Raw genomic sequence first — 125,826 nt, forward strand, 5'->3', positions numbered from 1 at the left:
ATAACTGAGCCTGCACATCCTAAAGCCTGTGCTTGGTAACAGGAGAAGCCACTGCAGTGAGAAGCCTGTGCATCACAACTAGAACATAGCCCTTAGTTGCCTCAACTAGAGAAAGCTTAAGTGCGGCAATGAAGACCCAGGGCAACAACAAGAACAACAAAAAATATATATATGTATAAATGAAGGAGGAAAGGGTGATTTCCCTTTCTCTTGAGCTGGGATGTCCACACTAGGACCTACACCACTGACTCCCCTGAATCTCAGGCCTTCAGATTCAGACTGAATTATACCATTGGCTTTCCCAGTTCTTCAGCTTGCAGATAGCAGATATGGGACTTCTCAGCCCTTGTAACTTGTAACTACATAAGCCAATTCCTGTAATAAATTTCCTCCTTTGTATATCTATGACTATATCCTATTCTTTTTCTCTGGAGAATCCTGACTAATGCACCATGTAATTCACCAATTCAAAGTATACAACTCATGACTTTTAGTTTATTCACAGATGTGTAACCATCATCACTATCTAATTTCAGAACATTTCATCACACCCAAAAGAAACACTGTATTCCAATTACTCCCTGTTCCCCTTTCCCTCAACACTTGGAAACTACTAATCTACTTCCTGTCTTTGTCGATTGCCTCCTTTGTGTATTTCATATAAGTGCAATATGCAACCTTTTGCATATTGTGTCTGGCTTCTTTCACTTAGCATGTTTTCAAGGTTCATCTGTGTTGTAGCAATTATCCATGTTTCATTCCTTTTGGTGGCTGAATTGTATTCTGTTGTGTGGATATACCTAATTTTTTTATCTCTTCATCTGTTGGTGGACATTTGTTTCCACCTTTTGGCTAATCTGAATACTACTGCTATGAACGATGTCATATAAGTATTTGTGTGAGTAGTAGTTTTCAGTTCTTTGGGTATATACCCAGGAGTAGGGCTTCCCTGATAGCTCAGTTGGTAAAGAATCTGCCTGCAATTCAGGAGACCCCGGTTCAATTCCTGGGTCAGGAAGATCCCCTGGAGAAGGGATAATCTACCCATGCAGTATTCTTGGGCTTCCCTTGTGGCTCAGCTGGTAAAGAATCTTCCTGCCACGCAGGAGACCTGGGTTCGATCCCTTGATCCCCTGGAGAAGGGAAAGGCTACCCACTCCAGTATTCTGGCCTGGAGAATTCGTGGACTGTATAGGCAATGGTGTGGCAAGGAGTCAGACACAACTGAGCAACTTTCCCTTTCACTTCACTTTCAGAATTGCTGGGTCATATGGTAAGTCTCTGTTTAACTTTTAGAGGCACTACCAAAATGTTTTCCACAGTGGCTCCATCATTTTACATTCCCAGTAGTTATGTACAAGAATTCCAAATTTTCTCCATTATTGTCATATATCTAGAATATATAAAGAATGCCCTTATTAGTTAATAAGATTTGCAAGTATTTTCTCTTTCTATGGTTTATCTTTTCACTTTCTTTTTTAAATTGAAGTATAGTCAATTTACAATACTATATTATTTTCAGATGTACAATATAGTGATTCCGTATTTTTGCAGGTTATATTATAGGTTATTACAAGATAATGGCTGTATTTCCCTGTGCTATACACTATAATCCTTGTTGCTTATCTTTGTTTTTTTCACTTTCTTGAAGTTGTCTTTCAAAGCAAAAAAGTTATACATTTTGTAATATCTAATACATTTTTTCTTAAGTTGTTGTGCTTTTGGTGTCATACCTAAAAAAAAACATAGCCTAATCCAAGGTCCTGAAAATTTTACACCTGTATTTTCTTCTAAGAGTTTTATTCAGCTCTTATGATTAGGTCTGTGATCCATTTGGAGTTAATTATTATATATATTGTTAGGTAAAGGTCCAACTTTATTCTTTTGCATGTGACATCTATTTGTTCCAACATCATTCATTGAAAAGACTCTTCTTTCTCTATTGAATTGTCTGGCATCCTTGTTAAAAATCAGTTCACTGTAAATGTCAGTGTTTCTAGACTCTCAATTTTACTCCATTGATTTATGTGTTTATCCTTACGCCGGTATCCCACTGTCTGGATTATTATAGTTTTGTACTAAGCTTTGAAATCAGGATGTATGAGTCATCCAACTTTGTTCTTCTTTTTCCAAGTTGTTTTGACTATTCTGGATCCCTTGCAGTTCCATATTTTTTTTTTTAGGATCATCTTTTTGATTTCTGTGAAGAAGATGCTTGGGGATTTGATAGGAGTTGTGTTGAATGTGTAGATCAGCTTGGGAGTATTGCCATCTTGACAATATTAAGTCTTCCAATCTGAACATGGGTGTCTTTCCATTCATTTTGGTCTTTTAGCATTTATTTCAACAATGTTTGTAGTTTTCAGAGTACATGATTTGCATTTCTTTTGTTAAATGTATTCCTAAGGATTTTATTTTGTGATGCTATTGTAAATGCAATTGTTTTCTTAATTTCATTTTTGGATTGTTCTCTACTAGTGTATAGACAAATTATTTTTAAAATTGGTCTTGACCCCTACAACTGTGATGAACTTATTAGTTCTAATATTAATAGTTTTTGTAGTGGATTTCTTAGGATTTTCTATATGCAAGATTAGGTCATCAGCAAACAGAAATTGTGTTACTTTTTTTCTTTTTATTGCCTAACTGCCCTTGCTGGAACCTCCAATACAATGCTGACTAGCAGTGACAAAGAAATTCCCTGGTAGTCCAATGGTGCTTTCATTGCTGAGGGTCTAAGTTCAATCCCTAGTTGAGAAACTAAGATCCTGCGAGACAAGCGGTACGGAAGAATAGCAGTAGCTAAAGTGCAAATCCTTATCTTACTCCTGGTGTTAGGGCAAAAGCAGTCTTTTACCATTAAGTATGATGTTATTTGGGGTTTTAGCTATTTCTGTAATGCCAATGCATATCCCAGTAGAGATGTTCAGGCTAATGGTAGAAATATAGGATAAAACTCAGAATAAAGATCTGGGTTTCTTGTGGAACTCCTTAGTGTTCAGATGATAGTTGAAGTTGTTGAAATTAATGAGATGGTCCAGACAGGGAGCATAGGTTGAGACTTTGGGAAATATAAACCTTCAATGAACAAAGAGGCAAAGAAGAACCCTTAGAGTGGTAGTTCTTCAGCTTGGCCAAGCAGAGTTATCTGGGAAACTTTATAAAAGTACAAATTCCCAGTGCTATCCCAAGGAATTCTGATTAAGGAGGGTTTGGCCTTGGTATCTGTGATTTTAGAAACTCTGTAGCACTTTGGTTCTCTGACTCCTTTGATCAGTACCTCTGTTCTCAATACTTGTTTCGCTTTGAACACCTGTTTGTCTTCAGAGAAGCAGTGATACACTGACTCTTGAAGTATTATTGAGTTGCAGGTGAAGTTTCAACCCGGCGACCGAACTATCAAAACACTGAATTCATCTAAGGGATGGCCTCTCTCATATCTCTGTAGTCTAATTGGTTGCCCAGTCTTGTCAGTCACACTTTAGAAATATCTCTCAAGCCCACCTCCTCCATTTCCTGCTTCTTAAGGTATTCATCCTCCTGCACCTGGTCTGTATCAGCTTATCTATTTGGTCTCTATTTTTTCTCTGTAGTTATCTCCATACTGCTTCCAAAATTATCTTTTATCTATCATATCTTTGTTGAAAAACCTTTAATTGCTCCCTGTAGTTGTAAGATGAAATTCACGCTCCTTTGTTTGATGTAAAGACTGTTCACCACCTTACTCTAGCACACTTTCCCAGCATTAGTTCCTGACACCTTTCTCTTTGTACCCCTCAGTATTTCCCTTCTACTGCCTTTTTCTTCCCTATTTCTTGCATAATAATTTCTGGCATCCTTCAAGATCTAGCTTAAATGTCCTCCTCTGTGGTGTTGCTCTTGATGGTCCACACTGACTTACTTACTTCTTTGTAACTATAACAGTGCCTGGGGGATGAGCAGTGTGAACCCTGATAGATATAGGAGAAAAAAATGACAATTTTAAAATTTGTGTGTGTATAAATTTAATGCAAAGGGCAGGGCAGTTCAGTGGTTACGAACACAGATCCTAGAGCTAAACTGCTGCTGTTGCTGCTGCTAAGTCACTTCAGTCGTGTCCGACTCTGTGTGACCCCATAGACGGCAGCCCACCAGGCTCCGCCGTCCCTGGGATTCTCCAGGCAAGAACACTGGAGTGGGTTGCCATTTCCTTCTCCAATGCATGAAAGTGAAAAGTGAAAGTGAAGTCGCTCAGTCACGTCTAACCCTTAGCAACCCCACGGACTGCAGCCTACCAGGCTCCTCCATCCGTGGGAGTTTCCAGGTAAGAGTACTGGAGTGGGTTGCCATTTCCTTCTCCGAGAGCTAAACTGCTTGGGCTTAAATCCTGATACTGCTACTTTTCTAGCTGGTTTTTTTTTTTTTTTTTTTTTCGTTCTTTAAAGATTTATTAAGATTTATTTGGAGAAGGCAATGGTACCCACTCCAGTACTTTTGCCTAGAAAATCCCATGGATGGAGGAGCCTGGTAGGCTGCAGTCCATGGAGTCGCTAGAGTCGGACACGACTGAGCGAGTTCACTTTCACTTTTCACTTTCATGCATTGGAGAAGGAAATGGCAACCCACTCCAGTGTTCTTGCCTGGAGAATCCCGGGGACGGGGGAGCCTGGTGGGCTGCCATCTATGGGATCGCACAGAGTCGGACACGACTGAAGCGACTTAGCAGCAGCAGCAGCAGCAAGATTTATTTATTCATTTATTCTTGGCTATGCTGGGTCTTCATTGCTGCATGCCGTCTTTCTTTAGTTGCAGCAATGGGGGGCTACTCCGGTTGCAGTGCTTGGACTTCTCATTGCAGTGACTTCTCTTGTTGTGGCTTATAGGCTCTAGGGTGCATGGGCTTCCGTAATTGTGGCTTGCAGGCTCCAGAGCACTGGCAAAGTAGTTGCAACACATGAGCTTTAGTTGTTCTGCAGCATATGGTATCTTCCTGGACCAAAGATAGAACCCATGTTTGCTGCATTGGCAGGTGGATTCCTAAGCATTAGACCACCAGGGAAGCACCTAGCTCTTTTTGATTTGGACAAGTTACTTAAGCATTTTCCATTTCCCATCTGTGAAGTGAATATCATTCCAATCACTTACTGTTGTGTTACCAACCACCTTAAGACTTGATAACTTAAAACAACTCTTCACTGTCATTGTCCAAAGTTTGGGGGGATGACTAAGCTCCCTGGGTGGTTCTCAGTGGGGATCTGTTATATGGTGACTTGGAATGGAATTTTCTGTAAGTTTCTTCACTCCTGCATCTCACAGCTGGGCTAAGAGGACTGTAACAGTGCTTAGTACAGTGCACAGCAGATGACTGCTCAGTGATTTTTTTAATAAGTGGGTGGAAAGAATAAATGGAATAAGGTAACATTGCCTGGGATCAATGAGGTTCCCAGGACATAGAAATTTCAGTGCTAAAACCTAGAAAGTCTCAGATAAACCAGGTCAAATGGTTACATTAGGAATAAGTGAATGAATGCATTTTTCAAGAGACCAAAGTTGAAACTTGACGGTAAGGTGAGGTTACTAGGCCAGTCCATCAAAGCTTGGTAAGATCATAAATCATGTTAAAACTGTTTTTAAGCATTAGAATTTTTTTTATTTGTTTGTTTTTTCTTTAAATGAAAACTTACCTGAGCACAGTGCATATAAAACAGACAAACTGGACCCTGGTCGATGTGCAGGACAGGGCAACTGGAGCTTTGGTTTTGACCTTTTCCTCCTTCCCTCTCTCCCTTTAGAGGCCCTCAGAGCATCTCTGAAAACCCTAGGGCATTACCTTGAAAGCCACTGATATAGTAAATCATAGCTCCAGGGCCTCTTGAAGCCTCTGAAATCTGACCATTTGGCTCCTCTTAAACTTATATTCGGAGAAGGCAATGGCACCCCACTCCAGTACTCTTGCCTGGAAAATCCCATGGACAGAGGAGCCTGGTAGGCTGCAGTCCATGGGGTTGCACAGAGTCGGACATGACTGAGTGACTTCAATTTCACTTTTCACTTTCATGCACTGGAGAAGGAAATGGCACCCCACTCCAGTACTCTTGCCTGGAAAATCCCATGGACAGAGGAGCCTGGTGGGCTGCCGTCTATGGGGTCACACAGAGTCGGACATGACTGAAGTGACTTCGAAGCAGCAGCAGCAGCAGCAGCAAACTTATATTCTGGGCTTCCCAGGTAAAGAACCTGCCTGCCAATGCAGGATACATAAGAGATGAGAGTTCGATCCCTGGACTGGGAAGATCCCCTGGAGGAGGGCATGACAACCCACTCCAATATTCTTGCCTGAAGAATCCCACGGACAGAGGAGTCTGGTGGGCTACAGTCCATAGAGTTGTAAAGAGTAAAACATGACTGACATGACTTAGTACGCACGCACACAAATATACTCTACAGCCTAGAGAATGAATGGTAGGAGATGATAAGGCAAGTGGACAGTTCCAGGGCACCAGAGTGGTAGAAGGGAAGTTGTCCAGCACAAGGAAAGAAGGTGGGCCAGATCTTTACAGGCTCCCCCTGAAACAGAAACCAGCCCATTTGTGTAAAGGAAGCAATATCAGCGCCAGGGGAGCTCAGGGGCAGGAAGGGTGAAGCAGAAGGGCCAGTTGTTTGTGCTATCGTTGGCAAGTCAGGAACTGATTGACTTCATAAACAGTTTATCATACCTGACTATTTTGAGAGTAAAAGCTTTGATGTATGTAAAGATGTACAAGCGAATAGTCTTCCTTCCTTTCTTTCTTTTTTTTGGCCACACCACGTGGCTTATGGGATCTCAGTTCCCTGACCGGGGATTGAACCCTGGCCACAGCAGTGAAAGCCCAGAATCTAACCACTAGACTACCTGGGAACTCTCAAGTGAATAATCTTTGTCACAGTAACTCCACCTCTAATAATTTCCACTAAGGGCACAATGACAAATGTGTGCAAAGATATGTACAAGAAAAAAAGAAAGATATATACCAGGATATTCATTGAAGTTTTATAATAGTAAAGGATTCCAAGAGGAAGAGATATGTCAGCTGAATAGTAAAAGGTGAATACGGATTAACCAGGCCTTTTGGGCAAAGAATAGAAAGAGAAGAAGCTTTTCCAGTTAGAGGAAACAGCAAGTACCAAAGTATAGAGACATGAAAAGTTTAATATTGGAGAACTATAAGAAATTGGAAATTACTGGATAAAAGGATACACAGTAAATAGGGGAGAAGATGAGGCTGGAAGGGAGGGTAAGTTCAGAGGCAGAACAAAATTATAATTAATATTTTAAACAAATCACAGTAATTTTACTGCTTGACTGAGAAACGTGTTCTTTAGATTGACATGTATACATAAGAGAAGTAAGAAATCTAACCCTGTGTGTAGGAGATTCAAGCCAAGGGAAGTAGTGAACTATTCTTGAGTTTAAATGTTATTTGAAACAGTAAAATAAAGATTGATGAGTCATGGTACTTTGATGTCAGATGTAATCATCTCTATGTATGATTGATCAAAGTTGGTCTATGTATGTACGATTGGTCTATGTATGTATGGTCAAAGTTCAAGAACCTGTTATCTTTATAAAAATACTGCTTTTCTGTTTACAAGGTCTTCTCAATGGGTCCAGAGTTATTTGGCTAACGTTTTGTTCCTGACGCAGAAAGTTATGCTTTTAACCAAGTAGATCATAAAAGAAAACCTTGCATAGTCTTAATAGATTTATACCATTTGCATAGCAAAAATTGCTGCAGATTTGCCATTATCATATTGACTGCCACTTGCCTGTTTTCAAACTCATAGAAGTTTAACAGGCACAATCAGCATCTTTTTACTACTACTAAATAATCTTCTGAAAGAAAGGTTTTTGTCTCACCTCCTCCTACCAGCTCATTGTTCTCTAACTACAAAGCACCCACCCACCACTATATCATTTACTGCATCAACAGACCCTGGGTCAATGGCAGTACTTGATCACAGGTGAAGGATTATTAGACTGATGAATTGAAACAAGTGCATCTTAAAATGTTCCTCTGTTGGACTTCCATGGTGGTCCTGTAACCTGCCAATGCAGGGGATATAGGTTCAATCCCTGTTCCAGGAAGATTCCACTTGCCTCTGGGCAGCTAAGCCCATACACCACAACTACTGAGCCTGTGCTCTAGAGACCACACCCTGCAACAAGAGAAGCCACCACAATGAGAAGCCGGAGCACTAAAACTAGAGAGTAGCTCCCACTTGCCCCAAGCAGAGAAAGCCCACAGAAACAAAAACCTAGCACAGCCCCAAGTAAATCAATCAATAAAAAACTTTTTAAATTTCCCTCTGTACACATCAAACATTTACGTCTCAAAATAATGTAATTCCTTCTCAAGGAACAATTTATAGTGGAAGAACCTGTCTCACAACTTGGAATCCTAAGACAATGGAGTGTTAGAGGTACACACCAGCCGGCATTTCAGAAATTATCCAGCTCCTTACAGATGAAGTAACTGAAGTCTAGGAAGACAATATAGTATCTGTGAGACCTTGGGCAATTTACTTATTTTCTCTTGCTTCACTTTTCTTATCTATTAAATCGATCTTAGGGTGTGGGGAAAAGGGAACCCTCATACTTTTGGTAGGATTATAAATTGGTGCAGCAAAAAATAAATAAATTAGTGCAGCTACTATGGAGAACAGCATGGAGGTTCCTTAAAAAACTAAAAATAGAGTTGCCATATGATCCAGCAATCCCACTCCTGCGTATCTGTCTGGAAAAGATGAAAGCTCTAATTTGGAAAGATATATGCATGCCAGTGTTCTTATCAGCACTATTCACAATAGCCAAGACATGGAAGCAACCTAAATGTCCATCAACAGATGAATTGATAGAGAAGATGGGAACACCTGATGGAATATTACTCAGCCATAAAAAGAATGAAATAATGTCATTTATATCAATATGGATGAACTTAGAGATTATCATACTGAATGAAGAAATCAGACAAAGGCAAATATCATATGATATGAGTTACATATGGAATCTAAAAAAAAAAAATGACACAAACTTATTTGTAAAACAGAAACAGACTCACAGACATAGAAAACAAACTTATGGTTACCAGAGGGGGAGGGGGAGGAGGATAAATTAAAAGTATGGAATTAACAGATACATACCACTATACATAACACAGATAAACAAGGGTTTACTATATGGCACAGGAAATTATATTCAATATCTTATAATAACCTATAATGGAAAAGAATCTGAAAAAGATTGTGTGTTTATTATATATATACCTGAAAAATGGTAAATCAACTATACTTCAATTAAAATAGATAAATCTTAGCAGTACCTCAGATTGCTATTGTACGGAATAAATGAAATAATGCAAGTGAAAAATTTAAAGCTGTATTAAGCTCAAATATATCACTCAATAAGTGTTGTTATGATTACAAAGATATAACAATGAATAAGGGGTCTGAGTCTGCTGTTTTTTAATTTAATTTACTTTACTTTTGGCTGTGCTGGGTGTTCAGTGCTGCTCAGGCTTTTCTCTAGTTACATTGAGCAGGGGCTACTTTCTCTAGATGCAGTGCTCAGGCTTCTCATTTCAGTGACTTCTCTTGTGGCAGAGCACAGGCTTTAGGTCACATGAGCTTCAACAGTAGTGGCACGTGGGTGGGCTCAGTAGTTGTGGTTCCAGGGCTCCAGAGCACAGGCTCAATACTTGAGGAGCGTGGGCTTAGTTGCTCCATGGCATGTGGGAACTTCCAGGATGAGGGATTGAATCCGTGTCTCCTGCCTTGGCAGGCAGATTCTTTACCACTGAGCTACCAGGGAAACCCCTTAATCTGCTATTAATTTGCAATGAACTCAGAAAGTTCCTGAGGTTTCCCCATTTGTGAAATGAAGCTGGATTTGGTCAGTGTTCAAGTTGCACTGTGGAGTCCTAGGGCTTCCCTGAAGGACTGCAAGGGAGAGGATAGGAGACCAGCAGGCAGGCATTCAAACACTTAGCTTTCTTCCACCAAAGCTGTTTAGCTTTCATCTTACTTATATTTTTGTTTGAGTAAAAGAGTTCTGCCAAAAAAATTTAATAACTGCTTATTGAGATCATCTTTAAGCTTCTTTCAGTTCAAGATTCTATAGTTTTGCAACAAATACACTGTGTTCTCCTATTATTATTATTATTTCAAAATAAAGACAAGGATTTTAAAGTTTTGAGAATAAGATCAACTTGTGACTTTAGGCACAGAGCCAGGACAGAACCCTAAGGTTTCCTGACCTTAAGGAAGAGACATGATAATCTTTTGAGGTTAATGGGAAGGAGATACTCAAATAATAAAGGGTCAGTAATGGTTGTATCTTCCTTATGAGGAAACAGATTCTGCCTTTTTCCTTCTTAGTTTCCTCTTTAGTTGTTTAAGGAATGCATATTCTCCTTAAAACAGTGTTGATGACTAGTCTGTGATTGCTACATTTATTACCCAGTCCTTTTCTGGGTAACTAAAGATTCAAAGTGCTGAATTCAAGTTTACTGGAAAAGAGAAGTTTAAGGGAGATTTTACCATCACTTCTTTTTTAAGACTTTTTAAGTGGGGTGTAGTTGATTTACAATGTTATTTCAGGTCGACAGCAAAGTGAATCAGTTATACATAAACATACATCCACTCTTTTTTAGATTCTTTTCCCATGTAGGCCATTATAGAGTAGAGTTCCCTGTGCTATACAGTAGGTCCTTATTAGTTATCTATTTTATATATAGTACTGTATATTGACCATCACTTCTATTCAGATTTTAAAGGTTATAGAGTAGTTATTGCCATACTATTGAAATATCCAGGTGAGGATTTGTATATTTCAGATGCAATTCTATGATACAGTTCTAATTTTCAGAGATCTCACCCCAGTTTCAATGGTCTAATCAAAAAAGAGGTTGTACGTATATCAAAATATTAAATAAGCAAATTTTGTTTGTACACAATAAGCTTATGATATGTTTTCTATTGGATTAAGTTACTACAATAGTCTTGTTTTCTGTTCAGACTTTCTCAGGATAAAAAGTGCTTCAGGTCAGTTCAGTTGCTCGGTTGTGTCCTACTCTTTGCCACCCCATGGGCTGCAGCACGCCAGACCTCCCTGTCCATCACCAACTCCCAGAGTTTACTCAAACTCATGTCCATTGAGTCGGTGATGCCATCCAACTATCTCATTCTCTGTCATCCCCTTTTCCTCTCGCCTTCAATCTTTCCCAGCATCGGGGTCTTTTCAAATGAGTCAGCTCTTTCCGATGGCCAAAATATTGGAGTTTCAGCTTCAACATCAGTCCTTCCAATGAACATTCAGGACTGATCTCCTTTAGAATGGACTGGTTGGATCTCCTTGCAGTCCAAGGGACTCTCAAGAGTCTTCTCCAACACCACGATTCAAAAGCATCAATTCTTCGGTGTTCAGCTTTCTTTATAGTCCAATGATTTATATGTACTGACTGTATCAGATTCCAGTATATAAATTCCATGCTGTTCTTTCAGTTTTGCTTTTTCAAGAGTCTTTGAACTAATGTTCTATTGTATAAAAAGTTAAAGGGCATTGATTTTCATCAGATAAGAAATGTAACTCCACCCCAATGTTCATAGCAACACTATTTACAATAGTCAAGTGCCCATCAACCTAAGTGCCCATCAGCAGCTTATTGGCTTAAGAAGATGTGGTGTACATATATTAATATATATATCCCAATGGAATATTACTCAGCCATAAAAGAGTAAAATATTGCCATTTACAGGAACATGGCCCTAGAGAGTATTAGGCTTAGTGAAATAAGTCAGACAGAAAAAGAGAATTACATATCACTAAAATGTAGAATCTTAAAAATAATACAAATGAATTTATTTATAAAACAGAAACAGACCCACAAATGCAGAAAACAAACTTATGGTTACCAAAGGGAAAAGAAGGTTGGATAAATTAGGAGTATGGGACTAACAGATACATACCACTATATATAAAATAAACTACAAGGATTTATTGTAAAGCACAGTGAAGTATATTCAATATCTTATAATAACCTATAATGGAAAAGAATCTGAAAAAAAAGTATATATATGTATAACTGAATCACTTTGCTATATATTTGAAACTAACACAATATTGTAAAGCAGTTATGCTTTAATTGAAAAACAAAAGAAAGAGAAATGTAACTTTAAAAGATATGCAACTTTCTACTGTGCAGTTTTAATTCTCAGACTCTGTTACAAGGCATTGCAGCCAAAACAGTGGATCTGAGTGTAAATGAAATAGCATGCTTCTGGATTTTCATGAAGATTTTATTAAAGCCTAAATTTCATACTAATCATTAATGCATATGTATTGTTTTTATGCAATGGAAAGTACTGTATATACAATAAAATCTTTTGCCTAGCCTTGACCCCGTCTCTGTGTTCCGTCACTCAGAGATAACTACTAGTCACAGTTTCTTATCTAGCATTTCAGAGATATTTAATGCATTTTTCTGCTATAAGAAAGCAAATCTTCAGTACTTACTATTTTATTTGATCCACAACAAAAATTGTGCAAGGTAGGCAGAAGGTTTCCTTCGTGATCACAGAAATGAAAATGGAGGCTCAGAGAAGTGAATTAATTATTATAACTTTGTTGTACAACTAATAAGTTGATCACACAGTCAGGGCTTTATTAAGCACCTCTTACATCCAGGCATTGGATTGAGGGATAGAGACAGGACTCCATGCTCAAATGTATTATATCTTGGTTAGTTTGGGGGAGGCTTTCATACAATATAAATGTAATTAATAGAGAAATCTTGATTCATGAGTATAATATACCCAGGGCTTCCCAGGTGGCTCAAGTGGTAAAGAATCCATCTGCCAATGGAGGAGCCACAGGGGAAGCCAGTTCAATCCCTGGGTCGGAAAGATCCCGTGGAGGAGGAAATAGCAATCCACTCCAGTATTCTTGCCTGAAAAATGCCATGGACAGAGGAGCCTGGCAGATTAAAAGCCATGGGTTCACAAAGAGTCGAACACAACTAAGTGACTGAGCACGCATAATATACTCAACACTATTCTGCAAGAGCTGAGGCCAGAGGAAAGAGAAAAGTAAAGGCTGGCTTTTCTAACTATATTATTGCCTACCTAGGCATCTGGGTTTTCATTTTACAGACTTCTTAGGAAACACCAACTGTTATAAGGAAGTGCTGCTTTTGGTTTAATGTTTATCTTGCTAGTGAACTCCACCCTTAAATGATCTTAGTGACTAATAGGACTGGAACCAGTTCAAACTAACCAGATGCAAATTCCACTTACCAGCTTGTTTTTTGTGCCTTCTGCTGATTTGCAGTGATAGGCAAATCTAAACTAGAGAAGTTCTTGAATGAGAATAGGCAATGATGCAGTTAAATTTGCTCTTTAATTTCAAATTGGTCTGGCACAATGGCCTTACCTAAAAGTCATACAGTCAGTCGGTTGGTCTTATGTTCCCTGACAGTTAGGGCACCCTCCATGGTCACCCACAGTGACTCAGAAGGCAGCTGCAGAGAACAGGAAGGCCTGAGATTCATGTGACAAACCATCAGCCTTCACCAGGGCAAACAAAGCGGATGGATGTCTCCGGTGGCCCTCAGCTTTATGTTGCATTTCTGGATCTTTTTTTTTCTCTCCTGCTTCAAACTGCTCTGAATTTTCTCCTTGACCTAGTTTCATCTGTGAAAAAGTGCCATCCGAAAGGGCCTGCCGAGGTATTGTCTAGGCCTGCGTCCCTGAAGAAGGCCAACAGTCTGTTTGCACGCAAAGAATGGAAAAAACGTTTCTGTGCTTCAAAGATTACTAAACACACTCTTTCCAAAATGAATCAGTTCCTTCCAGCAGGGATAATTTCCACTAATTGGGAAAACAAAGCTATCAATATTCAGTCACCAACCACTAGATTTCAAAAGAGACCACATGTCCTCACAGATTCATGCAGTGTTCCTTGGCCAGGTTTAAGCCATTGTTTCCCACAGTGTGGCCCGAGGGCCACCTACATTAGAATCGTGAATGTTAAGGAATCATTATTGCTAGAGAAGGATCCAGTAGTCTGTGATTTTTAAAAAGCATTTCAACACACACAACTCGTTTTTATTTTAATTGGAGTATAATTGGTTGACAATGTTATGTTAGTTTCTGCTATACAGCGAAGTGAAACATGTATACACATACCCCTTCTCTCTCAAACGTCCCTTCCTCGCCGCCCCCCGCCCCTCCTACTTGTCTAGGTCGTCACAGGGCACCAAGCTGTGCTGCCTGTGCCGTACAGAAGCTTCCCACCAGCCATCTGCTTTATGCACAGTGGTGTTTACACGTCAGGCCTACTCTCCCAGTTCGTCTCATCTTCTTCCCTCCCGTGTTCACATGACCATTCTCTACTGCTGCATCTCTATTCCTCCCTGCAAACAGGCTCATCTGAACCGTCTTTCCAGATTCCATACATATGCATCAATATACAATATTTGTTTTTCTCTTTCTGACTTACTTCACTCTGTATGACAGACTCTAGGTCCAACCCCATCACTACAAATGACCCAATTTTATTCCTTTTTATGCCTAAGTAATATTCCTTTGTATATATGTATCACATATGTACAGAGTTATCATATCTTCATCTGTTCACCTGTTGATGGACATTTAGTTTGCTTCCATGTCCCGGCTATTGTAAATAGTGCTGCAGCGAACATTGGGGTACAACTGTCTTTTTGAACTACGGTTTTCTCCAGATATTTGCCCAAGAGTGGGATTTCTGGGTCATATGGTAGTTTTTTCAGTGTTTTTATTTATTTATTTTTTTTTAAGGAACCTCCGTACTGTTCTCCATAATGACTGTACCAGTTTACATTCCCACAAAGAGTGCCAGAGGGTTCCCTTTTCTCCTATAACTCATTTTTATGCATGAAATTAACTCAGCTAAGTCGGAGTTCACAAGCCTTCATTAGTAACAGCAAAGGAGACAGTCCTGGGGAAGAGGGTTTTTGCTAATGCCTGCCCTGTTTTTACCTCTCTTTTTCCTTCTATCCCTGCTGAAATGCCATTTCTGAAAATATTGCATGGTCATTATAGAAGGAAAGAGAGGAAAGAAGAGCTAAGGAAATAGCCGTGTTCTCTCTCGATTGTGCCAGTGTGGGAATGGTTCTGTTGACTGAAGAAAAACCTCATAATCTAAAAGCTGCAAGTTAAGTTTTATTCCTGGATCTTACCGAGGACTCTCGGTACTGCTCTGAGGAACTGCTCCCAAGAGCTAAAGGAGGAGCCAGGATATTTAGGAGGTCTTTCTTTTTTTTTTTTTTCTGGGAAAAAAAATGTGGTTGAACCTCAAAAGATTACTGCTAATCACAACCGACATCTCAAGTTAATGATTTTAGTGCTTTTCTAGGTATACATGTATGAGAAGATACAAGGATCTGGGTTCATTAAAATTATTTCTTAGGAATGCATCTTAACTATCTAGGGCCAGGATCCAAAGCACAGAATACTTCCTGTTTTTCTGTATCTTGAATTCCCCACGGGACACACTGTCCTTGGTGGTTGGCTACAGTGGCCAATGGCTTGATCCTTGTAGAACTCGATAGTAGGCAACATTCTTTCTTCACTGGAATGCCAGGCAACATTCTCTGTCTACAGTTCCCTGGCCTGTGCTGGGAATGTGAGAGGTCAGAGTCCCAACGTGGCCAAATAGAAGAAAAAGGAGACAGGCTCATCTAGATGGCCGATGCAGTACATCCAGTGCTTTCTCAACATTGTCCTGCCTTTGGACTTCCCTGGTGGCTCAGATGATAAAGCGTCTGTCTACAATGCGGGAGACCTGGGTTCAATCCCTGGGTTGGGAAGATCTCCTGGAGAAGGAAATGGCAACCCACTCCAGTATTCTTGCCTGAAAAATCCCATGGACAGAGGAACCTAGTAAGCTACAATCCATGGGGTCACAAAGAGTCGGACACAACTGAGGGACTTCACCTTCACTTTCACTTTGGCTAGAAGCAGGGCTCCAATGCCAAATTCAAGTTCTTTGTACTCCTGGTGTTCTCTAATAAACTACTTAGCCCAAACAAAGAAGAAAAAATGATTTCTTCAACACCTTAAAAATAAACATTTCTAAAAGGATTGATTTTAGAAAACAACGGACCAGAATGCTTAAAAATCCTCCTCAAAAGTTGTTAAAAATGGAAATCCCCCCTTCTCCCCATTCTAATTAAGTAAATATGGTTTGGGCTTTGGGAAGCTGCATTTACTAAAGCACTTAAAGTCATTCTAAAGCAAATTTATCAGGAGATACATTAAGATATCACTTGTTTAATTTTCTGGAGCGAAGATAGACTGGAAAAGAAAGACATTTGCAATGTCCACAACTAACAGGAGATTTCATAGCCAGAACAGCAGTTTTCAAAGTGTAGTCTCTGAACCCGTGGGGTCTCTGAGAATTTTCAGGAGGTTTGCAAGATTGAAAATGTTTTTATAATAATACGAAGATTTTATTTGTCTTTTTCATGTGTTGACTTTTGCTCCCATTGTCCAAAACCAATGTTGGGTAAAATTGATGGCCCAGGTAACTAAGTGAATTTATTGAAATAGAAAACATAGGAAGAATAGCCTACATGGAGGGGAAGACTTTAAAGTTGGATATATTGATTTGAGGTACCTATTTATTGAACATTCAGATGGAGTTGGTCTATAGGCATTTATGGATTTGGAGCTCAGCAGAGAGTTCTGATGGAGAAGGCAATGGCAACCCATTCCAGTACTCTTGTCTGTAAAATCCCATGGATGGAGGAGCCTGGTGGGCTTCAGTCCATGGGGTCGAGAAGAGTCAGACACGACTGAGCGACTTCCCTTTCACTTTTCACTTTCATGCATTGGAGAAGGAAATGGCAACCCACTCCAGTGTTCTTGCCTGGAGAATCCCAGGGACGGGGGAGCCTGGTGGGCTGCCATCCATGGGGTCGCACAGAGTCGGACACGACTGAAGTGACTTAGCAGCAGCAGCAGTAGAGAGTTCTGAAGTGGACGTATCTGCACTGGATAGTAATTACGCTTCTTCTTTACATACACCTGAATTCTCATGACTATGTTACATCTCCATGATATTCTCTTTTTGTCCAAGGATACACTTGCCCATCTATGTATCCTGGAGCAAGTTAAACAAGCTTCTCTGCTTCTCAATTTTCTCATTCATAAAATGAGGATAAAGAACTTGTGTTATAGGACTGCTTGTGAGTATTAAAGGACTTAAGGTGTAAAATACCAAGAGTAGTGCATGGTACACAGCTAGCACTCAATAAATTATCAATGTTTTGTAATTATGGCACTTGTACTTTCTCTTAGTAGAACTTGTCATAGTTGTTAGCGTGTAATTACCATGTTACAAGCTCCATGAGAGTTTGGGTCTTGCTTCCTGCAGTATCCTTAGCACTGGTACATAGTGGATACGCAATAAATACTCATTCAATAAATAATAAATCAATTTCCCAGGGTTGTGGTTATATTGTTGTGAATTTTTCCATTTTTAAGCTGCCTTTTACTTGACTCAGATCAACAGATTGGAGAAGTGAGTTTGCTGTGCCTTGTTCTTTGCTCTACAGAGTGTTGTGTTCCTCAGAATCTCTATGATGGTGGCCCCACACAAGGCGTCAATAAATGTTTAGAGATTGACTGATTTATGTTGTGGATTGGTCCTCATTTCCTCACTCAACTTTGCCTGTCTTCATGCTGTTTGTTTGTTTGTTTTTCCCTTTTGGCCACACCCCACAGCATGGGGGATCCTAGATCCCTAGCCAGGGATTGAATCTGCACCCCCTACATAGGAAGCATGGAATTCTAACCACTGGACCACCAGGAGAGTCCCTAGAGGTCAAATTTTTACTTGGATTTTTTGAACTATAGTCTGGCATCCATAGGAACTTGCCTATTTTTGATCTAAAAAAAATGGTCTGAAAAATCACATACCTCATTCTAATGACCAATAACTGACTACTTCATTATCTCAAATGTTACAGATAGCACTAAATCCCATACATGCCCACACTATGGATTAGTAGGTGTTAGTGTAATGAAAAGTTTTTGTCTTTTTCATCTTATGCTTTGCAAATGGATTTGTAGATATTCACTATTATTCACTTTGTTGTACCCAAATTATAACTATATTAGAGCACCAATAACTCACTAGCTGCATAGCTTTGGGCAAATAATTTCTTTCTGGAAGTAAATGTCCTCATTGATAAAATGAAAGCCTTGAATTCAGGTCTAAGATGTCTTCTAATTCTAATGTCTTTCCCTCCACACCCAGTATCATTTGGTGCCATATCAAACAGCACAATATCAAACAAATTAATTTTTGTTCATCTTCCCCCTCTGTTCAAAGGGAGAAATAAGACTTTGTCTTTCCATAAATCTGGAAGTAAAGTGTTTTGTTTGTTTTTTTGTTATGCTCATGTTACTAAAAAGGATTTTTTCTTGAAAATAAAATACCGAAAATAGACTTTTTTCTATTTGGCCATTAGGTGTCGCTCAACATGCAGGAAGTATAAGAAACCAGCTGTGAGTTACAAAGCTCCCATTTGGAACTCCAGGGCCTGCCACGTCTGACTGTCTGATTCTGTGGTTTGCTTAGTCATGTACTGGTATTTGTGCGCCAGTTCTCTTGCTGTATGTCATCAGAAATCTTAGCTATCCAAAACATGTATTCTGCGAATGTCCTAATTTTGCCAATTAAGTCGACATGCAGTAGTTGAGCCTTTGTTTCTGATGTACCAGGATCAAAGCACTCAAGTGGCAGAATTCCCATTCATCCTTCAAGGCCTCCTTCAAATGCCACCTCCTCTGTGGAGCTTTATCTGACCCTCTTCCTTAACCCGGAGCATTGTAGGCAAATCTCTGTCATGAAACTTTTGCATCTTGTTGTTAACAAATGTCTCCCCAGATTCTAGAAAAGATTCAGAATCTTCATAATAAAAGAAATGCACACTAAAGCTACAAAGAAAGCTATTTTCGTGTAGATTAGCAGATATCCACAAATTTGATAATAGGTTCAGCATTCTTATATATTCTTATTGGAAGTGTATACTTGTTTATACTTTCTGGAAAGACAGTTTGGCAATCTGTCAAATTTTAAACACAGCAGTTATTCTCCTAGACATTTTTCCTGAAGATGTATAATACTTGCGGCTTTCATAATAGTTGCTCAGTCATGTCCGACTCTTTGCAACTCCGTGGACTGTAGCCCACCAGGCTCCTCTGTCCATGGAATTCTCCAGGCAAGAATACTGAAGTGGGTAGCCATTCCCTTCTCCAGGGGATCTTCCTGACCCAGGGATTGAACCTGGGTCTCCTGCATAGCAGGCAGATTCTTTACCGTCTGAGTCGCAAGGGAAGCCCAGATATTTATTTATTTGGCTCCTCTGGATCTTAGTTGCATGTGGGATCTAATTCCCTGACAGGGGCTTGAACCTGGGCCCCCTGCATTGGGAATGTGGAACTTAGCCACTGAACTACCAGGGTACTTGCACACATGCACAAATATCTGTGTAAGGAGATACTCACTGCACAATTGGTGGTAGCAAAAGACTAGAAGTGACCTAAAGGCCAATCAACAGGCACTGGTTAAATTTTCACATCTTACAATGAATTACAGCAGCTATTAAAAGAAAGGAGTATGTTTATAGGAACTGATACAAAATTATCTGGAAGATAAATTGTTAGAAAACTACTAGGTACAGAAAAGTGAAGGAAGTTGTAGTGGTTAACATCTGTTGAGCACTTTAAAATGGAGTTTCTCATTTCATCTTCATAAAAACCCTCAGAGGTAGGTACTTATCACCAAGGTACAGATGAGCAAACAGGCTGAGAGAAGTTAAATCATTTGTCCAAATTTTAGCTACTGCTTGGAAAAATTGATATGTAAATGCAGTAGTCTGGATTTCATGGCCTTTGTTCTTAATCACCATACCACATTTATGGGCCAATGTGCCAACCTGCTCAGTCACTCAGTCATGTCCAAATCTTTGCAACCCCATGGACTGTAGCCTGCCAGGCTCCTCTGTCCATGGGATTCTCCTGGCAAGAATACTGGAGGGAGTTGCCATTGGGATATACATATAGGTGCCATATTTCTTAAAGGTAGGGTGTGTATAGGCACCACATGGATTTCCTAACAGCCTGGCAGCAGTGGCTGCCTCTGGCAGGAGCACTGAGGGCCAGTGGTTCAAAGGGTGAAGGTGTTACCAAAAGAGTTTGTGAGGTCCAGCTGCTCACTGCCCAAAGGCCAATCAACAGGCCAGGTTGGTGGAAAGGAAGGTTTGGATTATTTCAGATGCTGGCAACTGAGGGAAGGGTGGACGTCTGTCCAAAGGCTGACTCCTGGCCCAGCAACCAGTGGGGCAAGAGCTTTTACAGACGGAAGGAGGGGGCTACAGGCAGAAACAGCACAGTTTGCTCTGACGGTCATCTTCAAATTGATCATTGGTGGTCTGACCAGCATCATCTTGGTTATTTTAGGTATAGTTAATCTTTAGTTCTAGGATCCTTTTGTTCCCATTTCTTTGAAGCCACTTCTTAGAATTGGGGCAGCTTATGCCGTGGGTACAGTCTGGTCATCATGGGGTTAACTTCTTCACCCTGGTGTTTTAGTAACTTTAAGACTGCTCACAGGATGTGGCTCAGAATATTATCTATAGTCCTTGAGAAAGAACTAAAGGTCCTTGACCATGCTTAATGATTACATTATTATTATTTGGTCTCCTTTGACTGTTTTCCTTTGTTTTTTTATATTCTCATTTATCTGATTAAACTTATTCTTTGACTAAAGTTTTCCACAGACAAAAGGCAGGCAGAGGACTCTGGAGGCGGTGGGGAGGAGGAAAAGACCATAGGATCCTGCTCCGTTTGAAAAGGGAGAGTTTTTTTTTCCCATTCTACACAAGTTGAATATTAGAATCGCCTGGAGAACTCTTAAAAATACTGTTCCCTGTGCCCATTTTAACATCAAGTGGGTGAGAAACTGAGAGAAGGGCCCTGGCGCTAACATTGTTTTCAAAACTTCCCAGGTGATTCAAATGAGAAGTTGGCATTAAGAACCACTCTGAAAACCCTTTTTTAACAATAGCAAGTGTTACTTTAAAAAGAATTCATAAGGGAGCATTGTGTCTTCTGACACAGGTCTCAGGAGAACATAGTTTCCTAGTTGACACATTATTTTATTATGTTAAAAATTATTTCTCTAAATATATGAGATTGGTTAATTTAGCAAAAACAAAACATATAGTTTCAGGGAGTTCCCTGGTGGCCTAGTGGTTAGGATTCCAGGCTTTCACTGCTGTGGCCCAGTTTGAATCCCTGTTCGGGAAACTGAGATCCTATAAGCTGTGTGACATGACCAAAATAAAAGCCGTATAGTTTTTACCAAAAACCCATAATATGTATATGTTAATTGACAAATTAGCTATGACCTGATATAATCTTTATGAGAGTTTATTTTCCAGTTGTTTAGTTGCTCAGTTGTATCTGACTCTTTGTGACCCCATGGACGGCAGCATGCCAGGCTTCCCTGTCCATCACCAACTCCCAGAGCTTGCTCAAACTCATGTCCATTGAGTCAGTGATGCCATCCAACCATCTCATCCTCTGTCATCCCCTGCTTCTCCTCCTGCCTTCTGTCTTTGCCAGCATCGGGGTCTTATAATAATACAAAAAATGTTCTGGCCTCGTATTACCTTAATACACTGTAGATTTGTCAGCTATATCTGTTTCTTGCTAAGAGAGTGGCCAATAAAATTATTTAAATATATTTTATTTTTATGTTCCTGACATTTTCATTCCTCCCTCCTTCATCATATCTCTTCTTCATGTCTCTGTGATGTCATAGTACAAAAGAGCTGATAACTCTGAGAAGTTAGCAGTTTATACACAAAGCACTTTCAGAAATGATTTACGTTCATCACTAACAATTCTGTGTTATTGACATACAACAGCTAAAGATGGGCTTTCCAGAAAACTCCACTGAAAGCTTTACTAGGGGTAGCATAGGACACACACCCAGATACCCAAGGGAAGAAAAGTTCTTGCCCGATCAATGATTAATAGGTCATAAGTTAATAAACTGTTAAGATTTGGAAGGAGGAGTAACAGTGGCATGGTACATTTTTTGGCTGACTTGAATAGGGGAAGGGGAACATTGGCCTGAGAGGATGGGCGGTGCTGAGTATGACAGCGGGCAGGTGGGTGATCAAAGGCCCACTTACATGCCTGAGACCCGCGGGTGGTTCCCCCCATCCCCACAGCAGGTGACTTCTTGAGCGTTTTATTGGCATCCTCTGTCACATTTGTTTCTCCCCTTGGGAAAAAAAGTCCTGGCATTCACCACCCCCAGTTCCTATCTTTATTGAGGGATGCTTTAGTTTTTTTTTTGGCTCTGCCATGAAGCTTGTCAGGGTCTTATTTCCCCACCAGGGATTGAACCCAGTCCTGGCAGTGAAAGCACCAAGTCCTAACCACTGGACAACCAGGGAATTCCCAAGAAGTGCTTTGAAATCACTTTTCATTGGTTGTGTATTTCACAACCAGCACCGGGGAACTGAGGCACAGTCCGAGCCTTGACCATGAAGTAAGTGTTCTGGCCTAATGCCACAGTTCAGTACAGAACCTTGTGTATAATCCTGGTTTCACAGTGAACTTTGGTTTCATCGGATGAAGAATGAATTTCCACACTGCAATTTTTATTTAACCACTATGGATTACTTAATCCTCTTAATATTTGTTCTCATTTTTGCACATTAAAAAAGTCCTTCAGTAAAAGGCTCTCATTTGCCTCTCATATGATCATTGCCAGAAAATGAGAAACTCAATCACATCCTGAAATTCCTTGCTGCTAGACCTAGAACAATCAGTAGCGGGCTAAAATAAAATAGAATTATGGAAAAAATGCAATGTGAATTTAGCTCAAAATACCTGCAACAGATTTTTTTTTGTATATCGTCAGAGCAGCTAGATATTTATTTAAGAAACAGTTACTGGGGCGGGGGCGGGGAGAGGGAGAAAGAAGGAAACATTGAATATCTGGCCTTTCCTTTAATTTCCCTTTTCTCTTTTGGCCACCCTGGGCAGCTTGCAGGATTTTATTTCCTGACCACCAGAGATTGAACCTGTGCCCCTTCCAGTGGTAGCAGAGACCTCCAGGGAATTCTCTCATTTCATTTTCCTCTTGCTTTCTAGTTAATAAATATATTTGGATACTATGCGCCCTTTGTCCCAGGCACTATTGTAGGCAGTCTACATCACCTCATTAAGCTTTCATTTTAAGTGGCTTCCCATTCTTCCTGCCTTTTTCCTTCCTGTAGCCCACATTTTGCCTGATCCCACTCCTTCTCTCTAGTATTTATTCTGCTGCTATTATTTTTCTCCCTGTTATCACACTCTATCCTTGGAAGACCTGCTATTTTTTCCTGTGGCTCCCCCATCATTTTCCTTTCTGCTGGTCTTTCATATATGTTGATCAATGTGAAGAACATTCAGAGGAAACACAAATAGGTTTCCTTAAATACTTTAAAGTTCTGATTACCATCAACTGATGCCAAAATCTTGGCTCTCTGTGCACTGATGCAGGACAGAAATACAGAGGCAGAGTTATGGAGGAGAAAGAAAGAATGGCTTCATTTCTTTGCCAGGCAAGGAGGGAACACAGTAGGCTAGACCCTGATGACAGATTCTAGAAAAAGGGAATAATAAACTCAGAGCACTTGAAACATTTTTCCTTTCCTTGTTGGTTTAAGGTAAAATACTTGGGGAAGTAGGCCAGAGAGTAAAAGTATCTAGGGCAAATGGAAAATCTTTTCTAAAATGAGAGGATGATCTGACTCTTGCCAAGACTGCACACAAGTATCTTGAGCAGCATATCATCATATCCTGTGTGACACTCAACATGCAGCATTTTTGCCTGGCACCTTTCATTGTTCATGGGATGACCTTTGTTCTAGATTTGAGTCATTTTCTGTTCAACTTTATGTCCACTTTGTGGTGCTAAAAGTTTTACTGGTAGTGTGATAAGATGAATCAAAAGCTTTGCAACTGTAGCTCTGAACTTTGGCCTAGTTTGTGTTGCAACAAAACATATTCCTCTGTGAACTTTCACCTAGACACCTTATTCCCTGAAATCAATACTAGTATTGCAGTGAGCCTAATAATTCTTTTTAATGTATTGATATTTGAGATCTCTAAATACATCATAAATAGTAACACATGCATTTAAAGTTAAAGCCATTCTTCCATCTCAGCCTTAGAAAATGGCCCTTGCCTGTTTTTTTCATCCTGTGGTAATAATGATAATACTAATTGAACCCTTACTACATGCTAGGTATTATTATCAGCCCTTTGATGGTTTAGTTGCTAAGTCATATCTGACTCTTGCAACTCTCTGGAATGTAGCCTGCCAGGCTCCTCTGTTCACATGGGATTTCCCAGGCAAGAATAGTGGAGTGGGTCGCCATTTCCTTTTCCACTGATGATCAAAGCATCCATGCTGGGGTGTTGACTCCTACCCCAGGTTCAGATCATATCCCTTGATGCTGCTGCTGCTAAGTCGCTTCAGTTGTGTCTGACTGTGTGAGATCCCATGGACTGCAGCCTACCAGGCTCCTCCATCCATTGGATTCTCCAAGCAAGAACACTGGAGTGTGTTGCCATTTCCTTCTCCAATGCATGAAAGTGAAAAGTGAAAGTGAAGTCGCTCAGTCGTGTCCAACTCTTCGAGACCCCATGGACTGCAGCCTACCAGGCTCCTCTGTCCATGGGATTTTCCAGGCAAGAGTACTGGAATGGGGTGCCATTGCCTTCTCTGCCCTTGATGCTAAGCCTCCTTTATATTCATCTAGTCATTCATGTTGGGGAACGATTACTCAGATTTCATGAACAGACTCAGAGGTATGTCAATGGAGAAATACTTTATAAGCTACGCATTTTATCACTTATACCCAGTTGTCACACAAGCATTGCACATGTGTTTTTAACAGCAGACTTAAAGCAAGCAAAAGTCGCACTTCATGAGTATACTCTGTAGCAATTTCTCTAGATCCAAACACAGCCAAATCAAGACTCATTTGTTTGCAAAACAGGTCGGTCAGTTGACTGTATAGGTTCCTCCAAACTGGCTAAGGGGGAACTCTGCAGAAGGAGCCCAGACTGATTTCCCAACAGGTTCCTCGGGGCCAGGAAAGTTGTGCCCAAGGCCTGCTATCAGGCTTTGCCTGAATGAATTTCTCAGTCCCTCAGATACCGAGATCCTGGCCCAGCCAGAAGAGAGTCTTTCCCATTCATCTGAAAGTCTGCTCAGAACCTAAGAGACCTCAATTTCTGGAAGGACCAGGCAGTAAGAAAAGAAACATGTTTTAATTCTATAGATGTAGTTTACCAAAGTGTTATAAATCAATACCAACTTAAAAAATAAATAAAAATAAATAAATCATAACCAACTTAAGGAGAACGGCTTCCCTCTATCTGGAGAATAGAGGTAAAAACCAGTAATATTCCAGACAAAACCCATGAAAATTATAACTATATTCACCAGTTCACTCAGTAGCCAATCCTTTTGTTATCTTTTTATGAAACCATCAGGTTTTCTGTTTAGTTCAGTTCAGTTGCTCAGTTGTGTCCAACTCTTTGCGACCCCATGGACTGCAGCACGGCAGGCTTCCCTGTCCATCAACAACTCCTGGAGCTTGCTCAAACTCATGTCCATTGAGTCAGTGATGCCATCCAACCATCTCAACTTCTGTCATCCCCTTCTCCTCCTGCCTTCAATCTTTCTCAGCATCAGGGTCTTTTCCAATGAGTCAGTTCTTCGCATCAGGTGGCCAAAGTATTGGAGTTTCAGCTTCAGCATCAGTCCTTCCAATGAATATTCAGGACTGATTTCCTTTAGGATTGACTAGTTTAATCTCCTTGCAGTCCAAGGGACTCTCAAGAGTCTTCTCCAACACCACAATTCAAAACCATCAATTCTTTGTCACTCAGCTTTCTTTATAGTCTAACTCTCACATCCATACATGACTACTGGAAAAACCATAGCTTTGACTAGATGGACCTTTATTGGCAAAGTAATGTCTCTGCTTTCTAACAGGCTGTCTAGGTTGGTCATAGCTTTTCTTCCAAGAAGCAAACATCTTTTAATTTCATGACTGCCGTCACCATCTGCAGTAATTTTGGAGCTCCAAAAATAAAGTCTCTCACTGTTTCCATTGTTTCCCCATCCCTATCCTCACTGGTTTTCTGTTAGGATTCCTTTATTTTTTACCCTGTTCAGCAGTATAATCTGAAATTTATCAGGGACCTGTCACTGTCCAAAAGTTATTCCTGCAAATCTTCTTGAAGATGAAGCACTTTTGCAAAAACATCAGAGTACAACAAAAATTGCCTATAAATGACAAAAGACTTAAAAAGTCATGGTTAAGCACATGATTACAATGTAGTCGATAAAGAAACTTGGTTACAATAACTAGAGTTATGACTGATTATAACTTTAATCCTTAAAAACCTTAATCTCTTGTAAAAACCAAGAAGCAAGTAATTGTGCATTTCCTGATTGGAAACTTATGCTTTAACCTTCCTCTCCTAAGAAGGCAAGGGTAGGTTAACTTACACCCATCCAGCAATTAAAGTTCCACTATTTTATCCTATTTGAAATGACCCAGATAGTCAATGAATTCTCTTCATTTGACTTCATTTAATTTCAATTACCAAAATCTGAAGAAACTAACTTATTTCTGTAAGAAAGAGTTTACCTAAAAGTTCTTTTTTTTCAATTTATTGTTGCTCAGTTGCTCAGTTGTGTCTGACTCTTTGTGACCCCATGGACTGCAGCACACCAGGCTTCCCTGTCCATCACCATCTCCTGGAGTTTGCTCAAACTCATTTCAATTGAGTCTGTGATGCCATCCAGCCATCTCATCCTCTGTTGCCCCCTTCTCCTCCTGCCTTCAGTCTTTCTCAGCATCAGAGTCTTTTTCAGTGAGTTGGCTCTTCCAATCAGGTTGCCAAATTATTGTGCTGGAGAAGACTCTTGAGAGTTCCTTGGGCAGCATGGAGCTCAAACCAGTCAATCTTAATGGAAATCAAGCCTGAATATTCATTGGAAGGACTGATGCTGAAGCTGAGGCTCCAATAATCTGACGAAGAGCTGTCTCATTGGAAAAGACCCCGATGTTGGGAAAGATTGAGGGCAGGAGGGGAAGGGGAAGCAGAGGGTGAGATGGTTGGATGGCATCACCAACTCAATGGACATGAGTTTGAGTGAACTCCAGGAGATAGTGATATATTTATATATGTATATATGTATGTTAAAAAAAGCTATTCTTGTGAGATGTTAGAATAACACTGATAATAACATCATCTTGAAGACTATTTGTTAATGCTTTACCTTTGGAATGTTTAACATTTGGGCAGTGATTCAGTGATAGTAGAGAAGGAAGAAAGAAGCATTTAGTAAAACATGTTAGAAAATTGCTTTGAGGAAGACCTTAGGAATCAAAATGCTGTATCTTAAAGCAACAATTGTTAAAAGTAGATCTCCCTAGGCCTTTTCCAAAATATATAGAGTCAAAAATAAATGAAGATATACAAAGTAAAATACATATTTATTTTTAATCTTAGAAAATTGGTCCCACCAAAAGGCCAGTTCTTATTTCAGTTCATCATCTTGACTCTTCAAAAAAAAAAAAAATCTCTCAAGCAAGAGGTAAAATGAGTCCAAAAAGCAATTCCAGAGGTGCACTCGGACAAAATGATTTCTTATAAACCAGTAACACAGGCAACTCTGGATTTCCAGTTCACTCTGAGCTCTTTCTGTCTGTCATGCACAGACTCTGAAGGAAAAAAGAAAGAGACTGTTTGCAGATAGGCATATAAAAGCTGGGATTGTAAAAGTGTGGTCATTCCTTGAGTTGGATGGAAGATTTCCTGTCATGTATGTCAAGTAAAAAAGTAGGATATGGAGACTTCCTGGTGGTCCAGTGATTAGGACTCTGTGCTTCCACTGCTGGGGGCCCAGGTTCAATTCCTGGTTGGGAAACTGGGATCCTGCAACCCTGTAAAACATGCAGCCTGCCTACCCTCCCCCCTCAAAAAAGTAAGATATGCCTTTAAATGAGAGAAGGAATTGACCATATGCTTCCAGACATCTGATAAACACATCATATACATTTCTTCTAAGAGAGGAGTCTGCATTTTAAGAATAAATAGTAATGGCTTCAAACACTGCTTGCAAAAAGGCAAAGAGGGATTTCTACAGGGACACTGTGTACAGTGAAAAGCAAGACAATATATATCCTGGATTGCTAAGATATGAACTTTTTAAGGCCTTTGAAGGAGAGTAGAATACTTCAGGGGCTTCCCTGGTGGCTCAGATGGTGAAGAATCCACCTGCAATGCTGGAGACCTGGGTTTGATCCCTGGGTTGGGAAGATTCCCCTGGAGGGGAGGCATGGCAACCCACTTCATTATTCTTGCCTGGAGAATCCCCATGGACAGAGGAGCCTGGTGGGCTATAGTCCATGGGGTCACAAAGAGTTGGACATGACTGAGTGACTAAGCTGTGCTGAGTGACAGCACAGCACAGAATATTTCAGGCTTTTCATCAGTGATTTCTCTTGACTTGGCCTGCTCCCTAAATCTTGGTATTCCTCAAAAGTTTTTTCAGACCCTCCTTTCTTTTCCTTATGGTCTTTCTCCCTTAGACCCCAGCCATATCACACAAACTCCGATTATTCCCTCCACAGGAATGACTTCTGAGTCAGCCTTCCCCACCCGAGCTCCCTGCATACGTGAGACAGTGTGTGCAGGCCTACACAGCTGGTCTAAGGAACATAGATGAGGTATCAAGGCTCTAGATGAGGGGTTGGCAAACCTTTTCTGTGCCATGCCAGATAGTCTCTGTCCCAGTTACTCAACTCTGTCACTGCAGCATGGAAGCAGCCATGGACAACACGTAACCCAACAGGCATGGCTGTGTTCCAGCAGGGCTTTATTTTCAAAAACAAGAGGCAGGCAGGATTTGGTTATTGGTTCTGATCCTTGTTAATCACAGATTTTTAAGCAAGAAGCCCCTTCACAGTCCACTTGGAGGGAAAGAACAGGATGAGAGGGAGGGAGAAACTGAGTGCCCTCCTCCCAGTCGCTCCAGTCAGAAGAGCTTTAACTTTCATCCATTTTGTTTACATTGTTGAGTGAGATCTCATTTGCACAAAGGGTTTCATGGTCAGAATGTTTGAAGGCCAGTTATCTACATGTGGGGCTTCCCTTGTGGCTCAGCTGGTAAAGAATCCACCTGCAGTGTGGGAGACCGGGTTTGGGAAGATCCCCTGGAGGAAGGCATGGCAGCCCACTCCAGTATTCTTGCCTGGAGAATCCCATGGAAAGAGGAGCCAGGCAGGCTACAGTCCTTAGGGTTGCAAAGAGTCAGGTATGACTGAAGTGACTTAGCACGCACACATCTCCATGTTCTCTGAGGTTCATTCTCAGTATCAATCTGTCATCTCGCTCACCCTAGTCACTGTCTCCTCTGATCCATCTTCTTTGCAAAATAGTAATACAAGTGCCCACTTCAGACCTAATCACTTCTCAGAATTCAGTGATTCCTGTTCCCAACCTACCTCCTTAATCTCTCCACTACCGGCTTCAAATATACCTTCTAGATTAGCCACACAGGACTCTATGTATGACATTCCCCAAAGATGCTTTTCCTTCTGTCCTTCTGCATTTTCTCCCCTTGCCTGGATGCCCTCTCTCTCTCACCCTCCCACTGGGTTATCTGCAAATGCTACTTGCTCTGAGGAATCACCTGTAACTTCATCACCCAGAAGCAGTCTTGTCTATGTCCCAATGTATGTTGTTCATGGGGCTTTTGTGTTCTGGCCCCAGCTCCCCTGCTGGAATGTTCCTTAAGGGCAGGAGTCACATTTTAGGGATCTTTCTAGCCCACACAGGCACAGCCATCCGTAGGAACCTTTTGATCTCTTTATTTGGATTAAAATAGGGCATGCCCTGGCAGAGTGCATCCTACCTGCCCAAACGCTTCACTGGCCTCCCGTCCTCTCCCTTCTCCCTCCCCCATTGCCTGCGGAAGACGACAGTTAACAACGCACAGGTGACTCCCATCATTCTTAGATGATAAGAGGACCTGACTGCTACTTGGGAGCTGAGAGAACAAGATCCAGAAAAACAATCAGTGAAAGGACATAAGGATCAGATTGAGAGGAGGAAACAAGTCCAGAAGCCCAGGTGACAGGCAAACCTAAGACCTCTGGCCCAGGTGGGCAAGGTCTGGGCTGAGGCATCTGCTGGGGTTTTGAGAGACAGTGTCATGAAGTGGGAAGAGGGCAGCGGGCCTTGGAAAGGAATGCGTTTATGTTTCAAATGTACAACCATTTAACTTTGGGTAGATTTCTAACCTTCTAAGCCTCATATGCATGTTAAGAATAAAAATATTTTTTGAAGTTTAGAAATAATGTCTCTGGTACAAAATAAGGGCTCAGCAAGTGGTATAGGTTATGAAGAAGGGGGAGTGAAGAGGCAAAAGAACCCAAAAACCAAAAAACCAAGAGGGGAACTTCACTGGCAGTCTAGTGGTTAAGATTCCATGCTCCCAGTGCAAGGGGGACTAGGTTGCATCCCTATTCTGGGAACTAGATCCCACACACCACAATGGAGACTCCACATGCCGCAACTAAGACCTGGCTCGGCCAAATAAATTTAAAAGCAAACAAACAAAAACCCAGGAAAATGTAGTTCTTAGGATAAATGTCTTTAATTGCTATTTTTTTTTCCACCTGGAATTTATCCTGCACTTCACATTGGCCTTGCTTTTAACAATAGCTGAAGTGAGAGTGTACTCATTTGGCTTGTGCATAGGAATCACCTGGGGATCCAGTAAAATGCAAGCTTTCATTCAGTGGGTCTGGACGGGCCTGAGATTGGACATTTATGATGTCGTGCTGCTGGTTTGTGAGGGTGGTACTGATGTTCCTAGTCCCTGAACCATGCTGTGAGTAGCAAGGTGGTTATCCAAGGCTATTTTGATAAAGAAGGATGAATGGGTCTGCTAGGCTGCCTTCTCAGCTTCCCTCACATATCTAAAAAGTCCTGAACTTTTGAGAAGAATGAGGTCAGCTAAGGGAGGTTAAAGTCTGTTAGGGAAAGCAGCACCACATTGGATGAGAGGGCCAAAGGGGGTAGGGAGATTACAAGTGACAAAGAGGACATCTATTCTCTGTGGCTTTTCTGCAGATCATATTCAGACACAAGAAACTGGACTTCAGTTTTTTTCAGGGAACTTGAATCTCTTTGGATCTTGCTTGAGATGCTGGAATAGAATAGAAGTAAATGAGGGGCAAGACAGCACATGGGGCCTTTACAACAAACTATTAATACCTTTGTCCCCTAGTGAAGTAGTGTGATGAGTTGGAAAAAGCACCGATACACAGTGTCGCCTGAGTGACTAAAGAACCTATACCGTCTGACACAGTTTCCTGGCAATACAATGGGAATAATAACTACAGCAAATATAGCAAATTACTCATGGTAGAATTTAGGTGGTGGGTATTCACTGAACAATTCTTTCAACTTCCTGATCTGTTTGAAAATCTTCATAATAAAATGTTGAAAATGTAATAAAATGTTGAAAATGTTGGAAATCTTCATAATCAAATGTTGAAAATGTTGGTGGGCTACTGGTTAGGATTCTAGGCTTTCCTTGTCATGGCCCAGATTCATCTCTAGTCAGAGAACTGAGATTCCACAAGCTACTGTGGCACAGCCAAAAAAAAATAAAGTGAAAAACCTTTTGCTTCCTACCTCTCCGAGTTTCCAAAATGTAGAAATGGGACAATTAGAATACAGTAGCTAAATAATGTTAGCCTAGTCTGAACCATCCCTCTCTAAGGGAGATTCTCTTAACAGAGTTGGAAATTATGCTTATTTTATAAGCATAACTATTCATAAAATATCTCTGGAAGGATACACCAGAAAATAATAGTTCCAAGGAGGGGAAACTTTGTGGCTAGAGGACAAGAAGAATAGAAGGGAGACTTTCTTAAATTCTCTTTTTTAAGTTTTGAATATCAGATTGAATGTATGTAATACCTATACTTTGGCCACCTGATGCAAAGAGCTGACTCATTGGAAAAGACTCCGACGCTGGGAAAGATTGAGGGCAGGAGAAGAGGATAACAGAGGATAAGATGGTTGGATGGCATCACTGACTCAATGGACATGAGTTTGAGCAAGCTCTGAGAGATGGTGAAGGACAGGGAAGCCTGGAATGCTGCAGTCCATGGGGTCACGGACACAACTGAGAAACTGAACAACGAAAACAATACCTATTCAAAAATAAATTAAAAATAGAAAGCTCTCAGAGTCTAATAGTCTGCCTTTTTTCAAAGTAATAGAATAAATGTAAAATAAACACAACTTGCTGTGTATGGCTCTTAGCAAAGTCAATGTCCAGCTTCATGAAGTGGGCTAGACTAGTCCAACAGCAACCAGCAGGCTCTGTCTGAGGACGTTTTTAGCTCTGAGTCAAAGGACTGCCTTTTCCATTCCTGCTTCCCAGATGGGTCTGAGCTGAGGAAGTAGCTCAGTTGGGTAGCTCAGAAGAAGGAGGGGTTCAGAGGCAGACTGGAGGGTCGGTGGACCCCACTGCTGCAGGAGTGAAGAATTACAACTGATGATGGGACATAGTCCTGTGTAAATAACTGTTTGCATATTCCATACTTTACAAAGTGTTCATGAACATCACTTCCTCTGAGCTACACAACTCCCCTACAAGATGAGTAGGCATGGATTTTGTCCTATTTTAACTGAAGAGGAAACTAAGTACAGCGGCCATAAGATTGACCTCTCAGGTATCTTTCCAACTGCAAGAAGTAACGGACCAAGGGCCCCCTCCTGGGTTCTGAAATTCATCCGCATGTTTGAGTTGAGCCCATGCTTTCCATGGGCTGCTCCCAGCCAGTAGTAAGTGCAGCAGTGATATCAAGGCAGGCTCATTCTTTGGGACTCTGATGGCTTGAGTGGACCCAGCAGCCTTACCGAACTTTCCTTTTAGGACACGGCAATCGAACATGTTTTGGGACAGCCTTTCTTCCCCTTCTTCTTCACTCCTGGGCAGGCCTGCATGGCTGGCAGGCCTGAGGCCTGGCAGGCTCATGGCTCTCCTAGCCTCTCCTAGCTCCCTCCCATTTTCTCTTAGAGGCATTTCCTGAAAGTTTAGTGCTGTTCTGGCATCAAACATAGATCTGGGTGATTCCAGGCTGTGCTTCTAATCAGTGCACTATGTTGTCTTTCTTTTCATGAAATTTATTTCAATTTGAGTCACTAAATGGGCACATCCTTCTTCCTATCATTTTTCTGTCATATTTCATACTTTTATTATTAAAAATATTTATATATGTGTGATTATCTGGCATATTACATAGGCTGTAAATGAACAAAACTTTCTGATTGGTTTATACGCAGATTTTGAGGTTTCTTTGGGGTTCCCCAGCAGCTCAGCAGTAAAGAATCTGCTTGCTCTGCAGGAGACTCAGGAGTCCCAGATTTGATCCCTGGGTGGGGAAGGTCCCCTAAAGGAGGGCACAGCAACCCACTTCAGTATTCTTGTCTGGAGAATCCCATGGACAGGATACGATGGTGGGCTATGGTCCATAGGGTCGCAAAGGGTCAGACACAACTGAAGTGCCATCACACATGCACGCATGAGGAAGTGCCATCACACATGCACGCATGAGGTTTCTTTAGTTGTTGCTCTTTTTGAAATGATTTGTCTTCTACCATTCTCTATCTCCACTTCTTGTTGCCCTTTATTAACACTCTGAGGTTTGTTTATGATGGCCAGCTTAGAAATTCTCAGAATTTCTGCAGGCCTGAAGAACTACCTACAATTTGTTGGCTGCCCTTATGGCTTGGCAGGGAATATAATAAACACATAGATGCTAGTCTAAGGAGGAAGCTGTTTAAGTCTCTTGAAATGGTGTCACCAGGAGAATGGGGACATTGTAAGGTGTGGGCGGGAGGTCATTTAACATGGAAGGGGAAGGAATGAGGAGGCAGAGGAACTGGCAGACTCTTTCTTGGTTCTTCCTGGAATTGACTGGCAGGAGTCTGGCTAGCTGTTTGCACAAGTTTCTAGGACTTCATCAAGAGTTTATTCTGAATGCACAGAATCTTTTGTCAGAATAATTAGGGCCTCCTTTTGTGTGTGCTTGACTAGGAAAGAAAGAAGGAACACCTCAGGGGCCAATATTCTTGGAGTGGTTGACCCTGGCATGATGCACAGAAGGGCTACAGAATAAGGATGGTGGAGGGGATTCTGAAGAATCTGGGAAAAACTGAGTCTGATGGGAGCAACCCCCGGAGGCAGAAGACTGGAGCATTGTTAATGCTCATCTCCTGCTCATGTGCCCCTGTGGAGACAGGAAGTGTGGCTGGAGAGGAGGAGGATGCCAAACTCAGAAAGGCAAAAAGAGAGAGTTTGAGCATCAGTACTTGATTTGGTGAAGAAATAAAGAATGTTGTTAAGGAACTGTGTGTGTTTGTAAGCAGACTGTTGGCTAACAGGAATCGGTACCCCATGTGTACGAGTGCTCAGAGGGAGAGAGGATGAAAGAAACAGAAGGAACAACATTACCTTGCCCCTTTCCAACAGTCAGAATCCTCAGACATGAACTATTTAGGTTTCTTCAAGAACAGGAGGCATGAATTTTCCCTCTGTTATGTCTGTTGCATGGCAGGGCCTCCTTGAATACAGTGTATTGTACTTTGGGCATCATGGGAAATGGATTCTTGGCTTTCTGCAGCGTGCACGGGGCTAAATGATTTGCATATCTAAAAGCACAAAAGTTCCTCACCTCACTTCCGGCATTCTTCATCCACACATTTTGAGAGGGCCAGGAAGATCCCCTGGAAAAGGAAACAGCAACCCACTCCAATATTTTTGCCTGAGAAATCCCATAGACAGAGGAGCCTGGTGGGCTACAGTCCATGTGGTTGCAAAGAGTCAGACATGACTGAGCACAAACACACTATACCACTTATACTTAAAATATTGACAGTATTTCCTGTGTTGTACAATAATATATCCTTGTGGTTTATTTTATACATAATAGTTTGTAGCTTTTAATCCCCTATCCCAATATTACATCTCCCCTCTTCACTGTGGTAACCACCGATTTGTTCTCTGTATCTTTGAGTCTGTTTCATTTTTCTAACATTCACTAGTTTCTTGTATTTTTTAGGTTTCACATGTATGTGATATCATACAGAATTTATCTTTCCCTGACAGATTGTGTCTTAATACACAATGTCTCTGACCATCACCCCTGCTCCCCCCACCAAATTGCACCCACTATAAACTGAGTAACCAGACTGTGTATGTTTGTATGTGAAAGAGAGAGACAGCCAACCAGAATAAATGTGAGGAAATTGGCCCTGCTCCATTTCTGGGAAATGCTCTTTAGTTATTGATTTTTATCTTTCATAGGAAACTGTGTTATGAATTAGGACTTTCTAGGTGACATTTGTGAAGAACCCACCTGGAAAGGGACAGGGGCAGGGGAACCTGGCATGCTGCAGGCCATGGTGTTGAAAACTTAGCAACTGAACAACAATCATTTGTTTACCATGAATATGTTAAAATTTAGTTCGGTCACAGAATGCTTCAATCAGAATTATCTCCAAAATATGAAGGAATGAATGGAATAGTTATGAGCTATGATAAGTGCTTACCTGTTGGAGAACTATCAAGAACATAGTGGCTTAGATGTGATTTTTACCCAAGGACACCTGAAGTTCTTAGGAGCACATAAAGGAAGGGGTTGTATCCTAGATGCTTAGCAAATACATCCTAGAATGATGGCTTGAGAAGAAGTCCTTTTGTAAATGATTGTCTAGGAACCTGCAGTTTTAACTTGGATGCCTTCATGGACATGAAACCATGGGCCTTTAGGAATGCACCATCCACCAAGAAGTTCCAGAAACTGATGCTGGGTAACTGGGGATACATGTTGCTTGGAAAAGGTAGGTTTAAAGGCCTAAGGCTCCTCTAGGAAGGGGTCCTGTGATCCTGTGCCTGTGTTCCCACATCCACACCCATGCTTTTCCAGAACATTTCAGAGAATATGTTGTAATTTTGAAACTCCTTAACTGGCCATCTCCAAGGAGCTATGGGAATTTCTGACTCATCTATGAGTATAAAAGCTCACAGTTTGATTTTCTGGAACAAGTAAGTTGTACTCAATTATTAGGTTTCTGTAATCCAGTTGCTAGGTAAAATTTAGCCATCATTAATGACTCTTCTGGCTAATTGTTTTGTTTTTGATCATTAAGTATAGCCTGATGAAAAACTTACTACAAAAAGCTTTTTCTGCCACAAGTAATATTCATTTGAGAGAATACAGAGCAATACAAGAAAAGATGAGCTATAATCCTCCTATAAATGATACATATAATTAACATTTTGGTGTGTGTTTGTGTGCCCAGGTTGCTCAGTAGTGTCTGACTCTTTCCAACCCCATGGACTATAGCCTGCCAGTCTCCTCTGTCCATGGGATTTCCCAGGCAAGAATACTGGAGCAGGTTGCCATTTCCTTTTCCAGGGCATCTTCCCCACCCAGGGATCCAACCCAAGTCTCCTGCAAAGCCTGCATTGGCAGGCAGGCATATTTTCCTCTTAAATCCTCTTACTTTAATAAACTTTCATTACATAGATATCATACAGTTGTATAGTTGTATTTTCCTTTCTCCGTTTATTTCAACTTAGGGCTAGCTATGATGCTTTTCTTTTTTCTTCACAGAAATACTCTATCATCTGTGTTTTTCAAAAACATTTGACCATGAATTATTTTTATTCAGTCTTGTTGGCAAGCTCGAGGGTTTTAGATATCTGTAGTCCTTATCTTCTGTATAAACAGACATACAGCTATGAGGTTTCTTTATGAAAATATATTCTGTTAACTACAGATTGAGGAGATAATAAATTAGTTTGCTTTGCTTCTTTAAATGCACATTCTGTCAAATGGTATTCTTTTTTACTTACATTTTTTGAGGTAATTTGAGTGGGAAGAGGAATTAAAAAAACCAACATGTCTTATATGTATGACATTCAGTTTATTTAAAAAAATAGCTCTGTATTACCTATGTACATATATTTCCAAGATTATATATTATGACCTGTAAAGCCAGCCTGAAGCTCCTTAACCTAGGGAGTTGGGACAGTTTTTGAGTCCATATTCCATTACTTTCCTTTTATATCTAATCAAAATCTAAGAGATCAGTGTAAGAGTTTAGGGTGGGTGGCAGTAGCTAGCTGATCTGTATTTCAGTTTCAGAAAAATGGCCTTCCGTTTCTTCTCTTGGTCTTCCCTGGTGGCTCAGCTGGTAAAGAATCTGCCTGCAATGTGGGAGACCTGGGTTCGATCCCTAGGTTTGGAAGATCCCCTGGAGAAGGGAATGGCTACCCACTCAAGTATTCTGGCCTGGAGAATTCCACAGACTATTCTATGGGATCGAAAAGAGTTGGATGCGACTGAGCGACTTTCACTTTCACTTCTCCTTGGACTAGAGTGATTTCAGTTTGCTAAAAGCCAGAAATGAAAATTGCTAGAGTATTGGAAAAGTGATGTTGCTACCACAGATGCGATTCTCATCAGCATAACTTTGGGTCACACGTCTGTTTTCCTTTTCTTTTTTTTAATTTCAGTATTCTAACATATAAAGACCATCAAAGACAGATTGCTTTATTATTATTATTTTGTTTTTACAAATCTGTTAAAATAATATCAGGACTATTCCTATCAGTGTGGTCTTAAATTTTCGAAGATCATTTCTGAATCCTTGATGGACTTTGTAACATTTATAGTAATGTAGCTGTGCGTGTCGTCTGAACTGTGGATCATGATATATCCTGTCTTTACTCAGTGAAGTTTTTTGAGTTTTTCTGTAAAGAAATATTAAATGAAATGCAGAACTTTGATTAATTGGCTCAGCTAAAAGAAATGACTCGTACTTGGCTGACAAAATGGATCCTGATCTTATGGGTTTCATTCTGCAGCTCAGAGAGCGTCAGGATTCTGGAAATGGCAGTGGCCCTGACTGGTAAAGCCATGTTTCCCACAATTTCTCAGTTGTTTGTTGAGTCTTTAAGGACTGCTCATGTTGGCTCTGTCAAAAGCCAACCTAGGAAAAACATCTTTGCCAAATCTAATTCTAGAACTGGAATGTGGAGGTTGACCCTAAATATAATAGCTGTCACTCCCAAACTTTTGGCTCAGTCATCTTTCCAAAATTAGCATATGTAAACAAAACACAAAACCACTCCTTTCCTACCCTTACTTCCCTCCTTGCTCTGGACCAATAGAGAACTCAAAGAAATGGAAGGATCAGGCATCTTTTCAAAGATGAAGCCAGGCCCAAAGGACCACTTTTCAAGGGGAGCTGGCCCCACACCTTTTGCCTCCAACAAAACTGATGAAGGAGCCACCCCAGGGGAAGGTGCTTGGTTGAAGACCTGTACCCCAAGCTATTGCACATAGACCCACTGGATTAGATAATCAGTAGAATCTCTTCCTACACTAAAGTTCTAGGGTTGGGGCTTCCCTGGTGGTCCAGTGGTTAAGACTCTGGGCTTCCACTGCAGGGAGCACAGGTTCAGTCCCTGGATGGGGACTACCTCCTACCTCTAGTGCAGTGAGGCCAAACAATATAAATGAATCAATAAAAAACATTCTAAAGTTATTTTAAAAATTAAAAAAATAAAATTCTAGGTTTATCATCTGGACTCGATGATCCGAAGTTAAAATGGCCTATGATTCTTTATTCCTGAGAAAGAGCAAAAGAGAAATAAACATTTTATCCACAGGCTTGATGTTCTTTGGGAACTGCTCAAACCTGAGGACTGACACATAGATAGTTTATGGAAGTGTGTGTATGTGTATTGGGGGCAGACTTTCATAATTTCACATAGCCTGCTTCCCCATTTACCAAGAGCAATTCCTTTCTAGTCCCTTAAAGAAACGCCCCTGATCTCTCTTTCATTTTTCTTTTCCTTCTTTCTTTCTTACTATCTCATTCCCTCCTGTTCTTTATTTTAATATTCATTCAACAAACACTGGAGACCTTTACACATTAAACCTTCAGAGATAGCATGATATAGCCACAAGGTTGTAGACAGGATCTATGACTTAATTCTATTGTGTACAAACTGAGTAACCTTGGACAAGTGACTCTGAGTCAGAGCACAGAACAGGAACAGCATGGCCTTCCTACTTTACATGAGAACATATTTTGTAAATTGTTTAGAAAAACAGATTTTTACTAACTTGTAAATGCCCCTAGGAGAGGGCACTAAATAAGTTAGTCTTTAGCATTTAGGTTTGAATACATTTACAAAATGCATTTGAGGGAACTTCCCTGGTGGTCCAGTGGCTAAGACTCCACGCTCCCAATGCAGCGGGCCTGGGTTCGATTCCTGATCAGAACTAGATCTCATGTGCCGCAATTAAGATTTCACGTGCTGTAACTAAAGATCCTGCATGCTGCAATGAAGATCAAAGATTCCTTGGGTTGCAATGAAGACCCCAAGCAGCCAAATAAATAAATAATAAATAAATAAAATAAAAACTAAAAAAAAAATAAAATGCATTTGAATTTTTAGTTGAGAGCATAGGCTTGTTAGGATTGGAGTGTGTGTTGGGGAGGATACAACAGAAGGGAGACACCAATCCTCCAAGGAAAGGAGGATTCTTTAAGGAAGAGAAAGGGGTTCAAAGAGTAGGCGGGGGGCCCACAGAAAATAATTTGTCTGCTTTTATTTTCCTGTGGTCAAGCTCTGACTGTTCCTGACCTGAATACACTGTGGATCATGGCCTCTAAGCAGAGCTACTTAGGTTAACATGGACAGAGGGCACTCATCCTGCAAAGCAAACTGCCATGCTCTCGAAACTCCCAAATTGTATGTTCTTGGGGTTATTAGGCCTTGAGGTTGGGAACTGACTTTCTTTGACTGAGAAAGTTGAGTGACTTTCTCAGTGACTTAGCATGGATACATATACATGTATATATATTTATTTGTTGTTGTTTAACTGCTCGGTCATGTCTGACTCTTTGTGACCCCTGGACTGTAGTCTGCCAGGCTTCTCTGTCTATCACCAATTCTCAGAGGTTACTCAAACTCATGTCCATTGAATCAGTGGTGCCATCCAACCATCTTATCCTCTGTTATCCCCTTCTCTTCCCGCCTTCAATCTTTCCCAGCATCAGGGTCTTTTCAGATGAGTCAGTTTTTTGCATCAGGTGGCCAAAGTATTGGAGTTTCAGCTTTAGCATCAGTCCTTCCAATGAATATTCAGGACTAATTTCCTTTAGGATTGATGGGTTTGATCTCCTTACAGTCCAAGAGACTCTCAAGAGTCTTCTCCAACACCACAGTTCAAAAGCATCAATTCTTTAGTGCTCAGCTTTCCTTATAGGCAGCTAAGGGAGAGGTAAAACAAGAGTGAGTCTTCTGAGTATTCTGATTCTTAAAAATAATCAGGCCAAAAAAAAAAATCAGCCTAAATCAGTCCTCATGCCAAATAAACACGTTTTGGTGTGCCAAATTTTGCTCCCCTACTATAGATTTTTTAAGTTCTTAGGACTTCCCTGGTGGTCCAGTGGTTAAGATTCTGCACTTCTACTGCAGAGGGCAGGGGTTCCATCACTGGTCTGATCAGGCAACTCAGATCCCACATGCTGTGAGGTGAAGCAAAAAAAAAAAAAATCTCAATGCAGAAATTCTAACTGCATGAGGTGACGGATATATTAACTAACCTTACTGTGGTAATTCTTTTCCAGTATATACATATATAAAATTGCTACATTGTATACTTTAAGCTTAAACAATGTTATATGTTTATAGTATCTCAGTAAAGCTGAAAACAAAAAAGTTGGGATTCTGAATTCAATGTTTTTTCCCCAGGGTATCATGCTGTATACAAAAGAGCTTATTGTAACTGATAAGCTCCAACACTGGCACTTTATCCCCATACAATAGATTACTATCTTAGCAACCATTTCTTCATTTGTGGAGAATCACTGAGTTTCTCCTAATATAAGCATTAATTACCTGATATAATGATAAAATAAAAGCAAGAAGCTTCATCTTAATTTATTTGCCTTAATATTATTTCTTTTTACTTATTTAAAATGTATTCTTCCTGTATTTTATGCAATTTGTAAGGCAATTTATGTCCTTTGTGTGTGGTGGGGAGTAAACTGGATATAAATACAAAACAGAAAGTAAGCTATATTCTAAATTAACTTAATTAATTATATTCACTTAAAGAGAATAAGAATGCATGAAATTGTGACATCCCAGGATACTTTTCATTTATAAAATCTCAAACCTATAAGGAGATACAAGATGGAGGGGGAAATAAATAAGTTAGATGAGAAATAGACTTGAAATTTGATCAACCTTCTTGCTTCTTCTTGAGTTACCTATCTAAGAGAGAAAAGGGAAGGGACCCTGGCAGGCTAAAAGGTGTGAAGTTCAGTTGGGCAGGAGGAGGAGGGTAGTCTGTTTGGAAACCAACTCAAGATGAAGTCCATGTGAAAAAGGAATTGCGTTTTCCACCCAAAGGTACTTGGAGGAGAATAAAAGATGGTGGAGTATCAAGTTCAGGGGTGAGTAAGAAGGTAGATTAATTGGGTCATTTAAGTAACTCTTCCTGCTGGTGACCCAATTGCATGGAGTTTGAACTGTTCAAAATAGAAATCATCTGGCTTCATGACTCATTACTTGTGATCCACTATCTTTGTCTCTGGGCTACGAGAAAGGTTTGCTTAGTCGTTTGGTCATGTCCGACTCTTTGGGACCCCATGGACTGTAGCCTGCCAGGCTCCTCTGTTCATGGGGATTCTCCAGGCAATAATACTGGAGTGGGTTTCCGTTCCTTTCTCCAGGGGATCGTCCCAACCCAGGGATCTAACCCAGGTCTCCTGCACTGTAAGTGGCTCTCTGAGCCACCAGGGAAGCCACGATGAGAACTATAGTTTTATCTAATTTCAAGCTCAAGTATAAAGAAGAAATGAACAGACTAATATTTCCCCTGTGTTTGGATGAGGCTGCCTTGTGACAAGGAAATAGGAAAAAGCACCTGTCTGGGTTGAAATGTTTATTGAAGGACATTATAAAGCTATATACGAGGTAAGGTATTGTTAGTTTTTGGACAGCTGAAAGGAACCCTAGATGTCATCTAACTCCTACATCTTACAGGCATTGAGGGTCAAGTGTATTTACTGCCTAAGCACACACATCAAGTAATGATAAAGTGTCAGTTCTACAGTCAGACATACCTGGTTTGAGACCCGTTCTACTGCTCACTAGTTAATAATCTTGGGGCTGAGGAGGGCCTCACAGTTGTAAAGAGCTGAGTGGTACAGAGAAGTAGAGCTTGCCAGATGGGCAACCACTCCAGCCAGAGGGAACAAGGGGTTGTCCAGAGAAAGAGAGGTGAGGGAGAGAGTGCAGCATGGAGTGGAGGATACAGGTGGCTGCAAGAGCATACAGTGCCTTTGAGGGAGGGAAGAAAAACCATAAGCGTGGGAAAGGAGGCAGTTGCCCCACTTCTGGAAAAGAAAACTTCAAGGCAGATTTCTTTTTTCTTCTTCTTTTTTTTTTTACTATTATTTTGTATCATTGATACACCCAGGTTGAGTTGCTACAAACTCTAAGAAATGTGTCTCCTTCAGCAAAGTCTCTCCTAGTCTAGGGAAAAAAAAAAAAAAGATTAGGTGGGACCTGGGATATTGCTGGTTTCCTGGAGCCCCTTCAGCCTCCTCTGTGAGCAAAGCTTTCTTGGGCAGAGAGGCTTTGGGTGGGTTAGAAAACAGTAATAACAACTGCCATTTCCATGTACCTGGCATTATTCTGTTGAATGTATCAATTCATGTAATCCTCACAAAAACCTTATGAAGTAAGCACCACTACTTTTTTCTTTTCTCAACTTTTCAAAACTTTAAAAAATAGAAGTATAGCATTTTAAAAATAAAATATACAGTTAATGAATTTTCACAAGAAGAGCAGACACACGTAACTAGTACCCAGAACAAGAAAATTATCTGCACATCAAAGGCCCCCTGAGGCTCCATCCGGTCACTAGCCCTCCCCACTCCCCAAAGCAACTACCAGCCTTACTTCTGACAACTTAATTTGCTTTGTATAGTATTATTTGTATGCAGCTTCTGTCACTCACATGGCATGTAGTTACAGGCCTGTTTATTTTCTCAAATTGATGGATAATATTTATTTTATAAATGAAGGAACTAAGGCAAAGAGCAATTAGGTAACTAGCTCAGATTATGTCCCTGGGATCTAGTCTTACTTACCTTGCTACTTAGTCATGACTGTGGGCAAAATCAGGTAACTTTTCCGAGACTCTTCCTCAATATTAAAATGGAAATAATTATCCCCATTGCACTGAGTTGCCGGATTGTTGTGAGGCTCAAGCAATAAGGAACATATGAAAGCACTTTGTGAAGTATAAAGTGGTGTTACTAAAAAAAAAGTATTTTAAAAATATAGACTCCTGGGCCTCCCCACTGTAGCTCCTAATTCAATAGGCCTTGTATAGGTGACAGAACGTTTAACAAGCACCCCAGGTGATTCTGATGCACTAGTCTGAGACCAACTATGAAAACCACTTCTGTGAAACAAAGGTTCTCAAACTTCCAGAGACCATCAGAATTACCTGGAGGACCTGGGTGTTATTATTGCCCATAGCTCCATGTTCTCCCAGACTCATGAAGATGAAAGAGTAGCAGGTGCAGAATTTGGTGTGATTTATCCTCTGGGAACTTGAAGTCTTGCCCCCAACATTGGTCTCTCGAGCCCTCTCCTTCTCAGGTACAGAAAAGCAGAAGGAAGCCTGCTTATCCTTAAAGAGGGCAAGTGACTCCCAGGTTTAAAACAAACAGACAGGATGGGAAGTGGGAGGGAGGGGACATATGCATACCTATAGCTCATTCATGTTGATGTATGGCAGAAACCAACACAATATTGTAAAGCAATTATCCTTCAATTAAAAATAAAAAAAGATGGAGGCATATGTAGGTGAAAGGGCAAAAGTCTTCTGTTGCAAAATAAGAGCTCAGACTAGTGAGAAGTTAAAAAACAAACAGAAAAAAACATCTCACCATCATCACACAGATTTCTGCTGTCTTTACATAAGGATGGGGATAGATTAACAAGAGGAACACTAAACATCTGCTTAGCGCACCAACAAAAATGAAACAGCAAAAAGAAAAGAAAAAGATAAGTTGAGTGCTTAGAGCAGTAAAAGAGGAAAGTGAAAAAGTTGGCTTAAAACTCAACATTCAGAAAACTAAGATCATGGCATCTGGTCCCATCACTTCATAGCAAATAGATGGGGAAACAGTGGGAACAGTGAGAGACTTGATTTTGGGGGCTCCAAAATCACTGCAGATGGTGATTGCAGCCAAGAAATTGAAAGACGCTTGCTCCTTGGAAGAAAAGTTATGACCAACCTAGACAGCATATTAAAAAGCAGAGACATTACTTTGCCAACAAAGGCCTGTCAAGTCAAGGCTATGGTTTTTCCAGTAGTCATGTACGGATGTGACAGTTGGACTATAAAGAAAGTAGAGCACCAAAGAATTGTTGCTGTGGTGTTGGAGAAGACTCTTGAGAGTCCCTTGGACTGCAAGGAGATCCAACCAGTCCATCCTAAAGAAAATCAGTCCTGAATATTCATTGGAAGGACTGATGCTAAAGCTGAAACTCCAATCCTTTGGCTACCTGATTCGAAGAACTGACTCACTGGAAAAGACCCTGAGGCTGGGAAAGATTGAAGGCAGGAGGAGAAGGGGACCACAGAGGATGAGATGGTTGGATGGCATCACCGACTCAATGGACATGAGATTAAGTAAACTCCAGGAGTTGGTGATGGACAGGGAGGCCTGGTGTGCTGCAGTCCATGGGGTCGCAAAGAGTCGGCAAGACTGAGTGACTGAACTGAACTGAACTGACTGAAGCATTGAAAATGTCAATGGAGGGAGGTGGGGAGGATCAGATCAGTCACTCAGTTGTGTCCGACTCTTTGCGACCCCATGAATCGCAGCACGCCAGGCCTCCCTGTCCATCACCAACTACCAGAGTTCACTCAGACTCACGTCCATCGAGTCAGTGATGCCATCCAACCATCTCATCCTCTGTCGTCCCCTTCTCCTCTTGCCCCCAATCCCTCCCAGCATCAGAGTCTTTTCCAATGAGTCAACTCTTCACATGAGGTGGCCAAAGTACTGGAGTTTCAGCTTTAGCATCATTCCTTTCAGAGAAATCCCAGGGCTGATCTCCTTCAGAAGATCTCCTTCTGGACTGGTTGGATCTCCTTGCAGTCCAAGGGACTCTCAAGAGTCTTCTCCAACACCACAGTTCAAAAGCACCAATTCTTTGGCGCTCAGCCTTCTTCACAGTCCAACTCTCACATCCATACATGACCACAGGAAAAACCAGAGCCTTGACTAGACAAACCTTTGTTGGCAAAGTAATGGCTCTGCTTTTCAATATGCTATCTAGGTTGGTCATAACTTTTCTTCCAAGGAGTAAGCGTCTTTTAATTTCATGGCTGCAGTCACCATCTGCAGTGATTTTGGAGCCCAGAAAAATGAAGTCTGACACTGTTTCCACTGTTTCCCCATCTATTTCCCATGAAGTGATGGGACCGGATGCCATGATCTTTGTTTTCTGAATGTTGAGTTTTAAGCCAACTTTTTCACTCTCCACTTTCACTTTCATCAAGAGGCTTTTGAGTTCCTCTTCACTTTCTGCCATAAGGGTGGTATCATCTGCATATCTGAGGTTATTGATATTTCTCCCGGCAATCTTGATTCCAGCTTGTGTTTCTTCCAGTCCAGTGTTTCTCATGATGTACTCCGCATATAAGTTAAATAAACAGGGTGACAATATACAGCCTTGCCGTACTCCTTTTCCTATTTGGAACCAGTCTGTTGTTCCATGTCCAGCTCTAACTGTTGCTTCCTGACCTGCATACAAATTTCTCAAGAGGCAGGTCAGGTGGTCTGGTATTCCTATCTCTTTCAGAATTTTCCACAGTTTATTGTGATCCACACAGTCAAAGGCTTTGGCATAGTCAATAAAGCAGAAATAGATGTTTTTCTGGAACTCTTGCTTTTTCCATGATCCAGTGGATGTTGGCAATTTGATCTCTGGTTCCTCTGCCTTTTCTAAAACCAGCTTGAACATCAGGAAGTTCACGGTTCACATACTGCTGAAGCCAGCAATATGTGAACCGTGAACTTCCCGGGAGGAGGGGGACATAAAAATTTTGGACTTCCTAACAGTTATTTTATGGTAGTACTATATTTTGTTTTGAATGACCTGGTGTGTGTAGGAGGGGAAAGAAGACACAATATTTAATTTTTCTAGCTGGGGGCCTCTAGATGTCTTCAGTCCTGTACGAGGGATACATTTTTGCCACGGGTCGGTTTGGAACTTTAAATATGCACAGTATCTCTGTACCTGCAACCTCAGTTAAGTAATTAAGGTAAATGCCTTTGAGTGTTTCCCACAGTTGAAACTCTGGAGCTTGACAAACACAGCCTGCCTCCAGGCTCCTGTGTACTCACCAGCTGCCTCCTCTTGCTCTAGATTCCAGAAGCCGAGGCCGAGGACCTGGCCCCAGCCCTCCCTCGAACCTCCCACCTCTTCTTTCTCCTTTATCTTCCTTGGGAAACAGCTGGGAGGCTGAAGCCTCCGGCGATGTCAGATAACCAGCCCATTCACTCTGGGAAAGGTCCAGAGGACCCCCTACCGGGCTTGGGGCAGTTGCGCACTCACATCATGATTCAAGTCCTTCTCTTTTACATAAGAAAGCACCAGGACTCAGACGCTGAAGATTTGTTTCTTTAAAAAAAAAAAAAAGGCAAAGTACTCCCCAAAACAAAAAACAACAACAAAAACAAAAAAGAGCCCTTATCTCTCAACTTTAAAAAAAAAGCCATTTCGGGGAGTGAGGTTCAAGAGGGAGGGGGCTTGTGTGTACCTATGGCTGATTCTGTGAGAGTTGGACTGTGAAGAAGGCTGAGCGTCGAAGAATTGATGCTTTTGAACTGTGGTGTTGGAGAAGACTCTTGAGAGTCCCTTGGACTGCAAGGAGATCCAAGCAGTCCATTCTAAATTTTAGGAGATCACTCCTGGGTGTTCTTTGGAAGGAATGATGCTAAAGCTGAAACTCCAGTACTTTGGCCACCTCATGTGAAGAGTTGACTCATTGGAAAAGACTCTGATGCTGGGAGGGTTTGGGGGCAGGAGGAGAAGGGGACGACAGAGGGTGAGATGGCTGGATAGCCTCACCGACTTGATGGACATGAGTTTGAATAAACTCCAAGAGTTGGTGATGGACAGGGAGGCCTGGTGTGCTGCGATTCATGGGGTCGCAAGGAGTCGGACAGGACTGGGACAGGACTGAGCGACTGAACTGAACTGAACTGCTGGCCGATTCATGTTGATGTAGGGCAGAAACCAGCCCAATATTGTAAAGCAATTATCCTTTAGTTAAAAACAAACAAAAAGCTATTTTGCACAGTAAACTTAGGCAGCTATCAGACCACAGTGATTTGGGTTTTAGTCTTGCTGGAAGAGTATATTCTCAAGGCCTTTTTGGAAATTCCAATTCAACTTTAAATTAGACAGATGTTGAAGAAACTGACTTTAAAGTAAAAAGAGCAACACAATAGCCCTTCAAACTGGTCCTTTATCCTTTAGAATTTCACAAAACTTTGGAAGTTATTTGTTTGCTATAAATAGCAGTCCAAACGCCATTGTTTCCATTTTTAAAGACAATTCTATTCCCAGAACTGGTGGAAATTAACAGGTTAGTTACGGTGAGTCCCTCGCGGCAACTCCTCCGCTGCCTTTTGGTGGCTGAGTCGTTCAGTTGTGTCTCTTTGTGACTCTTTGTGACACCATAGTCTGTAGCCCGCCAGGCTCCTCTGTCCATGGGATTCTCCAGGCAAGAATTCTGGAGTGGGTTGCCATTTCCTTCTCCAGGGCATCTTCCCGACCCAGGGATTGAACCCTCATCTTCTGAATTACACGCAGATTCTTTAATGCTGAGCCACCGGGGCCCCACTTCCGTTTGCGAAACTACAAAGCCAGCGTGGGCACCCGCCGCATATTTGCACGGGGATCCCCAGCACTCTTGATCCAGGCAGGGCCGCCCCCTACGCCCGGGCAGAAGGCCGGGGGTCACGTGGCACGGGGGCGGACAGGGGCGGGGCGGGTATATATTCCGGCGCGCCGGTCGGTGAGCTGTGAACGCCTCACAGACTCACCGGATCTTCGCGCTTGGGCGTCTGCTGGCTGGTGGGTGCGCGCCCCTCTGCGGTCCCTGTGGCTCGGCCAACGCGGGCTTCGGGCCGGACGCTCGCGGCCTCGCGGCGGTTTCGGGGCCCCGGCTGCTGGGAAGGGGCGGTGTCTGGGGCCTGCGTTTCCACCCTCGCTTTTGTTCTTGATCGAGGCTTGCTTTTCTGCTCGCTGCCTTGGTGCGTTTGTAGCTCCTTGGTTGGGTTGGGGCTAGCAGTTTCCAATCGACCCCAGAGGACATTAGTTAAAAGGAAACGCGTGAAAAAATCGTCTTAAAGCTGAATTTTGTGGGGTACGCGGACGGGCTATTGATAACTGTTCCGCCTTCGGCGTGGTTCTCATTTCTTGTAAAATTGGGACCCTCGGCCGCAGAGTGGCTCCGAAGGGGTTGGTTCTTGCCTTCCCAGCCCTGCTGCTTACCAGTGAGGCTGTTCTGTGTAGGTGTGGGCCGTTGGGGACACTAAAGTGACATTTTAAAACTCCCTGAAAAGTTTCTCAATCCTCGGAGCACCTCCTTACCCTCTGTGCTTAATGTCCCTTGAACTAGTTTCGGTTCTTTGACAAGAAAAGTTTGACTTCCCCCACCCCCATCCCAAAGTGCTCCATCTTGATCGGCCTGACTGCCCAAGATATCTTCTTCTTGAAATATCTCTCTAGTTTTTACATGGATGTTACCTGGTTAGCATTTTTGTGGATAGATCTTTTTCTTCAAAAGGTGTCTCTAATGTCCCGGTGGGGAAAGCATTGAATTGAACACTTCAAGTTGGTATATTGTACCCATGAGCTCTGAAGCCTTCTTTTAGGACTTGTCTGCCCAGGGGAGACCTCTGAGAGTCAGAGGGTGGGAGCAGTGCAGACTCCACTGACTGTATCTTGAATTTTGCTCACTTGAAACCTGGGGTTGGAGAATTAATCTGGGAATCTTGTCACAGTGTTTTGAAATAAGCTTCTCTTCTGCAGATTTCTTCTTTCTCCAGCAAGAAAGATGGCATCTGTTGCAGTTGAACCACAACTGGTATGATTTATAAATAGACGGATGATTCTTGATTCCTTTCCCCACCAGCCCTGTTTTGTAGACATTAACTCCTCCCTCCCTCTTGGTTGCAGAGTGTGGTGACCAGGGTGGCCAACCTCCCCTTGGTGAGCTCCACGTATGATCTGGTCTCCTCGGCTTACATCAGTACAAAGGATCAGTATCCTTACTTGAAGTCTCTATGTGAGATGGCAGAGAAGGGCATGAAGACCATCACTTCTGTGGCTGTGACCAGCGCGCTGCCAATCATCCAAAAGTTAGAGCCACAAAGTGAGTTTTCATTTTGGCCTCAAAATTTAGTCCCATATAGTCATTGAGAGTGAGCGCAAAGCTGGTTTGAATAATGAAGGCTAGCCTTACGGCCTGAGCTTTCATCAGTTAGGGAATCCTCAGCCTTTCCTGAGACACATAACTGCCTTTTCTGAGAACTGCCAGGTGATGCTCATTGTTATAGAAGGCCTGCTTCAGAGCAATGGCAAATATGATATTAAAAGAAATTCCCCAGAGATGTTTCTCTGTTGGCAAGTGAGATCAAACAGGGAATCAGTGAGTAAACTGAAATAACTGTCTTCCTTGGGACTACACAGTATACATGAACTGCTTTAAAAAGAAATCACTATACAAATTGCCCACTTAAAGTGTACCATTCAGTGGCTTTTAGTATATTCACCGTGTTGTTCAGGCATCACCGTGATCAATCTTAGAACACTGTCATCTCTCCAGAAAGAAACTTCATACCACTTTCTGTTTGGGATGAGGAAGAAGTCCTGGAAATGAGAGCGGTAATGGTTGCACAATATTATGAATGAACAATATTGTGAGTCCCAGTGAATTGTACACCTAAAAATAGTTAAAATGGTGAAGTTTGTTTTGTATATTTTACCATATTTTTAAAAAAAAGAAACCTTATTCTCAATCACTCCACCACCCCCGCCCCCTTCCCCAACCTTAGGCAACTACTAATCTATTTTCTCTATAGATTTGCATATCCTGGACATGTAATATAAATGGAATCATAAAACACGTGGTCTTTTGTGACTGGCTAGTTTTCACTTAGCATAATGTTTCCAAATTTCATTCAAATTGTAGCATCATGTCAGTATTTCATTTCTTTTTAATATGGAATAATTTAATATTCTGTTGTGTGGATATATCATTTTCATGTATCAGTTGATGTTCGGGTTGCTTCTAACTTTTGCCTATCATGAGCAATGAATGCTAATGCGAACACTTGTACACAGGTTTTTGTGTGGACATATGTTCTTTCATATATATACTTAGGAGTGGAATTTTCAGTTTCTCAACATTTATTATCTGTTTTGGAATAAGGGATTAAATCATTCTGTCAAATTTTTACATCATGGACTTTTAGGATCATGGGGAGCCTTTTAGTAGCTTTCCAACTCTGCTACTCCCCAAATGTTGGGAGTTGGTGGGGGAGCTTGGACTAAAATCTGGGTCTTGTTAGGGAGATCCAGGGTGCTGTTAGCACAGTTTCCTGGTGATAACCCCAAATATACTGCCACTTACTGAATTAAGTGTAGGTAGAAATTAGACTAGCATGGAAATGCTAATTCTGAGGGTTTTTAGATACCTCATTCCCTGAATGAGGATTCGGGCGAAGCCTGGCTTCTCTTAACTTAGGGGACAACTGATGAGGAAGAGGCTTCCTGGCCACCTACCTTCTTGGCTTGTCACTGCCTCAGCTTGCTGCTCCCCCACCCCCACCACACACACACATCCTTATTTCCCTGTCAGTAGAAGGAAGCTGCTGGAAACCTGGCAAGGATCTCTTTTCTGAACTTGAGAAACCAGACAAAGCATTGTGTGGTAAACTAAAATAAATATTTTTTGCTGTTTTTCCACAGTAAGAATAAAGGTTCAAGTTATGTGTTCACTCTTACCAGACTGTTAACATTTTCACCACTTGTGATTCTTCTAGTTGCTGTTGCCAATACCTATGCCTGTAAGGGGCTAGACAGGATTGAGGAGAAGCTGCCTATTCTGAATCAGCCAACAAACCAGGTGAGCTTGGGACAAGAGTGCTGAGGCTTGCCACCTCACATTTTTTAAGTTTTATCTGTTTAATACAGATTGTTGCAGGCCACAAACAGGCAGTACTTATTTGTTCCAACCTTGAATATATTTTTGAAAGAGTAATGACCACTCTCGTACTTCCTGAACTGTTGTTAGGTTGTCTTAAGAAGCAGAGATGAGCTATCCACCTTTGGGCCAGACTTTAGTCTAATCTCTGTTAAATTTGTGGCTTCATCTCTGCAGGTGAAATTGCTTCCTTAAATCACTGAGTCCTGTGTGGTATTGGATAAATGCAGAGGTGGTGAATAGAAGCTTTTCTTACTTGGTATCTGAGAGCACAGCCAGTAGAATGGAGAACTGGTACTTCTGTGTGTCGGCCTGGGGTAGTGTGCCTGGTACCTCTGTCTCTGCTTACAGGCATGTATGAGGGGCTCAGTAGAAGCATCTCGGTGGAAAATGCCATTTTTCTCTAGAGTTCCACTTGTGCCTCACTACAGGTTCATCTAGTTTAAAACAAAGAAAAAACCTCGACAAGTTTTTTATCCAGTTCCCGCTTTTGGTCTCCCGACAACCTTTTGAGTGGTGGCAGGTAGGGCATTTATACCTGTTAAGGGAATTGAGGCTCATCCACTCTCAGTTACTTGTCCAAGACCCACAACTAGAAAGTAAAAGGGCCAGATTCATCCTTTAACTCTTCAGCTGTGCTGCCTTAGTGAAGACCTTTCTATAGGTATCTGTGCCCATGTTTCTCACCAGCCAGATGGCCTGCTTTTTTTCCCCATAGGTTGTGGCCAATGCCAAAGGGGCTATGACTGGGGCAAAAGATGCTGTGACGACTACTGTGACCGGGGCCAAGGATTCTGTGGCCAGCACAATCACGGGGGTGGTGGACAGGACCAAGGGAGCTGTGACTGGTAGTGTGGAGAAGACCAAGTCTGTGGTCAGTGGCAGCATTAACACAGTCCTACGAAGTCGGGTGATGCAGCTGATGAGCAGTGGAGTAGAAAATGCACTCACCAAATCAGAGCTGCTGGTAGACCAGTACCTCCCTCTTACCAAGGATGAACTAGGTAACTGGATTTTTGCCTTGAAATAATGTGTTGTTTCTTTCCTTTTTTGCCACGCCATGCTGCTTATGGGATTTCAGTTCCCTGACCAAGAATTGAACCCGGGCCATGGCAGTGTAAGTCCAGAACCCTGACTACTAGGCCACCAAGGAACTTCTTCCAGTGTTTTATATCTTAAAGCAATTTTTCTAAATAGCTTCATTGAGATATACTTTATATACCAAAAAAATTCAACCTGTTTTCCTCCTACATGTTTGGTTGCATGAGCCTCACCACAATCCAGTTGTAGAATATTTTTATCACCCCCAAAGGTAAAAGTTCTGTCACCCCCAAAGAGTAAAGCTCATGATCTTTCATGCCTGTTGACAGTCAGTCTCCATTCCCCCATCCCACACCCGCTGTCCGCATGTGTGGGTTCTCAGTTACTCAGTTGTGTCCAATGCTTTGTGACCCCATGGGCTGTAGCCCATTAGGCTCCTTTGTCGATGGGATTCTCCAGGCAAGAATACTGGAGTGGGTTGCCCTTCCCTTCTCCAGGGGATCTTCCCAACCCACGGATCAAACCCGGGTCTCTTGGATTGCAGGCGGATTCTTTTGTACATAGTAATTTTTGAAACTTCCAGAGAAATTAACCTAAGGAAATACTTTCTACAAATGAATTGCCCTTTGTGGGCTACTATATGGGATTATTAAATATTCAGTGCTTACTGTGTGCCAGGGAAGACACTCTGGTGGGAAGAGACCTGTGTCAATGACGTGTCACAGTGATGTGTTCTGGGTTGCTAAGCCCAGTAGCAGATAGGAGCCATCTTGGGCAAAGGGGTGCATAATTACCAGATGGGTGGGTGGAATCAACAAAGACAAGATCCAAGTTAAGAGTTTAAGCCTTGTTACTTAGAGCACTTAGAGCTGTGATCCCTAAGGCTTCCTTTTTTCCCCCCCTTTTTTATAACTTCAGAAAAAGAAGCCAAAAAAGTGGAAGGATTCGATATGGTTCAGAAGCCGAGTTACTATGTTAGACTGGGATCTCTGTCCACCAAGCTGCGCTCACGGGCCTACCAGCAGGCCCTTTGTAGGGTTGAAGAAGCTAAGCGAAAAGGCCAGGAGACCATTTCTCAGCTCCATTCCGCCTTCAACCTGGTGAGTACAACTTCATTCAAAGGTAGCGGAAGTGAGTTCATTTATCTCCAGGGTTAGGATAAACGTAATCATAAAATCCAAGAATTTTAATCTTACATTATGAACAATCCAGTAGAAAAATGGGCCAAGAGCACATAGAAAACTCACAGAAAAGGAAGTATATAATTAGCTGAATACATGAAGCGGTGTTAATCTTACGCTGAGTGGTCAGATTACTGATTTCCTTTCCTGTCTGGTGGCGTTTGCAAAGCTAGATTCTGTGGGTGATGGTGTAGAGGAGAGGTATACTTGTGTTTTTTTACTTCTGGAGGATTTAAGGGAAAGAGGAAAGTTAGAGACACACCTGTGCCTGGAGCAGCTTTTCTCCTAGAAATGTATATTCATTCAGAGTTGCAAAAGAGTATAAACAATGCACATTAACTAATAGACTGATTACATTGACACATCACAAAAGACTACTGAGTAGCCTTGAAGGATTGCCAAGTTACAGAACAGTATGCATTGTTCAGCCATTAGAAACCAGTTTACTCTTGGAAGGGGAAGTAGGTGGCTGGCAACAGGGAAGAGGAAGTTTAAGTTCCTTTCTCTTTCATAATTGTGTATTACACACATGTTAAATTTCAGTTGCCGTACCTGTGTTAAACCGGAGGGAAATTGGAGATAGTGGTTTAATAAATAAGAGGCAGTTAAGTCCTATGGCTGCTTGGCTGACTTATACATAATGATAACAAGTAACAATGCTCTTGGGCTTCTCTGGTGGCTCAGATGGAAAAGAATCTGTTTGTAATGCAGGAGACCCAGGTTCAATCCCTGGTTTGGGAGTATCCCCCAGAGTAGGGAATGGCAACCCACTCTAGTATTCTTGCCTGAAGAATCCCATGGACAGAGGAACCTAGCAGGCTACAGTCCACCGGGTCCAAATAATCCGACATGATTGAGCAACTTACACAGGGCAGAACAGAACAGTGCTATCTCTGATACGCTATCAGAGATAGCCACAATGCTATCAGAGATATCTCCTTAAATACCAAGAACTTCTGTAAGTATTGATGATGGCTGGTTTACATCATAGACCTGAGAACAGGCTAATATGAATATCTATTAATAGTTGGTTCTTTGTCTTCTTCCAACATGTTCTAGATTGAACTTGCCAGGAAGAATGTGCATAATGCCAACCAGAAAATTCAGGATGCTCAGGATAAGCTCTATCTGTCCTGGCTGGAGTGGAAGAGAAGCATCGGCTACGATGATACAGATGAATCCCACTGTGCTGAGGTGAGACATGTGGGACAGGGTCATCCACTACAGAGTGTGTCGAAATTCTTACCAGGCACCTCAGCGTTCTTATTATTCTTCTTAGAATATTCTTCTCTAGCAAAAGTTGAACAATACAGGATACACACGTTGCTTGTTATGTGATAGAAGCAAAACTGTGCAGTAACTTTAACAACTTACAGATAGGTATATTGCCCCAATCAGGACACAACTACCTGAGAAACAGGCATTTCCCTCATAAAAGGTACAAGCTAAGTGAATACAGGTATCTTTACTGCATAGTGGGTTTTTTTGATAGTATAAATAGAGTTGCTATGAAAATGCTTTGTAGGAAGGGTACTGACTCAACCTTGGAGTGAGGATGGGTGAATCAGATGGTTTGCTGGAAGAGATGAGTGGTCAGTTGAGACCTAAGGGGTGAATAAACTAGGTGAAAGGGCATTAAAGGGGTGAATGTTCCAGACAGAAGAAATATCATATTGTAGTCCTAGAAAGTGGTTCTTTATCTTCCAAAAGCTAATACACACTTGCCCTTGAAAGTAACATTAATCATTTGTTTACATCATATCTCACTTGAAGAAAGAACATTCCAGTTGTCCTACTAATGTGGAGGGTATTTTCCTTCTGTCTGGTCTCCCCTGTTACGTTTCTTCTGCTTAAGACCATGAACTTCGAAGCCTCAGGCAGTAGTTCAAGTCCCAACTCAGCCATTTCCCAGCTGTTATCTGGGGCATAGCTTATGTTCTACCTGTGGTGTACCTAGTCACTCAGTCGTGTCCAACTCTGCGACCCCATGGACTGTAGCCCACCAGGCTCCTCTGTCCATGGGCATTCTCCAGGCAAGAATACTGGAGTTGCCATGCCGTCCTCCAGAGGATCTTTCCAACCCAGGGATTGGACCCAGGTCTCCTGCATTGCTGGCGGATTCTTTACCGTCTGAACCACAAGGGAAGCCCAAGAATACTAGAGTGGGTAGCCTATCCCTTCTCCAGGGGATCTTCCCCACCCAGGAACTGAACCAGAGTCTCCTGCATTGCAGGCAGATTCTTTACCAGAGCTACCTGGGAAGCTCTATGTTCTGCCTATGAGATGTGAAAGAATACTGCCACGCTCAGGGATGTTGTGAGAATTTTAAAAAGCTAAAGAATCCACATGTGTGGTGGACATATCCCAGCTGAATGTACGTGAACTAAGTCACACATGTTGAATCCACTGCTCATTCTTAAACTTGTCTTACTTTCAGCACGTTGAGTCACGTACTCTTGCTATTGCCCGGAACCTGACTCAGCAGCTCCAGACCACGTGCCACACCCTCCTGTCCAACATCCAGGGGTTACCACAGAACATTCAAGATCGGGCCAACCACTTGGGGGTGATGGCTGGTGACATCTACTCTGTGTTTCGCAATGCTGCCTCCTTTAAAGAAGTGTCTGATGGCCTCCTCGCTTCCAGCAAGGGGCAGCTGCAGAAAATGAAGGAGTCTTTAGATGATGTGATGGATTATCTTGTTAACAACACACCCCTCAACTGGCTGGTAGGTCCCTTTTATCCCCAGGTGACCGAGTCTGAGAGTGCTCAGGCCCCAGGTACAACCAGGAGGCCTGGCAGGTGGAGTAGAAAACACCCTAAACCCGTCCCTGTCAGCAATGCAGAGGGCAGCCAGCCAGATGACAGCTCCTCTTGAGCTGACACCTGCTAGACAGGTCTGAAGTAGGCAGGCAGCTAATGAGGCAAAAGTCTCCACTTCAGTCATTTCCAACTGGCATAAAGAGCTATGAAGTTTCTGCATTAGTGCATAAGTTCTGTTACTTAACCTGGCTGGAAAAAAAAGAATAACAGAGTGGTCAGAGCCTGTCCAGAACTCGCACATGTTTCAGGGTGTTTATGGCCTCATGCTTTTGCTACTTACTGTTGCTGTCTGTCTGTACTGAATAAAAACACCTTCATGTAGGCTGTTGTATGAATTGGGGTCTGCTCTGAGCAGGCCTCAACTCTGGTTTGTCTCACAATGCATGCTTGTGTACCCTGTATTTTTTATCTTTTCATAAAGAAGTGCCTCCTTTGAATTCAATAAAATTCACTGCAGAATAGATCGGTTTTATGCTGTGTGTTACATGTGCTTTTTGTGTGGCTTTCTTGGAACTGCTTTGCCTCCTTGACAGGGTTTTTAATACATATGAATTCAAATGGCCTGGGGGCAGGGGCCAGTTGGTATAAACATTGGAAGAGTGATGTTAAAAATGGAATGTTTGATAACAAAAGCTAATGTTCCTTTAAGAATGGTATTAGGGGGTGGTGGTGGTTCCTTTCATTTAATGACTGTTTACTGGACCCCTGAAAGCATGTTTTTAAACCAGTAGAAGGAGGTACATAAGTACATAAGTACCTGACTGCTTTGCTGAAAAGAAATCAGCCGAGAGGAAGCACATGAGTGACTGTTTGCATCAGTCTCATGTAAAAGTAGCGTCATTTCTTGCTAAGGGGCCATCTCACATGTATGGAATGAGATTGTTCAGTGTCCAGTCCTAGCTGGACTTAATGTACCATGTTGTCACTTTGGTAGAAAGGCACTAACCTTGGTGGGTGAGGTACCTTTAGAAGACCCCATGAAGATAATTAGAAAAAGGAAGACTTTGAACCCCCTGTAGAAAGGAGTTCCTATTACCTCCTGCCTAGGGTGTTCAGGCTTCTAATCCCCTTAGTGTGGGTTGATTATGTAGGAAATATAGACCTCCTCATAACAAAGCTGCAGTATGCCAAACCTTTTCAAAAAAAGCCAATCTTAGAACTTGTGAAATAGAGCTAAATACTGAAGGCCTGCCCTGCCCTTCAGTAGAACCGAAGTCTAAGTCAAAATTTGTCTCCTTTTTTTACCCTGCTTCACCCTCGTCTCCCCATGAAGACAAGGAAGCAGCATACAGCTTTACATGCACTTACGTGAATGAGCTATCAAACCTTACTAAGTTAGAGAACTAATTTTTTTCCCCTGAGGTAACTCCAGGAGTCAGTAAACGTGAGCTCAGTTGGAAGGACTCCCTGAGATACTTGAAGTGAAGGAGCTTCTGGTTTCTGGAAAAGGGGACTGTCATGATTGATGGGCTTCCAGGGTGGAGCCTATCCATGCTCTCGCCTTCCTGTCCCTAGTGAGTGGCTTTTCTAGAGACTCTTCCTCTTAAAATTTTTTTTTCTTTTTTAGTCCAAATTGTACAGGACCCTGCTATCATTTGCCTGGGAACTTCAAGGGTGGTATTTTATGGCTGATTGTGATTGGTCGGAAAGTTCATATATTGGAAAGTTCATATACTACAGCTGTACACAGGCTTCCTTATACTGAACTATACTTTCTGGTTCCCCTTCGTAAGAGTAATAGCACCTACTGAATTGCCTATGAAAAGGAGACAGATCTCAAAGCTGTTCTAAGTGAGCAAGACAGAATATAAAGCAGACTTCTCTTAGCTCCTGGAAGAACACCACTGACTTTGCTTTTACCACGAGCACACTGTCATGGTTTTGTCTGTCTGACTTTGTGTCTCAAGTTTGTGCCTACATGCGTGTCATTTTGTTGTCTACATGTCTCAAAATGCATGGTGTCCTTGCTTTATTGTTGGATAAACTAGCAGTTTTAGTTTAACAGACTTTCCCCCAAGGAGGACAATTATTTTGAGGGGGAAAAAACTGTCTAAGCCTAGATGGTAAAGAAAAACCCGAATGAACGTTTTGGCAAACCCAGTATCTTCTCCCATTCAACAGGTTGCTTTTTAATTTTGTTGAAAGTTTCCTTCACTATGCAAAAGCTTTTTAGTTTGATTTGGTCCCATTTGTTTACTTTTGCTTTTGTTGTCATTGCCTAAGGAGACAGATCAAAGAAAGTAATACTAAGACTGATGTCAAGGAAACACAGGCGTGTGTGTTAGTCACGCAGTCATGTCTGACTCCTTGTGACCCACGGAGGCTCCTCCATCCATGGAATTCTCCAGACAAGAATACTGGAGTGGGTTGCCATTTCCTTCTTCAGGGGACCTTCCCTACCCAGGGGTCAAACCTGGGTCTCCTGCATTGCAGGCAGACTCTTTACATCTGAGCCACAATTATTTTCTATTTTAAAATCAGTCTGTTTTCCTGACTCTGTGTCATGTTTATGAGCACTGCATGTACATACACGTTTACCGGCAAGTAAAACTCCTCCAGATGCTGTTTTTATTTCTGTAGTAGCCCCACCTACAGTGCCACCTTCTGGAAAATTATCTTAGTAAATATAGAAATCAAGGAGGTTTATAAGTGAGTGGTGCCCTCTTATGGTTGTATGGTGAACAACCTGCAAAAATGATGTAACTCCCTGGAACCCTGGCACAGGCACTTGGATTTCTTGAATGTCTTTGCAGGGAGGGACTGTTATTATCTCATTTGTTTTATAGTAAGCATATTATTCTGAGTTTGGCCTCTGAATGCCAGATGGGCAAGAGTCTCCTCATACTCCTTCCAAACTATAGTTTTTTATGTCGGTGAAAAGAAATTTATTTTTTAAGTCTGCAAAGTGATTTCTCTTGTGCCACATTTCTGAAAACCCTATGAAGGTGGTCAAGCACAATCACTACATTCTTTTTTTTTTTAATTAAAAAAAAAATGGGGGGCGCTCCATGTGTCATGTGGGATCTTAGTTCCCTGACTAGGAATCAAACCTGAGCCCCCTGCATTGGAAGCACAGTGTCTTGGCCACTGGACCACCAGGGCAGTCCCAACCACCACATTTTCAATTAAACTCACCAAATAAACTTGATAGACTATGGCTGCCTCTTTACTGCCCCACCCTTTTCTTTCCCAAGCCCACCAAATAGGTTTTGGTGATGGTCAAAAATAATGAAAATTAGATACTCTGACTCATTCTAGATATATGGAAAGTGAATTATTCATATGGTTCTCCCAAAACATCTCATGGACTAGAGCCCCTGTTCTTGGTGGTGGTGGAGGCTTTTTTCCTAACCCACAAGTGTGAAATCTCCAATCTTCTGCAAAGAACTCTACCTTAGGCCAGTAGTTCCTGATCTGTAGGTGACTTTGGAGGTTTATGTGTGTGACAGGGTGGTATTTAAGAAACTAAAGAGAATTAAAGCTATTCTTTATTGAGTACCTTTTACAAGCTAGGCCCATGCAATCTTTACTTACTCCTCACTTGGCAACACAATCAATTAGGAATTTTCCTCACTTGACTGGTGAGAAAACTGAGGTTGAAAAGAGACAAGTGGCAGAGTAGGGATTTAGTCCAATGTGTTACTGATGTCAAAGTGCTTGTTTTTTCTATTCTAGCAATCTAGCCTCTGATAGGAGAAAACTGCTTGCTTAGGACTCAAAAAATCCCTCTCTATTTTCTTGTGTTGTAGCTTCCTGTTCTATTCTACATTTATTAAAACTACTGATAGTGGAAATTAAAATATACATTTAATAGGAATAGATTGGAAGAGAGAGGTGAGCAAGGTACATCTTTTAACCTAAAAAGAATAAAATTGCAATTGTTGACTTGCCTGGCTGCTGCCCTGCATCAATTTATCAGTGTTGTCATCGGTGTATCAGTGTTGTTGGCTTTTGTGGGTGTCAGGTTGGGTATAATCTTTGCGAAGTGAAAATTCATGAAGATCTGGAGTGTAGTTTGATCTCCCCAGACAGCCTCAGGAATAAATAGTGGAAGTCTTTATACCTCAGTCTGGACTGTCCTCTGAGCACCTGGGTTTTTAGGGAAAAGTGCAGTAGGGGCCACAGTCAGGCAGGTAAGAGACCCAATAAAAAAAAAGATTCTCTCTTCATGTATTTTTAAAAACTATTTTAAAAAATATTGTGGCAAAATATACATAACATAGGCCTTCCCAGGTGGTGCTAGTGGTAAAGAACCTGCCCGCCAATACACAAGACATAAGAGACTTGAGTTCAATTGCTGGGTCCGGAAGATCCCCTGGAAGAGGGCACAACAACCCACTCCAGTATTCTTGCCTGCAGAATTCCATGGACAGAGGACCCTGGTGGGCTAAAGGGTCTATTGGGTTGCACAGAGTCAGACACAACCGAAGTGACTTAGCACACATGCATACGTACCATCAAGTTAGATGGTCATCTTAGCTATTTTAAAGTATACAGTTCATTGGTATTGAGTACATTTGCAGTGTTCTGCAGCCATCACCACTACCCATTTCTAGAGCTATATCATTATCCCAAGCATAAAGGTTGTACCTATTAGGTGCTAACTCCTCATTCTCCCTTCCATCTGTTTTTTGGTGGTTGTTGTTGTTAGTTATTTTGTCTCCATTAGGTAATCAGCTAGTTTTTTTTCTTCTGCTATCAAGATTTAGCCTTTAGTAACTTATTATACACCCACTCCAGTGTTCTTGCCTGGAGAATCCCAGGGACAGGGGAGCCTGGTGGGCTGCCGTCTATGGGGTCGGACACGACTGAAGTGACTTAGCAGCAGCAGCAGCAACTTATTATACCTTTTCTGCTTCTAGTCATCTGTTAGTTAAGAAATACTACTTTGCTTATCATAATTGTATGTAAAGTAAGAGTTAATCAAACTTCTTATCCCTAAAAGGCTTATGTAGACAAGAGCTAGGGTTTTGTGATGGCTGTTTCAACTATTCAAAACCTTTTGCTTCTTCAGTTCCTAGACATTTTCCAAACTGTTTATAGTATTGGAAATCAGAACATGGAAAAGTGGAGTATTATTGTTCTTAAGAGAATAATAGATGAATAAACAGAAATGCTTCATAGCTTGTAATTTCAAAAGCTTTCATTTCATATGTTCTACCACTAGTTGGTTGCCTCTTAAAGAGACGTTTCTTAGTTATAATATGAATGAATTGTGGGGATAAGACTATAAACATCTTCAAGAAAGCATAGCCACCGAGAAAGTAAAGTTCATGTATTAATTTGTGTTTCTAAGAGCTCAGCTGGAATTGACAGCTCATTTCTTTAGTGTTTGGTTTAATATCCAAGATTTTTTTTTTTTACAGGCACTTGATTTCAGTATCACAGACTTCACATCTGAGACTGATGAAATTCCAGATATTATAGCTTTGGAAGAGGAGGATGGACCAAATCATTCTCATGCTAATGGCCCTGAGCCTTCTCAGGGCAAAATGTTGAATAACTAACAAGAAAAATCTCCATTTGCTGAATATGCAGTTTGTGTCACACTAAACTTCATGTTTGCTTGTGTTCATTCCTGTGGCTTTAGGGATTAATTGTTAGGGGTTAATCTCTTTTTTTGACTACTTGGTCTTAATTGTAATGAAACCCTGATTGACCCAATCTTTTGTAACAGATTCTAGTTCTGCATTATATATTATTTTATATAATTCTTCAAAGTTTAATCATAAAAATGCCTATAATAAAAAATGGGCTCTTGAATCAGTGTTGTTTTTTTTTTCCAAACTGATATATTGAACTGTTTTCTTTTCCTTCTCGGATTCATTCCTGTTGCATCTGGTAACAGCATCTTTATGTCTTTTGGTAGGGGGAGAAGGGGTTGTCTCAGTGTGTCTGTTAGTCAAGGATTTTTTTGTTTCCCCCTGGCCTGGGGGTAGGCATATGACTAAAAACAGGTCAAATGAGAGGAAGCATATCATGATGGGTAAAGGCTCAGACTCTGGGTTCTAATCTTGGCCCTGTCACTTATTAGCTATATGACCTTAAACTTAGTTTTTCTGTACCTCAAGTTCCTCATCTATAAGGATAATAGTAAGGATAATTGTAGGTTTATTATGAAGCATAAACATTTGGAAAATCTTAGAGCAATGCCTGGCACAGAACAGCATTACATAAGTATTAGTTAAGAAAATTGTACAAACAATGGTTAGCCCATTGAGGAACATCCCTACTGTCTAGATTGTAATTCTGAAATACCTTTTCCCATTAAGAGAAAGCAGTGTGTCTTGGAGAAATGGCTGATTCCAGGTCTGGGGCAGGAAATGCACAAAATGAGCCTTGAACTTCTTGCTATTTCAGGTAGAAAAGAAGCTGATTTGAAGAAGTTCCCATTGACTAAAGATGGAACAATCTGAACTTCAATAAGAATAATTGCAGTAGATTAAATATTTGATGGTGTTCACATTTGATGGGATTCAAAGATATCATTATATACACACACACACACACAAAACCTAATAACCTAATTGGTCACTTTTGGGGGATGATAGCAAACCAACTCATTATCTTGGAAACTGGTAAATAAAATGAAAGAATCAAGAATTTATCCTTCTTTATGTCTTCGCTCCTAGGTAAACAAATAGTAAATGAGGGGAAAAGTCTCTCATAAAAGTATTCCTATTCCCAGCAACCAAAGATGGAGAAGCTCTATACAGTCAGCAAAAACAAGACCAGGAGCTGACTGTGGCTCAGACCATGAACTCCTTATTGCCAAATTCAGACTTAAATTGAAGAAAGTAGGGAAAACCACTAGACCAGTCAGGTATGACCTAAATCAAATCCTTTATGATTATACAGTGGAAGTGAGAAATAGATTTAAGGGACTAGATCTGATAGATAGAGTGCCTGATGAACTATGGAATGAGGTTCGTGACATTGTACAGGAGACAGGGATCAAGACCATCCCCATGGAAAAGAAATGCAAAAAAGCAAAATGGCTGTCTGGGGAGGCCTTACAAATAGCTGTGAAAAGAAGAGAAGCGAAAAGCAAAGGAGAAAAGGAAAGATAAGCATCTGAATGCAGAGTTCCAAAGAATAGCAAGGAGAGATAAGAAAGCCTTTCTCAGTGATCAGTGCAAAGAAATAGAGGAAAACAACAGAATGGGAAAGACTAGGGATCTCTTCAAGAAAATCAGAGATACCAAGGGAACATTTCATGCAAAGATGGGCTCGATAAAGGACAGAAACGGTATGGACCTAACAGAAGCAGAAGATATTAAGAAGAGATGGCAAGAATACATAGAAGAACTGTACAAAAAAGATCTTCAATACCCAGATAATCACGATGGTGTGATCACTGACCTAGAGCCAGACATCCTGAAATGTGAAGTCAAGTGGGCCTTAGAAAGCATCACTACGAACAAAGCTAGTGGAGGTGATGGAATTCCAGTTGAGCTATTTCAAATCCTGAAAGATGATGCTGTGAAAGTGCTGCACTCAATATGCCAGCAAATTTGGAAAACTCAGCAGTGGCCACAGGACTGGAAAAGGTCAGTTTTCATTCCAATCTCAAAGAAAGGCAATGCCAAAGAATGCTCAAACTACCGCACAATTGCACTCATCTCACACGCTAGTAAAGTAATGCTCAAAATTCTCCAAGCCAGGCCTCAGCAATATGTGAACTGTGAACTTGCAGATGTTCAAGCTGGTTTTAGAAAAGGCAGAGGAACCAGAGATCAAATTGCCAACATCCCCTGGATCATCGAAAAAGCAAGAGAGTTCCAGAAAAGCATCTATTTCTGCTTTATTGACTATGCCAAAGCCTTTGACTGTGTGGATCACAATAAACTGTGGAAAATTCTGAAAGAGATGGGAATACCAGACCACCTGACCTGCCTCTTGAGAAATTTGTATGCAGGTCAGGAAGCAACAGTTAGAGCTGGACATGGAACAACAGACTGGTTCCAAATAGGAAAAGGAGTACGTCAAGGCTGTATATTGTCACCCTGTTTATTTAACTTATATGCAGAGTACATCATGAGAAACACTGGACTGGAAGAAACACAAGCTGGAATCAAGATTGCCGGGAGAAATATCAATAACCTCAGATATGCAGATGACACCACCCTTATGGCAGAAAGTGAAGAGGAACTCAAAAGCCTCTTGATGAAAGTGAAAGTGGAGAGTGAAAAAGTTGGCTTAAAGCTCAACATTCAGAAAACTAAGATCATGGCATCTGGTCCCATCATTTCATGGCAGATAGATGGGGAAACAGTGGAAACAGTGTCAGACTTCATTACAAATGGTGACTGCAGCCATGAAATTAAAAGACACTTACTCCTTGGAAGGAAAGTTATGACCAACCTAGATAGCATATTGAAAAGCAGAGACATTACTTTGCCAACAAAGGTTCGTCTAGTCAAGGCTCTGGTTTTTCCTGTGGTCATGTATGGATGTGAGAGTTGGACTGTGAAGAAGGCTGAGCGCCGAAGAATTGATGCTTTTGAACTATGGTGTTGGAGAAGACTCTTGAGAGTCCCTTGGACTGCAAGGAGATCCAACCAGTCCATTCTGAAGGAGATCAGCCCTGGGATTTCTTTGGAAGGAATGATGCTAAAGCTGAAACTCCAGTACTTTGGCCACCTCATGTGAAGAGTTGACTCATTGGAAAAGACTCTGATGCTGGGAGGGATTGGGGGCAAGAGGAGAAGGGGACGACAGAGGATGAGATGGCTGGATGGCATCACTGACTCGATGGACGTGAGTCTGAGTGAGCTCTGGGAGTTGGTGATGGACAGGGAGGCCTGGCGTGCTACGGTTCATGGGGTTGCAAAGAGTTGGACACGACTGAGCAATTGATCTGATCTGATCTGATTCCCTCTGACAAATGAAAAAGAAATTAGTATCTTAGTTGGGAGTGTTATTACCAATTACCTTAGACTGAGTGGTTGAAACAACAAACATTTTATTTCCCACAGTTCTGGAGGCTGGAAGTCTGAGATCAGGGTGCAGCAGAGTCAGGTTTTGGTGAAGGCCCTTCTGGGTTGCAGAAAGTTGGCTTCTCGGTGTATCATCATGTAGTGGGAAGAGCAGAGACAGGAAGCAAACCCTCTTGTAGTTCCATTCATGAGGGCTTTACCCTTAAGACTGCATCTAATCCTAATCACATCCCAAAGACCCAACCTTCTAATACTATCACATTGAGCAACAGGGTTTCAACATACAAATTTTTGGCAGGGGGACACAAACATTCAGCCCATAACTGTAAATTAGAAATTTAACATTTTGCAATCATCTGTGAATTATGGATCTAGGCACTTAGCATTAATGCCTGTCAATGGTATAAACAGATGTTGCATACTTCCTGATGAAGAAGCCTACTCCAACCATCATCTAGTCTTACCAAAGGCATCATACATGAGTCTGGTCAATCCTCTGGAGCCAGGTGTCAATTTGAAGGAAATACAGAGGACAGGGACAGTGGGACATGCTGAACTGTATCATGAGGATGCAATCAGTGAAATCCAGACCAGGAAAAGTTATTCAGGTCAAGTAGCCCTGGTTCTTCAACAGATTACTTGTAAGAAAAAGGGGAGCGGAAATAAAAAAACCTGCAATTATATTATTAAAAACAGGGATTTTCCTGGGTGTTCAGTGGCTAGGACTCCATGCTTCCCAATGCAGGGAGCCTGGGTTCTATTCCTGGTCAGGGAACTAGATCTCACATGCTGCAACTGAGACCAGGTGCAGCCAAAGAATTAAAAGGACTTGCAAAATTAAAAAAATTGTATTATTAAAAACAAACCAAAAGATACATGCATCCCAACTTTCAGTAGCCAGAACATGGAGGCAACCTAAAAGTCCATTTACAGGGGAATGGATAAAGAAGATGTAGTACATATATACAATGGAATATTACTCAGCCATAAAAAAGAACAATATAATGCCATTTGCAGCAACATGGATGGATCTAGAGATCGTCATATTAAATAAGTCAGATGCAGACAAATACCATATGATATCACTTATATATGGAGTCTAAAAAAAAAGAGAGTACAAGAGTACAAATGACCTTATTTACAGAACAGAAGTAGACTCACAGATGTAGAAAACAAACATAGTTACCAGGGGATAAGGGAGGGGAGGAATAAACTGGGAGATTGGGATTGAAATATAGACACTATTATATATAAAATTAAGTGAAGACTGACAGTGAAAGTTTGTCACTAAGTCGTGTCCAACTCTTTGTGACCTCATAGTCTGTAGCCCACTAGGCTCCTCTGTCCATGGGATATCCTAGGCAAGAAAACTGGAGTGGGTTGCCATTTCCTTCTCCAGGGGATCTTCTGGACCCTTGGATCAAACCTGCATCTCCTACTTGAGCCACAGGGAAGCCCTTATATATAAAATAGGTAGCTAATAAAAACCTGTTGTATAGTAGAGGGAACTCTATTCAATACTCTGTAATGGCCTATGAGAAAAGAATCTAAGAAAAATAATGGATATATGTATATGTATAACTGAATCACTTAGCTGAATATCTGAAACTAACACAACAATGTAAATCAACTATAATCCAATAAAAATTTAAAACAAACAAATCCCGGAGAAAAGGCAAGACAAATTTAAAAAAGCAAGACTAAATTATAGTGTCTAGGGAAGGATGCACGGTCAAACTATAAGAAAATGCTGCTGCTGCTGCTAAGTTGTGTCAGTCATGTCCAACTCTCTGCGACCCCGTAGACGGCAGCCCACCAGGCTCCACCGTCCCTGGGATTCTCCAGGCAAGAACAATGGAGTGGGTTGCCAGTGCCTTCTCCATAAGAAATTGCTAGGAAGTTATTATTTAAAAAATGAGGATAGTGGTTACTTTTTAGGAAAGGAGAAGTTTCTGGAATAGATGGAAAACTTTTATTTCTCATTTGATTTATGAGGAAGTTCACCTATAAAAACACATTAAACTATTTTTAAAAAGTAAATTGGACTGCCTGGGATATAAATCTTGAGTGAAGTGGCACCTGGGCCTGCCATTTCCTGAGCCTTATTAATATTTGGCTTTTCCATTCTTTATATATGCTATTCAATACCCCCCCAATAAAATCCCTTCAGAGTCATTTTTGCTGCCTGCAACAAAAGAACACTAATTGATTCAAGTGGCTTTGTCAAGTTACCACTAGTAGTGAGGTGCATATAGGTAACTTTTTGAAGAAATTTCACTGATAGGAAATGGACTGGCAGCTTGAAAGCCACTGAGGTCAAAGGAATTTTTGTTTTTTTAATGATGGAAGATATTAACAGCATGTTTATATACTGAGGGGAGAACTGATGATGCAGGAGAGAGTAGAGGACAAATACTGGAGCAAATTCCTTGAGTGTGAGAAAAGGAATACAGCATATCAAATGAGTGAGAGGCTTGGTCTTAGGTAGCTACGCCCTGAATCACCCAGATTAATGAGACAAGGAAGACTATATGGGCATAGATATAGGCTGACTGGTAAACTGTTGATGGAGGTTCTTTTTGGGAAACACCTATCAACTAAGAACAAAGTTCATCATTGAGAGTGAGGAGGAAGAAGGTACTGGAAGATTAAGAGAGGGAAGAATATATGTATAATTGTATGGAGAGTGAGATTTGGGGAAAATAGTAGGGTGGAGAGGGCAGGCCTAAGAGTCTACTTTAGTTGTCATGAATTTTGGATGACACCAGGCATCATGATTGCATTTAACTGCTAAACTTCAGGTATGGAGTAGGCAGAGAACTGATTCAAGAGCGATTTGTTTTCTGCCAGATAAATCTGGCAAAGAGAAGGGGGCTAGGGTGCTGAGAAGAGGTCAAGAAATTGAGAGGCCAGGGCATTGGAAAGGTCATGGACACTGAAATCATCAAAAATTATTACAGGAGTAACGTTGGAGAGACAGAATTAAATGCGAAATTTCAGAACGAGGTCCAGCAACCTGGAGATCTTATACTTGACCTCCACAAGGAAGAGTTGTGGGTGACAGCATACATTTCAAATATGCTAGTGGTTTTAGTGAGGCAATAATGCCTAAACTGGTGATGAGAAATAAGTTAGGATACCCATCCCATTTCCAGGTCTGGTTGTATTGATATACGGCATGTAGAGGAGAAAGCAATCATCAATTGACAGGGGTGCAGGGGAAAGTATATGCGTAGATTTCTCAGAGCAAGGAGCTGAAAGGGACATTCAGCACTTCAGGGCATAGACGATTTTATTAATAATAGACCCGACGCTCAGAAATGAGGCGACATGTTCAGGGTTACACATACACTGAGAATAGCTGAGAATGCCTTTTGTACTACACTGAATAACGGCCTGTGGTTTTTGTCTGACGTAGTAGGCATATACGAGCGAAAGGAAACAGATCAGACAAAAAGAGTCAGAAAGCGCGAAGCCAAAGAATGCCGTGCTAAAGCCTGCAAGCGCGAAAAACTTCCTCAGCCCCGCAAAGCCTTGTGGGTCTTGTTGTTCCCCACCGGTCTTGCGCGGAAAAGACCGAGGGGAGGGCGCATTGCATGGCGGGAGATATAATCCTCCCAGGAAGGCCGTCTTCCCTCGGCACCCAGGCGGCGTCTTCCGGAAGCGCGGGACGCTCGGTTTGTGGTGTCTTCGCTCTGGCCGCTGTGCGGTACTACAGTTAGAGGTTCTATTTTCCTGAAACTTTAGAATTTCAGGCTACTTGAAGCCATTTGAGGCGAAATGGCTCCGAACGAGAGAGGATTAAGTGGTGGCAGTTGAGGGGCCGCCGCCACTTTAGGCTGCCCGTAGGGAAGAAGTCTGAGGGGCCCTCTCAGACCTTGGAGCCTGTGCTTTCTTCATTTGCCGGGCCCTGCCTACCGCGAAGATGAGCTCGGCCTGGGTCACTTCTTTCGAAAAGGCGCGTCTGTGGATGTACCTGCAGGCGCTCGGCTTCGAGCCTTGTCTGGCGACCATAGCCTGTGGAAATACCGTGTCACACACGCAGTTCGGAGTGTAAGGAGGATTGGGCTGGCGGCGGGGGTGTCTGAGACTAGTTACGTTGGTGCAGCCCGCCCTGTTGCGGACCGGCGGGTTGATAAGTAGTCGGTTACTGTGGTCCGGCGCTGGCTACAAAGCCTTGGCTCCTAGCGGCAGCTGACCTGGTGGCAGACACTGTCCGTTATGGAATCTAGCCGGGAGCGCTTTGTAGGGAGTAGCGTCTGCAGTTGGGGCGAAACTGGAGGGGGGGTTTAGTCCTGGTTTGGTCGTGAAGCTGGTTGGTCTGTGAAGTCGAGGGAGGTGGCGATTTGGTAACGGAGAGCCACCGCCTTCCATTGTATAGAATCGCCGTTATGACTCAAGGAGGCCTTTTAAAATAGTTGCTCTTTAGTTTATACTTTTTACTTCTTGGATTAGACTGAAGCATGCCACAGAATGATGCTAAAGCTGAAATTCCAGTACTTTGACCACCTCATGCGAAGAGTTGACTCACTGGAAAAGACTGATGCTGGGAGGGATTGGGGGCGGGAGGAGAAGGGGACGACGGAGGATGAGATGGCTGGATGGCATCACCGACTCGATGGACGTGAGTTTGAGTGAACTCTGGGAGTTGGTGATGGACAGGGAGGCCTGGTGTGCTGCGATTCATGGGGTCGCAGAGTCGGACACGACTGAGCAACTGAACTGAACTGATGCCACACTTAGCAAAAAACCAGTGGAGAGTGGTACTAAGATGAAAAGTAAAAGCTCCTTCCTACTGTCCTACAAATGTTACAGTCTCATTATAAAAAGAAACTTTGTTTATATTTCTGTGTCTTAGCAGCTTTACACAGTATTATCTTTCCCACTGAAGGCCAAGGAAAATTTGGGATACTAGGCTATTTCCTGTTCTCAATCTTCTTGACTTTTGTAATTACGTTATTTCCATCCTTCTTGTGACAGTATTTAAATAATGTGCTTAGTCTTCTATTTCATGATGTATTAATTTTAAAAGTATCTCTTGATTTCCCGCTAAGTAATTTCACGATGAAGGTAGCTTTTTCTTTATAGGTGAAATTAGTTCTTTATAGGTGAAAATTAGTTCACCTACACTTACCTACCCTCTTTTGCCTTCTCCCTTTTCTTGACTTTTTCAGCTGTATTAAAATTGTTTTACTGCCAAGGTTTAGAGACTAACGCAATGGCACCCCACTCTAGTACTCTTGCCTGGAAAATCCCATGGACGGAGGAGCCAGGAAGGCTGCAGTCCATGGGGTGGCTGAGTTAGACACAATTGAGCGACTTCACTTTCACTTTTCACTTTCATGCATTGGAGAGGGAAATGGCAACCCACTCTAGTGTTCTTGCCTAGAGAATCCCAGGGACAGGGGAGCCTGGTGGGCTGCCGTCTATGGGGTTGCACGGAGTTGGACACGACTGAAGTGACTTAGTGGCAGCAGTAGCAACCTCTCTGTGCCTTAGTTTCCTCATCAGTAAAATGGGTGTAGGGCTTCCCTGGTGGCTCAGTGGTAAAGAATCTGCCTGCCAATGTAAGAGACACTGGTTGGAACCCTGGGTGGGAAAGATCCCCTGGAGAAGGAAATGGCAACCTACTCCAGCCTTCTTGCCTGGAGAATCCCATGGATAGAGGAGCCTCGCAGGGCTCCAGTTGGTGGGACACAAGTGAGCACCTGCTGTCAAGGGTTAGAGCTGTAATTATAAGTTTTGCTTAGGAACTATTTGTTTAGCAGTTACTACTATTTATATATAGAAATGCTTTGTCTAGCCTAAAAATTGACAACCAATGGGTAGCATTTATCAAGTTATGATTCTGTATTAATAAGTGTTCCATTTATCTCACATGATTTGATGCCCCAAAGTATGGCAGAGAAGTTTACATCTTCTTGAGGCCTCCACTGAGAATGATTCCCATTGTCAGTATATTCTCTCTATTGTTTTGGCAATCTTAGTTTTTTCTCTGCTCTGGTTTATGCAATTGCAGTCTGCTTTCTGCCTTTGAAAATTAACTAAAATCAGTCAAGTTTTGGTTCAGTGATCTTTTTTTTTTTTTTACAACATTGTCGTAGATTTCCACCCCCCACCTCCCCCACCATGTCTTTAGAGTCATCTCAGTTGGTTAGTGGAAGGGATCTACTCTTTTGAAACAGACATCTCCTTTAATATTCTTTAAGCATGAATATGGCATCAAATTTGCTTTAAAATTAAAAAAAAATTGATTCACTTATTTGATTCTCACACACACACGCACACATCAGTTCAGTCTAGTCACTCAGTTGTGTTCAACTCTTTGTGACCCCATGGACTGTAGCATGCGAGGCTTCCCTATCCGTCACCAACTCTTGGAGCTTGCTCAAACTCATGTCCATTGAGTCGGTGATGCCATCCAGCCATCTCATCCTCTGTCGTTCCCTTCTCGTCCTGCCTTCAATCTTTCCCAGCGTCAGGGTCAGGGTCAGATCTTTGCATCAGGTGGCCAGAGTATTGGAGTTTCAGCTTTAGCATCAGTCCTTTCAATGAATATTCGGGACTGATTTCCTTTAGGATTGACTGGTTTGATCTCCATGCCATCCAAGGGACTCTCAAGAGTCTTCTCCAACACCACAGTTCAAAAGCATCAATTCTTTGGCACTCAGCTTTCTTTATAGTCCAACTCTCACATTCATACATGACTACTGGAAAAACCCATAGCTTTGACTAGACAGAACTTTGTTGGCAAAATAATGTATTTGCTTTTTAATATGCATGTGTGCACATACACACACACACATATATAGAGGCTGTGCTGTGTGTATCATGCAGCATGCAGGGATCTTAGTTTCCTGGCCAGGGATTGAACTCAAACCCTGTGCAGTGGGGTGTAGAGTCATAACCACTGGACCATCAGGGAAGTCCCAGATTCACTTATATATGTTGGTGCAAAATTTTATATGTTTCTAGTTTCTGTGAGCATGTAATTGCATAGTCACTTTGCTTGTAAAGTTAAATGTACACTTAACATATGATCAAGTAATTCCATTCCTAGATATTTGCCCCAGAGATTTGCATTTTGGAAAATCATGCTGGTTGCATTACAGAGAATGGATTAGAGGGAGAATCAAGGCTTTGCAGTTAGGTGGACCTAAACTACAGAAGGCAGTGGGAATGGAAAGAAAAGGTGATTCATTCACTTGTTTACTTAACAGATATTAATTGAACACAGTGTTGGACCTGGGTATACAGTGGTGAACAGAGCAAACATAAACTTTTCCCTTATAAAATTTTAGTCTAGTGGGTGAACAAACCTTTCTTTAAAAGTTATCTTTTTAAAAATGAGAAGTGTTGAAGAGAACAGGGTATTATGTGAAAAAAAAATAACAGATTTGAGAGATGATAAGGAGGTAGGAACTTTATTTGTATTTTTTTTGAGGAATAGAAACATTCCAAGGATAAGAGTTGTTTGACAAAAAGTTAAGCGTGTGAATTTTAATGTTAGTGTTTTTGCAACTCAAAAAGTTTATTTCAGGAAAATAGCTTTATGTGTTTGTTCACAGAGGTACTTAGATCTATTTGTCATGTCATGTGTATTATGAGGAAAATCAAACTAGTTTCTAATGTTGAGATTAAATAAAATACTTCATGTTAAAGTTGCAAGTTTACTAACTTCATTTGACTGGTGGAGATCAGCTGAGTTACTGCTTGTAAAGCTAAGTTAAAATAATACCTGACTAATAAAGTCAATAAATTTTAAGTCTTTTATTGTCAGAAAATGTTGGTTGGTATCACATTTTCACTTATCTTAGCCATGGTTTTCTCTTCGCCTAATTAGACTTTCCTTTTCTTTTTGTAGAATGTATTCATTGAAATAAAGTTCTACCAGTTTTCTTCTATTTGGTCTATATTTTCAGAACCAAAATATAAAAACTTGCATGTGTTTCTTAATTGGTTATAAATGTATACATGAAATAGAAAATTTGTTTCGACCTCTTGAACAGAATGAAAACTACTAATTTGTGTCAAACTCTTACACCGCTTTTTGTGATACTGTTTTATTAACCTTTTCTTTTTTCCTGTGTTTATTTCCTTTTAAACCATAGGAACATGTTTGACAAGCTGAACCGTGATGCCTTTCACATAGTTTCTTATTTTTTGTTTCAAACACTTGACAAGTCTCTCACCAAAGAAGTTTTCAAGTGAGTAAAAGTTATTTTATTTTTGTAAGGGACTTAAAAAAGGGATTATGACTTGATATAGTGAGAATTTCAACTTTGGCTTTCAACTATTATTTTGAATGTATTTTATAAAAAGTAGGTTTGGGTCTTACAGATTTAGTACCTAACCTTTATTAATCTGAGTCCTTTTTTTCAGTACTTGAATTCATGGTAGATTTCATAAGTAATATGGATTTTATTTTATACATATGTAATTCCTAACTTCTTCATAGTCTTATTTATTAGAGTAATTAATTGATACTAATCTAGCCATGCACTTAATTTTGTTTTGATTTTTGTTGTTAATTTCCCCTTTACTCCTTTTTCTTATAGGCAATATTGTTTGTTTTGTCTGTTTTTATTTCCTAAAATTTCTGTAAATCATTATTTTTGTCATAATATATAGAAGTGTCAAGTGCTATAGACAAAGATCATTCCTATTAAGTTTAGCCTATTGTCCTATACTGTTGTATATTAAATAGTATAAGAAGAGATAAAAATGTGAATAATCACTAACCTTGATTCCAAGTTATTTTGTAGGTGATTTGGGTTTCATCTGTCATAAAAAAATGTTCAAATTTGTTTTAATATTTATGTTGTGTCATCATTCTCTTAAATAGTAAGTCCATTGTTTTTATTTATGATAATTTAATAGTCTTGCCTTCAGTTAAAGTTTTGAGTGACCAAGAGAACAAGTATATTTGAAGCATATTTTGGAAATCCCTATCACTGTATTATGGGGTTCCCTAGTGATTCAACAGTAAAGAATCTGACTGCAATACAGGAGACGGGGATTCAATCCCTGGGTTGAGAAGATCCCCTGGAAGAGGGCATGGCAGCCCACTCCCGTATTCTTGCCTGGAGAATCCATGGATAGAGGAGCCTGGCGGGCTATAGTCCACAGGGTTGTAAAGAGTCAGACACAACTGAAGCAACTTAGCAGGCATTCAGACATCACTAAGTTATAGGGCTTCCCTTGCTCGGATAAAAATAGATTTTTGGATTTTTTTCCTCATTATAAACAAAATAGAGTTTATTTAAAGCAATTCAGCAAATACAGAAAAAGCTAAAGAAGTAAAAATCATTCTTAAACCCAACTAGAGAATATCACTGTTGTTATTCCAGCCTTTTAAACTTTTTTTATGCATACTTAATTTTTTTTCTGTGAATACACAAGGTATGTTATGCTATAGAAATATGAAAAATAACGGGCATAAACAATTATGCCTCAGAATAAAAATTTAGATAAAACTGATTATCAGTGGGAAGCAATAGGCAAATTTTAAAATCCATTATTTACTAAAACTGAATTTTTAGTAATTTTATATCTTGTTTGTCCACAGAACAGTAGCACCTACTGACTGTGATATGGATTATCCCTAGGGGTCATGATCTCTTAGGCCATTCTTCTTGTGCTTTTCATGTGTAAACATTTATGTTTCTCTCTTTTGCCCCAGACTTAACATACTAATTTATTTATACCATCTTTATGTGTTAGCTTAGAAATTCATTGAGCATGTTGTCTTCTTTAACCGATTTTCACTAATTTTAATAGTGATTCATTCCTATATTTATCACTATGTATTCATTGATTACTCACACTAAACAGAGTTTAACCCTATAGATGTTTATAAATAAAAATACCTAATTTCTTACAGGTTGGTCTCTCTTTAGTTGAAATATATGAATGTTAGCCTTCAGTTCAATTCAGTCACGCAATCGTGTCTGACTCTTTATGACCCCATGGACTACAGCATGCCAGGCTACCCTGTCCATCACCAACTCCCAGAGCCTGCTCAAACTCATGTCCATCAAGTCAGTGATGCCATCCAACCATCTTGTCCTCTGTCGTCCCCTTCTCCTCTTGGCTTCAGTCTTTCCCAGCATCAGGGTCTTTTCCAGTGAGTCAGTTCTTTGCATCAGGTGGCCAAAGTATAGGAGTTTCAGCTTCAGCATCAGTCCTCCCAATGAATATTCAGGACTGATTTCCTTTAGGATTGACTGGTTTGATCTTCTTGCAGTCCAAGGGACGGACTCTGAAGAGGCTTCTCCAACACCACAGTTCAAAAGCATCAATTCTTTGGTACTCAACTTTCTTTATAGTCCAGCTCTCACATCCATACATGACTACTGGAAAAACCATAGCTTTGACTGGATGGCTGTTTGTTGGCAAAGTAGTCTCTGCTTTTTAATATGCTGTCTAGGTTGGTCATAGCTTTTCTTTCAAGGAGCAGTATCTTTTAATTTCACGGCTGTAGTAACTATCTGCAGTGATTTTGGAGCCCAAGAAAATAAAGTCTGTCACTGTTTCCATTGTTTACCCATCTATTTGCCATGAAGTGAGGGGACCGGATGCCATGATCTTTGTTTTCTGAATGTTGAGTTTTTGCCAACAATGTTAGCCTCCATTTAGCAATAATGTTTCTAGTGAGTGAAAGTCACTCAGTCCTGTCTGACTCTTTGTAACCCATGGACTATAGTCCATGGAATTCTCCAGGCAAGAATACTGAAATGGGTAGCCATTCCCTTCTCCAGGGGATCTTCCCAATCCAGGGATCAAACCCAGGTCTCCCACTTTGCAGGTGGATTCTTTACCTGCTGAGCCACCAAGGAAGCCCAAGAATACTGGAGTGGATAGCCTATCCCTTTTTCAGCAGATCTTCCTGAGCCAGGAATCAAACCAGGGTCTCCTGCATTGCAGGCAGATTCCTTATCAGCTGAGCTAGGAGATAAATTTGGTATTTTAAAGTTTTGCTGAGTTTGTTTTTTTGTTCATAATTCTAATTTTTATTTTTGTCTTAAAGACATTGTTGGCCTCCATTTGATCAAAAACGTGATGTTGAATTCCGAAAACTTTTCTGTGAATGGTTAAAAAAGATTTCTGTAAGTATTCTCTTTCTAAAAGATACAAATTTTGAGCAGTTGAAAACTGCAGTTTTTTTGTCTGGCTTTATTGAGGTACATTAATTTTTTTAAAGGTGAAATCTTCTTAATGCTTTTATGCTAACAGTATAAATAAGAAATATCAGAATAATACTTTCTGGTGGTTTTGATTGGGACTCTGTTTCTGGGAAACCAGTTTTTTTACTAAGTGCCTTGGAAATAGGTTTTTGAGTTCCTAGGAATTTATATAACAGTTTTTGTTTAAGGAAATAATTTTGACTATAGATTATTTTAGCTTTTGTCCCCAAATTATATCAATAATTGTGACTTTAAATTTTAATTACTTTTTGTGACTGAGTCTACCAAGAGCTTAGAAAGTTTCAAAAATTTAACTTGTGGTTCATATGGAATAATTCTGATAAATCCTGTTGTGCTTTAAAAACAGTATGATGTAAATATAAAGGTTATCATTGATAATGTCTTCAAATTGTCTTATTTCTTTTTATCATAGGCCGAATGTGGAAGTAGCTTTCCTCAAGTTGTTGGTTCACTATTTCTATTTCCAGTTGGTCCTAAGTTTATTCATATAATGTATCACTTTGCAAGATTTGTTGCAGTAAAATATATAAAAACCCATTCTAAAAGTAAGTTAAGCTTATGGTAAGATTTTTTTTTTTCAGCTTTGATTCTTGGTTTTTATTATTTCTTATAATTTGTAAATCATCAAGAGAGTTTAATAAAATAAGGTAAGATAAAGATATTACTTTATCTCAAAAGGCAAATAGTTAATATTTTATTGGAACTGCAGTTTGAAATCCTGTCATAATGAACATAGGTAGCAATGCGGGTTATTATGTTCTAATACAGGGTTGGGGAACATTTTCTATGTGAGATCTGACAGTGAATATTTTATGCTTTGTGGACCACATGAGTCTTTGTCACATACACCTTTCTGTGAATTAAAAAAAAATCTTTTTGTAATACAACTCCTTAAAAATGTAGAAAGCAGGCCTAGTTTGCTGACCTCACAAAAATGGGCCAGGTTAGACCTACAGGTTCGAAGGCAATGGCACCCCACTCCAGTATTCTTGCCTGGAAAATCCCATGGACAGAGGAGCCTGGAAGGCTGCAGTCCATGGGGTCTCAAAGAGTCGGACATGACTGAAGTGACTTAGCGGCGGCGGCAGCAGCAGCAGACCTACAGGTTATAGTTTGTCTATAATACATTGTATTAAATGTTGTATTGAATTTGTTAGAGATTTAGTTTGGCTACTGGCAATGTGTTGGAATATTTTGGTTGAAATTGTGTTTTAAAGGGATTTGATCTAATTGCTAAATCTTAGCAACAAAATAATGGGTTTTTACGCTAAGACTTAATGCCATTTGTAGCTTATTAAATATGCTGCTCTGTTTAATTGAGTTATGCTGAGTTATGCTCATAAAACACGGGAGGAAAAAGATGAAAACGTTGGTTCAGTACAATCCCATCTTCCAGTTTCTAGAGATAACCACTGCTGACATTTTGATTTCTTGTAGGTGTTTTGTTGTTGTTGTTTTTTGGTTTTTTAGTGTCATATTGTACATTTTAATTATTTTGAGTAATACATTCTTATGATTCAAAATTTAGAAAGTGAAAAGTGTCTTCCACTTCTGACTGTCGAGTGATATCTATAGAGGTGCTATCTATAATCTAGGTTACCTGGATTCCCTTTTCAGAAGCAGCCATTGGAATCAGTAATTCTGGCAAATATGTATATATTCTTTTTAAACCCTAAATGGTGACGATTTTCAGTCTCGTGTTTTTTATGTAACAGTGTATATTGGAGATCATTACATATCAGTTCATAGATCTTATTCTTTTTCTGTCTTTGGAACTGGGTATTTGAATGGGTGTGTCATAGTGTATTTAATCACACATTTGTTCTGACAGACATTGGCTTTTTTTTTCCCCTAATATTTTGCTATAAAAACAATGGTACAATGACAAACTTTATTGTGTGTTCAAAGTATATATTGTGTTTGTGCGTATATGTATTTGTGTATATATGTATATGTACAGTATCTTTTTTCTAGTTTATCTTCTCTGCGTGGTTTTTTAAAACATGTACATGTGATCTTATTTTATAAGTATTTGCATATTTTAAATTTAATGTGGCATGAGCACTTTACCAGTTTTTCTAGTAGATGATCCATTTTAGTTACATGTAACCCAAACTGTTTTATATAAATCATGTGTATTTGGATTTGGCAAGAGTTTATTGTACGTAAAGCTTTTAGGCATGGCTTATCCGATTTCTTATTTAAAGCAGTTTCATTTACTGTATTCAGTTTATGGATGATTTCTATATCCAATAAACTCATCTCCTGTTAAATATTTAGAATTTTTGTTTTATTTTTTTGTGGGTGATCTAGCACCTGGATTTGTCATGTTAAGTATAGTGTGAGGCCATTGTTTTCCAGCATATCTATCTTTATTGTATTAGCCATCTTAAAGTAGGATTTATTACATGTTATTGCATGTGAAAACCCGAACTCTAAAATCATTGGATGGATTTTTCTCAGGGTCTGCTTTGATCATTAGTAACATAGCCAAGAATTACTTGAGAAATGGAGATTGGTTTTATTTGGTTGTCTTACCCTGTTGGTCTTACTGGGAAGAAAAGTAGGCTGATGGCAGCAATGAAGGTGATGTGATCTCACCTCATCCCTTTTAATTTTCTTCCTTTGTTGTTAAAAGGTGTGTTAAGAAGTTGCTTATGTGTAACAGCGTATTTGTTTATGGATGTTTTGTGCTGTGATAATAAGAATTATTTTGGGCAGATGGATTCTAAAAATTTTTAGTTATGTAAAATAACTCAACTTCAGATAATCCTTTTTTGTGTATGTTCAGTTGTTTAGTTATGTCACACTCTTTGCGACCCCATGGACCATAGTCTGCTAGGCTCTTTCTCTCCATGGAATTTTCCAGGCAGCAATACTGGAGTGGGTTGCCATTTCCTATACCAGGTGATCTTCCTGACCCAGAGATCGAATCCTTCTCTCTTTTATCTTGTGCATTGGCAGGCGGATTCTTTACCACTGTATCATCTGGGAAGTCCCCAATCCTTTTTTAGTTGCCTTCTTTAAAAAACAGGTCATCCTTGCTTTTATTGAAATGAGTTGTATATTTGTGTGTATTGTCATACCAGCTTTTAAGGAGTTGTTAGTTAAGTGAGGTTGTTAATTTCTCAACAGTCTCACATTTTTTATATTTATTAGCTTGTAAATCTAAGTTTGGGCTTTCCTTGTGGCTCAGAAGGTGAAGAATCTGCCTGTAATGTTGGAGACCTGGGTTCGATCCTTGGGTTGGGAAGATCCCCTGGAGGAAGGCATGGCAACCCACTTGAGTATTCTTGCATGGAGAATCCCCATGGACAGAGGAACTACAGTCCATGGGTTACAGAGTCGGACATGACTGAGCAACTAAGCACAGCACAGCACAAGTCTAAGTTTTCTGTATTTTATCTTCCATGTAGATTCTTCTATACGTTTTACAGAGACATTTAATGTTAAACCACAAGATTTGCACATATGCCTTGCCAGATGCCTTGTAGCACGTAATAGATTTTTACAAGTTTTGCAAAGAGAAGATTGTGTTACCCGAAAATATCAAGAAAATGCACAGTAAGTAATACTTTGATGGTTAGAAAATGAAAATTCCTTTCTTTATGAACAAATGTCATCAGTATCCCTTCAGTGGCAGTAATTCATGAATACCTCAAAACCCCTTGGCAATTATCTTTTATCTTTCTATTTTAAAGCCTGATCACTTCTGAATAAAGTACTTTAAAACTTTAGGCATGCTGTAAATGAAAGTTTAGAGAAAAGGAGGATATCATTTTGTTCAAAAATTCAGTTTCTTCAGGTGTTTTTTCTTTTAAAGATGAAAATAAAATTTTAAGCTGTAATTATAGTGCTCATTCTATTTTGTATCCTTTTTTCTCTTGATATTTTATTCTATAAGTTTTTCCATATTGCTTTAATGTATTACTTTTAATGTCTACTTAGCATCTGTTGAGAAGGTATACTGGTTTCTTTAGCCATTTTATATTGCCTTATATTTATTTACGTTCATCTATTCAGCACATTTTTTTTATTTGTACCTCTGTGTGCCAGATATTGGTTACACACTGGTCCTACAGCATTAAACAAAGAGGCAAGGTTCTTACTCCCAAGACATAGAATGTGTCCAATTTTTAATAATTATAAACAACTATAGTAAGATAGCTTTTTACATGCTGTCTTATCTATTATGAAAGCTACAAAATCCTTTGAAATCTCCTTAAAACTGCAATGTTGCCTGCCTCAGGTAACATTTGAATTTATCCCCTAAGAATGTGAGGTAAGGATAAGAGAGCAGGGTAGTCTGACCTCCAGCATTTTTACCTGAAGTCAGAGTTTATGAACCAAGAAGTTCTGGTTTATCTCAATAGTCCTGCCTATATGTTACATCACTCTTGTAATTCTTAAAGGGAGTCTAGAGCCCCTTTAAGACTAGCTACTGGTATATTTGGAAGAGTAGCCCTTAGAGGCCTTGAGTAAAGATATGAAACGGGGGGAAATATCAAAGTGGCCTATACTGTTGTAGTAGAATTATAGCTGTCATTTTGTATGTTTTTGTTGCAGATTGTCAGTTAAACAGGTACGAAATTTGAGATCAGAATGTATGGGACTGGAAAACCAAATAAAAAAGTAAGTGACTTCTAGAGCTGAAAGTTGCCTGAAGTATTAGTTTAACCTCCTGCATGTTATAGGTTAAAAAACAAACAAACAATGAGATTAGTTAAAATAACATTTCAATACCTAGTTGATAATATGACAAAAACATAGATTCCTAGTCCAGTTCTTCTAATAAATTATGATAGGTTTGAGGTTGAGTTTTATTTTTGCTTTTAATAGGAATGGTTGTTAGTGGGTGGGTTTACAGATTAATTAGCTCTTTGGATGGTAAGTTACCATTTTTTTTTAATTGACTAATGAGATTATTTAATTTTTAACTAGAATGGAACCCTGTGATGACCAAAGTAATATACAAGAGAAAATTCAAAAGGTAAGACAACTTTTGAAGGGAAAAATTTAATGTTTGTTTTGTGATATGCAGTGTTTACTTACTTAACTGAACTCATGTATGTCTCTTTTTGTAACAGTGTTATACATTTTTTTAACTCATAAGTTGTATGGACATAAATGTATCAACAGGTGCCTTTCAGACAGTTGAATATAATGGAAAAAATTAGCTTATAATCAGACTAAATGTATACAACACAGTTTTAAATTTGGTTAATTTAAAATCTTTCACTCTAGCAAGGAAAGTTCAGTTTGATTGTAGCTTAATCAGTAATATTTATCTAAGCAAAAAAATACATGATTTGAAGGAGGATAGTGGTAAGTTTGGAAGAAAAATGAGAAGTCACATTGAGACTGGCATGAGGAATCTGGCAGTTATAGATGATCTGAGGCTGTCAGAGGTTGGCTTTAACAAATGTGGGGTAGGAGAGTTTTCTTAGGTCTTTGTATTTGGATGAAATCTCTCTCAGACTCTGTATTCTTATTCTATGGTCACCAGGCTGCTTTGGAGTATTGATTTGACTTTTTAGGCAGTTTGTCTTTGGAAAAGGTGAGTGCCCTCCTCAGGATCATGAATCTGGCCCCATCACTTCATGGCAAATAGAAGGGGGAAAAGTGGAAGCAGTGTCAGATTTTATTTTCTTGGGCTCCAAAGTCACTGCAGATGGTGACTGCAGCCATGAAATTAAAAGACACTTGCTCCTTGGAAGAAAAGCTATGATAAACCTAGACAGTGTATTAAAAAGCAGAGACTTTGCCAACACAGGTGTGGATAGTCAAAGCTATGGTTTTTCCAGTAGTCATGTATGGATGTGAGAGTTGGAGTATAAAGAAGGCTGAGTGCTGAAGAATTGATGCTTTTGAACTGTGGTGTTGGAGAAGACAGTTGAGAGTCCCTTGGACTGCAAGGAGATCAAGTTAGTCAATCCTAAGGGAAATCAACTCTGAATATTCATTCGAAGGACTGAAGCTGAAGCTTCAGTAATTTGACCCCCTAATGCAAAGAGCCAACTCATTGGAAAAGACCCTGACGCTGGGAAAGATTGATGGCAAAAGGAGAATGGGGTGGCATCTCTGACTCAATGGACATGAATCCAAGGAAACTCCAGGTGATAGTGAAAGACAGGGAAGCCTGGCGTGCTGCAGTCCATGGAATTGCAGAGTCAGACACAACTTAGTGACTAAACAAGAGCAGGAAATAATTATTCATTAATTCAGTGACTATTTATTGATTATTTGCTAGACATTCTTCTAGATGGTGTGGGCTAGAGCACTGAAGAAAACAAGCAGAGTCACTTCCTTTATGGAGCTTCTAGTTCAGCGAATACGAATATTCCTGTTGTTGAATATAGTATCTTTGATTGTAAGCTTAATACATTAGGTTGGTATGAAATCCAATAAGAGTTTTCATAGCAAAAAAATTTATATATTTATTTGTCTTAGTTGTGGAATGTAAAATCTTTAGTTGTGGCTTATGATATCTAGCTCCCTGACCAGGGATCGAACCTAGGCCTCCTGTGTTGAGAGTGCAGAGTCTTAGCCACAGGACCACAAGAGAAGTTCATAGCTATCTCTCTCGCTGCTGCTGCTAAGTCACTTCAGTCGTGTCCGACTCTGTGTGACCCCATAGACGGCAGCCCACCAGGCTCCCCGTCCCTGGGATTCTCCAGGCAAGAACACTGGAGTGGGTTGCCATTTCCTTCTCCAGTGCACAAAAGTGAAACGTGAAAGTGAAGTCGCTCAGTCGTGTCCGAGTCTTCGTGACCCCATGGACTGCAGCCTACCAGGCTCCTCCGTCCATGGGATTTTCCAGGCAAGAGTATTGGAGTGGGGTGCCATTGCCTTCTCCGTATCTCTCTTGAGTTTAGGTAATATTTAGTTTCCCTGAGTCAACTTTGCGCCATTGACAAGATAAAATTTCTAGACTTGAAAAATCTGAGACCCAGATGCTGGATCTTTGTACATTCACCAAGGAGATGTCATCCTGTGAGATCTCTAGATGGCCAGCCAATGAGACTTCCTTTGTGGAACAACTTTTCTTTGTGCTGTGAGAAGACACAGACACTAACACAAATATAATTATTATATTTTCCCTCCTCCTCTCTACTTTTGTAATTTCTTTTGAGGCATAATAACATACGTGCAAAAACGTGCAAAAATCGTATGTAGCTTGACAAAATTTCACAAAGTGAACACATCCATGTAACCAGCATTTAACTTAAGGAACAGAATGTTACCATCACCCCAGGAGCATTGAACCCCCTTTCATTCACGGCTGTTTCCTTCCAAGAATAAACACTATCCTCACTTCTTACACTAAAGATTAGTTTTGCCTGTTTGACCCATAAATGGGCATGTATAAAATATATTCTTTTGTATTCAGCTTCTTTCACTTAATGCTGTTTTATCCTTGCTGTTGTATGTGTTCATTCTCATTGCTGTCTAATATTCTATTTTATGAGTATAGCAAAATATACTCTTTTTACTCAAGGTAATTCTTTGGATTCATTACAGTTTTTGACTATTACAAATGAGTGCTATGAACATTCTTATAATTAATTTAATAAACATAGATTAATACATAGTTTTTGACATTTTAACTCTTTGAAACTTGAATGACTCTTAAAAGTTGATATATGGTTTTTTCTTTTTTCTCCTGAAAAGCTTTTATTCTTCTTGAAAAATCTCCTTTAGATTGATGGCATATCAGAATATAGGAAATGCTAATTGCATCTTGATAATGTAAGGTTTCTTAGGTATGTTTTGCAAATCATAATGGTCTAGATTCTCCTGAGAAATTCTTTAAAGTGCTGTTGAAAGTAGTATCAGTGCTTTTAGACTGTTAAAATAGTTAATTTTGTTACCGAAGCCATTCCAGGAATATTTCATTTGTTCCTGGAAAAGAGCATATATTTGTGTTTTACATTTCTTTAATGTATATATAGACTGATTATATGTAGACTTTAATATTTGTTTGTGTTTTCAAAGGTTCGGTCTTTGTGGACTAACGTGAATGAAACACTTATGTTTTTGGAAAAAGAGAGAGAAGTTGTTAGTTCAGTCCTTAGTCTTGATAACAATTATACTTTAGATGGAACTGACATTGCTATCAATATTCCAAGCCTCTTACTTGATAAAATTGAGAAACAAATGTGTCAGGTAAGTATTTGATAATTAAGGAAGCTTTTGAGAAAACTCCTTTCACTTAATTATTTTATGTTTTGTATATTGTTTTTCTTACAATCTTTTTCTACTGTTTTCAGAATTTACTTTTGTGCATGTATCTGGTGAATCTTTCATAACGAGGGGTACTGTTAAGGGTGTGTATATTTATATCTATCAACTTTTATTAATTGTTCATACCTTTTATGGTGCTACATCATACAGTGTAGAGAGTAGGAGGTACTTAATAGGAAGATGATATGGTACCTAATTCTTTATAAATTCTCAAAGAGAACAATAATGATCTCTGATAGCTAAATTTCTTTTTAAAAACTCTCCATTTTCTTATTTTCTTTGATCTTGATTCGATTAAAGTCTTTTCTTTTAGCTTTTGTGACCTCAGTGTCTTTGCCCTCCTGTGGCGTTTCAGACTACTGTTTCCATTTTTCCATTGGTTCCTTTTTCTCTGACTTTTAAGTGAATGTGTTCCCTATTATTCCTTTAATGCTCTCGTTTCTTCCTCATGTTATAAATTCATATGTAAATTCTTATCCAGTTCCATGGTCTCATCAGCCTCCTGTACAATAATATTACCAAATTTTTATTTCCAGTCTCTCCCCTTCAATGCAAACTGTATCAAATTTTTCCACTTGCTTATAGGACATTTACATCTGAATCACTACTTTTTTTTTTTCTTAGTAAATTAAAATTTATTAAGCATTGACTTTATTGTCATGTAGGGGATATAAAGGCTTCCCAGGTGACTCAGTGGTAAAGAACTCTCCTGCCAATGCAGAAGACTTGGGTTCGATCCCTGGATTGGGAAGATCCCCTGGAAAAGGAAATGGCAACCCACTCCAATATTCTTGCCTGGGAAATCCCCTCGACAGAGGAGCCTGGCAGGCTACAGTCCATGGGGTTGCAAAGAGTCGGGCATAACTTAGCGATTAAACAACAACAACAAGGGGATATAAAGATAAAATATTGTGACCCTGAAGAACTTTAATGGGTAACATGTCAGGCACTTCAAATTCAGAGTACATAAAAAATTAGGATCTGTAAACACAGATTCCTATAGGAGCTAGGCAGGTAATATCATATAAATTAAGTATACTAATTGTGTGTAACTATAGGGATAAAATAAAAAATGTTGTATAGTTGCTAAATCATGTCTGGCTCTTTTGCAACTCCATGGACTGTAGCCCACCAGGCAACTCTGTCCATGGGGGTTCTCCAGGCAATTATACCAGAGTGGGTTGCCATTTCCTTCTCCAGGGGATCTTCCTGACCCAGGGATCGAACCTCTGTCTCTTGCATTGGCAAGTGGATTTTTAACCACTGAGCCACCAGGGCAGCACCAGGAAATGATGAAATCTTTTTTAAAAATATTGGTAACTAATTCAAATGATTTTAAAACTTTGGAACTGTACAGGCCAAATAAAAATGTCTAAGTTTGGAATCAGTCTTTAGGGGCCCTTCAATTTGCAACTTTTGTTAAAACATGAACTCATGATCTTTATCTAAGCCTAATCTTTCTCCTCAGTCTTTATTTTGCTTTCCATTTCTTTGCATTTCTTTTATTCTAGTTTTCAACTTTTTTTGCATGATAATAAAAATGTAGCATGGTGTGTTAATTCTTCCACAGTAGTCTTCTTTGGATCAGAATTATTTACATAATTTTATTTTTGTGTAGCTTTTTTTTTTCACTCTTGTAGCCTTTTTATATATTAGTGACAGACGTAAATATGTTCTTATAGCATTTTATTATCTTAAGAATCTATAGTTCACCACTTTTTTTCCTTTCTGAATCCTTAGTTGCACACAGGAAATATTTATGAGGCTGGAAAATTGAACATCTTAACAGTGTTTTGGTTATTAAATGAAGTCTTGAAAGTAATGAAATGTGAATGTTGTCAAACTGACCAAGCAAGACTGACAATAGACCTTCACTTCCTTGAAAAAGAGACCAGATTTCAGAAAGAAAGACTGTCAGATCTGAAGCATATGAGGTACACTATAAAGATCCTCTGTTATTTCATTTGGGGAAGAGTAGGGTGGGCTGCCGTCTATGGGGTCGCACAGAGTTGGACACGACTGAAGCGACTTAGCAGCAGCAGCAGGGTGGTTTTGATAATTTCTCAGCACAACTCTAGTTAACACCTCTGTAGCTTTGGCAAACAAATGTGAAAATTTTACTGGTACTCAAAAACCATATGTTATCAACTTCTAGAGAGACACATGAAATAGAAAGGAAGATTAACATAGTTTTCTTTTGTCTGGTGTATATTACTTGCCCTGAGTGATAATTCTTAATGAAATAATTTAAGCTTTTCTCTAGCTTTCTTTTGTGGTGGTGGTGTGGTATTTAGTCACTAAGTTGTGTCCAACTCTTTTGCCATCCCATGGACTGTAGCCTGCCAGGCTCCTCTGTCCTTGGGATTTCCCAGACAAGATTAGTGGAGCAGGTTGCCATTTCTTACTCCCTGGGATCATCCCGACCCAGGGATCAAACCTGCGTCTCTTGTGCCTCTTGCATTATCAGGTGGATTCTTTATCACTGTGTCATCTGGAATGCCCCATTGTATTCTTTTTTATTTTTGTTCATTTTTTTCGATTTTTTAAATTGGCTGTTAAATTTTTTAAATTGAGGTTTTTAAAGAAGAATTTAAGGTTCACAGCAAAACTGAGAAGTTACAGAGGTTTCCCACATATACCACAAATTCTTATTTCAGTACTTTTTCTTAGTCCTTTTTATATATTCATGTTTTGAATGAAGTTATTTTTTATTCTATCACAGGTATAAAATAACAGAAGCTCTCAAAACTATAAGACATTCTGTTGTTGAAAAGCAAGAAGAATGGCATAAAAAGTGGAAAGAGTTTCTTGGCTTGTCTCCTTTCAGTATAATTAAGGGTTCTACTCCAGTAAGTAATATTGACTTGCCTTTTGGAGAATAGTTTAATCTCTTGTAATCTCTTGATTTATCATGTAACAAGTGACTTAGAAGTGCTATATGTGTATATGCTTGTCATCTTTGCATCTGAGCCTACATTTCAAATATTTTGGTTTCTTTGATTTTCCTAAATACACATTAGAATGTTCATCAAGGTCTTATGATATGGTTAATATTTTTAGATTCAATGGATTGTGTTAAAAGGAAAATGAGACATTTCTCTTTATGTTAGGTTCTGTTACATTTGAGGCATAATTGGAGGACAAAGTAGTCTTCTTACTCCAAATATTGTATTCTTTAGTTTAAAACAGTTATATAATTTGTATGTTTGGCAATTCTATCTTTATTATGGAAAAAAGAAATCATCCTTTCATAGGTTAATTTAGTATTGTCATTATGGTACTGAGTAAAGTGTGTATATTTCAAAATAATAAATTCTTTGTTTGAGGCTGTGGATCTTTTACCGCCTATGTCTCCACTTTCGTTTGATCCTGCCTCAGAAGAAGCATATGCGAGGAGCATTCTTTTACAGTATCCTGCTTCACTTCCAGGTTGGTTTTTTACTTTTTTTCTCCTTTAAACTTGCCTCTCATTAATATTTCTCACTATAATAATAGTTCTTACATATTCTTTCATGTTTTTTTCCCAGTTATATTTTGTGGTGAAATGTATATAGCATTTTGGTCATTGCAAAGTGTCCAACTCAGTGGCATTTAGTAAATTTGCAAAAGTGTGCAACCATTACCACTAGCTAATTCTGCGTATTTTTATTACCTCAAAAGAAAACTTGGTACTCATTGGCAATTACTTCTCATTTCCCCTTCTCCCAGACCCTGACAATGACTAACATTCTCCCAGTCTCTGTGAATTTGCCTATTCTGGATATTTCATGTAAAGAACATCATATAATAGGCTTATTGTGTCTCCTTTCTTTACTTGCACAGTTTTTTACTTTACACAATCTTTGTATTGTTTCCACCATTTGGCTACTATGAGTAATGCTGCTATTAATATTCGTTTTTAAGTTTTTGTGTAGAAGCCCATGATTTTTTAACATGAAAGAAGGATACCTAATCATTGCCTGTTTCTGCAGTTGAGATTTTTGCTTTAAATGTGTAGTTTTCTTTGCTAAACCATTTGAAATGTTAACACTTTACTCTTAAGTGTTTCAGCATGCACTCCCATGAAAATAAGGACTTTTTCCTGTTTAATTGCCATTAATTTTATACTTAAAATTAATAATAGTTCTATAATATCTCATCCAGTTTCCTCAAACATCATACCATTGTCACACCTCAAAGTTAATTTCTCTGCAGTATCTAATAGCCATTTCATACTTAGTCTCCCCAATTGTCTGCTGCTTGTGTACAAGAAATTGTTACTGGGTTCAGTAAATGTAAGGTAGATAGGTAGAGGAATAAGTGAATAAAAAATGTTGGAATATGTAGCCAGTGAGGAGTAGGTCACAGTGAAGTTCAGGCAGGTATTCGATCATGGCAGCAGTCAGCACAGGACTTAGGAAGAAAAGGATAACCACAACTAGCATAGGTGATTTGTTTTGAGAGTCAGGTGTATGTGAGGAGGACACTAACTGGGAAACATCATAGACCAGAGAGCACAGGTCAAGGATAGGAGCCAGCAGAAGTGTAGACAGAAAAGACTGCATCGTTTGTTGAATGAAGACTTTCAGATTCAGAGCGTTATTTATGATGACAGAATTACTTTGATAGTTCTTGACATATTTGGTTGGCATTATGTTCTCACTTCAGCTTGGAAGGGGCCTTTTTACTCTTGGCATATTTAGTTTGAGTGAAAGTTGCACAGTCGTGTCCAACTTTTGCGACCCCATGAACTACAACATGCCAGGCTTCCCTGTCCATCACCAACTCCCAGAGCTTGCTCAAACTCATGTCCATTGAGTCTGTGATGCCATCCAACCATCTCATCCTCTGTTGTCCCCTTTCCTGCCTTCAATCTTTCCCAGCATCAGGGTCTTTTCCAGTGAGTCAGGTCTTTGCATGAGGTGGGCAAAGTATTGGAGCTTCAGCTTCAGCATCAGTCCTTCCAATGAATATTCAGGACACATTTCCTTTAGGATTGGTGGTTTAATCTCCTTGCAGTCCAAGAGACGCTCAAGAGTCTTCTCCAGCACCACAGTTCAAAATAATTAATTCTTAGGCACTTGGCTTTCTTTATGGTCCAGCTCTCACATCCATACTTGACTACTGGAAAAACCATAGCTTTGACAAGACAGACCTTTGTTGGCAAAGTAATGTCTCTGCTTTTTAATATGTTGTCTAGGAGGGTCATAGCTTTTCTTACAAGGAGCAAGCGTCTTTTAATTTCATGGCTGTAGTTACCATCTGCAGAGATTTTGGAACCCAAGAAAATAAAAGTCTGTCACTGTTTCATTGTTACCCTGTCTATTTGCCATGCAGTGATGGGACTGGATGCCATGATCTTTGTTTTTTGAATATTGAATTTTAAGCCAGCTTTTTCACTCTCCTCTTTCACTTTCATCAAGAGGCTCTTTAGTTCTTCGCTTTCTGCCGTAAGGGTGGTATCATCTGCATATTTGAGGTTATTGGTATTTCTCCCAGCAATCTTGATTCCAGCTTGTGTTTCATCCACACCGACTTTTCACATGATGTACTCTACATATAAATTACATAAGCAGGGTGAAAATATACAGCCTTAACATACTTCTTTCGCAATTTTGAACCAGTCTGTTGTTTCATGTCCTGTTCTAACTTTTGCTTCTTGACCTGCATTACAGATTTCTCAGGAGGCAGGTCAGGTGGTCTGATATTCCCATCTCTTCAAGAATTTTCTACAGTTTGTTGTGATCCACACAGTCAAAGCCTTTGGTGTAGTCAATAAAGCAGAAATAGATGTTTTTCTGGAACTCTCTTGCTTTTTCTGTGATTCATTGGATGTTGGCAATTTTATCTCTGGTTCCTCTGCCTTTTCTTTTTTTTTTTTTTGTTCCCCTGCCTTTTCTAAGTCCAGCTTGAACATCTGGAAATTCACGGTTCACGTATTGCTGAAGCCTGGCTTGGAGAATTTTGAGGATTACTTTACTAGCGTGTGAGATGAGTGCAATTGTGCAGTAGTTTGAGCATTCTTTGGCATTGCCTTTCTTTGGGATTATAATGAAAACTGACCTTTTCCAGTCCTGTGGCCACTGCTGAGTTTACCAACTTTGCTGGCATATTGAATGCATCACTTTAACAGCATCATGTTTCAGGATTTGAAATAGCTCAACTGGAATTCCATCACCTCCACAAGCTTTGTTCGTAGTGTTGTTTCCTAAGGCCCACTTGACTTCGCATTCCAGGATGTCTGGCTCTAGGTGAGTGATCACACCATCGTGGTTATCTGGGTCATGAAGATCTTTTTTGTACAGTTCTTCTGTGTATTCTTGTCACTTCTTAATATCTTCTGCTTCTGTTAGGTCCATTCCATTTTTGTCCTTTATTGAGCCCATCTTTGCATGAAATGTTCCCTTGGTATCTCTAATTTTCTTGACGAAATGTCTAGTCTTTGCCATTCTATTGTTTTCCTCTATTTCTTTGCATTGATCCCTGAGGAAGACTTTCTTATCTCTCCTTGCTATTCTTTGGAACTCTGCATTCAGATGGCTATACTTTACTTTTCTCCTTTGCCTTTAGCTTTTCTTCTTTTCTTAGCTATTTGTAAGGCCTCCTCAGACAACCATTTTCCCTTATTGCATTTCTTTTTCTTGGGAATGGTCTTTATCACTGCCTCCTGTACAATGTCACAAACATCTATCCTTAGTTCTTCAGATACTCTATCAGATCTAATCTCTTGAATCTATTTGTCATTTCCACTGTATAATCGTAAGGGATTTGATTTAGATCATACCTGAATGGTCTAGTGGTTTTCCCTACTTTGTTCAATTTCAGTCTGAATTTGGCAATAAGGAGCTCATGATATGAGCTACAGTCAGCTCCCAGTCTTGGTTTTGCTGACTGTATAGAGTTTCTTCATCTTTGGCTGCAAAGCATATAATGAATCTGATTTCGGTATTGACCATCTGGTGATGTTCATGTGTAGAGTTGTCTCTTGTGTTGGTGGAAGAGGGTGTTTGCTGTGACTAGTGCGTTCTCTTGGCAAATCTCTGTTAGCCTTTGCCCTGCTTCATTTTGTACTCTAAGGCCAAATTTGCCTGTTATTCCAGGTATCTCTTGACTTACTAATTTTGCATTCCAGTCCCTATAATGAAAAGAACATCTGTTTTGGGTGTTAGTTCTAGAAGGTCTTGTAGGTCTTCATAAAACTGTTCAACTTCAGCTTCTTCAGCATTACTGGTTGGGGCATAGACTTGGATTAATGTGACATTGAATGGTTTGCCTTGGAAATGAACAGAGATCATTCTGTGGTTTTTGAGAGTGCACCCAAGGACTGCATTTTGGACACTTTTATTGACTATGATGGCTACTCCATTTCTTCTAAGGGATTCTTGCCCACAGTAATAGATATAATGGTCATCTAAGTTAAATTCGCCCATTCCAGTCCATTTTAGTTCTCTGATTTCTAAAATGTTGATGTTTACTCTTGCCATCTACTGTTTGACCATTTCCAATTTACCTTGATTCATGGACCTAACGTTCCAGGTTCCTATGCAATATTGTTTTTTACAGCATTGGACTTTTCTTCCATCACCAGTCACATCCACAACTGGGCGTTGTTTTTGCTTTGGCTCCGTCTCTTCATTCTTTCTGGTGTTATTCTCCACTCTTCTGTGGGCGCCTACTGATCTGCAGAGTTCATCCTTCAGTGTCGTATCTTTTTGCCTTTTCATACTATTCATGAGGTTCTCAAGGCAAGAGTACTGAAGTGATTTGCATTCTCTTCTCCAGTGGACCACGTTTTGTCAGAACTCTCCACCATGAGCCATCTGTCTTGGGTGGCCCTACACGGCATGGCTCATTGTTTCATTGAGTTAGACAAAATTTCCATTACTTTTTAGAAATCACATATAAGTGAACCATATAGTATTTGTCTGTCTCTGACTAATTTCACTAAACCTAATATTCTTTAGTCCATGCATGTTGTGGAAATGGCAATGTTTTACTCTTTTATGGCTCAGAAATATTCATATAAATATCCATTATGTTTGCATGGGTGCTATGTTGCTTCAGTTGTGCCCGACTCTTTGCGATGCTATGGATTGTAGCCTGCCAGGCTCCTCTGTCCATGGGATTCTCCAGGCAAGAATATTGGAGTGGGTTGCCACGCCCTCCTCCAGGGGATCTTCCCCACCCAGGGTGTGAACCTGAGTCTCCTGCAGCTCTTGCATTGCAGGCGGATCCTTTACTGCTGAGCCACTGGGGAAGCCCAAAATACCCTTTATATATGTATATGTATATATATGCACACACACACACACACACACACACATATACATATATATGCACATTTATACCACTTCTTCAGCCAGTAATCTGTTGATGGAGACTTGGTTTGCTTCCATGTCTTAACTATTATAAATAGTGCTGCTATGAACATTGAGGTGCATGTGTTTTTTCAAATTAGAGTTTTTGTTTTTTCTGCATATATATCCAGGAATGGAGTTGCTGGATCAAATGGTAGTTTTGCTTTTAGATTTGTAAGGAATCTCCATATGTTTTCTATAGTCGCTGCACCAGTTTACAGTCCCCTGTGTAGGAGAGTTCCCTTGTGTCCACATCCTCTCCAGCATTTATTATTTGTAGATTTTTTTATGGTAGCCATTCTAACCAGTGTGAGGTTGATATTGTGGTGTTGATTTGCATTTCTCTAATAATTAGCAATGTTGAGCATCTTTTCGTGTGTCTGTTGACTATCTGTATGTCTTCTTTGGAGAAATGTCTTCTTTACTTAATGAATGATAGATTGGTTATAGGATTCAAGATCAAGACTAAATTTTTCCTTGAGACTTTGATAATATGCCGTCATTACTTTCTGCCTTCTTTTTGAAACATTTGCTGTCAGTCTAATTGTCATTCCTTTGTAGGTAATTTTTGATCTCTGGTTGCTTTTAAGACTTCCATTTATTTATTTTTTAAAAGAGTTTTCTATTTATCTATTTATTTATTTATGGCTGTGTTTGGTCTTTGTTGCTTTGTTGGCTTTCTCCAGTTGGAGTGAACAGGGGCTACTCTTTGTTGCGTAGCACAGGCCGTAGGGCACGTGGGTTTCAGTGGCTGTAGCACATTGTCTCAGCAGTTGTGGCTCACGGGCTCTAGAGGGTGGGCTTAGTAGTTGTGGCACACAGGCTTAGTTACCTCACGACATGTGGGATCTTCCTGGACCAGGGAACAAACCAATGTCCCCTGCACTGGAAGGCAGATTGTTAACCGCTGAACCACTAGGGAAGCCCTGGAATGTTTTATAAATAACAGAAACTACATCATCATTAGTAGGTTATTGAAAATGTTAAAAGGTGGCATTATGATGAATTAAAAGAAAACTTTACAATACACATTGGTTTCTTATATAGTAACACTTTGGACATGTATAAATAATCTTTCAGAATCAAACATGTTGAAAGAAGAGGAGCTCCTGGAATATCCTCTGAAATGTAGCCATGAGTTCCTTCAATTTTATTTCCTGTTATGCTGCTTCACTAGATATATGCTATGCCCTGGCACACCAAATGTGCACCTTATTCTCCTAGTACTTGGCTTCTTCATGTTCCCTACTCTGGACCAGGTGCCTTTCTGCCTTCTTGCATTCTGTGTGTACTTGTATTATAATACTGTAACAATATGTCATAATGCTTTTCTTATCAATAGTCTCTCCTATACTGATTTCTTGAAGGCAGGTCTCCATTTTAAAATTTTTCCCCATTGTTAGTACTGCAGTGACATAATTATTAAATGGTATGTTGAAGAATAAATACATAGCAGTTGATGTTGTAGATGCTGGGTTAAAATACGCTAAGTACTACAACTTTTTGGCTGGTTTATTTGGTAAGTGCATTGTCTATGTACTTAAACATGAAACATGGCTATATATAATACTAGGGAATTGTGGATTGTCCCTTTTGGGGAAACTTTGTGTGAGCTGTCTTTTTAGAAGAGCCTATTGTACAGATTCTCCATCACTGTCATGTGTATTACTTTATAGTTAATAATTGAATAATTATCTTTTCCTATTAGCATTTATATTATTTTTTATTTTCTTCTGTTGAGAACTTCAAGAGAGCTCTAAATATTAGAATGTACAAGCATAATTAAAGAGTAATTAATTTTTCTATTCCTTTAGTTACACCTAAGCAACATATCCAGGAAAATAATTGCAGAAGAGCAAGTGGTACACTGGAAACTAAATCTGATCCACCCAACAGGTAAAACAGATTTGATTTTCGTATTGATTATTTTTCCTCTTCATTAATTTTAGTTCCATCTTCAGTCAGTTTTCAAGCTTCTCTAGTATGGGATAGCTTATAACTTTTTTCTCTTAATCAGATGGTGTTTTCCCACTGTGGACCCCCCTTTTCTGGAAAGATTCAACATTTCTGATGCATGGGCATTTTCTCCTCTTCATTCTTATCTGAATGTTAAGACTCAGGGGGATTACCTAATTTTTGAAGAGAAAGATACATATGAGAATTATCTAATACAAGTTTGGGAATTTTTGCATTTTTGTGTCTGTGAACTTTGAAATCACTTGTTGACTGTTGACTAAATCCAAGTGTTTAGGGACTTCTGAAATTACCTAGATGGTGGTTTTCAGTCTGTGTTCTGCAGCTCCCTCTGATGCTGTGGATGAGTCAGACTTAGTCTATGGCTGTTCTATCCTTTGCCATTTCAACCTGAGCAGCTTACTTTTATCTGTATTGTATATTGGGGTTTTATATGCCATTTGATAAAAAGAGTTCTATGCTTAAAAATTTTTTTGGAGTGAAGACTTCTGATTCAATCTAATCCCCAAGTTTAGCATGATTAAGCTGAACCTAGTTAGTTTATTGTAACTAACTAGTAGTAGTCTTATTTTATTTATTGCCTTTTTTTCTGTATTATTCTATTTTGGCCCTTAAATAAACTGACGTTAGATTATAAAAGCAAAAATCTCTAAATGTGTATATGTTTCTCCTTTAATAAACATTATTAACTAGCAGTCAAACACAGACATGCTAGACAGATTCTTTTTTATTGTTTTTTTGATTACCATTTGATTTAAATAGGTGTCTTTTAGTTCACTTTCCCCATGTTAATGAGGCACAGGTATGGAAACAAAATACTTAGAATAATTCTAAAACTAAGATTCTAAATTTTAAGTGACTTCAAGCCTCCTGCATTTTGTATGCTCTTCAGTTCAGTTCAGTCGCTCAGTCGTGTCTGACTCTTTGCGACCCCATGAATTGCAGCATGCCAGGCCTCCCTGTCCATCACCATCTCCTGGAGTTCACTCAAACTCACGTCCATTGAGTTGGTGATGCCATCCAGCCATCTCATCCTCTGTCATCCCCTTTTCCTCCTGCGCCCAATCCCTCCCAGCATCAGAGTCTTTTCCAGTGAGTCAACTCTTTTCATGAGGTGGCCAAGAGTTTCAGCTTTAGCATCATTTCTTCCAAAGAACACCCAGGGCTTATCTCCTTTAAAATGGACTGGTTGGATCTCCTTGCAGTTCAAGGGATTCTCAAGAGTCTTTTCCAACACCATAGTTCAAAAGCATCAATTCTTCGGCACTCAGCTTTCTTCACAGTCCAACTCTCGCATCCATACATGACCACTGGAAAAACCATAGCCTTGACTAGACAGACCTTTGTTGGCAAAGTAATGGCTCTGCTTTTGAATATGCTATCTAGGTTGGTCATAACTTTCCTTCCAAGGAGTAAGCGTCTTTTAATTTCATGGCTGCAGTCACCATCTGCAGTGATTTTTGAGCCCAAAAATAAAGTCTGACACTGTTTCCACTGTTTCCCCATCTATTTCCCATGAAGTGATGGGACCAGATGCCATGATCTTCATTTTCTGAATGTTGAGCTTTAAGCCAACTTTTTCACTCTCCTCTTTTACTTTCATCAAGAGGCCTTTTAGTTCCTCTTCACTTTCTGCCATAAGGGTGGTGTCATCTGCATATCTAAGGTTATTGATATTTCTCCCGGCAATCTTGATTCCAGCTTGTGCTTCTTCCAGCCCAGTGTTTCTCATGATGTATTCTGCATATAAGTTAAATAAGCAGGGTGACAATATACAGCCTTGACGTACTCCTTTTCCTATTTGGAACCAGTCTGTTGTTCCATGTCCAGTTCCATGTTGCTTCCTGACCTGCATATAGGTTTCTCAAGAGGTAGGTCAGGTGGTCTGGTATGCCCATCTCTTTGAGAATTTTCCACAGTTTATTGTGATCCACACAGTCAAAGGCTTTGGCATAGTCAGTAAAGCAGAAATAGATGTTTTTCTGGAACTCTTTTGCTTTTTCCATGATCCAGCAGATGTTGGCAATTTGATCTCTGGTTTCTCTGCCTTTTGTAAAACCAGCTTGAATATCTGGAAGTTCTTGGTTCACGTATTGCTGAAGCCTGGCTTGGAGAATTTTGAGCATTACTTTACTAGCGTGGGAAATGAGTGCAATTGTGCGGTAGTTTGAGCATTCTTTGGCATTGCCTTTCTTTGGGGTTGGAATGAAAACTGACCTTTTCCAGTCCTGTGGCCACTGCTCTTAGTAAGTTATAATAAACTAAAACACCATTGAGTTCAGTTCAGTCGTGCAGTCGTGTCTGACTCTTTGTGACCCCATGGACTGCAGCATGCCAGGTTTCCCTGTCCATCACCAACCCCCGGAACTTGCTCAAACTCGTGTCCATCGAATTGGTGATGCCATCCAGCCATCTCATCCTCTGTTGTCCCCTTCTCCTCCTGCCTTCAATCTTTCCAAGCATCAGGGTCTTTTCAGTTCTTTGCATCAGGTGGCCAAAGTACTGGAGTTTCAGCTTCTGCATCAGTCCTTCCAGTGAATATTCAGGACTGATTTCCTTTAGGATTGACTGGTTTGATCTCCTTGCCATGCAAGGGACTCTCAAGAGTCTTCACCACCACAGATCAAAAAACACCATAACCAGAGTCAAAACTTAAATGTGAAATTATGCTATTGGCAGTTTGCTCTGCAGTAATTTTCTGTTCATAGACGGACCTGGACTACTTGTGAAAGAATTTTATTTTTGTTTTTAGATATGGATGTGATGTTGATTTTCTAAGTACCTAAAGAAATATAAGGAAATATTCAGTGAGGACGTGGTATTGAAGAAACTAAAGTTATTGGGCTTGCTAATTTTACCCTCTTATCACAGTTGTTCTTAAAGCATGCCTCTTAGAGGGAAATAGTTGGTGCTCCCAGTCTCAGTTATTTTTTCATGTCTTTTCTTGAGAGAACAAATTAATTTTGATTAACATCTCTTGCTGGACTAAAAATTAATGGAGTTAGTAGATTAATTCACAAATCTGATTTTGTTTTTGAACAACATGAACCTTAAGATTCTTTCTTGAGGTAGAATTTTGTACTAAGATATACTATCAGAATTCTACAGGAGCCAGACACTTAGCCCTTAAAAATTTAATTCAAATAGAATTCTCTTAAAATTGGAAAAAGTTGTTTTAAATAATTTCAGTTCCTCATTTATCGTCTTTCAAGCTCCTGGAGCTTTTAACTGTCTTTTGATACTTAATTTTACTTATAGGTTGGGATATTAAAAGAAGGTAGAGGAAGGCTTTTGGTGATGAAGGATAAATGCTTAATGGGAAATGAAAATTTATTACTGCTTAATAGAAGAGTAGAAGAGAGGTGAAGAGTTGAATTACTGAGATGTAGAAGTAAAATTTATTCTCAGAATTGTTTATTAAAAAAGTATTTTGTAATACAATGTTTCATGTGTAATGTGGGTAGATTGCACTTAAAGAAATACCCCTTTTTGGCATATTGTACAGCTGTTACACTAAATATTTATAGAGGCATCATCTTACATCAGTGTCACTGTAGTTAATTGGGAAATTCATATGTGAAAATGGTTAAGCTATTCAGTTAAAAAACATGAAATGAATGTAGTTTTTAGAGTAAGTGTGTTGTTTGACTTTTCACAAGTACTAAAATATAAGGAGTCTTCTCCATAAATCTCCTGGCTTGGTTTTGATCAGAGTGATGAAGGCTTCACTATACCTACAATCAGAATTCAATTGGTGATGCCTTTGCTGCACACTGTGCATAGTACCTTTCTTTGCAGTGGTTTCTGGAAAGGAGGGTTCCATGATATTTCTAGTGGTGGTGATGCAGTTCTTCTAGACCTTTACACTCTAGAGTTTCTCCTTTATTGCATTTCAAAGATAGGGCAGTGTGATATTGCATGCATTCCAAATAAACATCCTTAGACTTAGAAATTGAATTCTAATCTCATTTTATTATTTCCTTCTTCTTTAATTATTTCTGTGTTAGTTGTAGACATATTGTAATAACAACAACAAATGAAAAATTTTAAAAACTAGCTAAAATTTCTAACAAATCACTTTTCAGATTCTTTCCCAAGTACTTTTTAGACTTATAATTTTAGTTCTAATCAAAGCATGAATATAGTCTTGTATTCTAAAATACAAAATTTTCTCAGCATTATCATAGCATAAATACATTTTTTAAGTTTGTGTATGTGTTTAACATTATATAACCACTTAAAATAGCTGTGTAATATTTTATTTTTAGACTTTAGGTTTTCCTTAAAATTTTACTATAGAAAGCATGTCTTTTTTCTTTTGGAAATGTTTTTAGGGTAAATTTCCACAATAGGATCAGTACCCTTTTTATCTGGATTTCTTGGGCCTCAGTTTTGGCATGGCAAGAGGGTAGAGAGTAAGGACTGAGCCACAGGGCTCAATTCAGTTTATGAATCAAGATATTAGCAAGACTAACAGCATGTTGCCACTTCCTAAATGAGAGAGAAGAGGTATAGAATGTGGTTTCATTTTTCTCTCTTATGAGACTCTGCAAGAATGATTCAAATAGAAAAATTTGGTGGCATCTATAGAACCTCATCTTCAAGTGGCATTATTCATTGATCAATCCATCCATTAATCAGTTACATATATGTGTGGTACTACCAAGTGCCAGGCACTGTTAGGACTTGGGAATAGCCTTTGGTAAGACATAGTCTTTGTCCTTAAGGAGCTCACTAGTCTTTTGGTGGCATCTTAGTGGTGTTTGTCCATAACTTGCTGGCCCTGCTTTAAAGGGCTTTCTGATCATTTTCATGTCAAGTTTGGTGAAGAATTTGGATGAAGTCACGCTAAGTAGTAATTATTCATCTTTTGCTCTAGATATCTAGATCATATCCTGTCAAGACAAAGTTGAGGCTTGAGCAATTTCAGTGATTTTTGAATTATGTTTGGAAGGTAGATTTCAAGAAGAGCACATTTGAAAAAGTTTGAAAAGAATATTTGCTGTTATGTAAAATATTTGCAAAGCTGTTTGTACTTTTCTATGAACAGAAAGGAAAAAATCGGTATGCTTGATGTTGAAAGTGGTAATCCTACCTTTCACTTTACCTGTGAGGCTTTTGGTCAGTGAGCAGACCCAATCCGTGATTGAATTTGAAAGCACTTTCAAGATGAAGATAAATGATTAAAGTTATCATTACTTTGAAGGCTTAAAAAATATTTAATACCCTCTTTTGTAATAATAGTGAAAAGATGTGTAAGGTTTTCATGTTTACCAAAAGGGGCAAGAGAATCTAAGAGATTAAGAAACACTATGTGTAGAATGCGTGCTTGAATGCTTAGTCGCTTCAGTCGTGTCCGACTCTGCAACCCTATGAGCCATGACCTGTCAGGTTCCTCCGTCCATCGGATTCTCCAGGCAAGAATACAGGAGTGGTTTGCCATTTCCTTCTCCAAATCTGACCTGAGACAAGCCAAAATGTGTAGAATAGGACTTCCCAAGTGGCTCGGTGGTAAAGAACTCACCTGCCAATGCAGGAGACAAGAGATGCTGGTTCGATCCCTGGGTTGGTAAGATCCCCTGGAGGAGGGCATGGCAACCCACTCCAGTATTCTTGCCTGGAGAATCCCGTGGATAGAGGAGCCTGGCGGGCTACAGTCCACGGGGTCACAGAGTTGGATCCAATTGAAGTAACTTAGCATGCGCACAGTGTAGAATGTCACAAATTAAAGTTTTATGACTTTACTATAATATATTGGCCATAAAAAATTCAGCGTAAGAGAAATTGCTTTTGGACCTGAAATATCCAAAGAAGCTTACAGTTGCTGCTACAATGCTTCTGTTATCTGAAGCCTGAAAGAAAGTGAAAGTGAAGTCGCTCAGTCGTGTCCGATTCTTTGCGACCCCATGAACTGTAGCCTATCAGGCTGCTCAGTCCATGGAATTTTCCAGGCAAGAGTATTGGAGTGGGTTGCCGTTTGCTTCTCCACGGAATCTTCTGGCAATAATGTGATTATTATTAGTTAACTGAATTTGTTTTTACCCTGTACTCAAGTTTCTGAGTGTTCATCAAGTCATCTAACCTGTGTAAAAAATGCTGTTGACTTAAAATACATAGTGGGTAAGGAAAATATTCAAATTTGGGAGGCTGATACACAAATTGGGCTGAAGTACTGCTCTAATTGTCACTATACCTCCCTAGAATAATACACTGCCTTTTGATGACCGGGACGAATTGAGAGAAATCGTAACGGACAGATACGGGGCAGACAGTTTCTTTACAATATTTAGATATATCAAGTGAATGGAATTCTTTCTTATTCATAACTTGGATTTAATAATATTTTTCCTTTTAGCCCTGCTTCTTTCCCGTTACAGCCAGTTCCACCATTAGGTGGAGACATTGTTACATTACTTGAAAAGGTACGTTTTAAAACAATTTAAAATTAATTCTGACCATAATTATTTATGATAAAATATTCTTTACTTTTGTTGATATCTCAAATTAAATTTGTTTTCACACTTCCCTGTTTGTGAACATTATGTACCACTCCTATTTATATATTTTTTACTACTTCTAAATGGGAATATTGGGATTTTTAAATTGTGTCAGTGAACATAGTTTTTATAGTAATGTTAACAACTTTTTATAGGTTCATGATAACTCTAGAACCTCTAATAAAGATCAGGTACCATTATTAAGTTTTTAACATTATACATCTATCTTTTTCAGGACACGAAGTTGATAACTCTTAGAGAGAAAAATGAAACAGTTCCTAAGAAAACACCAGAATTTAATGTAGAAGACTCTTCATCATCAAATATTGCAAAGAATACAGATAGTAGTGCATGTGGAGGGTCTCTGCCAGCTAAAAAGAGCAATCCATTCCAGAAGGAGCAAGATCATCTGGTAGAAGAGGTTAGAAAAATATTGTAATAAGTATACTGAAATATGTTATTTTCTTGATGGTGTTGGGGTTATAAGTGAAGTATAGTTAATTATTGATTAACTAGGGTATTTTTGGAAAGGAGGTCACAGATAATAAAAAAAGCAAAGTTTATCCTCCCCTAAAGTAGGAAAGATATAATGAAGTAAACTTACTTAAGATTACATCCATGGTTTAGAACCCATGTCCCATTCTATAACTATCCAAGAGTGTAAAAATAATACATGTATAATATTTTTGAATTAATCATTATATAAATTGTTGGATAGATAACACCCAATCATTATACTTTATTAAAATACTCTGTTATCTATTTCTTAGCTGAGCTTCCTCTGTTTTTGAATTTTAGAACAAAGGCTATATAATATATATTATCACTAAGCAAAAGTTTTGTCCTGCTTTTTAAATATTTCAGAAGTGAATAAATGCATGATTGTTTATGATCTTGGTTTTCTTAACCAGCTCTGTTCCTAATACTTTTCTACTTTTCACTGGTAAGTGACCGTATACTACTACTAATGCTGAGTATTAGAACTCAGTTTACATAAATTAAATGGCTAGGCTATTCTTTAATGTTATTTTTATTACATATTTCCCATTGTTTGAATTTGGATAAACAGCCAGAAAGTATATCAGCTGTTTTACATTCCTGAGCAACTGAAAGAAAATTTTGGTTTAGTGCATATTGATTCATTCATTGTTTCATGGTCTCTTAAGTATTTTTAAATCTCTAAAATTTTTTGTTTCTCTGTATTAGCTGATTGACTCTGTACTAAAGAAAAGATGGTTAGTCATTCTTTTTTTCTTTCCTGATATGGGAGGAAAGGCACATTTTTGGCTAAAAGAATTGATAGTAGCAGTGGTATGAGAAGGGATGGAAGAGGAGAGTCCTAACATCTCATAAAGCTCTGAAAAGTGAAATTAATTCTAATAGTGTTTATGACAGGGCTTCCCTGGTGTCTCAGTGGTAAAGAATCTGCCTCCTGATGCAGGAAACTTGGGTTCAATCTCTGGATTGGGAAGATCCTCTGAAGAAGAAAATGACAACCCACTCCAGTATTCTTGCTCAGGAAATCCCACGGATAGAAGAGCCTGGTGGGCTACAGTCCGTGGGGTTGCAAATGAATCAGACACAACTTAGTGACTAAACAACAACAATAGTGGTGTTTATGACAAGGAATATTTAGTGTTAGAATTCTGAGAAGCCATCTCTTTTCATGGAGGAGGGTGAACTGGAGTCAGTTTGATTATGGTTGTAGGCAGTTTCTTTTTTAGGAATCTCAGGGCACAGAGATTTTAATTTGCTTATTTTTGTTTCCTGGTTTTATTAAAATTTAGTATAGAATGCTATTTTCATATCGTACGCTTTTCTCTATTTTAAAAATATATTCCTATGTTTTGTTCACTAATTTATGAGAAAGAAGTATGTTGTCACCATAATGTACTCTATTAATAGAGGTGCTACTGTTCAGTGGACTTTAAGAAGAACCTGTATGCTTTAGAACTGGTCATTTTAGCAGATGTGGAATTGTGAAGCTCATAAGTGTGGCATATAGCTCAGATCACTGTAGTCAGAACTATCTATGTCTAAATCTTTCCAGGTATAAAGATTTATCTTTTTCTCTATGTAACAGGATATTCATTTAAGATAAGAAGGAAGGAAATGGGTTTGGGGTTTGATTTCACCTTATAGGATTGTGCCTATATAGTCTGTATGAAGTGTCTGGGAGCTACATTGTTGAGCTTATTTTTGTGCATGTTGCTGTTATTATGGCTTTTGTTGTAGTCTACCAGTGGGCTTTATATTTTTGATTTACTTTTTCTTTTCTGTTTTAGGTCGCAAGGGCAGTTTTATCTAATTCACCACAGCTCTCTGAAGAAAAAGAAGTAAAATTAGAGGAACTAATTGACTCTCTAATTTCTAACCCATTCTTAACAAGGAGTCAAATTCCCCGAACTCCAGAAAACTTGAGTAAGTTAATAATGCTTTTGGTCACTTTTCTTTCTTAGACATACTACTGTTAGAACCATGGTCTGACAGATCTTCTGAAATTCATTTTAAAATTGTTTTCTGTATCTTTCAGTTTAGTGGCATTGGCTCTATTTGTTTTGATGTGGGGGACTTTTACTGAAATACTGTGAGCACTGTCACTCATATGGCAGTACTTCAGCAGTATTATTTTGCCCTGATGACTATACAGTTTTGTGTTTGTTGTTTTACTTGGCTTTTTCCTGGAAAATATTTTAGTTGATTACTTAATAAAATCCTCTGCCTCCACATCTGATTTGTGATCAACATTTATAGAGTTGTTGTTTACTTGCTAAGTGGTGTCTGACTCTTTTTGTGTGACCCCATGGACTGTTGCCTGCTAGGCTCCTCTGTCTATGGGATCTCCCTGGCAAGGATACTGTAGTAGGTTGCCATTTCCTTCTCCAGGAGATCTCCTTGACCTGGGATCAAACCCATGTCTCCTGCATTGGCAGGAAGATTCTTTACCACTGAGCCACCTGGGAAGCCCACTTATAGAGTATGGAGGCCATATTCTTCTAGTCAACAACCAGCAGCATCAGCCAAAAACTGTGTGTACAGAGATCTCATCTATTGCTCCAAAGCTTGTCAGACTCTCCAGTAGTGTCTCCTTACAACCTGTATCACATAGGCAAAGTTCTGATATTCTTGTCCTCATGTAGGCACATCATCCTGGGTGAGTGAGTAAGTGTAATTTCCATTATACTACTAGAAATTACATATTGAAAGTTAAATGGATTCAGTTCAGGTTGAACCTAGCCACTGTATAGGTTGGTGTTTGGCAAACTACATCTTGTGAACCACATCTTCCCACTGTATGTTTTTATAAATAAAGTTGTTTTGAACACAACCTTGTTCATTTGTAGGGCTTCCCTGGTGGCTCAGAGGTTAACGCGTCTGCCTGCAGTGCGGGAGACCTGGGTTGGGAAGATCCCTTGGAGAAGGAAATGGCAACCCACTCCAGTATTCTTGCCTGGAGAATCCCATGGACTACATGGGATTCTGTAGCCTGGTGGGCTACAGTCCATGGGGTTGCAAAAAGTCAGACATGACTGAACGGCTTCACTTTCTTTCTTTGTTCATTTGTCAGCATATCTTTTATGGTTGCTTTCGCACAACAGTGACAGAACTGAACAGTTGCCACAGACAAGATGGTGTGAAAAACCTGATGTATTACTATTTGGCCCTTTATAGAAAGTTTGCTGAACCCTGGCCTAGATGGACAAGAAAATATCTTTTAAACACATGTAATTTGTATGTGCTGTGTGAAAGTATATGCATATTTCAGGAACAGCTTTTGTTTGTTGTGTGATCATTTGGAGATGTGGTTCTTTGATGTTGTTGGGCTTTGGTATATTGTGGAGCCTTGTCATTCAGCTGGCATACCTATGAACATATACTGAGTCAGCAGCTTTATCTTGAGCACGAGAAATGAAATGTTTAATTGCATGTTCTGTTTGGGAATTTATTAGCAACTTGTGTTATTTCCCTCTTCATTTAATTAGTAAGTGAAATTCGGAGCTCATGGAGAAAAGCTGTTGATACAGAAGATAACAGAAGTACAGAACCAATTCAAGTGGATACTGAACGTAGAGAAGAATTGCCAGAATCCTTACCTGTGGTGCATAATCAAAAAGAGTTTAGCATGGCCAGTTTCTTGTCAGCAGCCACTGTGTCCGATTCTAGTCATTCTCATCTGCCTGAAGAGAAAGTTGTTTCAGATTGCCTCGAGTGTGTGCCTCAGAAACCCGTGGTGACCACTTGCATAGGTGAACCAACAACACAAAATCCATCAGATTTGTTAAATAAGGACATAATTTGTATGCAAGATTTGGACTGTACAACTTTACAGAACAAACTTTTAGAAACTAGCCAAATAGAGACATTTTCCCCTGCTGTAGGCAATAGAAGAAATGTGTTAGGTAGCAGTGAAGAAGATAATATTAAAATATCAGACAAATCAAAAGCTTCTTACAAAGACTTTTCCATGTATAACAGTATGTTATGGAACTGTTTTCAGGTATCAAGTGAAATTAGTTCCAGTTTTAAAGATGGTGATTTTGGCATATTACATGAAACTCTTCCAGAAGTTGGTCACATAAGTCTTATTAGCCCCAGTAGTACAGAGGCCACTTTTAACCTGGAACCAAATAGTCCTATGCACAGTGGCATTTTCACAGAAGATGTTGTGGGAGAAAAACAGACTACTCCAGAATCAGACTTCAATTTACAGGCTACTTGCAGTGGATATGAGGCTCTGAAGAAATCTCCATCCAAGCGAAGGGAAGAAATTTACCTCTCTAATCCTGAAATACTTGAAAGACACAAACCAGAATTGAGCCTTACTCCACAAAAGATGCAGACTGATGATATGCTTAATTTTTTGGGCATTCATGATTTGCACATTGACTATACAAAACCATCTTCACGCATGTCCCTTGGTGAAAGAAAACGGTCTCTTTCACCACTAATTAAGTTTTCTCCAGTGGAACAAAGATTGAAGACCACAATACCATGTAGCCTTGGAGAACTTCTATCTAATTTAACAGGTAAGATTTAACTAGACGTGGGCATATTGACCTGTTGAAAGTTTTCTCTCAACTTCTCGTAAAAATAGTATTCAGTGACTGTTACATGATCTTGTTAATGAGACAGAATATATTCCTTATTCCTTCAGTCAGGATGAGAAAAGTGAGTCCATCATTTTTATGGGTACTTTCAGAATCTCTTGTGATGAGATGATGTATATAACTTACAACTGGTATGGGACAGGGGTGGAAAACAAAACCAAAATCCTGGAACCTGTTGCTTTTGTAATACAAACTACTGAAAACAGATCTTGTCAAAATCTTCACTAATGGAAGATGGTTCTAAAAATGTTAAGAAATATCTCAAAACTTATAGTATCTATGATTTGCTTTGAAGTAATTTGATGGGGGTGTGGTGACAAGATGGGTCAATGTACTACTTTCCTAGGGCTGCCATAACAAAGTACCACAAACTTGGTGGCTTAAGACAACAGAAATTTTTTTGTTTCTGGAGGAAACAAGTTTTGGAGGGTAGTAGTCAGGCTCACAGTGTTGGCATGACCATGTTCCCTCTGAAATCACAGAGGATGATCCTTGACTTTTCTAGCTTCTGATACTCCCAGGTGTTCTTTAGCTTGTGGCAGCGTAGTTCATCTCTGCCTCCACCTGCACATGGCATTCTCCCCTTGTGTTCTATGTACCTTCCTATAAGGATACTCGTCGTATAGACTGATAGCCCATTGTGCTCCCATCCTACTCTTAACTGAATATGTCTGCAGTGACCCTATTTCCAAATAAAGCCATATTCTGAAGTACAGGGGTTAGAACTTTAACATCAGGTACAGAACATGTACTTTAACATGAGGTACAGAAGTTAGAACTTCTTTTGGAAGGGACACAGTTCAACTTGTAACAATTAGTATTAATAATTATTGAAGCTGGATGGCAGATAAGTTTGGCTCATCATAAAGAGTTAAAAACAATTGCTCTTGGAACTGTATTCAATATCTTATAATAACCTATAATGGAAAATAATGGAAAAATATGTAATATAGTATAAAATATGTATAATGTATATGTTAAAAAATATAAAATCAATATAATATAGGTAGTAAGAAATATATAAATCACTTTGTCCATCTAAATCTAATACAATATTGTAAATCACCTGTATTTCAACAAAACAAAAACTGCTCTTAAAGCATGCTAGAACAGATATAGATCTGGTAATACAGATTATAAATCATTCTGATTTGCCCATGATAATTAAACACTGGTGTGTTAAAAAGTATTCTAGGACAGATGTACCTCTGGCAAAGAGGTCCCTCAGTGAGAATAACGGTAATTTTATCACAGTTACGTATTTGCCTGTGAACTTTTTCTGAAGACTGAAGTTTGCTATTACATGGAATTTGACATACTTTTTCTTTATAATGTTTATCCTTTTTTTTCTCTTTTTAAAATCAATTTTGCAGAAGAAGAAATCTTGAATAAGAGCCTTGATGCAGAAGTATCTCCATCTGACTCAACAAGATGAAGCAGTAGTCCAGTCAGTTTAACTGTGATGCACTTAATTTGAAGCAATGACATAAAATAAAAACTAATTTGCAGTTTAAATACACATGGGAAGTGTAACTTTTTCAAAGTCTAAAAAAGTCTTAAATAATGCCTGTTAGCCTTTTCTACTGTTTTTAGGTAAGGAGAATATGTTTGGATTTTCTTGCTTTGTATGGATAGGGGGTTGAACTGTGAAGTATTGGAAAGCAAATATCAAGTTATGTGAAGCCATTTTGGTTTCTTTCTTGAGATTCTTTATCATTTGAACTACCCAGGAAGCCAGAGTAATATTGTAAGCATGAAGTAAATGACAAGGTAGTAGGCTAATTTATTATGTCCTAATTCAGTTAATTAACATAAAGATGAGTAGTTTTTGATGTAATTTTATCAAGTGGTTTACTTAATAGCTATTAGATATATGATTTTTCTTTTTAGGGAAATAACTTCTATTAAGTGAGGAGAGTAATGTATAGTCAAAATGACAAAGTTTAAGTTTGGGAAAGCTCTAAAGAGGCTTAATGATTATTCAAGTAGGTTGGTTCTGAAAAATGATGTTTGATAGAATAAAGTGCCTGTGATGATAGTGAAGACTGGGGTAGAAAGAAAAAAGTGGACGATGACTAGATATTTTTGAGGGACAATAACTATAAATCCATTCAGTGGATTGTATAGCAGTTTTATGTTTAGACTAATTTAGACTTTGAGAATTTAACTCTAGTGTTTTATTTGAACAGAAAAAAAAAAATTAGTGTGTATTTTTTGTTGGAGGGGCACTACTTTTGGGGGAGCTAATTTGTATTGCTACTTTCCTCCTCAAAAACCATCAGTTCCCCAACTGCCTATAGAACAGCTTCAAATTAACTTGAAAAAACTGAATTTGGGGTTAAATAACTTGTTCAGTGTTACACGGCTAAGTTGGTGATGAAGCTAGGGTTTAACGCTATTTTCCTTCCTTAATAAACCAACAAGACCTCAGAACTAAAAGGCCAAGGTGTAGGATATGGCTGCAGGAGTGGGCTTTCTGGACTTTAAATGGGAGTCAGATGTGAGGTCTCTTGTATAGTGTCCTGCCTGATTTAGTCAGGCCTCCCAGCCAAGAGAAAGGCTTGTCTTTAGCATTCAGGTGAATACATGCCATTACCCTCTGTGAACCAGGAGGTTAAGTACATGCTGGAAGGGTTATAGCACCTACAGCACCCCTGTGTCTATAATGCCAGCTCTTAACCATCGCAGCTTTGTCCATTTGCCAAGAAACTGTCCAGAAGAGGAGAAAAGTTGAAGGAGAGAGTTCTGGAAGTAGATGGGCTTAATAGTTCATCTTTCATGACTCATTTTGGCTTATTTTCTTTTGTGTTGCTTGTTTGATCCAAGTTTGAAGGCCAGGCATGTGTGTGTGGGTGTGTGTGAGAAAAGACATAAGAAAAACACATATAATTACTCTATTAGCAGTGGAAAAGAAAGGAAGAGAAAAGCTTCTCCTCAGGTGGCAAATTCTTTTATTAGTTAATAGAACAAATAGGGATTCTGCAGGTCTACAAGCAAACTGTTCTTTAGTCTTAAGAAACCCAGTACTGGTAAGCTCAAAATTAATATGTTAAGGAGAAGGTGCAGCTCTCATACTAGCATCTACAAATTGCCAGGGCCATTCCTAGATACTTAATATGTGTGCATGTTAAGTTGCTTCAGTCATATCCGACTCCTGGTGACCCCATGGACTGTAGCCCACCAGGCTTCTCTGTCCATGGGATTCTCCAGGCAGGAATACTGGAGTGGATTGCCATTCCCTCCTCCAGGGGATCTTCCCCACCCAGGGATTGAACCCGAGTCTCTCACGTCTCCTGGATTGGCAAGTGGGTTCTTTACCACTAGCACCACCTGGGAAACCCAGATACTTAATAATATGTATTAGATACTTAATAATACAAATTATATCAATTAATTCTTAAACCTCTGTAAGACAGTGATATTGTACCTATTTTATAGATAATGATACCAAAGCTAGGGACCTTCTTTAAATGACTTGTCTAAGATGGACTCAAGAAATTACCTGGGATACATCTTAAAAAATGTGGATTCTGTAGGTCTAAAATGAGGATTAGAAATTTCCACTTTTAAATATGCTTCCCTGGTAATTGTTAGGCTTAATAAGAAACTTGAGAGTCAGTGCCAGGGGATATAATTCGCCTTTAGTCCTGGGGTTTCTTAAAGAAGCTAGGTACACTATTCACACCATACTGCTTTATAGATCTTAGCTGTTTGATAAGGAAACTGTTTGGCAGAAAGTGAAGAACTAAAGAGCCTCTTGATGAAAGTGAAAGAGGAGAGTGAAAAAGTTGGCTTAAAACTCAACATTCAGAAAACTAAGATCATGGCATCTGGTCCCATCACTTCATGGCAAATAAATGGGGAAACAATGGAAACAGTGACCGACTTTATTTTTTGGGCTCCAGAATCACTGCAGATGGTGACTGCAGCCATGAAATTAAAAGATGCTTGCTCCTTGGAAGAAAAGTTATGACCAACCTAGATAGCATATTAAAAAGCATACTACTTTGCCAACAAAGGTCTGTCTAGTCAAAGCTATGGTTTTTCCAGTGGTCATGGATGGATGTGAGAGTTGGACTGTGAAGAAAGCTGAGTGCCGAAGAATTGATGCTTTTGAACTGTGGTGTTGGAGAAGACTCTTGAGAGTGCCTTGGACTGCAAGGAGATCCAGCCAGTCCATCCTAAAAGATCAGTCCTGAATATTCATTGGAAGGACTTGATGCTAAGCTGAAACTCCAGTACTTTGGCTGCCTGATGTGAAGAGCTGACTCATTGGAACAGATCCTGATTCTGGGAAAGATTGAAGGTGGGAGGAGATGGGGATGACGGAGGATGAGGTGGTTGGATGGCATCACCGACTCAATGAACATGAGTTTGAGTAGGCTCCTAGAGCTGGTGATGGACAGGGAAGCCTGGCGTGCTGCATGCAGTCTTTGAGATTGCAAAGGGTCGGACATGACTGCGTGACTGAACTGAACTGAACTGAATGGAAGCTGAAGCTTACAGTAAGTGTAGGCCCTAAATTGCTGAGAATCTGAAGATCAAAATCTCTCTAGATATTAATGGATTTACAAAAACCACATTGTCAAATGAGTCATACCTGGGATAGGCTGAGAGTTTTTGGCATTCTTCCCTGTCCTTTGTATGCTAGTTGTATAAACAAAAGTATATTAAATCTGTCACTTTCTTGTAAACCATTTTGATTATGACTTATTGCTTTTAGTCTCTTCCTTGTTTGTTATTGCCTGCATACATGCCTTTTGTCCTTAAGGGACTGCTTTGATCATACCATTTTGTTTAAAATGGAAAAACCACTGGAAAAACCATTAAAATGGTAATTCTAGAATTGAATTAAAATTTAAAGGCATACAAGGTTCCCTCCATAGATTCATCTATTCCCCCTTCCACTATGGTCTCCCCTCTTTTTTTTTTTTTTTACTAAAGTGCTTTGGTCAGCATGTGTCTTTAAAAATCTTAATTCACAGTTTTGAACCTGGAACATCCTAGTTTCATCTCCCAGCTTATCACAATTATATTTGTCCTTTAGAAAGTGAAAGTCTCTTAGTCTTGTCTGACTCTTTGCGACCCCATGGACTATACAGTCCATGGAATTCTCCAGGCCAGTATACCGAAGTAGGTAGCTGTCCTTCTCCAGGGGATCTTCCCAACCCAGGGATTGGACCCAGGTCTCCCTCACTGCAGGCGGATTCTTTACCAGCTGAGCCACCAGGGAAGCCCTTTGTCCTTTAAGGTTCAGAAAAAATCTCACATTCACCTTAAAGTCTCTTTCCTTATCCATTTTCCTGTCCCTTCTCTAAAATTCCCTATGCTGCTGCTGCTAAGTCGCTTCAGTCGTGTCCTACTCTGTGCGACCCCATAGACGGCAGCCCACCAGGCTCCCCCATCCCTGGGATTCTCCAGGCAAGAACACTGGAGTGGGTTGCCATTTCCGTCTCCAGTGCATGAAAGTGAAAAGTGAAGTCGCTCAGTCGTGTCCGGCTCTCAGCGACCCCATGGACTGCAGCCCACCAGGCTCCTCTGTCCATGGGATTTTCCAGGCAAGAGTCCTGGAGTGGGGTGCCATTGCCTTCTCCAAAATCCCCTATAGCTTATGCTAATCTTTGTTCACTTAGTATTTTCCATTTATTGCTTTTATCATGTTTTTTCATGGTTGTGATTTCTCCAGTTGTATTGATTAAATACACATACACCTATGTAGATGTGTGTGTGGGGTGTGACCATACATACTTCTTTCTTAGCTGATACGTAAGTATTGGAATTGTTTCCTTTGCCTTCTGTATGATGGAATTAAAGTAATGGTAAAGAGGGAGGGCTACTTTATTGCTATAAGAGTACTTTTTCTCATTACAACAGAATGTACTTTTATTCACTATTGATAAGATGAAGGTGTATAAACTGACTTTTGTATTAGTATGAAACTTCAGATAATGCCTGTTGCTGCTAAGTCACTTCAGTCGTGTCCAACTCTGTGCAACCCCATAGATGGCAGCCCACCAGGCTCCTCCGTCCCTGGGATTCTCCAGGCAAGAACACTGGAGTGGGTTGCCATTTCCTTCTCCAATGCACACATGCATGCTAAGTCACTTCAGTCATGTCCAACTCTGTGCGACCCCATAGACAGCACCCCACCAGGCTCCTCCGTCCCTGGGATTCTCCAGGCAAGAATACTGGAGTGGGTTGCCATTTCCTTCTCCAGTGCACACATGCATGCTAAGTCATTTCAGTTGTGTCCGACTCTGTGCAACCCCATAGACAGCACCCCACCAGGCTCCTCCATCCACAGGATTCTCCAGGCAAGAATACTGCCTATATGTCCTAATTGTTTTAAATGCTTAAAGAGGACAAGCAAAAAATATTGCTCAACGTGAAAACTGTTATCAAGTGGAATAAAAACTAGATCATGTTAAAGAAAATCAATTTGGGGGAATTTAATTAAAAACAAAAATACAAGTATTTTGAAACCATTCTTTACCATGTATTTTGTAACCATGATCTTTGGAATTTTAATCCTTGAGAACTATATAAAAGGAATCACTATTTTTTCCCCTAAGTATACTAAAATAAAATTTAAGGACATTTTCCTTAATGTAAAAGTATTTGCTAAAGTAAAATTCTCTTTCACATTAAGTTGCCAATATATAGTTGATACACCTTTTTTCTTATGCACTGTCAATGTCAAAGCCACATCCTAAATTTAAAATATCTGTGAGTCCTCCATGGGACTATTTGTAAATGTTTTACATACTACAGTTTTGAATAAACATAGCACCTAGCTCTAGAGTATTAAATGTGGAATTTAAAATGACTTTTAAAAGTACATCTATACTATTAGTTTAATAATGTCTGAATAGCTTCTTGCCCTTCATAGGTAGGGACCCTGTTATCCACAGTTGCTGCTATAAAGGATTTAATAAATGTTAAATAACTTTATAAAGGTTTGGAAATTCCCTATCACTTACATTACATGTCTGTATATAGAGATAATGCCTCATTTGTAAAATGAGAGGTGAGAAGAGGTGTTTTGTCTCTAAGATATTTAGATTTCATTTAAAACAATATATGAGGCAGCTGAAACAGGGCATTTTAGGTCTTTTTTATTTCTCTATATCACATTGCCAACTCAAAACAGGAACCTTAGAATTCTTCCCTGAAAGTATGTAATCAAAGAATCGGATTGAAAATTATTCAATTTCCAGATAAATACAGATGGGAAAGTGATCTTGCCCAAGGCGAAACACTATTCTTTAAGAGAAGTCACTTACTAGGCTTCAGTTTACACAATCTATGAAATTTGGGAAATTATATGAAGGAATAATGTATGGCTAAAATGCTAGGATTTTTATGATTAACTTTTTTGTCAATGGAGGAAGTAGTGGCATGTAAGGGGCAAGGATCTGCAATTTCACTGCCTAAGTTGCAGCTGTATGACCTTAATAAGGTCATGGCAGTTTTCTCATCTTTTAACAGAGATAAAAGTAATCTGCCTTACAAATTATGGTTAGATAAGAAAATGCACATTAAGTCTTTAAGAATACCTGGGATTTAGTAGGTAGCTCCTATTTTGCCAGGCTTCACACATCCAGTAATTTGGCAGTGGGGGGAAGAATGGTTCAGTAGGTAGTATTGGCAACTGACACATTAGTATGTGCCAGGCCCTATTCTAAATGCTTTCCATATTGTTTTAATCCAGTGAAGCAGTGCTATTCTTATCCACATTTTACAAATGAGGGAACAAACAGTAAAATAAAGTACTTAGTTCATGGAGACAGTAAGTGAAGGCACTAGAATACTAGTGCTAGAATACTAACTCAGCTCAGGTGATAAAGCTCCAGAGACCATTCTCTTAACCACACTGCTGCAGTTGCTAAGTAACATCCTTAAGGCGATGGGGGAGCCAAGATAACACAATCAAATTTACCAGTTAAGCAATACCTGTGGGCAGTCAGAATCTACAGCTTTAATATTAACCACCTTCAAATTATTTCAAATAAGACCATATTTTAAACTGCTAACAGCAAATGTTTATTCATGATTGAAGCCAGAAGAATTTATAAACGCATTTTAATACCTTGCTGATAAAATAACATTACATCTTTGCAACCTTGTAAGGAATACAGAAGATATTGTAAAGGCTTTGTGTATCTACTATAACCAGGTAATCAGAACACACATACACACATACACCACCACCCACTTTAGTGTTACCCCATACCAACTTTTCAGAAAGGCCATCTTTAAAGCTCTACTGGATAACTGAGTAAATAGAGTCCAAAAGACTGGGGAGAAGGGAAGAAAGATGAAAATGATAAGCAGCACACATTTCAAAGCCCACTTATAAGCACACGACATTATGAATATTGAAAAAAAAGGGGTGGGGGGAAGGCAATTAAGCATTTTCAGAGAGCGTATTTTGGCAATATTCAACGCATAAGGAGGCTGTGCTTGGGACCATCCACTCTCTCCAGCTTCTCAAAGTGTTTCCTGGCATTGCGAATGTTGATCAGAGTAGCCGCAGAAGGGATCGACGGATCCGACATAACCACCATCACGTACGTGTTTGATGTGAAGATGTCGATGAAAGCAGCGAAGTTAGAATTCCTAACTTCCATGCTCTGGAAAGAAGCGGCCAATTTACTGCAGCTCAGCTTGAACTGCTTAATTATGTTGCTGATCTTCTCGAATCGGTGGACATCACGCTGCTCTTTGCACTGGTAATGGGAGATGACCAAGAACGTGGCTCTCTCGAACAGCAGAACTTCATCGGCCTCAATAATCTGGGCAAAATTCCTGAGATTCATCTCCAGCTGCTGGACATTTGGAATCAGCTGATAGACAATACTGGACCAGGCTTTGTAGAGCGTTTCATCCCAGATGGATGTTCGAAAACAAGCACACTCCAGCGGGCGAGACAAACGCCTCAGGTCTTCCTCTCGCTCTTTAAAAATCAGGTCACGCTGATCTTCCTGAACCAGATCCATCTTGTGCACCAAGCAGAAGATTTTGGCATCAGGAGAGTTCTGGAGGATGGCCTCCAGGCACGACTGGTAATAATGCATGTCCTTTTCCAGTTCGCGGCTCTCCACGTCGAACACATAAATCAGAACCTCGACATTACGGAAGATGTTGTCTCGCTGGCTGGTGAAGTAATTTTCCATGAAGGTGTCCTGACCGCCACAGTCCCACAGATTCAGCACTAGGTTGCCCAGGAATCGGACGTGGGAGTGCTCCACATCAATGGTGGCACCCAGGCGCCGGGTGTCGCGAGCGATGTAATTGGCAAAGATAATCGACCTCATGCTGGTCTTCCCCGACCCGCTCTTCCCCATTAACAGCACCTTTTTCTTCATGGCTGTATTTGGCATCACCCGCCGGAGCTGCCGCGGACTGGGCCTCTGGGCGCGGCCTAACTGCAGCGCAGACGGAGGGAGGGGGAGCCGGGGATTTCCGGGGCTCAGCCGGCTGGGCCGCGCCTCTGTACAGCTGGGGAAGCCGAAGGGCCGAGCTCGGCTCTGGGAAGGGCCGCGTCCGGTGAGCTCTTTCCCTGGGGAGAGCGCCACGGGGCGGACGGCTGCAGCAGCTCCGAAGAAACGAGCGCCTTCCGGGGAGAGAAGTCTCTGAGCCTCCGCAGCCACCCACTTCCGGCGGCGATCTCGCGAGAACCCGCACTCTCGAGCGTCGCTGCCGGAAGAGCTTTGAAAAACCGCTCTATTAATGAGACCCAGTACAAACCACCCGAAGGAGAGATTGGAAGGGGAACACAGGACTCGGGTGTTCTGTTCTCCTATTTAAACTGAGCTTACGGTCGCAAAATTGTACGTGCGTGGGCAGTTGGGAGAATTGCTGCCACCTCGTGGCCGGAAAAAGCACAGCACCCCACTATGGGCGGTGTACTTTTGGGTGGTTTTAACCTCCTGGCAACCCACTCCAGTACTCTTGCCTGGAAAATCCCATGGACAGAGGAGCCTGGTAGGCTGTAGCCCATGGGGTCGCAAAGAGTCGGACACGACTGAGCAACTTGACTAACCTCCCCTGGAGTAGGAAATGGCAACCCACTCCGGTATTCTTGCCTGGAAAGTCCCATGGACAGAGGAGCCTGGAGGGCTACACAGTCCTTGGGGTCGCAGAAGAGTCGGACGCGACTAATCGACTAAACAAAAACAATGTGGTGATAGCACCTTAAACCTACTCTCTTAGTAAATTTCCAGCATTCAATACAGTGCTGTTAGTCATCGTGTTGTAGGTTAGATCTCTAGACTTATTCTTCGTGCGTAACTGCAACTTTGTATCCTTTGACTATTATCTCCCCATCACCCTCGTTTCCCCTACCTGGTAATAATTATTCTTTCTGCTGCTATGTGTTTGACTTTTTTAGATTCTAAAGATAAGTGAGATCATGCAAAGTTTTTTTCTTTTTATGTCTGGGTTATTTCACTCAAGGCTGATGCCCTCCAGTTTCATCCCTGGTGTTGCAAATGACAGGATCTCCGTTTTAAAGATTGCGTAGTATTCCCGTTGTATATATGTAAATCACCATTTCTTCTTTTTTTTTCAACGTAAACATTTTTCTTTTGTTTTTATGTTTAAAACAACATATCTTCATTTTCTGAACCACCAAGAGTATTTTCTAACACCATATTCTACAAGTGGATATTGACATACATTTTAGTTAAAATATATCAACAAAAGAATTCCTGCTGGAAGTTGAACATTTTGGGGTTTTCAGTTCAGTCGCTCAGTCGTGTCGGACTCTTTGTGACCCCATAAACCGTGGCATGCCAGGCCTCCCTGTCCATCACCAACTTTTGGAGTTCACCTAAACCCATGTCCATTGAGTTGGTGATGCCATCCAACCATCTCATCCTCTGTTGTCCCCTTCTCCTCCTGCCCTCAATCTTTCCCAGCATCAGGGTCTTCTCAAACGAGTCAGCTCTTCACATCAGGTGGCCAAAGTATTGGAGTTTCAGTCCCACCAATGAACACCCAAGACTGATCTCCCTTAGGATGGACTGGTTGGATCTCCTTGCAGTCCAGGGGACTCTCAAGAGTCTTCTGCAACACTACAGTTCAAAAGCATCAATTCTTCGGTGCTCAGTTTTCTGTATAGTCCAACTCTCACATCCATCCATGACCACTGGAAAAACCATAGCCTTGACTAGATGGACCTTTGTTGACAAAGTAATGTCTCTGCTTTTCAATATGCTGTCTAGGTTGGTCATAACTTTCCTTCCAAGGAGTAAGCGTCTTTTAATTTCATGGCTGCAATCACCATCTGCAGTCATTTTGGAGCCCAGAAAAATAAAGTCAGCCACTTTTCCCATCTATTTGCCATAAAGTGATGGGACTGGATGTCATGATTTTAGTTTTCTGAATGTTGAGCTTAAAGCCAACTTTTTCACTCTCCTCTTTCACTTTTATCAAGAGGCTCTTTAGTTCTTCTTCACTTTCTGCCATAAGGGTGGTGCCATCTGCATATCTGAGGTTTTAGTATTCAGTTTATTTAAGTTCTTCTAGTACTTACATTGGATTATGGTGATTCCCCTCAGCCCCTTTCCACAGTGTTATTGAACTATGACATTGTATTGATATTCATTTTAGCTGTACAGCCTAATAATTTGATATATGTATATCTTACCAACTGATTACCACAGTAAGTTTAGTTAACACCCATCCCCTCACATAGTTGCAATTTTTTCTTGTAATAATAACTTTTAAGATCTATTCCTTTTAGCAAATTTCAAATATACAATATTGTTAACTATAGTCACCATGATTGACTATAACTATTTAGTTAACAATGCATTACATGCCCAGACTTATTTATGTATAACTGGGAGTTTGTACTTTTAGACCACTTTCACCCACTTTTCCCACCTCCTAAAACCCCACCTCTGGCAACAACCAATATGTATATATGAGTTTAGATTTTTAGATTCCACATATAGATGAGATCATGTGTCGACTTATTTAACTTAGTATAAGGCCTTTAAGGTCTATCCTTGTTATTGCAAAAGGCAGGATTTTCTTCATCTTTATGGCTGAATTTCCACTCTCCTTGATATTTATTGATATATTAATATCAATCATATTTTCTTTATTCATTCATCCTTCAATGGACACTTGGGTTGATTCCACCTCTTTTTTCCTTTTTTGACAAGTTGTGTGGCATGAGGGATCTTAGTTCTCTGACCAGGGATTGAACCTATGTCCCTGCATTGGGAGTGCAGAGTCTTAACCACTGGACTGCCAGAAAGTCCCTGATTCTCACTTCTTGGCTATTGTAAATAATCTTGCAGTGGACATGAGGGTGCGGATACCTTTTTGAGATAGTGATTTTCTTTTCTTTTACTATGTACCTAGAAGCAGAATTTCTGAATCATATGACAATTCTATTTTCAATTTTTTGAAGAACCTCGAGACTGTTTGCCACGGTGGCTGCACTGATTTGCATTTCCATCAACAGTACAAGGGTTCCTTTTCTCTGTATCCTCACCAACATTTGACATTTGTGGTTTTTCTAGTGATATCCATTGTAAGGTGATATCTCATTGTAGTTTTACTATGTATTTCGCTGATGATTAACGATGTTGAGCATCTTTTCGTATGCCTGTTGGCCATCTGTATGTCTTCTTTGGGAACATGTCTATTTAGGTCTTCTGCCCCATTTAAAAAAGTAGGTTGTTTGTTTTTTTGATGTTAAGTTGTATGAGCTCAACATAAGGGGTTAGTATTTTGGGTATTAACCCCTTATCAATCATATAATTTGCAAATGATTGTCTTTTTGTTTTATTGATAGTTTCCTTTGCTCAGCTGGTAAAGAATCTGCCTGCAATGCCGGAGACCTGGGTTTTATCCCTGGGTTGGGAAGATCTCCTGGAGAAGAGAAAGGCTACCCACTCCAGTATTCTGACCTGGAGAATTCCATGGACTGTACAGGCCATGGGTCCCAAAGAGTCAGACAAGTGACTAAGCAATTTTCACTTTCACTTTCTTGTCCAAAAGCTTTTGAGTTTTTTTGTTTAGTTTTGCTTTTATTTCCTTTGCTTTTAGGAATTAGATCCAAAAAAATATTGCTACTATTTATGTCAAAGGGTGTTTGTTCTACTTTTATTTTCTTCTAGGAGTTTTATAGTTTCTAGTCAGTCTTACATTTAGGTCTTAATTCAGTCTGAGTTTATTTTTGTATATGGTGTTAGTTTCATATATAATGTTAATTTCATTCTTTTACAAATAGCTGTTCAGATTCTCCAGCACCCACTTATTGAGGAGGCTGATTTTTCTCCTTTTTTTATTCTTGCCTTTGTCTTAAGTGCATGGATTTATTTCTGGGCTGTCTTTTCTGTTCCGTTGATCTATGTGTCTGTGTTTGGAAGCACAACTGCTTTTTATGCATGAATTTTGAATCCTGTAACTTTACTGAATTTGTTTAATAGTCCTAAGATATGTATGTGTGTGTGTGTGTGTTTAGGGTTTTCTATGTATAAGATCATGTCACTGTACAGTGAGAATTTTACTTCCTCCTTTCTGATTTGGATTCCTTTTATCCTTTTTTTTGTCTGATTGATATTTACAGTATTTCTAGTACTGTGTTAAATAGAAGTGGCAAGAGTGAGAATTCTTGCCTTGTATTGAATCTTAGAAAAGAAGTTTTCTGTTTTCTCCCCCTTGTTTATAATGTTGTCTGTGACTTTTCGTAAATGGCGTTTATTATGTTGAGGAAATTTCCTTTTGCATCTACTTTGTTGAGAATTTTTATTATGAATGGAAGTTGAATGTTGTCAAATGCTTCTTCTGCACCTGTTGAGATGAACATGTGATTTTGATGTTTCATTTTAATGTGGTGTATCACACTGATTAATTTACATATGTTAAAAGAGCCCTGTATCTCAGTGGGGCAACTAAGCTATCTGTCTTACTGCTAAGCATGATGTTAGTTGTAGCTTTTTTGCAGATGTTCTTTATTAGGTTGAGGAATTGCCCTTCTTTTAAAAAGAATTTAATTCACTTATTTTTGGCTGCTCTGGGTCTTCAATGCTGTGCATGGGCTTTTCTCTAGTCGTGGTGAGCGGGGGCTACTTTCTAGTTGCGAGGTGTGGGTGTCTCATTTTGCTGGCTTCTCTTGTTGTGGAGCACGGGCTCTGGGCATACCACCTTCAGTAGTTGTGGCTCGTGGGCTTGAGAGCATGGGCTCAGTAGTGGTACATGGGCTTAATTGCACGTTGGCATGTAGAATCTTCCTGGACCAGGGATTGAACCCGTGTCCCCTGCGTTGGCAAGTAGATTCTTAACCACTGGACCACCAGGGAAGTCCTCCAAAGAAGCTCCCTTCTTTTCCTAATTTCCTGAGGAATTTGTAAAAAAACAAAACCAAGAATGGGCATTGGATTTTGTTAATGCCTTTCCTGAATCACTGAGAGATCAAGTATTTTTGTCTTTCATTCTGTTGATGTGGTATATTACATTAATTGATTTTTCCAGTATTAAAACAGCCTTGTATTTCTGGGATAAACTCCTCTTGGTCATGGAATATAATCCTTTATATATATTGCTGGTTCAGTTTGCTGATATTTTAAAAAGAGATAGTGGTCTGTAGTTCTTGTGTGATACTTTTGCCTGGCTTTGGAATCAGAGTAATACTGGCCTTATAGAATTAATTGGGAAGTGTTTCTTTATTTTCTTTTTTAAATTTTAAAGTAATTTATTTTAATTGGAGGCTAATTACTTTATAATATTGTGGTGGTTTTTGCTATACATTGACATGAATCAGCCACTGGTGTACATGTGTCCCACATCCTGAACCCCCACCCACATCCCTCCCCACCCCATCCCTCTGGGTTGTCCCAGAGCACTGTCTTTAAGTACCCTGCTTCATGCATCAAACTTGTACTGTTCATCTATTTTACATATTGTAATATACATGTTTCAGTGCTATTCTTTCATATCGTCCCCCCTCACTTTCTCCCACATAGTCCAAAAGTCTGTTCTTTATATCTGTGTCTCTTTTGCTGCCCCGAATATAGGGTCATCATTACCATCTTTCCAAATTCCATATATATGTGTTAATATACTGTATTGGTGTTTCTCTTTCTGACTTAACTTCACTCTGTATAATAGGTTCCGGTTTCATTCACCTCATTAGAATTGACTCAAATGCATTCTTTTTTCCATTGTGTGTATGTACCACAACTTCCTTAGCCATATGTCTGCCGATGGGCATCTAGGTTGCTTCCATGTTCTGGCTATTGTAAACAGTGCTGCAGTGAACATTGGGGTACATGTGTCTCTTTCAATTCTGGTTTCCTTGGTGTATATGCCCAGCAGTGGGATTTCTGGGTAGTCCTTTCTGGCAGTCCTTTTTCCAGTTTTTTTTTTAAGGAATCTCCATACTGTTTCTTTATTTTCTAAAAGATTATGTGTAGGATTTGTATCATTTCTTTCTCAAATATTTGATAGGATTCACTAGGTCACCCTATTTATCCTTCTTGATACTTAACACAGTCCATAATGATACTCTTGGGTAATATTTTGGTCACCTGCTTCTCCTATGTTAAATTCCGTGAGGCCTCTGTCCCTTGTCTCTGTCATTCAGTGGAGTGTCTGGTTCGTCATAAGAGATCAATAAGTGTTTGTGGAATGAATGGTAGATGCCCGATTTACATGTCATAATGGGCTAGTCTTCTCCTGGTGCCAATGAAGTTAAGCAATTCCAAATGGTTAGAGATGCTAAAAAAAAAAGACAATCTTGCTGAAGTACTTTGTACTCAGAGGAGTAACTGTAGATTTTTAACAATATTCCACAAAGGGTAGACTTTCAGGTGGTATATATAGCAGTATATTTGAATGGGTTATAAGGCTGGAAAAAAATTGTGTAGCTTCACTGAATGTCAATTTTACAAAAAGATTTTGGGGAAATATTAAAGATGGCCATATTGTTACTGAAAGAGTGTGTGTGGGTCTGACTGCTTGCTGCCTCAAAGCCAGTAAACAGGCCAGTTTGGTGGAAAGGAAAATTTGCTTTAATTTGGTTGCTGGCAACTGTGGGGGAAGGGTGGTGGACATTTGTCCGAAGGCTGACTCGCCCCCCCACCCCTCCCCACACCTGCCCCATCTTGCCAGCAACCAGTGGGGCAAGAGATTTTACAGGTAGAAGGAGGGGACTACATACAGAAACAGTACATGGCTCTGACAGTCATCTTCAAATTGGTCATCTGGGTAGTTTTAGGTATAGTTAATCTTCACTTCCAAGGTCTGTTTGTTCCCATTTCCTTGAGGCCAGTTCTTGGAACTGTGGCAACTCGTGTCCTGGGTACAGTCTGGTCATTATGTAGTTAACGTCTCCACCTGGTGTTTTAGTATTTGTAAGACAGCTCACAGGATAGGGCTCAGAATATTATCTATAGTGCTGAGAAAGAACCAAAGGTCCTCAGCTATGCTTAGTGACTACATTTATTATTATTTAGTCTCTTTTGACTGTTTTCCTTTGTTTCTGCATTTCTCACTTCTCTGATTAAACTTATTCTTTGACTAAAGGTTTCCACAGACAAAAGGCAGGCAGAGGGTGTGGTGGGGGGGCAGCGGGCAAGGACCATAGATTCCTCTCTGCTTCAATATTAAGAAATGAATACAAAATTTTAAGATGAAATACCATTTTCAGTGGTCCTTAACGTCTCCAGGTTACCCATTCATTCTTTTTCCTGGGTGGAAAAGTTTGAAAAGAATTCAAGGGCTTGCTCAACTCTAGTACTCAGTACCTGTGTTATCTTGGGTGAGTTTACCGCTTAGCTTCAGTTTTCTTATTTGTAATATGGGTATGATAGATTTATGTCAGTTTTAAACATAGACAAGAGAACTTAAGGGAAAGAACACAAAGCTGATAATGCATAGCAAATGACTGTAAATTCTTCATAGGAAGGGACATTTGGGAACCCAATTAGAGAGGTGTTTATACAGGTTAGAGCTGCATTGTCTGGAACTGATGAAACATGAGCAGTAAGTGTCACAAGGAGACAGAGGAAAGGTAGTCTGTCCAGCACCAGCTCTACAGAAGTACTGGTGCTGAGGCCATTTTTGAGGCCAAAAATGAGGCCATTTTTATCCTTACCATCTTCATCTTTCAAGATCTCCACCCTCTCTTGAGAGCAGGGATGGGGGAAGTTGGGAGGGCCGTGGGTTAATTGACAAAGTTGCTACCTGTAAGGGTGGTCTGAATGGGGGCTGGAGGCATGAGCGTGCCATTCTTCTGGAAGAGTCATAGATAATCTTTAAGGACCAAGGGAAGGCTGGTGTTCATCACTGCAGTTCCTCTGTAAGGCCCATGTGATGTTCTCTGTTAATGACAAGGGATGGCATGCAGGCTTTTCCTTGGCTTCCAATATCTCCCACACTTCCATCTTGTCCCCTCAGGTTTCACCCTCCCCTTTCAGGCCCTGACCTCCTACTGAGAAGGCAAGGAGCAGCTTCAACTTCCCTGTTTTTAAGCATGATGGGTAAGCTTTGCTCCCCTCTGGATCTCCCGCTTTGACTTTTCAGAGCTGGGGTTGGCAAACTTTCTCTGTAAAAAGTCTTAACAGTAAATATTTTAGCTTTCATGGGCCAAGAGGCAAAATCAGGAATATTTCCACAAATTTTTGGACAAAATCCAAAACTTAATTTGTAGACGCAGAAACTCAGTTTTATAGTTTAGTGGGTCATGTTAGTTTCATGGGTCATGTAATATTTTTTCGATTTTTCTCAAACATTAAAAATGGAGGGACTTCCCTGGTGATCCAGTGGCTAAGATTCTGCACTCCAATGCAGGGAACCTGGCTTCGACCCCTGGTCAGGGAATTAGATCCCACATGCCGCAAGTAAGAGTTCATATGCTGCAACTAAGACCCAGCACAGTGAAATGAGTATGAAAATATGTAACTATTTAAATATATATATATATGTATGTATAAACATTCTTTGTTTGCTGGCCATACAAAGACATGTAGCTGGCTGAATCTGGCCCGTTGGCAATAGTTTGCTGACCTCTATTCTGGAGCTTTACATGGAAGAAAAAAATCCAAACAAACTCTGAAGTCTTCTGCAGTCTAAAATGCCTGTGACTTACTAATGCAGTCTTTCACAAAAACTATTGAAGGTTACTTTCATGGTAGTCCAGTGGCTAAGACTCTGCACTCCCAATGCAGGGGGCCTGGATTTGACCCCTGGTCAAGGTATTAGATCCCATATGCTGCAACTAAGTGTTCGTAGGCCACAATTAAAAAATTGCACATGCTGGAGTTGAAGATCCCACATGCTGAAATGAAGATGGAAGATCCCATGTGCTGCAACTAACACCCAGTGAAGCCAAACAAGTAAATAAATACATAACTATTATAAAAAACATAAAAACGTTTCTTGGTTTGCTGGTCATACAAAGACAGGTGGCGGGCTGAATTCAGCCTGTTGGAAATAGTTTGCTGACCTCTATTCTGGAGGTTTGGGGCTTCCCAGGTAGCGTTAGTGGTAAAGAACCTGCCTGCCAATGCAAGAGACATAAGAGACATGGGTTCGATCCCTTGGTTGGGAAAATCCCCTGGAGGAAGGCATAGCAACCCACTCCAGTATTTTTGCCCGGAGAATCCCATGGACAGAGGAGCCCGGTGGGCTACAGTCCACAGGGTCACAAAGTGTTGGACATGACTGAAGCAACTTAGCACACACATTCTAGAGACTTACACGAAAGAAAAAAAAATCCAAAAACACTCAAGTCTTCTGCAGTCTAAAATGCCTCTGACTTACTGAAGCAGTCTTTCACAAAAACTAATGGTGGTGGTGGTGGGGCCTCCCTGGTGGTCCCATGGCTAAGACTGTGCTCCTGGTGTAGGGGGCCTGAGTTCCACCCCTGGTCAGG

At 40.0% G+C, this 125,826-nt stretch overlaps 3 protein-coding genes and 1 non-coding gene across 8 annotated transcripts; 3 read left to right on the plus strand and 1 right to left on the minus strand.

The window, feature by feature from the left end:
• The first annotated feature begins 48,286 nt into the window (after nt 1–48,286).
• PLIN2 (perilipin 2) lies at nt 48,287–62,386 on the plus strand. Of its 3 annotated transcripts, XM_061425207.1 has the most exons (9): nt 48,338–48,442; nt 49,403–49,457; nt 49,550–49,745; nt 51,418–51,500; nt 52,297–52,582; nt 53,538–53,719; nt 54,860–54,994; nt 56,238–56,528; nt 61,990–62,386. In XM_061425207.1, the coding sequence occupies exons 2-9, from the start codon at nt 49,428–49,430 to the stop codon at nt 62,128–62,130; spliced, it is 1,344 nt and encodes a 447-aa protein (XP_061281191.1). In that variant the 5' UTR covers nt 48,338–48,442; nt 49,403–49,427; the 3' UTR covers nt 62,131–62,386. The 3 variants fall into 3 exon arrangements, with proteins under 3 accessions (XP_061281188.1, XP_061281191.1, XP_061281190.1); XM_061425204.1 differs by lacking the exon at nt 61,990–62,386 and having other exon boundaries at nt 48,287–48,442; nt 56,238–57,086; XM_061425206.1 differs by lacking the exon at nt 61,990–62,386 and having other exon boundaries at nt 48,396–48,621; nt 56,238–57,086.
• A 6,580-nt stretch (nt 62,387–68,966) lies between these two features.
• On the plus strand, nt 68,967–111,622 carry HAUS6 (HAUS augmin like complex subunit 6). Of its 3 annotated transcripts, none has more exons than XR_009737973.1 (18): nt 68,967–69,615; nt 73,674–73,769; nt 76,592–76,670; nt 77,182–77,314; nt 80,186–80,333; nt 81,336–81,401; nt 81,711–81,759; nt 84,765–84,935; nt 86,754–86,947; nt 87,736–87,862; nt 88,340–88,442; nt 95,164–95,245; nt 101,679–101,745; nt 102,056–102,241; nt 104,106–104,241; nt 105,804–106,847; nt 108,302–108,521; nt 110,979–111,622. XR_009737973.1 is itself a non-coding variant. In XM_061425209.1 (18 exons), exons 3-18 carry the CDS (start codon nt 73,678–73,680, stop codon nt 108,361–108,363), a joined length of 2,739 nt encoding a protein of 912 aa, XP_061281193.1. In that variant the 5' UTR covers nt 69,525–69,615; nt 72,623–72,754; nt 73,674–73,677; the 3' UTR covers nt 108,364–111,622. The 3 variants fall into 3 exon arrangements, 2 of the variants coding, with proteins under 2 accessions (XP_061281192.1, XP_061281193.1); XM_061425209.1 differs by adding an exon at nt 72,623–72,754 and having other exon boundaries at nt 69,525–69,615; nt 108,302–111,622; XM_061425208.1 differs by having other exon boundaries at nt 108,302–111,622.
• Nucleotides 101,464–101,597, plus strand: LOC133253538 (small Cajal body-specific RNA 8). Its single transcript, XR_009738327.1, has one exon. It is a non-coding gene; the product is annotated as a small Cajal body-specific RNA 8 (non-coding RNA).
• A 3,371-nt stretch (nt 111,623–114,993) lies between the features above and the next one.
• Nucleotides 114,994–116,758, minus strand: RRAGA (Ras related GTP binding A). The gene has a single exon (XM_061425210.1). It carries the CDS (start codon nt 116,309–116,311, stop codon nt 115,370–115,372), a length of 942 nt encoding a protein of 313 aa, XP_061281194.1. The 5' UTR covers nt 116,312–116,758; the 3' UTR covers nt 114,994–115,369.
• Nucleotides 116,759–125,826: the final 9,068 nt, after the last annotated feature.

This window comes from Bos javanicus, chromosome 8, assembly GCF_032452875.1.
Source record: "Bos javanicus breed banteng chromosome 8, ARS-OSU_banteng_1.0, whole genome shotgun sequence".
In the NCBI taxonomy this organism is placed as follows: Eukaryota; Metazoa; Chordata; class Mammalia; order Artiodactyla; family Bovidae; genus Bos; species Bos javanicus.

Coding starts and splice junctions, on each gene's coding strand:
- PLIN2 (XM_061425204.1), top strand. CDS start 49,428: ATGGCATCTGTTGCAGTTGAACCACAACTG. Junction 51,501..52,296: donor TGAATCAGCCAACAAACCAG/GTGAGCTTGGGA, acceptor TTTTCCCCATAG/GTTGTGGCCAATGCCAAAGG. Junction 54,995..56,237: donor ATGAATCCCACTGTGCTGAG/GTGAGACATGTG, acceptor TCTTACTTTCAG/CACGTTGAGTCACGTACTCT.
- HAUS6 (XM_061425208.1), top strand. CDS start 69,488: ATGAGCTCGGCCTGGGTCACTTCTTTCGAAAAGGCGCGTCTGTGGATG. Junction 81,402..81,710: donor CTGGAAAACCAAATAAAAAA/GTAAGTGACTTC, acceptor ATTTTTAACTAG/AATGGAACCCTGTGATGACC. Junction 84,936..86,753: donor TTGAGAAACAAATGTGTCAG/GTAAGTATTTGA, acceptor CTGAATCCTTAG/TTGCACACAGGAAATATTTA.
- RRAGA (XM_061425210.1), bottom strand. CDS start 116,311: ATGCCAAATACAGCCATGAAGAAAAAGGTGCTGTTAATGGGGAAGAGC.